This window comes from Coenobita brevimanus, chromosome 86, assembly GCF_032717465.1.
Source record: "Coenobita brevimanus isolate Jiangsu-jjx chromosome 86, ASM3271746v2, whole genome shotgun sequence".
NCBI lineage: Eukaryota > Metazoa > Arthropoda > Malacostraca > Decapoda > Coenobitidae > Coenobita > Coenobita brevimanus.
In genome coordinates, this window is record NC_137039.1 from 4,653,030 (window position 1) to 4,797,208 (window position 144,179).

The 144,179-nt window shown below is 42.3% G+C and overlaps 1 protein-coding gene across 1 annotated transcript; it reads left to right on the forward strand.

The window, feature by feature from the left end:
- The first annotated feature begins 27,034 nt into the window (after positions 1-27,034).
- Positions 27,035-85,442, forward strand: LOC145410768 (uncharacterized). Its single transcript, XM_080280870.1, has 5 exons — positions 27,035-27,059; positions 28,344-29,381; positions 29,507-30,036; positions 82,786-82,989; positions 85,305-85,442. The coding sequence occupies exons 1-5, from the start codon at positions 27,035-27,037 to the stop codon at positions 85,440-85,442; spliced, it is 1,935 nt and encodes a 644-aa protein (XP_080136996.1).
- Positions 85,443-144,179: the final 58,737 nt, after the last annotated feature.

Below are 144,179 nucleotides of genomic sequence, written 5' to 3' on the forward strand. Positions count from 1 at the left end.
GATATACTTACAGTGACCTGGAAATTAAGCAAAGAGGCAGGGATGGAAAATATTATAATAAGAAAAGATTTGAATGAAGAAGAAAGAGTTTTAAAATCATTGAAGGAAGAAGTAAAGGAAAAAAATGATAAGAGGACAGAGGAAGAATGTAATACTTTTTTTTGGAGAGTAATGGATATGAAAGTAAGGAAGTGGTATTTAAGGAAATAGAAGTGAAGGAAACTAAGGGGGATGGTTGTGAAAGATCAGAAGTTGAGGAAGTGGTACTGACGGAGAGTAGGAGAGAAGAGGGTATAAAAAACATCAAAAATAATTTGAAGGTGATATATACTAATGTTGATGGTTTAATATCGGCAAGGCTTGAAATTAATGATTTCTTGAAAGAACATGAACCTGATGTCATGTGCTTTGTAGAGACCAAATTACTAGAAGATATTGATGTTCATTTGGGAGATGGTAAATACAAACTGTGGAGAAAAGACAAAAGAAAAAACGGGAAGAGGAGTGATGATAGCAGTGAAGAACAACATAAATGTAGACACTGTGGAAATGGGAGAAGGCAGGGCTGAAGTGATATATATGAAATTAGAAACTGGAGAGAATGTTAAGAGAGGTATGGCGGTAGTGTATGTTCCCCCTAAGACGAGAGCATGGAATGATGACGAATACCAGGAGATGTTGTCAGATATGGCTAGGTATTTACAAAAAATAATTGAGAAAAGCAATACATGTGTACTATAATTTTGGTGGGTGACTTTAACTGTAAAGAGGTGAACTGGGAGGAATGGTACTCAGGAGGCGGTGAGGATTCGTGGGGCACTATGGTATTAAATATAATAATGAATAATGTGATGACGCAATGGGTCAAAGAAGAGACACGGTTTCGAGGTGAGGATACACCAGCAAGGTTAGATTTACTGTTTACCAAAGAACCCGATGTAATAGAATCATTGAAATATCTCTGTCCTTTAGGAAAAAGTGATCATGTGGTCATTGAGTTCCAGATGATAATAGGGAACGTCAAGCCAAGAGACGAGCTTCATAGACAGGGAAGATACAACTTTGGGAAAGCAAATTTTACAGGATTGAGAAACTTTTTTGAAAATGCGGATTGGAGAAAATTCAGAGAAACAAGAGAGATACAGAGGAAGTGGGATATCTTTCTAGATGTCTATAATTTGGGAGTGGAAAGATTTGTACCAAGAGTAAGAGGGAAAGAAAACTGGAAAAAGGAGTGGTTTAATAGAAGGTGTATGATAGCAAAAAAAGAGAGAGATAAGGCGTAGAACAATTGGAGAAAGAGAGGTAACAACAGAACAAAGGAAGAATATAAAAAAATTAGAAATGAATACACAAGAATACGTAGAGAAGAAGAAAGGAATTTTGAAAAAGGTATAATAGACAAATGCAAGGATGAACCCAAACTGTTTTATAGATTTGTTAATGGCAAACTGAAACAAAAGGAAGGAATCACCAAACTGAAAGTAAAAGGAGAGGTCTATATAAAGATGCAGCAATGCAAGCTGAAATAATGAACAAATGTTTCCAATTGGTTTTCACAAATGAAAAGGAGTTTGTGGAAGGGGAGGGAGTGATTAGAAATGTACCGGTGATAAAAGATATAAAAGTGGAGGTACAGGAAGTGTATAAATTACTGGAAACTCAAGGTGTAAGGAAAGCCCCAGGACCTGATGGAATTTCTAATTGGGTACTGAAGGAATGCAGAGAACAACTGGCGGATAAAATTCACAGTTTAATCGTGTGTTCTCTAGAGGAGGGGGAAAGTGCCACAAGAATGGAAAAGGGCAAATGTGGTACCAATTTATAAGGGAGGAAACAGGGAAGAACCCCTGAATTATAGACCAGTGTCTCTAACCAGCATGGTCGCAAAATTGTGTGAGAGAATCCTGAAAGACAGATGGATAAAATATGTAGAAGAAATTAATATTTTGGCTGAATGTCAGTTTGGATTCAGAAGTGGAAGGTCATGTGTTTCTAACTTGTTGAGCTTTTACTCAAGAGCGATTGACGTGGTACAGGAGAGAGATGGTTGGGTGGATTGTGTTACTTAGACGAAGGCCTTTGACAAGGTACCCCATAAGAGACTAATGTGGAAACTAGAATATATAGGAGGACTAAAGGGGAAACTTCTGGAATGGATGAGAGACTTTTTGAGAGACAGACAAATGAGGACAGTAATAAAGGATAAGATGTCTGGATGGAGGGAAGTAACAAGTGGAGTCCCTCAAGGCTCAGTGTTGGCACCAGTAATGTTCCTGATTTACGTAAATGATATGGTAGATGGAGTGAACAGTTATGCAAGTCTGTTTGCTGATGATGTAAAGATCTTGAGGAAGGTAGAGGTTGAGGAGGATTGTAAAATGTTGCAGGAGGATTTGGATAGGATACATGATTGGAGCTGGACGTGGGAAATGAAATTTAATGTAAAGAAATGTAAAATATTGGAAATGGGTAAAAGTACCAGGAGGCCATCACTGAATTATTTGTTGGGTAATGAATTAATCACAAAAATGAGAGAAGAGAGAAGAGAAAGATTTGGGAGTGCTGGTCCAAGATAGTTTGTCACCAGAAAAGCACATTAACAAGATAGTTGGAGAGACTTATAAACTCTTGACTAACATAAGAGTAGCATTTCATTATATGGATGAGATGATGAAAAAATTGATAGTGGCCATGGTCCGCCCCAGGTTAGGATATGCAGCGGTAGTGTGGTCCCCACACAAAAAGAAAGATATAAACAAGATTGAGAGAATACAAAGAACAGCAACCAAGATGGTCCCCAGTCTGGCAGACCTGTCATACAGAGAGAGGCTGGAAAAGCTGGATTTGCCTTCCTTAGAGGAAAGGAGAAAGAGGTGAGACATGATTGCAGTGTTCAGGACCATGGTGGGATTAGATAAAATTGACAAAGAAGATCTGTTTGTATGGGATAAGAGAGCAACAAGAGGACACGGAATGAAATTGAAAAAGTCAAGCTGCTTGAAGGATATCAAGAAATATAGCTTTCCTTACAGAAGTACAGTATAGACTTATGGAATAGCCTGGACAAAGAGATCGTCCAGTCTAAAAACTTAAAAGAGTTTAAAGCTAAATTTGACTTATTGAGAAACAGCGACGGAAACCCACGAGCATAGCACATTCCCTGTATATCACAATTAGGTATATTAGGTAAATACATAAGTATTTGGAACGACTTAGACGAAGAGGTGGTGCATGAGAAAAACATTTATGTGTATAAAGGTAGACTTGATAAATGTGGATTTGGAGACAGGACAACACAAGCACTGCTCAATTTCTGTATACTACAAATAGTTAAATACAAATAGGTAAACACACACACACACACACACACACACACACACACACACCCTAAGACAAGAGCATGGAGTGATGATGAATACCAGGAAATGTTGTCAGACATGGCTAGCTATTTACAGAAAATGATTGAGAAAAGTAATAATATAATTTTAATGGGTGACTTCAATTGTAAAGAGGTGAACTGGGCGGAATGGGACTCAGGAGGCTGCGAAGATTCGTGGGACACTACATTATTAAATATAACAATGAACAATGTGATGACGCAGTGGGTCAAAGAAGAGACACGGTTCCTAGGTGAGGACACACCAGCAAGACTAGACTTACTGTTTACCAAAGAACCCGATGTAATAGAATCATTGGAGTATCAGTGTCCTATTGGAAAAAGTGATCATGTGGTCGTTGAGTTCCAGATGATAACAGGGAACGTGGAGCCAAGAGACGAGCTTTATAGGCAGGAAAGATACAACTTTACAAGATTGAGAAAATTTTTCGAAAATGTTCACCAAAGAACCCGATGTAATAGAATCATTGGAATATCTCTGTCCTTTGGGAAAAAGTGATCACGTGGTCATTGAGTTCCAGATGTTAATAGGAAACGTCGAGCCAAGAGACGAGCTTCATAGACAGGGAAGATACAACTTTGGCAAAGCAAATTTTACAGGATTGAGAAACTTTTTTGATAATGCGGATTGGAGAAAATTCAGAGAAACAAGAGAGATACAGAGGAAGTGGGATATCTTTCTAGACCTCTATAATTTGGGAGTGGAAAAATTTGTACCAAGAGTAAGAGGGAAAGAAAACAGGAAAAAGGAGTGGTTTAACAGAAGGTGTATGATAGCCAAAAAAGAGAGAGATAAGGCGTGGAACAATTGGAGAAAGAGAGGTAACGACAGAACAAAGGAAGAATATAAAAGAACAAGAAACGAATACACAAGAATACGTAGGGAAGAAGAAAGGAATTTTGAAAAAGGTATAATTGACAAATGCAAGGATGAACCCAAACTGTTTTATAGATTTGTTAATGGCAAACTGAAACAAAAGGAAGGAATCACCAAGCTGAAAGTAGATGGAGAGGTCTTTAAGGATGCGGCAATGCAAGCAGAAATAATGAACAAACGTTTCCAGTCAGTTTTCACTAAAGAAAAGGAGCTTGTGGAAGGGGAGGGAGTGATTAGAAATGTTTCGGTGATGAAAGATATAAAAGTGGAGGAGCAGGAAGTGTATAAATTACTGGAAACTCAAGATGTAAGGAAAGCCCCAGGACCTGATGGAATTTCTAATTGGGTACTGAAGGAATGCAGAGAACAACTGGCGGATAAAATTCACAGCTTAATTGTATGCTCACTGGAAGAGGGGAAAGTGCCAAAAGAATGGAAGAGGGCAAATGTGGTACCAATTTACAAGGGTGGAAACAGGGAAGAACCCCTGAATTATAGACCAGTGTCTCTAACCAGCATGGTCGCAAAATTGTGTGAGAGAATCCAGAAAGACAGATGGATAAAATATCTGGAAGAGATGAATATTTTGGCTGAATGTCAGTTTGGATTCAGAAGTGGAAGGTCATGTGTTTCAAACTTGTTGAGCTTTTACTCAAGAGCGATTGATGTGGTACAGGAGAGAGATGGTTGGGTGGATTGTGTGTACTTAGACTTAGAGAAGGCCTTTGACAAGGTACCTCATAAGAGACTAATGTGGAAACTAGAATATATAGGAGGACTAAAGGGGAAACTTCTGGAATGGATGAGAGACTTTTTGAGAGACAGACAAATGAGGACAGTAATAAAGGAAAAGATGTCTGGATGGAGGGAAGTAACAAGTGGAGTCCCTCAAGGCTCAGTGTTGGCGCCAGTAATGTTCCTGATTTACGTAAATGATATGGTAGATGGAGTGAACAGTTATGCGAGTCTGTTTGCCGATGATGTAAAGATCTTGAGGATGATAGAGGTTGAGGAGGATTGTAAAATACTGCAGGAGGATTTGGATAGGATACACAATTGGAGCCGGACGTGGGAAATGAAATTTAATGGAAAGAAATGTAAAATATTGGAAATGGGTAAAAGTACCAGGAGACCAGCACTGAATTATTTTTTGGGTAATGAATTAATCACAAAAAGGAGAGAAGAGAAAGATTTGGGAGTGCTGGTCCAAGATAGTTTGTCACCAGAAAAGCACATTAACAAGATAGTTGGAGAGACTTATAAGCTCTTGACTAACATAAGAGTAGCATTTCATTATATGGATGAGGAAATGATGAAAAAATTGATAGTGGCCATGATCCGCCCCAGGTTAGAATATGCAGCGGTAGTGTGGTCCCCACACAAAAAGAAAGATATAAACAAGATTGAGAGAATACAAAGAACAGCAACCAAGATGGTCCCCAGTCTGACAGACCTGTCATACAGAGAGAGGCTGGAAAAACTGGATTTGCCTTCGTTAGAGGAAAGGAGAAAGAGGGGAGACATGATTGCGGTGTTCAGGACCATGGTGGGAGTAGATAAAATTGACAAAGAAGATCTGTTTGTATGGGATAAGAGAGCAACAAGAGGACATGGAATGAAATTGAAAAAGTCAAGCTGCTTGAAGGATATCAAGAAATATAGCTTTCCTTACAGAAGTATAGACTTATGGAATAGCCTGGACAAAGAGATCGTCCAGTCTAAAAACTTAAACGAGTTTAAATTTAAATTTGACTTATTGAGAAACAGCGACGGAAACCCACGAGCATAGTACATTCCGTGTATATCACAATTAGGTATATTCTTAAATATTTGGAACGACTTAGACAAAGAGGTGGTGCATGAGAAAAACATTCATGTGTGTAAAGGTAGACTTGATAAATGTGGATATGGAGACAGGACAACACGAGCATTGCTCAATTCCTGTATACTACAAATACAGTACAATCCCAGTTAACCGGGTGGCTTGGGGAATTTACCTTCCCGGTTACAGATTTTTCCCGTATTTCTGAGTTTCAAGTCAAATCTATACAAAGGCTATCACAGCAGTAAATACAGTTCAGGTACTCACCAGTCACATTAGGGGTTACACTAAGAGATTCCGCCTGAAAAACTGCCCTGTAAACACACACCATGGTCATAATGCACGTGTGCAATGTCTAGCAATTTGCAATGCTGCAAATTGCACCAGTCCATTGTTTACCGAATTACTGTATTCATTATATGTACTGTACTCATAAAAAATGAAAAATAAAATAAAGAAATAAAAGCTTGAACATTTATTAGTGAACTGATGATGTGTTAAGACTGCACTGTAGAATTATCACGACACCTGTGCCCCCACGTGAGTTTGTTTACGTTTCTGACCCCGACTGTCCTTCTTCTTCCCCACTGACCTCCATCACTTCACCCCTCACCCGCCACTCAGCTGTTTTGCAGAAAATAAAATAAATGATGTACGTATGAAATGCAGGCATAATATTTATTTATTTTTCTTCCAACAAAGTAAACTTTCATTCCTATTAACATTTTTTTTTTTAAATCTCTGCCAGCGAATATGCGTTCGAAGATGAATTTATATAAAAACGCACTGGCGTACCACAAATGCCTTATTTGGTGTTCAGTACATACTGTTGAAAACAGCAATACAGTAGACTAGCCTTGAATGTGTTTGAAGTCGCAGATGTTGCTATTGGGGTGTAGCAGATGTTGCTACTGGGGAGTAGCAGAACTTGCTACTGAGGGTTCACCATACGTGCTAGATGATGACGCCATTTCAGAAGCTCGTTTGTCTCTCATCTTGGCAAACATCTTACGTATATCTGTTTGCTTTATTGCCTTCCGCCTCTCTGTCAAGATCTTACTGTTCAAGATGTGCAAATGCATTACATCCTGTGCAGAGATGTACGACTGCTGCTCTGCAAATTTGATTGCCTTCTCAAATGCTGCAATACCATCATGCCAAGACACCCTCTCCTCCACTGTCTCTTCGTCACTTTCTTCTTCATGTGGCGCCACGTAGGATTCCCCACGGTTCACTACTGCATCAATGATAGCATCCGTGTCCATCGTGTGTGTTACGGGTGTATCCTCATCAATTTCTAACCACTCTTGCAGTTTTTCTTCTTCCACGTCAATTTTGCCACAAGACTTGGCAAGATCAGTAATTTCTTTGCAAGTATCTGTGGCAGTCTTGGTTGTAGGTTTGAACCCATCAAAATTATTCTCTTCGTCTGAATCTGTTTGAAACATAGCGAGGGGCCAGAGCTTACGCCAACATTTACGCAGAGTTGAGTCTTTCACCTGACTCCATGCAACTGAGATGGTATAGATGGCATCTTTTAGATTGAACTGCTTTTGAAAGTCAGTAACAGAGCAATCACTGTTCACCATCTTGCGCATAAAGTCACGCCTGTAAATCATTTTCACATTCTGAATGACGCCTTGATCCATAGGCTGTACAAGGCTGGTTACATTGGGAGGGAGATAGACTGTGAAAATGTTGCCACTTCTCAGTTGATCAGCCGGTGGATGAGCAGGACAATTGTCTAGAAGAAGTAAGGCAGTGCTGTCCTCTGGCATCCCTAGCTTTTTAAAGTGGTTTTTTACACTAGGGACAAAAACATGATGAAACCACCACCGAAAAAGTTCTGCATCCATCCATGCGCTTCTCTGAGCCTTGTATTCGACGGGCAGATTTGTGATGCCTTTAAAGCAGCGAGGGTTACCATATTTACCCACAATGAATAACTTCACCTTGTGAGTGCCTGCTGCATTAGCGCATAACAGCATGGTTACACGGTCCTTGTTTTTCTTAAACCCTTGCGCATTTTTTTCTTTCGAACACGCTAAAGTTGTTTGGGGTAAACATCTCCACAGCAAGCCTGACTCATCTGCATTATAAATTTGGTTTGCAGTTAATTTATGTTTAGCCACAAGCCTGTTGAATTCTTCACAGAATTCTTCTGCTGATTTACTGTTTGCTGATTTGCTTTCTCCCGAGATGTCAAGTTTACGAATTCCATGCCTGTCTTTGAAACGATTTAACCATCCAATACTGAAATCACACTCGACTTCTATATTCATTTTACTGTGAAACTCTCTCGCTTTTTCTTGTATAAGAGGACCAGAAATAGGTGCTCCCTTAGATCTTTCTAAGCAAAACCACTCGTACACTGCTAGGTCTAGATCCTCCATTTTCGGCCGATGTAGAGTATGCCTTTTTTCAATGGACTTACTTGTCTCGCTTTTCATGAAAAATTCCTTGAGCTTGGATGACTGAGCCTTGATATCATAAATCGTTGAATTTCCTACATTATATTCAGCCATTAGTGTTTTATAATGTTCGCCTTTTTCAAGTCTGTTGCATATGTCCAACTTCTGTTTCAAGGTAAGCACGATACGCTTACGTTTAGTTTGCACTTTAGGCATTTTGGAGTGTACAAATTACCGTCTATCAGAGGAACACAATACCAAGAGAGCTTGTTTACTGTCTGGTGGCAAAAAGCAGACTGGTGATTTTTGGAGGGTGTGGAGGATGACTGAATTCAAGTAGGGGAAAGAGGGGGAGAGGAGGGGTGGTTAAGAGGATTTGCTAGGGATTTACATTAGCCGGAAATGCCTTCACCTCGCTTTGTCTGACTTCCAGCCTCGCGTGATCGTCACGGCGGTTTGGCGGTCCATTCAAATTGGCGCACAGTTATAACTTACTGACATTTTTACCAGCCTTTGAATTTTCCCGTTGTTCTGAGCATTCCGTTTGTCTGGATGCCGGATAGCTGGGATTGTACTGTAGGTAAATACAAATAGGTAAATACACATATGCACACACACACACACACACACACACATGCACACACACAAAGTTAGTCAGAGATTCAGTAGAAATAAATAAATCAATAGTAATCACTGGTATAGAAGAGGAAGAAATTAAAAACAAGATCACTAGAGACAAAAAGGAGATGGCAAATGTAATGAGCTTACTGAAAGAAGTATCAGAGGAAATCTGTAGTAAAGACATAGAGGAACACAAAAGGTTAGGGAAATACGAGAAAAGGAAGACAAGACCTCTAAAGGTGACTTTCCAGAGTGTAAACACTGTGGAAGAGATACTAAAAAATGCAAAGAATCTTATGGAAAAAGAGGAGTTCAAAAATGTATGGATAAAAAGATGCCTAACACAAGAGGAACTGGAATTACTGAAAGAGAAAAGGGAGGAAGCAAAAACAAAAAATGAGGGAAGATCAGAAGAGGAGAAGAAGACATTTTTTTACAAAGTAATAGGATTGCAGGTACGAAAGTGGTACACAAACAGGATGGAAGAAAAAGGAGGAAGTTAGTAGAACCATGTCATGACAAGTATATAAACAAGATGATAAAGTTGATGTACTCAGATGTGGATGGAATGGTATCTAAATTGCTAGAGATGAATGATTATGTCAGAGAAAATGAACCACAGATAATATGCCTAACTGAGACAAAATTAACACCAAGGATATCCAATGACATACTAAACTTAGAGGAATACAATATATGGAGAAGAGACAGAAATTTACAAAAAGGAGGAGGAATTATAATATTAACTAAGAAAAATCTAAAAGTCAAGGAAATAAACCTAAATATACCATCACAAGTAGAACTGATTGCAGTAGAGATCGACACATCTGAAGGTAAAGTAATTGTAGCCAATTTGTACGTGCCACCCAGATCAAACACATGGGAAAGAGACGAATATGAGGACCTGGCAGAGAGTACAATTCAGAGTATAAGATCATTGCTACATAAAATGGAAGAGAAATCGGAAAGAATTATACTAACTGGGGACTTCAATACAAATATAAATTGGAATACTCTAGATATAAATAGCCAAGAAAGCTGTTGGGACCAAAAGCTCCTGGATCTAGTACAAGAGTTTTTCTTAACGCAACATGTGAGGGCAACCACTAGAAAAAGAGGACTCGATGTACCTTCAGTGCGAGATCTAATATTTACTAGGCAAGAAAATGACATTGACAGTTTAATATATCACCCTCCACTCGGCAAAAGCGATCATGCAGTACTAAATTATAACTTCAGGATAGCATATGACATAGTAAACAGCAATGACAGTTACAAAAAGAGCCTAAACTATAAAAAGGGAAATTATCAAGACCTAAAGAAGTATTTCTTAGAAGTTGATTGGGAAAATGAGCTTAGAGGACAAGATTTAAATGCTGTATATAAAAATTTTTGTGAATTTTATGAAATAGGAGTCCAGAAGTACATCCCACAGCACAAAGAAGCAGATAAGAAAATTAAGAAATGGTTCAATACAGAATGTAAAAAATCAAAAGAAAGAAGAGACATGTTGTGGAATAGATACAGAAGACACAATAGTGAAAGGGCGTATAATAATTACAAACAGGCAAGAAACGACTATACAAGAATAAGGAGGGAAGCCCAAAAACAGTTTGAGGAGGATATAATAAATAAATGTAGTGATCAACCAAAGCTGTTTTACAGCTATATCAGAAGCAAAACCAAAGTAAAAGATATAATACAATCCATTACGGACGAGGGAATCACTTATATACAAGAGAAAGATATTTGTGAAGCACTAAATAAGAATTTCCAATTAGTTTTTACAGAAGAAAAAAATTTTGAGAGGGACTATGTGGAACATGCATGTCCACACATACTACCAGATATACAAATAGCAGAAAAAGTAATACAGGAGGAGTTAAGTAGATTAGACAGAGGAAATGCAAGTGGTCCTGGTGAAATTTCATGTTGGGTGTTACGAGAATGTGCAAAGGAGTTAAGTAAACCATTATTTTTAATTTTCAAAAAATCCTTGAGTCAAGGGAAACTACCTGATATTTGGAAAAAAGCAAATATAGTCCCCTTATTCAAGAAAGGAAATAGACAAAATCCTTTCAACTACCGACCAGTATCACTGACCAGTGTTGTAAGCAAGGTATTAGAAAAACTTATAAGAAAAGCTTGGGTAAATCATCTAGAAGAGCACAGTATGATAACAGAAAGACAGTTTGGTTTCAGAAAAGGAAAATCATGTGTTACTAATCTGTTGAGCTACTATGACAGAGTAACAAACACAATACAGAAAAAGGAAGGATGGGTGGACAGTATCTATTTAGATTTCAAGAAAGCTTTTGACACAGTACCACACCAAAGACTTTTATGGAAGCTGTACCATCAAGGAGGAATTCGAGGCAAACTGTTTTGTTGGATGCAAGACTTTCTCATAAAAAGAGAAATGAGGACAGTACTAAGAGGAAACTACTCATCATAGAAAGAAGTGACTAGTGGAGTACCACAGGGTTCGGTGCTGGCACCAATCATGTTTTTAGTGTACATAAATGATATAAACAGTAACACTGGAAATGAGAGCTATCTGAATATGTTTGCAGGTGATGCAAAAATACAAAGGAGAATTACTAGCACAGACTCTTGTAGGGAGCTACAAGAAGAATTAAATAAACTTAATGAATGGAGTAGTACATGGCAAATGGAATTCAATGTGGACAAGTGTCATGTAATCAAGTTTGGTAAAAGTGGAAAAAGACCTGATTGGGATTATAAGTTAGGAAATAAAACCGTATACACATCAGAAAGAGAGAAAGACCTAGGTGTGATTATCAATAACAGACTATCTCCGGCTGACCACATCAGCAAGAAGGTACGGAACATGTATACACTGCTTGCAAATATGAGAATAGCATTCACATACAGAAATGAAGACATGCTAAGAAGGATAATAACATCATTCATTAGACCAACCCTGGAATATGCATCAATAGTCTGGAGTCCTCATCTCAAAAAGCATATAGACAATATTGAAAAAGTTCAAAGGGCCGCTACAAGATGGATACCAAACTTAAGGGACCTAAGCTACGAAGAAAGACTAAATAAACTGAATCTACCAACACTACAGGAGAGAAGGAAAAGAGATGACATGATAATGCTATATAAGTGCATATCAGGAAAGGAGAAAATAGACATAAATGATTACTTAACATATGGAGAAGCATCAGCAAGAGGACACTGCAAAAAACTGCCTAAGAAGAGAGGTGATAAAGACGTAAGGAAATTCAGTTTCCCAAACAGAGCAATTGATCAGTGGAATGAACTACCGAATGAAATAGTGTGTGGTAAAACAATTCACAAATTTAAGGATATGTACGATAAATATGGTTTAAGACATGGGACAGTACGAGCTTGACTCATTCCTGTAAAGATACAATTAGGTAAGAACACTAGGCACCGAGGAGAACAGACGCACGTCGCCACCGCTCCATACCTGGCCAACTTGGCCAGTGGCATTACCTAAATTAGTATCTTCATATGAGTCAAGCTCTGTACCAGGTTAGACTAAATGGTGTTCTAATAAAAAAAAAGATATTTTAAGTTAAACTTGTTCAAACAGAAAAGAAAACAAAGCAAAGCAAGAATGTGCACAATCAGCTGATCGTTTGTTTAGTCTACAACTGCCCCAGGGAATGTAAGTACTGTATGTGCTTGTAGTCCTGCAAAATGACGACATACTTTAGGAAAGCATTTTTGGAAAAGAAAAGGGATAAAGGTAGAAAGCAGGATGATGATTTCTACCAAGAACTGGTTGAAATGGAGACTCACAATAAACTGGTGGAACGAGTACACAGACTAGAGATGGCTTTTCAGAATGAGATTGATGAAATTAAGAAACAGATGCACTTGCAAAAGGAAGAAATAGAAAAATTAGGAAAGGAAGTCAACAAGAAAGACACAACCATAGATGAGCTCACAGTAGAAGTGGGTACACTTAGGAGGAAAATTAGTGAAATGGCAAGTACAGTAGTCAACCATGAGAGTATTATGGAAGAGTTCAAAAATGATACAGAGACAATTAGGCAAGTAAGCAGTCTGATAGACCAGAGCAGTGATATTGAGAAGATAACACAGGTGAATGAAGCTGTGCAAAGCTACAAAAATGATGGAAACCACGTATGCTGAAATGGTGAAAGTAAAGAAAGAGAAACAAGGGTGGAAGAAAAAAGCATTAAAAAGGAAGTGAAAAGAATAATCCAAAACAATCCTAAGTTAGTCAGAGATTCAGCAGATATCAACAAATCTATAGTAATCATTGGTGTAGAAGAGGAAGAAGTAAAAAACAAGATCTCAAGAGAGAAAAAGAAGATGGCAAATGTAATGAGCTTACTGAAAGAAGTATCAGAGGAAATCTGTAGTAAAGACATAGAGGAACACAAAAGGTTAGGGAAATACGAGAGAAGCAAGTCAAGACCCCTAAAGGTAACCTTCCAGAGTGTAAACACCGTGGAGGAGATACTAAAAAATGCAAGGAATCTTATGGAAAAAGAGGAGTTCAAAAATGTATGGATAAAAAGATGCCTAACACAAGAGGAACTGGAATTACTGAAAGAGAAGAGGGAGGAAGCATACACAAAAAATGAGGGAAGATCAGAGGAGGAGGAGAATACATTTTTTACAAAGTAATTGGATTGCAGGTATGAAAGTGGTACGTAAACAGGAGGGAATAAAAAGGAGGAAGGTAGTAGAACCAAATTATGACAAGTATATAAACAAGATGATTAAGTTGATGTACTCAAATGTAGATGGAATGGTATCGAAATTATTAGAGATGAAGAATTATGTCAGAAAAAATGAACCACATATAATATGCTAACTGAAACAAAATTAACACCAAGGATATCAAATGACATCCCAAACTCAGAGGAATATAATATGTGGAGAAGAGATAGGAACTTAAAAAAAGGAGGAGGAATTATAATATTAACTAAGAAAAATCTAAAAGTCAAAGAAATAGAACTAGATATACCGTCACAAGTAGAGCTGATTGAAGTAGAGATCAATACATCTGAAGGGAAAGTAATTGTAGCCAATTTGTACATGCCACCCAGATCAAACACATGGGAAAGAGACGAATATGAGGACCTGGCAGAGAGTACAATTCAGAGTTTAAGAGCATTACTACATAAAATGGAAGAGAAATTGGAAAGAATTATACTAACTGGAGATTTTAATACAAATATAAATTGGAATACTGTAGATATAATAAGCCAAGAAAGCTGTTAGGACCAAAAGCTCCTGGATCTCATGCAAGACTTTTTCCTAATGCAACATGTACGGGAAAGCACCAGAAAAAGAGAACTCGATGTACCCTCAATGCTAGATCTCATATTTACTAGGCAAGAAAACGATATTGACAATTTAATATATCACCCTCCGTTAGGCAAAAGCGACCATGCAGTACTAAATTGCAGCTTCAGGATTGCATATGACATAGGTAACAGCAATGAAAATTACAAAAAGAGCCTAAACTATAAAAAGGGAAAGTATCATGACCTAAAGAAGTACTTCTTAGAAATTGCTTGGGAAAAGAAGCTTAGAGGACAAGATTTAAATGCTATATATGAAAAATTCTGTGAACTTTATGAAATAGGAGTCCAGAAATACATCCCACAGCACAAAGAAGAAGAAAATAAAATAAAGAAATGGTTCAATACAGAATGTAAAAAATCAAAAGAAAAAAGAGATTTGTTGTGGAATAGATACAGAAGACACAATAGTGAAAGGGCATATAATAATTACAAACAGGCAAGAAACGATTATACAAGAATGAGGAGGGAAGCCCAAAAACAGTTTGAGGAGGATATCATAAATAAAAGTAATGATCAACCAAAGCTATTTTACAGCTACATCAGAAGCAAAACCAAAGTAAAAGATAAAATACAATCCATTACAGACGATGGAATCACCTATACACAAGAGAAGGATATTTGTGAAGCACTAAACAAGGATTTCCAATAAGTTTTTACATAGGAAAAAAATTTTGAGAGGCATTATGTGGAACATGCATGCCCGCACATACTACCAGATATACAAACATCAGAAAAAGAAATATAGGAGGAGCTAAGTAAATTAGACAAAGGAAAAGCAACTGGTCCTGATGAAATTTCATGTTGGGTGCTGTGTGAATGTGCAAAGGAGTTAAGTAAACCATTATTTTTAATTTTCAAGAAATCCTTGAGTCAAGGTAAACTATCTGATTGTTGGAAGAAAGCAAACATTGTTCCCTTACTCAAGAAAGGGAATAGACAAAATCCACTTAACTACCGACCAATATCACTAACCAGTGTTGTAAGCAAGGTATTAGAAAAGCTTATGAGAAAAGCTTGGGTAAATCACCTAGAAGAACACAATATGATAACAGAAAGACAGTTTGGTTTCAGAAAAGGAAAATCATGTGTTACTAATCTGTTGAGCTACTATGACAAAGTAAGAGACACATTACAGGAAACAGAAGGATGGGTGGACAGTATCTATTTAGATTTCAAGAAAGCATTTAACACAGTACCACACCAAAGACTTTTATGGAAACTGTACCATCAAGTAGGAATTCGAGGCAAACTGTATTGTTGGATGCAAGATTTTCTCATGAAAAGAGAAATGAGAACAGTACTAAGAGGAAACTACTCATCATTGAAAGAAGTGACTAGTGGAGTGCCACAGGGCTCAGTGCTGGCACCAATCATGTTTTTAGTGTATATAAATGATATAGACAGTAACACTGGAAATGAAAGCTATCTAAATATGTTTGCAGATGATGCAAAAATACAAAGGAGAATTACTAACACAGACTCTTGTAAAGAGCTACAAGAAGAATTAAATAAACTTAATGAATGGAGTAATATATGGCAAATGGAATTCATTGTGGACAAGTGTCATGTAATCAAGTTTGTTAAAAGTGGAAAAAGACCTGATTAGGATTATATGTTAGGAAATAAAACCCTACACACATCAGAAAGAGAGAAGGACCTAGGTGTCATTATAGGTAACAAGACTATCTCCGGCTGACCACATCAGTGAGAAGGTACGGAACATGTATACACTGCTTGCAAATATGAGAATAGCGTTCACATACATAAATGAAGACATGCTAAGAAAGATAATAACATCATTCATCAGACCAACCCTGGAGTATGCATCAGTACTCTGGAGTCCTCATCTCAAAAAACACATATACCAGATTGAAAAAGTTCAAAGGGCCACTACAAGATGGGTACCAAGCTTAAGGGATCTAAGCCACAAAGAAAGACTAAATAAACTGAATCTACCAACACTACAGGAGAGAAGGAAAAGAGATGACATGATTATGCTATATAAATACATATCAGGGAAGGAGAAAATAGTCATAAATGATTACTTAACCTATGGGGAAGCATCAGCAAGAGGACACTGCAAAAAACTGCATAAGAAGAGAGGTGATAAAGACGTAAGGAAATTTTGTTTCCCAAATAGAGCAATTGATCAGTGGAATGCACTACCGACTGAAATAGTGTGTGCCAAAACAATTCACAAATTTAAGGATATGTACGATAAATATGGTTTAAGACACGGGACAGTACGAGCTTGACTCATTCGTGTAAAGATACAATTAGGTAAGAACACACACATACACACACACACACACACACACACACACACACACACACACGCATGCACGCTCGCACACATGCATGCACACACACACACACACACACACACACACACACACACACACACACACAGTACAAAACTTCTCACCTCCAAACCCATCTGGTCCTGCAGGAAGAGCATCGCCACTGGAGAAGTAAGTGTTTTTTTCTGTTTTGATTTATCTGTTTACCTGTCTTTATGTCAGTATATTTACACATTTATATATATTGTTCTTTACATCAACAGAAATGACAGGGAAATAAGTACAGCTTCAGTTTCAGTTGCAAGCAACAGATGTAGTTTTCATGTGTGGTTTCTGAGAGGACTATAAAGAAAACCAGATGTTATTTTATAATAGTATTTAGAATAAAACTGAAAAAAAAAAATATACCTAGCAAGCATAAACTTGTTGTGCACTATGGGAAAATAACGTAAGTGACCACAGCTGACGGCGGTTCAGTGTCCGGGTGGGTACACCTTAGTTTTTTTTTTCTCTCTTGAAAACTATGAGGCTTAGGAGAACAGTTCTGGTCTTAAATGAAAGCCCATAAAATTCTGCATACGATGATTAAAAAAAAAAAACTAACATTGCCAAGAAAAGTTTTTTGCTAGAGGTCCATGAATAAAAAATCTGGTGTCAGTCAGAAGGTTTCACTTTTTCGCTTATTACTCAAAAACCATACCTCGTATCAAAATGCCAATGATCCCATTCGAAAGCTAATAAAATTCTCTTTCTAATGATGGTATAACATGTAGAGATAGATTTGTGAACATTTGAGTTACGATGTTGGGAAGTGAGATGAATGTTCTTGAATGTTTATTCACACCGCTGTAACATTCGTATAGTGTTTGTGTGTGTGTTATTTTTTCCTTATCATGTAGAACAAACATTGACGAATAGCAATATGTGGGTTTTGTGGCAAAATAAATATGTTTGGGTGGTGAAAATAAGCCACGAATACACTTTTTTGGAGCACGTTGCAGGCGTCGGGGGATGGGGAGAAAGGCGATGTGTTGTGGAATGTGAAACTTATTCAAACTTATCGTGAGCAAAAGCATTAATACTTTCCATAATCCTTTTTTATCCACCCTGTCATATCCTTTCTCCAAATCCATGAAGGCAGCATACAACTTCTTTCCCTTTTTGAGAAACTTTTCCACTAAAGATCTAAAAATGAATATCTGATCTACACATCCTCTTCCCTTCTTAAAACCTCCCTGTTCTTCTCCAACTGATTCCTCTGTTATTTCCCTAACTCTGTCAGTAAGTATCCTACCATACACTTTTCCTATTACAATAAGAAGACAAATGCCCCTATGATTACCACATACTTCTTTTTCCCCTTTTCCTTTCTGCAGGGGAATAATTATACCTGACTTCCAGTCTCTGGGACTCTACTTTCCTCCCAGGCCAATGTGCACATCTTCCACATCCATTCTACTACTGTCTCTCCCCCATGCTTCAGCAGTGCACCACACACTCCATCTGTTCCTGGGGCTTTCCCTATTTTGACTTTCTTCATTGGTTCCACAACTTCCATCCTACTGATTTCTTCCTCTCTTCTCACATCCTTCTATCTCCTAGCCATTCCCTAGCCACTTACACTTGCATTACTTTCATTCTCTATGTTCAACAGTTCTTTAAACTGTTCTCTCCATCTGCTCACTTTTTCTCCCTTCTCTACTACAGGAGTAGACTGTAGCACCAGTCAAGCAGGGCAGTATACCCAAGGTGGATGGAAAGCTGATGACAGGGATAGCTGGAGCAGCCATTTCATCAGCCCTCGGGACTAGGTCCCAACCATCCCCCTTTGCAGAACTTTTTCAGTGTCTCAGTAACACAGAGAGTAGGCCAGCATGCTCTCCAATACAAATTTAACTATCAACACCAAACTACATGCACAGTACACACCACACTTCCTTCTCCAAAATGTAAAAAAAAAATAATCATGGCAGCAAAACACGTGGCCCCGGAGTCCCCAGGGGGGTGGACCCAAAATGCCCCCACCTTCCGCCCCTCTCCCGGTGATGACTCAAGATGCCTGGAACCACTGTCTGACTCTCTTCTTCATTTCTGCAACATTCTTGGCCTTTCCTCTAGCTTTCGCTCTCTTGAACACCACATCTCCTCTAGACCTCACCTTCTTTTTCTAACTGAGACTCAGCTGTCTGAGGCAACTGACAGCAGACTCTTTTTTGTATCCTCCTGCTTTCAGTATACTCATTTGAAAGCCAAAGGTGGCTGTTGTGTTTATATATGCAACAACTTATCTTGCTCTTGTGTTCATGAACTCGATTCTTCTGCATTTTCTACACTCTGGTTTTGGTTTTCCTGTCATTCTCTGACTAAATATATCTACGCTGTTTACTTATCTCCTAATTCTACTGACTATCACAAATTCTTTGACTATCTTACTTCTACGATGGAACGCATTCTATCCATTTCTCCTTTCTCTGAAATCTCCATTCTAGGAGATTTCAATGTTCACCACCACCTTTGGCTCTCCTTTGCTTTCACTGATCCACCTGGTGAACAAGCCTACACCTTTTCTATCCTTAATGACCTAGAGCAGCTTGTACAGCACCCTACCCGTATCCGTGACCGCCTTGGAGAGAGCTCCAACATACTTGACCTCTTCCTTACAACTAATCCTTCTGCTTACACTGTTAATCTTTTCTCTCCTTTGGGCTCCTCCGATCACGACCTTATCACCTTAACCTATCCTATCACTCCGGTACAGCCTGCGGACCCTCCAATGAAACGTCGTCTGTGGCACTTTGGAGCTGCATATTGGGAGGCCCTCAGGCAGTATTTCTTTAATTTTCCCTGGAATGATTATTGCTTCCAGGGCCGGGAGACATCTGGGTGTGGTATGCTCATTACGGAGGTTATTCTCTCGGGCATGGAAGCATACATTCCTTTCTCATATCCTTTGACTAATGCAAGAAAGCCTTGGTTTATTCATGCTTGTTCTAATGCTGTCCGCAAGAAGGAGAGGGCCTATAAAAGTCACCAGAGCCAACCCACCCGTGAATCACATCTTCTATACGTTTCTGCCCGGATTCTTGCTAAGTCTGTTCTTCATCCGTACTAAATGCTCTCAACTCTCTAACTCGAATTCTTCCCGCTCCTACTGACACCTTGCCAAAAACCTTTCTAACAACTTTACCTCATCATCCTTCCCTCCTCTTTTCAACTCTGATGGCTCTGTAGCTATTTCTTCTACTGATAAAGCAGATCTCTTCACTCAGACTTTCTCCTCCAATTCCACCTTAGACGATTCTGGTACTGTTCCTCCATCACATCCCCTTTTTGACTTCCTCATGGCTGACATTAAAATTTCTTCAGCTGATGTATTTTCTGCCATCACAGGCCTCAATACTAATAAGGCATATGGGCGTGATGGAGTCCCTCCTGTTGTTCTCAAGAACTGTGCTTCTATGCTTACACTTTGCCTAGGCAAACTCTTTTGCCTTTATCTACCAACTTGTACCTTTCCTTCTTGCTGGAAGTTTGCTCTCATTAACCAGTCCCAAAGAAGGGTTGCCATTCCCAACCCTCTAACTGTCGTCCAATTGCTTTAACATCCTGTATCTCAAAAGTTATTGAGTCAGTTCTTAACAAAAAAATTTTGAAGCATCTTTCCAATCACAACCTTCTTTCTGATCGTCAGTATGGGTTCTGTCAGGGACACTCCACTGGCGATCTTCTCACCTATGTTTCAGACTCCTGGTCATCTTCTTTTCGGGACTTTGGCAAAAGCTTTTCCATTGCACTTGACATCTCAAAGGCTTTCGATTGAGTCTGGCATAAATCTTTAATTTCCAAACTGCCCTCATACGGTTTCTATCCTTCTGTCTGTGCCTTCATCTCTAGCTTTCTTTCTGGTCTTTCTATAGCTGCTGTTGTAGACGGCCATCGTTCTCCAAGATCTATTAACAGTGGTGTTCTTCAGGGCTCTGTCCTATCACCAACTCTCTTCTATTTATTCATCAATGACCTTCTAAGCTGTACATCTAACCCTATCCACTCATACGCTGATGACTCCAACCTTCACCTTTCCATTCGGTTCCCGCAATGTCCATCTCAGCAGTTACTTCAACAAACAAGGGATGAGGCAATGGCCGATGTAATATCTGACTTGGCTCGTATCTCTGGGGTAAAAATAATCTGGTTGTTTTTAATGCATCAAAGACTCAGTTTTTACACCTATCAACTCGACAGAATCTTCCACAGGTATACCCACTAATGTTTAATAATATTCAGGTTAATCCTGCATCATCCTCGAACATGCTCTGGGTTTCATTTACTCGGGATATATCTTGGAAAGATCATATTACATCTCTTGTAAAATCTGCTTCCAAGAGATTAGGTGTGCTAACCCGACTCCTTTCCTTCTTTACCCCTTCACAATTGTTGACTCTGTACATGGGTTTTATCTGCCCCTGTGTGGAGTACAACTCTCATGTGGGGAGTGTCCCCACATACAGCTTTTCTCAATAGAGTGGAGTCAAATGCTTTTCATCTCATTAACTCTCCTCCTCTTACTGACTCCCTTCAACCTCTGTCTCTTCGCAGCAGTGTTGCATCTTTATCTCTTTTCTGTCACTACTTCAATGGTCACTACTCCTCTGAACCATCTGCATGCATTCCTCCACCTCTACGACGGGCGCGTAGCACCCGTCTGGCAACAAACTCTCATCCCTTTTCTGTCCAGCTCCCTAAAGCAAGAGTTAATCGTTACTCCCAGTCCATCATTTATGCAACAGGTCAACTCTGGAACTGTCTCCCTCTGTCTGTATTTCCTGTTTCCTATGATCAGTCTTTCAAATGCAGTGTGTCACTCCAGACATCTCGAAATGAAATGACCCGATGTTGAATTTGCCTATCTCTTGTATTTTGTTTTTTTCTTGGAAGGAACAATTTTGTGGTCTTGCGGCCTTTCGTTCCTTCTCCCTCACATTAAAAAAAAAAAAATCTACTATTTATATCTTTCACTCCCCAGCTAATTTCATTGGCACACTGTCTAACTCTCTTTACCTCTTTCCAGAACATTTTCTTACATTCCCTCCAATTTACACTCAAATTCCTCCCAAATTCCTCATCCACTCTCTTCTTACCCTCTCTTACTAATCTTTTCACCTCTCTTGTCCTCTCTGCATGTAACTTTCTCTTGCGTCTCTCAGCTTCTTCCACGCCAATGTTTCTCATCCACTCACTCTATGCTTTCTTCTTTTGTGCCACAGCCTCCCTCACCTCTTCATTCCACCATGCTATTCCCTGCACCCCCTTTTGTCTTCTCTTCAACCCACACACCACCTCCCATGCAGCACAGATTTCTTCTGTGACTATCTTGCACACACCTTCCACATCCCCCATCTGCTCGAATCCATATTTATGCAATGGCATCTCCACTTCCCTCTTAAATTCTGCTTTTTTTCCCTCCTCTTGTAATTTTTCCACTCTCCTTGTATGCACTACTTCCACCTATCCTTCCCTTCTTCTATTTCTCCATTTCCTTTGGACCTTGATTCTGTGGTCAGAAAGTCCACTTCCCCAGCTTCTGTATACTCTTGCATCCATTACACACCTCATCCTTTCATCCAAACATACTTAACCAGTCATCGCCTTCCGTTCTTTCAGTTCACCACCCACCCTTCTTACCACCTGCCACATGTACCTATGGATCATTTTGTGCCTGAAGAGGGTATTGACTCTCACCAACCCCCTCACAGCACAAATGTCCACTAAAGCACTGCCATTCTCTTCCATCTCTGCAGGCACACCCCACTCACCAACCATTCCATCCACCATAACATTCCCTACTTTTCCATTCGTATCTCCAAGCAAAAACACTTTCTCATTCCTTTCAAACTTTTCCAAGTATGCATCCATGTTTGTCCAGAACTCCTCTCTCTCCTTGCATGATCTTGCATTGGCGCATACATGCACACAATCGTCCACATTTTTAGTCCAACTCTCAATCTTACCCACACAACCCTAAAGCCAACTGATCCATACATTCTTATATTCTCCTTCCATCTGTTACTTACACCAATACACACTCCTTCTTTTGCTCTCTCATTCTCACCTACTCCTGCACATATTCCCCAACCATACTCCCATTCTTTCACACTCTCACCTCGCCATTTAGTTTCAGTTACTCCACATACATCCACTTTTGCTCCCACAAGCACCTAGACAATCTCTCTTTCACCTCATCATTTACACCCATTACATTCCAAGTAGCTATCTGTACCATGTCCTTTGGTCGGTCCTTAGTCATCACCTTTTGGTCAGTCCTGGTCTGAGGCTTCTTGTTCGTATTTTTAGCTGATTGTTTTCCGAGGAGGGGCACTAACCCTCCGCCAATCCACTTATTGTCATGTAGGGAACACGTGTTGATTGGTTATAAGGTTACCACCCAGCGTTGTAAATGCTTTCCTGGTTTACAGGAAATCATTTATCTTGCGTTGGGTCTGGTTAGTACTTGGATGGGTGACCGCCTGGGAACACCAGACGCTGTTGGCATAACGTTCTCCCTACGTGTCAAGTGGGATTGGTGGAGGATTAGTGCCCCTCCCTGTAAAACAATTAACTCTAAGCCGTTGGCCACCCCGTTTGGGATACATGGCATCTGGCAGTGAATGAATGAATGAAATTTAGCTTGCCACTCAGTGTAGAGCTACCCTAAAGACAAAACCACTACATTAAGTGGGTGGAAGTATGAAATACGTCACATGTTTATTGGAAAATATATGTTATTCATATTTTTTCCATGTCCTAATTCTTCCATATCACTTTTGAGAACATGGGCAGACGTGGTCGTAGAAGCTACCACATCAGCTTCCCTGTGCTTTTCAGCCTGTCTCTTGAGTCTTTCGACATCAGCTGCCATTTTTTGGCATCTCCTTGAGTCGGCTCTATCAACAGGGCCCAACTGGAAAGAGCCTTTGGTCCCCACTTTAGCTCTCTGATCATCTGGGTATTGCCTGTCCTGTATAGGAACCAGAAATAAGAAATATGTGCATTATATTGCATGCCCAATGGGATTCAGCTGAATAATGCACACATAGAACCAATTATAAATCAGAGAAAATATTCACCTTCTTTCTAGGAGGACAAGTGCAGACAATATGCTGGACTTGACAGTTTTCTTTGCTGCACTTCACAGATTTGTCATCACAGTTACGGACAGGCAATTCACATATACAGGCGGAAATATCAAAAAGCTTATCTAACTTTGCTTTCAGTTTCTGTTCCTGAACTGTAGGAAGAGATTTCCTGTTGATGGCCTTTGCTTTCTTGAAGCACGCTCTGTTGACCATTTTCACCAGGTAATACTCTCCATGCAGGGTAAGCCATGGGTTGACTGCCCCCCAGATGTCGATGACATCCTTTGCTATCATCTTAGCAGTAGCGTAATCTTTTACATGGGGATGACTGTTCTGCAGATAATAGCAATACTGTATTACTTGGCAGAGTGTAGGTGGTTCGGTTTTATCCAGTGGCGAAAGGTGACTGCAGAACTTTTTGGCTGTACCAGTCCAAGTTGACACTGCAGAATTGTGAGTTCTTCCCATTTTCAAGAAATGTATCACAACGTAACATACCTGCAACATGACTAAAGGCAGGCCCAGTGAATGCACATATACTATGCTTTCATACAAACGAAAGTCAGAGTAAAATTGTGAAAAAATTCAATATGTCACTGATATTTGTATTTGTCTTTAGATCGATTTCCTCAAAAAACTATACAAGTGATGGATCTAAAACTTCTCGTCAGACATCATAATACTGAGTCCTAACTATCTCTACTTGTCCAAGATAGTAGTTTTATAATGAACCTACCCTACTGAGCATAGAGCCACCTGATATGGAAAGAAGAGTCATAAAAAGTAACAGAAAGGGAAGGGAGAGGTAAGATGAGAGGAAGGCAGACGGAAATAAAGTGAGGAAGGGGAAGGGAGAAGTTCAGTACTACCATTCATCAAGTGAGTGGATGATTGTTGCCACCACCTCATAATTTCAGTCATTGTTTAAATTATGTAATTACAATTGCTGTATGTATCTTTGTTTTAGAAATGCTTTACATTTAAGCTTTACTGGTTTCTGTATTTCCTCAGGATGTACACATTAATCTGTTGATTCCAGATCAATGACTTATAAAAGTATTACATAGTTGCATTGATGTACCATGAAGTACTTGCCCACTAGATAGTCTACCGTTGTGTATGTAATGAAGTGATCTGTGATTCAGGTGTGTGGTGAGAGGGCAACTGGACATGCACAAGGCAGCTTGCAGTCAGTTCATCTGAGGAGCTGATGTTGACCCCTGCTAAAAGGTAATGACTGTGCCAAGACTCAAATCTTCATGTTTATGTTTCTGCCTCTGCCTTTATAAAGTGTTGTACTGTAAACCATTGTTTTGCATGGCTATAATGTATTCCTAGGTTGTACCATGCATTGTGTAAGTGAAATCTGCACAGAAAAAAAAAGCTTAAGAATCCCCTTGTTTTGGTATTGGGGAAAATTGAATTATAAATATTCCCAAAGATTCCTCTTTTGGCTCTTTAAAGTTTTTGTTATCTTCAATACAGGAGTGATTCCAGTATAGTGTGGCTTACTGTCAAACTGTGCCACAGTTGATGCTATCCATGTCTCTGATGCACAATAATGAGGTGGTAGGAAGTTCAGAATACATTCCAAAAGTAATATAGCAGTTACTTGATGATTACACATTTTAAGGGTTAAAGATGTATTGGTCATGAATGAAACAGTAAAGTGATATTAAATGTTAAATTATATTTTTTGTTTATAAAAGTTCATGTTGTACACAGATTTGCAAACAAGCCTCTAGTAAGACAAAGACACAGTATTTTTTCTTTAGCTGTTTTAATATACATTTCTATATGTCTTTTATTGCTTTGCAAATTGAATAACCATTAAAATGAACCTGAACATTTTTTTTTCTTTTTTGTCAGTATAAATGAGCTCCATGCAAAATTAGGGTTCACTGGACCATGTAATTAACTTCATGGAAATGCTGGTCTAATGGCGGCTGTTGTTCCAGGTTCACAGCTGGAGTCAGAGCAGTAAAACAGTCATAAACACTGTCGTCACTGCCTGAGTAATGGATGATAAGTACAAAACAGGACTGAGGGCACATCTTATGTTGTGTTAGCACATCCAACAAGAGGTACCTCAGCCAACAAATTATGGGTTATTATCCATGTAGTGTCCTGTGGAAGATTTTTTTTTTTTTTTTTTTTTTTCTTTCACAAAGCTGATTTGGATTATATACCTGGTGTGTTATCCTTTGCAGTATCTTTTACGGCAGAGACAATGGGTAACAGCATTTGAAGTAAGGAAGATGGTGGTAATATGCCTGAAATGACAGCTTGACTCAGCAGTGATGGCCTGTATGTTTAAAGTTACGGTTCAGAAGCATTCACGTGTTAGCAATATTTAATCCTTTGGCCGTGTTAGGTGACTGTGGTCGCCCTACCAATTATTCTTTGTGGCAAGTCAGGCAACCACAGTCCACAGCCGAAAAAACACATTTCCATCTACACGTCTGTTGTTTTTCTCTAAATACAGTAGGTTTTGATTTCTTTTATGTGCCAACAAACAGTATACATGTGTCTAGTGTACATATACAAGTGAAAAACCTTGTTTGAAGTAAATTCTTGTCATTATAGCAAAATTAGAGAATAGCACAAATTAATTATTTTTTCATTTTTTTCTCAGAAAATTACAATGTTCTTGTACAAATATGGTTAGTTTTGATTTCTCTGTATGTGCCAGCAGACAGTGTACTGTACATGTGTCAAGTGTAGATATACAAGTGAAAACCTTGCTTGTCATAAATAATTCCCTCATTACTGCAAAATCACACAATTGCAAAAATTAATTTTTGCATTTTTTTCTTATAGCCTTAAAGTTTTTTCGTAGAGAAATGTGCATTTTTTACCATTATCACACTAAAAAAATTAGAACTTCACAGTCATTTCCCATTGGAAAAATAACAATATAATTAGCACAATTTTTTAGGCAGTTAGGCCACAACCAGGGGAATGACCGAGAAATGATAGGTCGTGGCCAAAGGGTTGAAGGAATAATAGTCTGTGTTGAAATTTTATCCATTTTTTGTGTTGAAATTTTATCCATTTTATATATGTACTATTATTATCCAGTAATAGTGATGAATTTTTGACACTGTTCATTGTAATGGGAGCATCTGATGACTGAGCATGGGTACAATGAGGGTAAGTCATCCTGTTGGTGGTAGACAGTAAGATTAACACCAAGGTAGAGTAACTGAAGTATAGTGGAAGTTGAGAGAGGTGGAAGGAATGATATAATGGAGGTGGTAAAGGAAGAACCAAATGTAAAGTTAGAATATGAGGTGAGTTACAAAATATTGGAGGTGGTAAAGGAAGAACCAGATGTAGAGTCAGAGTGTGAGGTGGGTGACAAAATAATGGAGGTGGTAAAGGAAGAACCAGATGTACAGTCAGAGTGTGAGGTTTATGACAAAATAATGGAGGTGGTAAAGGAAGAACCAGATGTAGAGTCAGAGTGTGAGGTGGGTGACAAAATAATGGAGGTGGTAAAGGAAGAACCAGATGTAGAGTCAGAGTGTGAGGTGGGTGACAAAATAATGGAGGTGGTAAAGGAAGAACCAGATGTAGAGTCAGAGTGTGAGGTGGGTGACAAAATATTGGAGGTGGTAAAGGAAGAACCAGATGTAGAGTCAGAGTGTGAGGTGGGTGACAAAATATTGGAGGTGGTAAAGGAAGAACCAGATGTACAGTCAGAGTGTGAGGTGAGTTACAAAATATTGGAGGTGGTAAAGGAAGAACCAGATGTACAGTCAGAGTGTGAGGTGGGTGACAAAATAATGGAGGTGGTAAAGGAAGAACCAGATGTAGAGTCAGAGTGTGAGGTGGGTGACAAAATATTGGAGGTGGTAAAGGAAGAACCAGATGTACAGTCAGAGTGTGAGGTGGGTGACAAAATATTGGAGGTGGTAAAGGAAGAACCAGATGTACAGTCAGAGTGTGAGGTGGGTGACAAAATAATGGAGGTGGTAAAGGAAGAACCAGATGTACAGTCAGAGTGTGAGGTGGGTGACAAAATATTGGAGGTGGTAAAGGAAGAACAGTCAGAGTGTGAGGTGGGTGACAAAATATTGGAGGTGGTAAAGGAAGAACCAGATGTAGAGTCAGAGTGTGAGGTGGGTGACAAAATAATGGAGGTGGTAAAGGAAGAACCAGATGTAGAGTCAGAGTGTGAGGTGGGTGATAAAATATTGGAGGTGGTAAAGGAAGAACCAGATGTAGAGTCAGAGTGTGAGGTGGGTGACAAAATATTGGAGGTGGTAAAGGAACAGTCAGAGTGTGAGGTGGGTGACAAAATATTCCTTAGTGACAATGAGACTGTCCTGGACACAGTGTCCTTAGCTGAAGTTGAGCAGTTCAGATGTTTAGAGTGTGGTAAAGCATTTCCTTTTAAGAACAGTCTTACCCAACATGCAGTTATTCATTCAGGAGTGAAGAATTTCAAGTGTGATGAATGTGGTAAACTGTTTACACGGAAGGGTCATCTCACTCAGCACCTATTAATTCATTCAGGAGTGAAGAATTTCAAGTGTGATGAATGTGGTAAACAATTTACAGAGAAGTGTAGTCTCACCAAACACCTATTAATGCATTCAGGAGTGAACAATTTCAAGTGTGATGAATGTGGTAAACAATTTACAGAGAAGGGTAGTCTCACCAAACACCTATTAATTCATTCAGGAGTGAAGAATTTCAAGTGTGATGAATGTGGTAAACAATTTGCAATGAAGTGTAATCTCACTCAACACCTTTTAATTCATTCAGGAGTGAAGAATTTCAAGTGTGATGAATGTGGTAAACAATTTGCACAGAAGAGTACTCTCACCAGACACCTATTAATTCATTCAGGAGTGAAGAATTTCAAGTGTGATGAATGTGGTAAACAATTTGCACAGAAGGTTAATCTCACCAAACACCTATTAATTCATCCAGGAGTGAAGAATTTCAAGTGTGATAAATGTGGTAAACAATTTGCACAGAAGCGTACTCTTACCGAACACTTATTAATTCATTCAGAAGTGAAGAATTTCAAGTGTGATGAATGTGGTAAACAATTTACAGAGAAGGGTAATCTCACCAAACACCTATTAATTCATTCAGGAGTGAAGAATTTCAAGTGTGATGAATGTGGTAAACAATTTGCAATGAAGTTTAATCTCACTCAACACCTTTTAATTCATTCAGGAGTGAAGAATTTCAAGTGTGGTGAATGTGGTAAACAATTTGCACAGAAGCGTACTCTCGCCAGACACCTATTAATTCATTCAGGAGTGAAGAATTTCAAGTGTGATGAATGTGGTAAACAATTTGCACAGAAGGGTACTCTCACCAATCACCTATTAATTCATTCAAGAGTGAAGAATTTCAAGCGTGATGAATGTGGTAAACTATTTGCAATGAAGTGTAATCTCAAGCAAAACCTGTTCATTCATTCAGGAGTGAAAAATTTCAAGTGTGATGAATGTGGTAAACAATTTACTCACAAGCATAGTCTCACCAGACACCTATTATCTCATTCAGGAGTGAAGAATTTCAAGTGTGATGAATGTGGTAAACAATTTACTCAAAAGCATAGTCTTACCAGACACCAGAGGAGGAGGCAAGTAGCAGCAGTGATGAGGAGGTCCTGTCCCCAAGGAAGCAGCGCTACGTCACTTATCGTGGCATGAGAGTGGGCCAGCCTGCAACAACACATCATGCAATCACCTCTCTGCAGCCCTTACGTGATGTGGAGGCTGAAACCGAGGACGAGGACGGAGCCGTGGGACGTGCTGCCATGTGGTACGGCCACGAGATCATCACTCATCACGGCCCCGAGCGCACAGCACACCGTTCTATGAGGTATGGGCTTAGTGTTTTATTTGCGGAGGGCAGAAGTGGCGTGGAGGGAGTGGGGAGTGAAATTGAAAGTGTAGGGGCGGTCACTGAAAGTGAGAGTGGCGGGAGTGAGTTATCACTCTCATGTGGTGGTGCGAGCCAGCGGAGCGTATCACGTGGGACAGTGAGGGTGCGTGGTGAATCACGTGGTGTGGTGATGGAGCGGGGAGATGAGATGGAGCCACTCCCCGGCACGTCTTATGCTCCCCAGTATTCCCGGACTTACTCTCCACAGCCCCCTGATGTTCCCCAAGGCTGTAAGGGTAAGGGAAAGGGGAAGGGCAAAGGCTGAGGGAAGAGGAGTGTGAGTGGGGAAGCCCTCTGCACTCCTCCTCCCCAACCTCCCCCACCAGCATCTCCTCCCCACCCTGACGAAGGCGACGATGGGGGCGAGGCTAATGTGAGTTGGAATTGGGAAGATGGCAGTGATTTCTCTCCCATCATTCACCCCTTCACTGAGCAGGGGCGCGCTGCTGCACAGCTCCTGGGATTCACCGTTGCTCCACCAGGCTGGATTTTTTCCACCTGTTCTTTGGTGAGGGTTTTGTGGAGCAGATTGTGGAACAAACCAACCGTTTTGCTAGCAGCTAGCGCCGTGAGAGTGAACGACTGGGCACAAGGAGCCGGCATTTGATCATTTACGATTACCCTGTCTCCCTGGCAGAGATGTTTGTATTTTTTGCCTTGGTACTTTTTATGGGTATTTTATGTAAAAACAGAATTCCAGCATACTGGACAACGGACCCTATCATGCAGACATCTGTATTTGGCAAGATCATGAGCCGTAATCGGTATCAGCAAATTCTAAGCCGCCTCCACTTTTACAATGGTGATGATTTTGCCAATGCAAATGACACTGATAAGATGAGGCAAATTAGGTTGGTTTTTGCTCACCTACGGCAAACATTCCATTCCTCACTTTATCCCTATAGAGACTTTGTCATAGACAAGAGTCTCATGTTGTGGAGAGACAATATTTCTTTTTGCTAGTATATACCCAGCAAAAGGCACCGTTTTGGGTTTAAGATCTTTGTTATGTGTGATTGTAGGACTGGTTATGTGCAAGACATAGTCTTGTACACCAGTGCACAGACAGACATAATAGAATATCAGAGTATTGGACTGTCTGGAGCAGTGGTAAAGACAAAGATTGAAGAGTACCTTCATCATGGTCATGTCCTCTACCTGGATAACTGGTACACTAGCCCTCTTCTCGCTCGTTATCTACACGTGCATGACATGGGACTCTGTGGTACCGTCAAGGTGAATCTGCATCACATGGTCAAGGTGGGGTGGAAACTAGAAAAAAATGAGGTGATCTTCTTTAAGGCTAACAACATCCTAGCTACAGTGTGGAACCACAACAGAGAAGTCTGCCTCTTGTCCACGGTTCACCGCCCATTGATGCACCGTACAAAGTCCGTGGATTACCGTAATGAGAGGAGGCGCCGCATCTGGAAACCCGAGTGTGTGCTGGATTATAACATCAACATGTGGGTGATGGACCAGTCTGACTCCATGTTATCCTCTGTCGAGTGTGCCAGGACCACAATGAAGTAGTACAAGAAGCACTTCTTTCACCCGCCCGATATAACTGCCCTCAATTGCCACCACCTGCACGCCATGACAACAAGAGTGCAGGAAACCTTTGAAGGGTTTGAGGGAGCTTGGCCGTGAGATTATAGCCCAGTATGCGGTCGAGAGGACCCAGCAATGCACACGCACTACCCCTACTGTCCAGACTCCCCTGAGAATTTTTGCCCGCCATTTTCCCACTCCTATACCTCCCCAGCCAAATAGACCAAGGTCCCAACGCAGGTGTTGTGTGTGGTAATTCCCGTGTGAGACCCACCACTCAGAGAAAAGACACCCGCTATGAGTGCGTTGAGTGTAACGTGGGTCTCTGCATTGACCCTTGTTTCAGTGAATATCACACCTTGATGCAGTATTAATATGGTGTGAATGCGATATGACGCTCATACTCAATAAAAAATGCGACATACAGACGCTCAGTGTAATTATAAGGCCCGTAAATATGTAAATAGTAGTATAAAGTAGAAACGGGTGTATTGTAAGTGGAAAATTATTATCTAAGTGCATAAATATATTCTAAGTCGAAACATTCCTAGCGAGTGTATATAGATGCGATATTCTGACGCTCAGTGTAATAAATAAGGCCCGTAAATAGTAGTATAAAGTGGAAATGGGTGTAATGTAAGTGGAAAATTATTATCTAAGTGCATAAATATATTCAAAGTCAAAACATTCCTAGCGAGTGTATACAGATGCGATATTCTGACGCTCAGTGTAATAAATAAGGCCCGTAAATATGTAAATAGTAGTATGATGTGGAAACGGGTGTAATGAAAGTGGGGAAGTATATTGGAAGTGAAGAAATAAAATATAAGTTGAAAGACGAGTGGTAGCGAGTGTGCTTACTACGTGAATATGCGCTAGCATTTCGCTAAATATCCTCGTAAGGAATGTATATAAGTGAAAACATTTACATTGTTTGAAAAATGGTATAATGTCTTGGAAACAATAATATGAAAGTAAAAAAAATGTAATGTACGTTGAGAGAAGTCATAGCGAGTGTGCTGAGTAGGGAAATATGCACAATAATTATGCTAAATATCTAAATATGGAATGTAAACAGCTGAAAACATTTACATAATGCAAAAAATGGTAAAATGTCACTGAAACAGTATTATGCAAGTAGGAAAAATGATATGTTTCATGAAACAAGAAACTTAGCAACTAACGTGTAACCAGTGTGACCAAACTCGCTGTGCTTGCGCAGTGGAACAGTGCATATTTTTCCTGTATATCTCAATGAAAACCATTATATTCTTGTTGTGATTGTTTATTAGTTCCCAATCAATAAATGTAGACGTGTTCTTTGTTGTTTCTCCCCAAATTACCTACCATAGAAAACGTGAGAGCCTGACACGTCAGTGACAGAATACAATACCTGACGTGGGGAGGCTCACCTGTTCTAACCACTTATGGACCCCAGTAAGCCCTTTCTGGTGATTTTCCTTTGTTTCTCAACAAAAACAGGTTTTAGCCAAATATAAATTTTTCCAAAATAGCTCGGGATTGGGGGATATAGGAGGTGGGAAATCAGTCAGGACATGATGGGTTAATCCCTTTTTTTTTTTTTTATGCAAGGAAGAAGGAACCAAAGGCCACGAGCCCGCAATAACAGTTCCCTCCAAGAGAACAAAATACAATAGAGAGCCAAATTCAAGATCTGATCATTACGAGATGCCTGGACACACTGCGTTTGAAAGACTGGAGATCATAGGCAGTAGGAAATACAGACAGAGGGAGACAGTTCCAGAGTTGACCTGTTGCATAAATGAAGGACTGGGAGTAACGGTTAACTCTTGCCTTAGAGAGTTGGATAGAAAAGGGACGAGAGTTTGCTGCTAGACGGGTGCTACGCGCCCGTCGTAGAGGTGGAGGAATGTATGCAGACAGTTCAGAGGAGCAATGACCATTGAAGTAGCGATAGAAAAGAGATAAAGATGCAACAGTGCGGCGAAGAGACAGAGGTTGAAGGGAGTCAGTAAGAGGAGGAGAGTTAATGAGACGAAAAGCCTTTGACTCCACCCTATTGAGAAGAGCTGTATGTGGGGAGACTCCCCACACATGAGAGTTGTACTCCACACAGGGGTGGATAAAACCCCTGTATAGAGTCAACAATTGTGCAGGGGTAAAGAAAGAATGGAGTTGGCTTAGCACACCCAATCTCTTGGAAGCATATTTTACAAGAGTTGTAATATGATCTTTCCTAGATAAGTCCCGAGTAAATGAAACCCAAAGCATGTTCAAGGATGATACATGCTTAAGCTGAATATTATTAAACATTAGTGGGTATATCTGTGGAAGATTTTGTCGGGTTGATAGATGTAACAACTGAGTCTTTGATGCATTAAAAACAACCAGATTATTTTTACCCCAGTCAGAGATACGTGCCAAGTCAGACATTAGGTGTGCCATAGCCTCATCCCTTGTGTGTTGAAGTAACTGCTTGGTTGGGCGTTGCGGGAACCGAATGGAAAGGTGAAGGGTGGAGACAGCAGCGTATGAGTGGATAGGGTTAGATGTACAGCTTAGAAGGTCATTGATGAATAAAAGGAAGAGAGTTGGTGATAGGACAGAGCCCTGAGGAACTCCATTGTTAATAGATCTAGGAGAAGAACGATGGCTGTCTACAACACGGCTATAGAACGACCAGAAAAGAGGCTAGCGATGAAGGCACAGATAGAAGGATAGAAGCCGTAAGAGGGCAGTTTGGAAATTAAAGATTTATGCCAGACTCGATCGAAAGCCTTTGAGATGTCAAGTGCAATGGCAAAGCTTTCGCCAAAGTCCCGAAAGGAGGATGATCAGGAGTCTGAAAGGTAGGTGAGAAGATCGCTAGTGGAGTATCCCTGACGAAATCCATACTGACGATCAGAAAGAAGGTTGTGATAGGAAAGATGCCTTTAAATTTATTCTATTGAGAATTGACTCGAAAACTTTTCAAATGCAGGACATTAAAGCAATTGGACGATAGTTGGAGGGTTGGGAGTGGTCACTCTTCTTTGGGACCTGCTGAATGAGAACAAAATTCCAGGAAGAAGGAAAGGTACAAGTGGACAAAGGCGAAAGAGTTTGCCTAGGCAGGGTGTAAGCACAGAAGCACAGTTCTTGAGAACAACAAGAGGGACCCCGTCAGGCCCATACCTTGTTAGTATGGAGGGCAGTGATAGCAGAAAATACATCAGCTGAAGAAATTTTATTGTCAGCCATGAGGAAGTCAAAGGGAGGAAGTGATGGAGGAACAGCACCGGAATCATCTAAGGTGGAATTGGAGGAGACAGTGTGTGCGAAGAGATCTGCTTTATCAGTTGAAGAAATAGCTACAGAACCATCAGAGTAGAAAAGAGGAGGGAAGGATGATGAGGTAAATTTGTTAGAAAGGTTTTTGGCAAGGTGCCAGAAGGAGCGGGAAGAATTCGAGTTGGAGAGTTGAGAGCATTTAGTACGGCTGAAATTATTTTTAGTAGAGCGAAGAACAGATTTAGTAGGATTCCGGGCAGAAACATAAAGATGATGTGATTCAGGGGTGGGTTGGCTCCGGTACCTTTTGTAGGCCCTCTCCTTGTTGCGGACAGCATTAGAACAAGCATGATTAAACTAAGGCTTTCTTGCGTTAGTCAAAGGTTATGAGAAAGGAATGTATGCTTCCATGCCCGAGAGAATAACCTCCGTAATGCGTAAGGCACACTCAGATGGCTCCCGGCCATGGAAGCAAAAATTATTCCAGGGAAAATCAAAGAAGTACTGCCTGAGGGCCTCCCAATTCGCGGCTCCAAAATGCCACAGACAACGTTTCCCTGGAGGGTCCACAGGCCATACCAGAGTGATAGGACAGGTTAAGGTGATAAGGTTGTGATCAGAGGAGCCTAATGGAGTGAAAAGATAACAGAGTAAGCAGAAGGATTAGTTGTAAGGAAGAGATCAAGTATGTTGGAGCTCTCTCCAAGGCGGTCAGGGATACGGGTAGGGTGCTGTACAAGCTGCTGTAGGTCATTAAGGATAGAAAAGATGTAGACTTGTTCACCAGGTGGATCGGTGAAACGAGAGGAGAGCCGAAGGTGGTGGTGAGCATTGAAATCTCCTAGATTGGAGATTTCAGACAAAGGAGAAATGGATAGAATGTGTTCCATCGTAGAAGTAAAATAGTTGAAGAATTTTTTATAGTCGGTCGAATTAGGGGATAAGTAAACAGCACAGATGTATTTAGTCAGAGAATGACAGGAAAGCCGAAGCCAGAGTGTAGAGAATTCAGAAGAATCGAGTTCAGGAACACAAGAGCAAGATAAGTCGTTGTGTATGTATACACAACAGCCACCTTTGGCTTTGAAATGAGTATAGAGAAAGTAGGAGGATACAGAAAAGGGTTTGCTGTCAGTTGCCTCAGACAGCTGAGTCTCAGTTAGAAAAAGAAGGTGAGATTTAGAGGAGGAGAGGTGGTGCTCAACAGAGCGAAAGTTAGAGGAAAGGCCGCGAATGTTGCAGAAATGAAGAAGAGAGGAAATCGGTCGGGTCGTGATGGGTTAATCACGTGGCACCTGACAATTCATTCAGTTGTGAGAACAACTATATAGTTATGATGAATGAGGCAAACCTTGAAGAAGAAATCAGGCTTTAAGCAGGCATGGTGCCATTCACTAACAATTGAGGGAGAATACATGTTTTATCTCTTATCTTGGATTGCCAGTTTAACCCCTTCGTTACCGCATTCCCCCCCCTCCCCTGCTAAGCTACCCCTCCCTGCCAAACCGACTTCCCCCAGGCGTGGCTCTTTTGTGGGGTAGTATTTATTTTATCATTACATCATTTCTATTTGCTTTATATTATTTATTTTTGTATTGGTAAGTAGATATTGACCATGAGATGTGTTTATGATGTTAAAATAATGTACATGACATAATATATATATATTTAACCAACTGATTTAGTAAACATACAATATACAGATAAATATAGTAGATAGAGATATAAATCAGTGAATAAGGAAGAGATTAATTATTGTATTATTTACCTTGTAAGTATGAAGAAGATCCATGAAGAATGAGGTAGGCAGCAGGGAGGTCAAAAGTAGGTGGGGATGGGGTGATGCGCTTCAAGGCCAAACTGATATCAGAATCAGTATCACTGTCCCCACAACTATCGCTCACTTCATCGTCATTCTCGGGCATGTACTCCTCATCAGAGTCGCTCACAGTTATGTCAGATTGTGTTTGGTTATCGTCAGACACTTCTAAGTCACTATCCAAGTCAGATTCATTGCCGTAGGACACCATGGCACTGAAGTAAATCCAAAAGCACTGACATGTGCGACTGCTTGAAAAACACTACGGCATGCTCCCATGTACTGTCACCTCTGCGATCCAGACTTTTACGTGGTCAAAAGGGGCAGAAATCAAGTCACTATTGATGACCACTGTGTGCTGGAACGGTCGGGAACTCAGGTTGACGGAGACTCTCTCCCACTAGCGGCCTCTTCGGTTGCGTTTATTACATTTCAAGTGGTCAAGGTAAGAGTGGTAGCATGCCAAAAAATGACGGGGCCAGTCTCCAACTCGGCCAACCCAAGCCCAGCCATTGCAATTTCCCCCAAATGCTTCTAAGGTTACACATTAACAAACTACTAGGTAAGCTCTATACCACCAGTTCTCAAGGGTTATACAAACAATAGAGTTCGATCGGGAGGAAATGTGTATTAACAAGACCAAAAAGGAAAAAAAAAAAAAAAAGAATCTTCCCATCTATTAACCTCACAGATTAATCCTGAATTAGTTGGCACGTTAAAAAAAAATATATATGGTCCTAATGTTAAATGCCACAAAACTTAGCTCCTTTGTCCCAGTCTAATGTGTTTCTTCATAATCGTCCCTCTGAGCACATAGTTCACTGGTCCAGTCCTCTGCCACTCCCGACCTTGACTTCCACACTGAGACCTTGACTTCCACACTGAGACCTTGACCTACGCACTGGGACCTTGAATCACTCACTGGGACTGACCTCCACACTTCGTCTTTGACTCACTCACTGGACTTTGACCTCCACAGTTGGACCCGCTAGGAATTAATATGTACAATGAATAACTATTCTCACTAATGCAAGTAATCCCTTCACATGATCAAGAAAGTCTCATACAAAAGAAACATGAGTTATAACACTCGGCATCTCAAGTACAGTAATCCCTCCAATATCCGACGTAATAGGGCCATAGGCAGGTCCGGATACTGGTCCTGTCCGGATATTGGGCCCCAGCTTATGGACTTATACTTATGGACCCTAACTCAGAGAAACACCTATACAACTCCCTCTGGACATGCATAGCACCTATTTAAGACCCAAATCACACCAATAAAGCACATAAATGACTGAAATAAATGCAAAAGAAGCATAAAATGAGGGTTTAGAAGTAGGTTCATACAATATTAAACATTCTGGTTACTGGCTCCTGGACTGGTACTTATGGACCCTAACGTAGCCTAACTCAGAAAAACACCTTCCTACTGCACATGCATAGCTCCTAACACCCTATTCACACCAATAAAGGACATTAAAGAGTGAAATGAGATGTTTGAGGTAAGTATAGTGTGGAAAAAAGTACAGTGTGAATCATTCTGCCTACTTACAGCAAGTCCATGGCCACCTCGATGAATAACCGCCTCCTCTCAGACTCTGACAGTAAGAAGGATTTCCTGAAGCACTTCCAGTACACCGTTCATGAAGTCTTGCACTGAACTTAGTCAATCGCACTCAGAAGTCCGTTCTCTTCACAGTGCGCTCTCTTGTCTAACTAATGCTCCATTGTAACTTACTAAGTGTTGCACTCTGCACTTTAACTTTTCCCATTCTTCTAATAATTTTCTAAAGCAAAAACAAACAAGTCTATTTACATTAAATTTTGTTCCAAATTAGTCTTTTCACTCATAACTGTAAATCCTTAACACAACACACTGTTTTTTTCGCTGCACAACACTGTAAGGATGTTAAGTGAGATGGATGCAGTAAGGAAGAGATGGGCAGAGTATTTTGAAATACTGTTAAATGAGGAAGGGGTGGCTGAGATTGTGACGAATGGAAGGGTGCAAGGAATAAATGTGTTGGGAGAGTTGAATGATTCTTTGATCACGAAGGAAGAAGTGGAGAAGGCAGTAAAGGAGATGAAAACAGGGAAAGCTGCAGGTATGGATGGGTGTGCTGTGGAATGCCTGAAGGGTGGTGGAGTGACTATTGTTGACTGGTTAGTAAGATTGTTGAATGTGTGCTTTGAGAAAGATATGGTGCCAATTGACTGGGCAAGTGCTTGTGTGGTCCCGTTGTATAAAGGCAAGGGTGATAAGTATGAATGTACTAGCTTTAGGGGCATAAGTCTATTGAGTGTTGTAGGTAAGGTGTGTGGTAGAGTGTTAATTATGAGAGTTAGAGAGGGTACAGAGGGAGTGATTGGTGATGAGCAGTGTGGCTTTAGGAGAGGGAGGGGATGCGTTGATCAGGTGTTTGCTGTGAGACAAGTGTGTGAAAAGTATTTAGCGAAAGGCAAGGATGTGTTTTGGGCATTTATGGATTTAGGGAAAGCGTATGATAGAATTGATAGGGAGGCTTTGTGGACTGTTTTAAGATTGTATGGACTTGATGGTAGGTTAATAAAAGGGGTGAAAAGTTTTTATGTAAATAGTAGAGCGTGTGTAAGAGTGGGAAATGCTGTGAGTGATTGGTTTCCCGTGAGAGTGGGGCTGCGACAGGGATGTGTGATGTCGCCTTGGTTATTTAATATTTACATGGATGGTGTTGTAAGGGAGGTGGATGCAAGAGTTTTAGGTGGAGGTCTGAGTCTAGTGAATGTTGATGGTGGAGAGTGGAATCTGAAGCAGCTGCTGTTTGCAGATGATACTGCACTGGTGACTGATTCAGAGGAGAAATTGAGACAGTTGGTAGAGGAGTTTGGAAGGGTGTGTGAAAGGAGGAAATTGAAAGTAAATGAGAATAAGAGTAAAGTGATGAAGTGTACGAGGTTGATAGATGGTAGGGGGATGAATATAGTTTTGAATGGTGAGTTGCTTGAGGAGGTAGATTGTTTTAAATATTTAGGGTCACATGTTGCTGTGGATGGAAGAATAGATGCAGAAGTGAAGTTTAGAATAAATGAAGTAGGAAAGGTGCTGGGAGGAATGAAAAAAGTGTTTAAATGTCGTTCGCTTAGAATGGATGTAAAGAGAAGGCTGTATGAGGGCGTTGTGGTACCGACTGCGTTATATGGGGCTGAAACATGGAATATGGGTGTAGCAGAGAGGAAAAGTTTGAATGTAATGGAGATGAGATGTCTGAGGAGTATGTGTGGAGTGACGCGTATGGATGGGGTATATGTGCAGGAGTAGGTGAGAATGAGAGGGAAAAAGAAGGTGTGTTATTTATTGTTGTGAGTAAAAGAAGATGTGTCGATGAAAAGGTTGCAGAGACTGAAATCTTAATAAACAAAAATGATGGACAGAGTCAAAGAATAGCATATGAATCGATTAGAGAACTGAGTGGTAATGCAGGTAAACGCAAGAAAATACCAGTTAGAGACAGGGAAGGAAATTTATTGACCAAAGATGGAGATATTAAAAATAGATGGAAAGAGCATTTTGAGACAGTTCTTAATAGACCAATACCACCAGAAGAGGATATACCATCTGCTCAGGAAGATTTAAATATAGAAACAGGAGAGTTGAGGCTTGCAGAAGTGGAGAAAGCAGTAAAACAGTTAAAGAATAATAAGGCACCAGGGGAGGATGGTTTATTTCCGGAAATGTTTAAAGTGGAGGGGGATAGATTAATAATGATCTTGACCAAGCTATTCAATAAGATATGGGTGACGGGGTTACTACCATCAGTTTGGAAGAATGGTGTAATTGTTAAAGTTCCGAAGAAGGGAGACGAGTGAATGTGGTAATTGGAGGGGAATCTCTTTGTCACCGATAGCTTTGAAAGTTTTCAGTAGAGTGTTGTTAAATAGGTTGGAGCCGGTGGTTGAGGGTATTCTGAGGGATGAACAGGCTGGTTTTAGAAAGGGACGTGGTTGCAATGATCATATCTTTATAGTTAGGCATTTGATGCAGCAAGTTAATGAAATGAGAGTACCGTTAAGTCTTTGTTTTGTTGATTTTGAAAAGGCTTTTGATAGTGTTTTGAGAGAGACTATGGGGAAGATCATGAGACATTATGGAATACCAGAGGAGTTTGTGAGGGTCATTATGAACATGCATGAGGACACAATTTGTAAAGTGATGGTTGATGGTTGTCTGAGTGATTCGTTTGAAGTCAAGTCCGGAGTAATTCAAGGTGGTGTTCTATCGCCTTTACTATTTATATTGGTCATTGATTACATTATGAAACGCGTTGGAACAGAATCCGGTGCAGGTATACTTTGGGGAGAGAACAGGAAACTTTTGGATTTAAATTATGCAGATGATATAGTTTTGATTTGTGATGGGCCAGAAGAGATGCAGAGAGTGTTGGACTGTTTGGTGAGTGAAGGTCACAAGGTGGGTTTGGTTATTAATTGTGGAAAAACTGAAATAATCAATATGAATATGGAAAATGCGCAGGAATGTGTAATTGGAGGTATGGTTGTAAAGCAAGTTGATAGGTTTAAATATTTAGGTACTTATTTAGCCAAGGATGGTTCTTTGAACTTTGAATTCGGGGAAAGGTTAAAGAAGGCTAATCAAGCAATGGGAATGCTTAAAAATATTTGGAATAATAACAATTTTTCTGTGCATACAAAAATCAAACTTTATAAGGTAATGGTTAGGAGTATCTTAATTTATGGACACGAGTCTTGGTACAGCACAGTGACTATGGAAAATAAATTCTTGGTGTTTGAAAATAAAGCACTTAGAAGAATATTAGGAGTTAAGTGGTGGGAAAGGATACCAAATAGTAGAATTAGAGAAATAACGGGAGTGCAGCCGATCGATGAATATGTTAGATTCTCACGATGGAAGTGGCTAGGACATGTGTATAGGAGACAGGGAATAGTACGAGGTACACCAGGGTGGGTGGCACTTGGTAGGAGAGGTAGAGGAAGGCCAAAAGAGACGTGGGTGAGGACAATGAGACGGGAAGCTGGAGATGAGTGTTGGGGAGATCTTGAGGAGTTAGCACAAGATAGGATGTGGTGGTGTGAGTTCATCGAGGCCCTATGCATCCCCGAGGGTGCCACAGGAAATGATTGATTGATTGATTGAAAAGATGGACAAATGATGAAGTGCGAAGGAGAACTGGAGTTGTTCGGGAGATGGCTGGTAGAGTTGAGCAGAGGGTGTTGCGATGGTTTGGGCATATGGAGAGAATGGATAATGAGCGATTGGTGAAAAAGATAACTAGATCTGATGTGAGAGGTGTAAGGCTGAGAGGAAGACCACGAATAGGATGGATGGACAGTGTGAAGAGAGCGCTGGATGCGAGAGGGATGTCTGTTGAGCAAGGAAGAGTGGCTGTGCGTGACAGAAATAAATGGAGAGAAATTGTGAATGAATAAGTGATGACGCAGCTCCGAGGGGATATTCTCCCACATTTGGTCTGATCAGCTAGTCAGGTCAGGTGCGGGTAAGGAGATGGGTCTGTTATGATGTGGCAGGGGTAAACCAGTTCTGCTGTCGGGCCCTGCTGCGGATGTCACTGATTGCATTGCGCAGTTGACCCTTGTGCGGTGTGGTGCGGTGAGGATCTGTCCATTCTCCCCTTTGGGGCTAAGATGCGAATGAATGTGTTTGAATGGATGAGTAAATGGGGAGTGTGTCGTCCTGTCTCGGCTACCTCCCTTTCCTTGGGGGAAGCAGCCTAGGTATATAGATAGGTAGATAGACAACACTGTAAATTCCCATGTGGTCTAGTGGAGAAGTTCTTGCTGTTTAATCGCTTTCAGAGTCCGAGAGTATCACTGGCAGGTGACCTAGGGGTGCGTCGCTGGTTCGTGGTGATGGCATACCGACTGCAGACGACTCTGAAGACAGACGCAAACTCACTTCGAGCGGTGACTCCACCGTGGCTGATGTGCTGGGCTGTGGCTCGGAGCATGAGGGGCTGTCTTGGGGAGGCAACGGAGTGGAGCCAGGGCTAGGCACAGCGGGGGTCACGGGCCTGAAAAAACTGTCAATCGTTGATTGATGCAAGGACCGACGATTCTGACGATTGATGATGCGCTGCCTGAAAGCACGCACTTCCTCCACAAGTCCCAAGGGCCCCATCTCCCTGTCGCAGTCCAGGTGTTCCAGGTAGTCAAGGACAAACTCTAGGTGTTCCTGAAGTGCGCTGAGCTTGGGGATGGCTGGAGTAGTGTCCTGCTGAGAGGAGTCCACATCATCGTCGCCTTCCTCGTTGGAATCTTCAAGCTGGGTACTGGCACCTGCAACTGAAGACACGATCTCGATATTGGACAATGTCTGCTACCCAGGATCGCCCTCGTTGTCATTCAACCACTCACGCACATCGTCCACATCAACATCGTCGCCATGCGTACATAGCCGTGCATGGAAGTCATCCACGTCAAACCCTAGAAAATCGTACTCCACATCCGTTCCAAGAAGCAGACGAGACCAACCATTTTCTAGAGTCTTGACAGGGACTTCCATGCACTGGCCCAGTTGTAGAGTGCAGACTTGATGTTGTAGCGGCGAAGGTTTTCCAAAGTCCGCTGGCCTCGTGTGTCCCGTCCCTCCCTGCGCTCGTCCTCATCCTCGAAAACAACCACCACCTCGTTCAGGAACTTCCGTCGGTATAGGCGCTTTGTTACCACGACCACTCCTTGGTCCATTGGTTGGATGAGAGCAGTCGTATTAGGTGGCAGAAACATGCACCTAATGCGGCCATTCTCAGCCACCAAGTCCCTGTCGCACGGGTGCATTGTCAAGGAGAAGGAGGGCCTTTACCTGGTCGCGCGAGATTCCCAGTGTCTTCATCTGGTAATTGATGACCTCCTTGACGAAGTGGCAGTGGAACCAGTCTTTGAAGATCTGGGCTGTGAACCATGCCTTCAAAAAATGGTACCAGACGACAGGAAGGACATCCATCACCCCACGAAGACACCGAGGCTGCTTTGCACGGCCAACAATAACGGGCTTAAGCTGGTGCATGCCGTTAGCATTGGCACAATACAAAGCAGATATCCGTTCCTTGGAGAGCTTGCGGCCAAGTACACGCTTCTCCGTCTCCTCGGCTAGAGTGTTCGTTGGCAAAGAGCGATAGAATAAACCAGTTTCGTCAGCGTTGTAGACTTGACCGAGAGTGAGGCCCTCCCTGTTGATCAAGCCCTTCATCTTGTGCCGAAACTTGTCAACTCCATCCTTGTTAGCGTCCAAAGCTTTGCCATGAGCTTTACGGTTGGTAAGGCCATGCCGTAACTTGAACGCAAAGAGCCAACCCTCGGATGCCTTGAAGTCTAGGGTGTCATGAAGCCTGGCGAACTTCTCAGTAGCAACCTTCAGCTTCGTTCCACGTACCATCACACCAGCAGCACGTTGCTGTCGATACAAAATCAACGTGGAGCATTCGATTTCAGCAAACTTGGGAGTAAACATCACCTTCCTCTCCACGTTGCGTTTGCTTCTCGACGAGAAGTCAGCTGTTTACTGCATGAGTTTGTCTCGGGATCTCTTGATATCAAACAAAGTAGATCGGGCCAGGTTGAACTCACGGAGGATGCGGGAAGAAGACCACCCCGCATGTACTTTCTCCAATATCTCCCGTTTCTTCTCCAGAGTCAACACCACTCTCTTCCTCTTCTCAGGCAGCGGGGCCGTCATCACACACACTAATAGGAGGCCCGAGAGCAGCAGGAGTGCCTGCAGCAGGTAAGGCACCACCACAAAAGCGAGCACGTGGGCAGCTATAACGACGAGCGTGCACTCGCGGCGAGAGGCAGGCGGAAAGTGGGGAGGATGCAGCGGCGCTCTATCGGACATTGGAGGAATGACGCGCCACAACAAAGCTGTCCCCCGCCGTGCGCGGCAAGTTCAAATTACGGGCTGGATTTTTTTTTTTTTTTTTTTTTTTCAGACCATTTTGGGAATGTTGGATCCCGGTACGATTATGTCCGGTTAGTGGGGATGTTCGGATATTGGGTGTTCGGATATTAGAGAGATTACTAACAAAATAACACATGGCCCTACAGACACAGGTCTGCACAAAATAATGCTTATTGTAGGGATAACATGGATGAAAAAGTACTATAAGAAATAAGCATGAAGACCTCTAACTCTAACCATGAAAATCATCATTGCATTGATATCGTTGTGCCTCACAAAGTAACTACGTGAACATTAACTCACAACTAACACAGTCCCAATAAGTACTGAATGGCAAAGTCATCTCAACACATAATAATAAATAATTCACAGTTCCAAGGCACCTGATATTTGGCCCACAAAGATCACACATTTATCTGAGGTTCAGACAGAACTCTGCCTTTTAGCTAGTATTCTCGTGATCCAGTTACACACTAAACAATAATGTAAAGTACAGTACATAAATATATGGGAAATACCTCACCTCCACTCACAGACTCGGACAATGGCGTCACCTCACGTGATCAAACACGTCCTGAGGAACGACAACACTTGATACTACCCCGAAAAAATGACAATCCGTAGTTACAATAATTACTTTACAATGACCTCTCTCTATACCCTTACATTGAAAAACAATAAAAATCATCGTGTCTTACATCCCTTTGCGCATGCATATATTATGCTGGATTATGTGATCATAGGCTCATGTTCCTTCTCACTTGAGTTTTTATATTATAAAGAGACTTAATACTAGTAAATTACAGTAGGAAAAAAAATGACTTAGCAACTAGGTAACTTAATCTATGTTCTGATCATGTCCGCATGGAAACAACTACTGTATACCCTGGCCACTCTCTCTCACCTGACCGAACTTTCGGTCATATAAAATGAACTAGATACAACTCATTATCACTTCTGGGCACTACACCCACACACATTCCCGCTGTACCATCACTGTCGCTAAGCTAGCGAGAGTCCCCTTACCAAGAAGCATTATCTGGTTATATTATGTCATGTGTTATAGGGCATTATATATACCAAATACTCCCCCAGTATCCCTGCTTGTCGTGCAAGGCGACTAAAAGGGTTTGTGGAGGGTTAGTGCCCCTCCCTGGAAAACAGCTAACTAAAAAGATGAACATGAAGCCTCGGACAACGACTGACCAAAAGATGACGACCAAGGACTGGACAATGGACATGGTACATATCGCAACATGGAATGTAAGGGGTGAGAATGATGAGGTTAAAGAGAGGGAGATTTTCCAGGTGCTTGAGGGTGCGAAAGTGGATGTATGTGGAGTAACTGAAACTAAATGGCGAGGAGAGAGTGAGAGAGAGAGAGAATGGGAGTATGGATGGGGTATATGTGCAGGAGTAGGTGGGAATGAGAGGGAAAAAGAAGGTGTGTTATTGTTGTGAGTAAAAGATGGACAAAGAACATAAGAGAGTATGGATCACATGGGTCAAGGACTGTGTGGGTAAGATTGAAAGATGGAATACAAATGTGGGCGATTGTGTGTGTATATGCACCAATGCAAGATTGTGCAAGCAGAGTGAGAGGAGTTCTGGACAAATGTGGAAGGGTGCATGGAAAGGTTTGGAGGGAATGAGAGAGTGCTTTTGATTGGTGATATGAATGGTAAAGTAGGGAATGTGAAGGTAGATGGAATAGTTGGTGAGTGGGGTGTGCCTGCTGAGGTAGATGAGAATGGCAGTGCATTAGTGGACACTTGTGCCGGGAGGGGGTTGGTGATAGCCAATACCCTCTTCAGGCACAAAATGATCCACAGGTATACATGGCATGGGTGGTGAGCTGAATGAAATGAAGGCAATGATTGAATATGTGTGTGTGGATGAAAGGATGCGAAGTTGTGTAATGGATGCAAGAGCTTATAGAGGTTGGGGGAGTGGACTTTCTGACCACTACTGGGTGGTGGCCAGTATCAAGATCCATGCAAAATGGAGAAATAGAAGAAGGGAAGGACGAGAAGAAGGAGTAGTTGATAGGAGAGTGGAAAGGTTACAAGAGGATGAGAAAAAGGCAGAATATAAGAGAGAAATAGTGGAATGATTGGGTAAATAATAAATATGAATTGAAGCTGATGGGGGAAGTGGAAGGTGTGTGCAGGATATTCACAGAAAAAATATGTGCAGCATGTGATGTGGTGTGTGGGGTGAAGAGAAGATGGAGGGGGGTGCAAGGAACAGCGTGGTGGAATGAAGAGGTGAGACAGGCTGTGGCACAAAAGAAGAAAGCATACAATGAATGGGTGAGAAAAAGGGTCGTGGAAGAAGTTGAGAGGTGGAAGAGAGAGTTATATGTAGAAAGGAAGAGAGAGGTGAAAAGATTAGTAAGAGAGTGGATGAGGAATTTGGAAGGAATTTGAGTGTAAAGTGGAGGGACTGTAAGAAAATGTTCTGGAAAGCGGTGAGGAGAGTAAGACAGGGTGGCAGTGAAGTTAGCAGGGGAGTGAAAGATAAAAATGGTAGATTACTAGTGGTGAAAGGAGAAAAAGTGAGCAGATGGAGAGAACATTTTAAGGAAGTGTTGAACATAGAGGATGGAAGTAATGCGAGTATAAGTGGCTGGGAGAAGAAGGGGGGTGAGAAGACAGGAAGAAATTAGTAGGATAAAAGTTGTGGAAGCAGTCAAGAAAGTAAAACTGGGGAAAGCCCCAGGAATTGGTGGAGTGTGTAGTGAAATGCTGAAGCATGGAGGAGAGATAGTAGTAGAATTGATGTGGAAGATGTGCAGATTGGCCTGGGAGGAAGGTAGAGTCCCGGAGGATTGGAAGTCAGGTATAATTATTCTCTTGTACAAAGGAAAAGGGGGAAAATGAAGTGTGTGGTAATCATAGGGGCATTTGTCTTCTTAGTGTAATAGGAAAAGTGTATGGTAGGATACTTATTGACAGTTAGAGAAAGAAGAGAGGAATTAGTTGGAGGAGAAGAACAGGGAGGCTTTAGGAAGGGGAGAGGTTGTGTAGATCAGATATTCATTCTTAGATCTTTAGTGGAAAAGTTTCTAGAGAAGGGAAAGGAGTTGTATGCGGCTTTCATGGATTTGGAGAAAGCATATGACAGGGTGGATAGATAAGGATTGTGGAAAGTATTAAGAATATATGGAGTAGATGGGAAGTTTGCTGTGAAGAATATGTATGATGGTGCTAAGGCTGCAGTGCGTGTGGATAGTGAACTGAGTGAATTTTTCTCTTTGAAGCTTGGGTTGAAACAGGGATGTGTCATGTCTCCGTCGTTGTTCAATCTGTACATAGATGGGGGTAATAAACGAGGTACAAGGTAGGGCAGTGGATGTTGGAGTGGCCCTGGTGAGAGAGGGTAGTGTTTGGAAACTCCCTGTACTGTTGTTTGCAGATGATACTGTGTTGTTGAGTGAAGATGAAGGGGAGCTGCAAGACATGGTGGATGCGTTTGGGAGAGTGTGTAAGAAACGGAATCTAAATGTGAATGCAGAGAAGAGTAAGTGATGGTCTTTGAGAGAGGTGAATGTACAGTGAGGTTGGATGGTGAGAAAATGGAAAATGTGAGTACATTCAAGTACTTGGGTAGTGTGATGAGTAAAGATGGAAGTTTGGAGGGTGAAGTGCTTGAAAGGGTACAACAAGGAAGAAAGGTTGTTGGTTCCTTGAAAGCAATGATAAGAAACGGGGAAGTGAGCATTGAAGTGAAAAAGTAACTACATGACAGGATTATGATACCAGCTCTAACATATGGAAGTGAAGCTTGGACATTGTTGGAAGGACACAAGTCAAGAGTAAGAGCAGTCAAAATGAGTTATTTGAGAGGAGCCTGTGGAGTCACATGGAGAGACAGGCTGACAAATGAGGATATAAAGGAGCATTGTGGTGTGGATGGGGATGTGATAGGAAGCTTTAGGAGGAACCCACTGAAGTGGTTTGGCCACGTAGAGAGGATGGAGGGTGAGAAACTGTTGAGAAGAGTGTATGTGAATGAGGTGGAGGGGGGGAGAGGGAGGGGGAGGCTGAGGATGAGATGGAGGGATGGAGTGGAGAGGTATATGAGAGAGGGGGTTTGAGTTGGGAGCAGGACAGTGAAATGGTGGGAGACAGGGCGACGTGGAGGCGATTTGTTTGTGACCACCCTATATGGGTTTAGGAAGTGGAGAGATGGTATGGGGCACAAGGGCTTAAGGGTAAATGCAGATAAAACAAAAGTGATGATATCCGGGGTTGGTGGCGGTACTGTCAAAGGCGAGGGAGAGTGGCCATGTGCTGTTTACCACAAGGGCGTGGGAAGTACTTCCATCTTGTGCGGTGTTTGTGATAAATGGGTGCATAAGAGATGTAGTGATATCAGAGGTAGACTGCGAGATAATGCTGATTTTATGTGTACGGCGTGTCAGGGAGAGCAGGTGGAGATTGTCAGACGTGAAAGAATTGAACTTGCTGGTGAATCTCTTGAGTGTGTGGAAAAGTTTTGTTATTTGGGAGACATGTTTTGTGCTGGAGGTGGGGCTGGAGCTAGCTCTGTAGCTAGGGTGAGAAGTGGTTGGAAGAAGTTCAGGGAGCTGTTGCCTCTCCTGACATTGAGATGACTCTCCCTACGTGCTAAGGGGTCTTTGTATGCAGCATGTGTTAGGAGTGTAATGCTGTATGATAGCGAGACCTGGGGAGTAAAGGAGGAGGATATTCGCTGGCTTAGACATACAGAAATGACAATGATTAGGTGGATGTGTAGTGCGTCCCTGCGTCCAAGGTCTGGGGTGGCTGGGTTCACGATGGAAGAGTTGAGAGGTAGGATGGGACTGGAGTGTATTGGTGTTGTGATGAGGAGAGGTAGATTGAGATGGTTTGGACATGTGGAGAGGATGGGGGATGGTAATTGGGTGAGGAAGGTGAGAAGTGTTAATATTGGGGGTGGGGTTACGAGGGGTAGACTGAGAAAGACACAGGACTAGGTCATTAAGTGTGACCTCAGGGTTAAAGGACTGAACAAGGAGGCTGCAATGGATCGTGCAGCATGGAGAGCCGCCATTAGGTGACCAAGGCCAACGCATGCAAGTATGTTGGAGCCTTTAAAAACAAAACGAAACGATAGGGTACAATGACCTATACAACATATCTGAGTCATTCTCATAAAACTATGCCCCATGGTAGGAGCATATGGTAGGGGAGTGGAGCATCAGTGACAGAATTTCCATGTCATCACACATGGGATCACAGAGCACTCAAACCGAGGAAGAGGAAACCCAATGGGTCCCTGTAATGATCGTGAGTATGATCGTATTCAGTTCCGCTGCCGATATTTCATTTTGAGTACAAGGGTACAGATTTCAGAAATTCGGTACAGAATTGGTTAATGGAAAATGTTTAAAAAGTGGGTCGTAGGGAAAAAAAAAAAATACTTGAGTGCTTAGGTCTGAAGTGCCCCTTTAGCTACTGTTGGTACTTGTGGCAGGCCACACCTAATGCAGCATGTCATACGATCTACTGAGCCAGGACATTATTAACCATGGGTGATAATCAGTGGTAGGTGGGGGCACCCGCCATGCACTTGATGTAGTGCTGCTCTCGGGTGTCTGCCCTTTCCTCTCCTACATCCTTCATTTCTTCCATCCTCTTTTCTCTCTCTCCTTCATTCTTTTGTTTTTGATTGGAGATATGAATGGAAAAGAAGGAAATGTGAAGGTGGAGGGAGTAGTTGGTCAGTGGGGTGTGCTTGGAGAAATGGATGAGAATGGCAGAGCTTTAGTGGACATTTGTGCCAGGAGGGGGTTGGTGATAGCCAATACACTCTTCAGGCACGGAATGATCCATAGGTATACGTGGGGAGTGATGAGAAGGGTTGGTAGTGAACTGAATGAATGGAAGGCAATGATTATGTGTGTGTGGATGAAAGGATGAGAAGGTGTTAAATGGACGCCAGAGTATATACAGGTTGGGGGAGTGGACTTTCTGACCACCACCAAGTGGTGGTCAGAATCAAAGTCCAAGTGAAATGAAGAAATAGAAGAAGGGAAGGACAGGAGGAAGTAGTGCATACAAGGAGGGTGGCAAACTTACTAGAGGAGGGAGAAAAGGAAGAATTTAAGAGAGAAGTGGAGGAGTGATTGGGTAAATATGGATTTGATCAGATGGGGACGTGGAAGGTGTGTGCATGATATTCACAGAAGAAATCTGTGCAGCATGGGAGGTGGTGTGTGGGTTGAAGAGAAGATGAAAGGGGGTGCAGGGAACAGCATGGTGGAATGAAGAGGTGAGAAAGGCTGTGGCACAATATAAGAAAGCATATAGTGAGTGGATGAGAAATGGGTGTGGAAGAAGTTGGGAGACAGATGAGAGAGTTATATGTAAAGAGGAAGAGAGAAGTAAAAAGATTAGTAAGAGAGTGGATAAGGAATTTTGAAGAAATTTGAGTGTAAAGTGGATGTAATGTTCAGTAAGAAAATATTCTAGAAAGAGGTAAAGAGAGTCAGACAGGGTGCCAAAGAAGTTAGTTGGGGAGTGAAAGATAAAAGTGGTAGATTAATAGTGAAGGGAGAAAAAGTGAGCAGATGGAGAGAACATTTTGAGGAGTTGTTAAACATAGAGAATCAAAGTAATGCAAGTATAAGTGGCTGGGGAATGGCTGGGAGAAGGAGTAATGTGGGAAGAGAGGAAGAAATCAATAGGATGGAAGTTGAGGAAGCAATGAAGAAAGTTAAAATGGGGAAAGCCCCAGGAATTGACAGACTGTGTGGTGAAATGCTGAAGCATGGGGAAGAGATAGTATTAGAATGGATGTGGAAGATGTGCAGATTGGCCTGGGAGGAAGGTAGTGTCCCGGAGGATTGGAAGTCTGGTATAATTATTCCCCTGTACAGTCAACGGCAAAAGTTCGCTTGCCTCCTCTGCCGCTCTATCATCTCTGAGATTCAGACTCGTGAATGTGAACCAATGGACACAGGTGCATAGCAAACAGATGGCCTGGTGGGATGTGGGGTTGGGAGAGAGTTGAAGGAGGATGAAGGGTGGGGGACCATACAGATTAAAGGCATACGAACCAAAAGTAGTCAGGTAAGACAATGAAACGTAAAAGATGAAAATCATATGAAGTATATATATATATATATATATATATATATATATATACTGTATATATATATATATATATATATATATATATATATATATATATATATATATATATATATATATATATATATATATACTGTATATATATATATATATATATATATATATATATATATATATATATATATATATATATATATATATATATATATATATATATATATATATATATATATATACACACACACACACAGAGGGAGAGAGAGAGAGAGAGAGAATGGGAGTAGAGTGAGTATGAAAGCGTGAGAGTGCTGGCAATACAGAATGAGGGAGAGTAAGAGAGCTGCATAAGCAAGAAGACAGAAGAAGGACCGATGAGATTCACTAGGAAGATACAGTGCACAATAGTTAACTCGCTCCATATTATCCAGTAACCCACCACCATTCCCCCAGCAGTGTAGTTTCAGTAAAATATATACTTCATATGATTTTCATCTTTTAAATTTCGTTGTCTTATCTGACTACTTTTGGTTCCCATACCTTTAATCCATATGGCCCCTCACCCTTCATACTCCTTCACCTCTCTCCCAACCCCACATCCCACCACGCCATCTGTTTGCGATACTATGCACCTGTGTCCATTGCTTCGCATTCACGAGTCTGAATCTCAGAGATGATAAAGTAGAGTGGCAGGGGAGGCGAGCGAACTTTTGCCGTTGACTGTACAAAGGAAAAGATGAAAAAGAAGTGTGTGGTAATCATTGGGACATTTGTCTTCTTAGTGTAATACGAAAAGTATATGGTAGGATACTTATTGACAGAGTTAGGAAAATAATAGAGGAATTAGTTGGAAAACAGGGAGGTTTTAGGAAGGGATGAGATTGTGTAGATCAGATATTCATTCTTAAATCTTTAGTGCAAAAGTTTCTAGAGAAGGGAAAGAAGTATGTGGCCTTCATGGATTTGGGGAAAGCATATGACAGGGTGGATAGACAAGGATTGTTGAAAGTGTTAAGAATATATGGAGTAGATGGGAAGTTGTTGAATGCCATGAAGATTATGTATGAGGGTTCTAAGGCTGCAGTGCATGTGGATGGTAAACTGACTGAATTTTTCTCTTTGATGGTTGGATTGAAACAAGGATGTGTCACATCTACATGGTTGTTCAATCTGTATATGGTTGGGGTTATAAAAGAGATACAAGGTAGGGCAGTGGATGTTGGAGTGGTCCTAGTGTGAGAGGGCAGTGTTTGGAAACTACCTGTACTGTTGTTTGCAGATGATACTGTGTCGTTAAGTGAAGACGAAGGGGAGCTGCAAGGCTCGATGAGTTTGGGAGAGTGTGTAAGAAACGAAATCTTGTTCTGGTGTCAACATCTTTTTCCATAAGAAGTTGTAGTATCACACATTTTTCATAATAATTTTTAAAGCTGTTTAGTCATAATTAACAGTGTGTAATGAAGTGTGAATGATGAACAACCAAATATCATTTCGCTGTTAGCTGTGTATAGGGAAGAAGGTGGATGGCAGACCACAAGTGCCACCCTGTTTCAGTTATAAAATGAAGGTTAGGAGAAGTGAAAGGATATCTGAATAGTGCATCAGTGTAAAGTCCTGGGGAACCATTTATTATGTTGGTATATGTGAATGTACTTAATACCATTCTATAGAGGTGTATACTGTGCTAGTAGAGTTGTCATTTATCTCTACTTTTTGCATAAGCCCAGAGTATATGTAAATGCTTGGCACCTCACTTTTAGCTGACCTCAGCACCGCGCCCAACTCGGCACGGTGAGTGTACAGCATCAGAAGAAGTCATATAGTTATCAAGGGAGGTGGTATCGCTCTTACATATCTCTCGGGTCGCAGTTGTATTTATTCTGTGCCAATAAAGGGAGATTTAATCTGCTCATTTCTGTCACCTTATGCCACCACTTAATATAACAGACCAGCTTCCACCTTCTAGTGGCAGAGGACCTTTGGTGGAAAGTGTCGGGCAGTGACGGTGAGTGGCTGACGTGTACTACAGACAGTGTCGTCGATCTCCAACATGGTGGTCTAATTATACTATAACAGCAGAACATACAATATGTAGTCAGCTGTGCTATTCCATATAACGGCTACATAGATTAGTGGATCCGGTGGAATTAGCAGCTAAACTGACACATAAATTTGGTGCTAGCGGTGGCACGATACATAAATTTGGTGGCTCAGTGCTGGGATATGATACAAGTGCTAAAGGGATTTATGCTGTGAACCAGTAACCCTTGCAATCGCTCGTTCCTGAGGGTGAAACAGAAAGTCTCACTCTACTGTTGTAAGGGGACTAATTACCAGTGAGTTAAGTGGAGCAGATAAACTGGAGTGGTGAATATTAACTCCTCCCATTATTCTGCCAGTGCGAGATTCCTATCTTAAGCACAAACTGGCAGTTATCTCGCCCTGTGGTGTGCGAGATATCTCCATCTTCAAACGCAAAAAACTGGCAAGAATCTCGCTCTCGTGTGTGAGAGGCGAGATAAGGAGAGATCAAACCAGTGCGGTGAGGAGTGGGTCAACTAGCGACTTCTATCAACTCCAGAGGCGCGGACGGCTGAGGCGAGCAGCGGGGGAATGAGTGTGGGCGTGTGTGGTGCCACGATTGTGTGTGGTGCGTCGTGTGGCGTCACTGCCTGGCGTGCTGCTGATTCCCACAGCGAACGGCTGCCATGTATGGTTGGAGGAGTCTGGTGGAGTGTGGAATGCGGAATGTGGAACATCATCCTGGACTCTCATATCTAGGTAGTGTCCATGCATTAGTAGTCCACATACACATACATTTGAATCAACACACGTTAGTTAATGTGTGGAAATAAAGGTTTCTCAGAATTCCCTTGAAATATACTTTCTGTGTATTTTTTATGTGTCTCGTTCTCTGTCACTTACCGTAACTATCCTTTTTTTATGTCAGTTATCTTCCTGTAACTGGGAGGGGAATATTACTGACAAGGTTGGATGGATACAGTGAAAAAGTTGAGACGTAGAATTAGGGGAAATAGAGATCAGCCAACCCCACTAGACTCAGAATTTTATGAGTGGGTTGAAACATCAAATAAAAGTGCTCAGACATATAAAATGAGTGAAGGACATATTGAGGATCAGGGTGATGAGGATATTTCTGAAAGACTGGATGAGAATTTGAACGCTTTGCATTTGCGTTCTGGTCATACTTATTCAACAGTCCCAGAGCAATCAGTTAGATCCAAAATGGCCAGTAGTCTTGCTAATGTGGGTATTCCTAGTGAGGAGACTGTGGAAGCTGAGACTACAACAGTACCTTTGGTCACTCAGGATATGCAAAATCCAGTCATTACTAATAGAACTACAACCACTCACATACCTGTTTATACTTCAGATGTTTTCAGTACACCACAAGGTTTTGGACAGAATTTATTTTCTGTTCCTTATTCAAATACATGGGGTATAAACACAGATGGTATTGGCATGCGAACCCAGAATCCTAATCAATGGGGCATGAATACTAATATTGGCATGCAAACCCAGGGCCCTTATCCAAATACCTTGGGCATGACTAACAATACGGGCATGCAAAGTCAGACTAACCCTCCTCCTTTGTGGCAGATACCTGTGCCATACATGGGCATTGTCCTCATGAAACGGACTATTGCCCCTTTGTCATTGAAAAGAGGAAGAAACTAGGGAACCAAGCTAGTTCGGGGGAAGCTCAGGACCGCACGCAAAAGTAATTAAAATAGTACAATCCACCGATGCGTGTGTGGCAGCTATTACTAAGGTGGACTTCTTATCTATTCCTTGGATCATAGGGAAAGGCCAAGTGTCCCTGATCGTAGATACAGGGGCATGTACAAACATTATTTCTAGTAAAGCGTTGGAAAGACTTAAAAGTGAAATGCCTCTAACAAACTGGACATTATCAGCTCCTTATGTAATGTTGACAGGTGTGACAGGGAGTCGAATGAAGATTGTAAGCCAGGTGCCGTTGACATTGAGGGCAGATAAACGATCTCCTGTGTTACGTGCTACATTTTATGTGGTTGAGGATTTTCCTCTGCCAGCTGATGGGCCTTTAGGCTTTGAAACCATGGAGGAGTATGACATAGTAATACACCCTCAAAGACATTCCATTTCCTTTAATGGGAAAGAGTTTGTAGGCCTTAATCCCTCAGTGACACGAACTGGAACTGGCATCCAATCAGGAGCCGTTCAACCAGTTGTGACCCCGACAAGTGAAGCGTCAAGGGAGTCCCCGGATGCACACGAAGCGGAGGGTATGGACTGGAAGAAAGTCAGGACTATAGTGAGTGGTAATCACCACTTACCCAGTCGAACTGTCTGTAAAATTCCTGTCCGAGTACCTGAGGTGTCGGTGGGAACTAATGTAGCATGCTTAACTGAGACTGTAAAACATAAGGCATTGTCGCTGGATCGACTCTGAGTAGCGTTGGGCAAGACCAGAAGACGCCCCTCTTCATCGCAAATATGAGTGGTGGCGCAGTTAAGCTCAGAGATGGTTGTTATATAGGCGACTTATGTGCTATGGTGCCCCCATAAAGGAAGTCGATGACGTGCTGGTGATCTCTCCTGTAGTTACACCTCAAGCAATGACTCAGTCGGAACCTGTACGTCTGGCTAAGGAAAAACAGCTGGAGCAATATGTGAAGGTCATGGATAATGTAGACCGTAAAACGCGACTCCTAGCCCTCCTTAGAGAATTTTCTGATGTAGTAGCACTTCCAGGAGAAGCGCTGGGTAGGACGGATAGGGTGAAGCATCATATTGGTTTGTGCCCTGGTATAAATCCAGTTTATGTGCCCGCATACCGTCTACCGCTTAGGCAAAGGGAAGCAGTGGATGAGGAAGTTGAAAGGATGCTTCATGATGAAGTTATCCAGCCTTCCTCCTCGCCTTGGAATGCACCACTCTTTCTGGTGCCTAAGAAGGACGGTGGTGTGAGACCTGTTGTGGATTTTCGACAGGTGAACAAAGTAACTGTACCGGATCGTTACCCGATTCCGCATCTTCGAGACTTACTTCAATCATTAGGTAAGGGAAATACTCTGTTTACTTGTCTGGATCTAGCGTCAGGGTATTGGCAGGTGGAGTTGACCGAAGACTCGCGTCCCATTACTGCTTTTAGCACTCACCGTGGGCACTTTGAATTTCTCCGAATGCCTTTTGGACTGAGTAATGCTCCTTTAACATTTCAGCGGATGATAAACCAATTGTTTGGCGAGATGTTAGGGCAAGACGTCTTAGCGTATCTAGATGACCTAATCATCGTGAGTAACAACGTTAACAGTCATTTTAACAAGTTAAAATGAGTGATGGAAACCTTGAGATCTGCAGGTCTTATAATCAAGCTGTCAAAGTGTGAATTTTTGAAGTCCAGTATTAGATTTTTAGGACACCTTGTTGATGGTAATGGCATCAAGACTGTGCCGGACAAGGGAAGGCCAATGTTCAATTTTCCTACACCACAGAACAAGGATCAGATAAGATCGTTCCTAGGCCTCACTGGCTTTTATAGGAGTTTTGTCCACAGATATGCCATCATAGCATCACCTTTAACGACGCTACTTAAGAAGGATGCTGCGTGGAAATGGGGACCCTCGGAAGAGAAAAGCTTCAACGAGCTCAAACAAGCCATGTCAGAAGCACCCGTATTAGCGTTTCCTGATTATACTCAACCTTTTTATCTGTGCACGGACGCCTCAGGTTTGGGTCTGGGAGCGGTGTTACAGCAGAAGGATGAGCAAGGCAAGACACATACCATAGCGTATGCTAGTAGGGCACTAAGACCCCCAGAGAAGAACTGTTTGACGACACATTTGGAGACATTAGCAGTCGTGTGGGCGTTAGGACATTTCCAGGATATTATCTTTGGTTACCGGATAATTGTTTTAACTGACCATGCACCCATATGCGACTTATTTAAAGGAAAGAACTTGCACGGTAAGGTTGCGCGTTGGTTTAGCAAGGTAAGGGAGTTTGATCCAGAGGTCAGATATTTACCGGGCCGCCAAAATGTCATAGCCGACGTGCTGAGTTGAAACATTGCTGCTACCATAGCCAAGGATGTTGCTCTTGCTGAGTATTCCTCAGACACGGTAAAAGCGAACCAACGTAAGGATGCGATGTGGTCTCAAGTCATCTGTGCCTTGGAGTCTGGCGACGAGACTTGTCTACCTGAACTCCCTGTACCGATGACTCAATTCCATCTTCAACAGGGTCTTTTGTATAAGCAACCCCCAGGGAAGGACACAGCATATCAGTTAGTTGTTCCTGCTACCTTACAGCAAGCCGTGCTACAGTTAGTTCGTGACGTACCTCAAGCGGGTCATCCCGGACACGATAGATGCATACGTGAGGCGAGAAAGAAATACTATTGGCCGACCATGAGGAAGGACATAGAAGCCCACGTCAGCAATGTGTGCAACGACGGGACTTCCGACTCCCATCTTAGAGTATCCTCTACCGGAAAAACCCTGGGATAGAGTCTCCATAGATCTCTTAGCGTTGCCGAGAAGTCGTCAAGGTTCGAGTTATGTACTGGTGGCAGTGGACCATTTCTCACGATTCACTGTTTTAGCACCTTTACAGACGAAAACTGCAGAGGAGGTGGCGCACGCTTTTGTGACTTCAGTGATTTGTCCATACTCTACACCTAAGGTATTGCTCAGCGATAATGGCAGTGAATTTCGTAACCAGGTGTTACAAGAAATCTGTCGTATGTATGGAGTAAAACAAGTTTTTGTAACGCCTTACAGTCCTAAGAGCAATGGCCTGATGGAGAGGACAAACAGGAAGATACTGGAAGTCTTGAGACCAGTCATAACCTCAAATCAAGAGGATAACTGGGAAGACTGGTTATCACATGTAGCGGCGACCATCAACTCCTCAGAAAATTCATCAACTGGAAGTCTCCTCATTATATCCTTTATGGAGAAGAGAAAGTGTTACCCTACGATTTGTTGGCTGGACCTCCTACTCCAGTATACAACGAAGAAGACTACGCAAAGGAACAGTTGTTGAAATTCCAACGTATACACAGTGAAGTATGGAAAAGATTAAAAGCCTCAAGAGCGGAGATGATGCCGAAACAACACAAAGGTAGTCAAGAAAAGACGTTACAGGCAGGCCAGAAGGTCATGATCCACAACCTGGAGAGAATTTCCAAGCTCAGACCTAAGTTCCGCAGACCATATACCGTTGTGGAACGAGTACGTGGAAATACTTATAGAATAAAGGATGAAGCTAATGGAACTCAGGAGGTAGTACATGCTGATAGGATCAAACTAGTAAGTCAAGAACTAGGCCTAACTAACCATTCTTCTGAAGTGTTTTCCCCCCTGTCTTCGTCGCAGTCTATGTTGTCGTCCGTACCTGTCCCTAACCAAGAGTATCGCAGCAAGCTACGATCCCACAACAAGAGTGATTAAGGGAGTATCTTCTCTTGTAGAAAAAAATGTGGCTGTGGCTCATACTCCTCGTGCGTTGCTTGGGGTGGACCTATGGAACGACGTCGGACACGGATATGACTGCGTTAATGCCAGTAGCACTGAAGAGTCCACTTGGAGAAGTCATGGTAGTGGAAGATGCAGTATGCGTCTATTATCCAATGGAAGGCTATCTCCAAACGCCAGATATTGTCAAGGAGGTCTCCAAAGGCTTGTCGAATTTCAGACAGCAACTGTTGGAAGTGGGAAAGATGTTTAATCGAAACCCACGATTGACGAACTCTGACACTGAAGCTTTGGAACGAACCTTGCATGGAATTGTTGAGCTTCAGACTAGGCATATAGACAGGCTCACCGACAGGCTCACTAACTTGCATGTCGCTTTACCTAACGTACACTCTGATCTTTCCAAGCATGTCCATGCACGTACTAAGAGAGGACTTGTGGATTTTCTAGGAATCCTGTCTCAACAACTCTTTGGTACGGCATTAGATAAGGACGTAGTGCAATTGGGTAGACAGATGCATGACTTGACACAGGCCGCTAAAGCCAATAATAGATTAATCATCTATCTATAGCCCGACGCCCTAATCCCGCAAAGGGTGGCCGCAGACAAAACGCCTCCAAGTCACTCTGTCACCCACCATTTGACTCCCCTCCCCCCAACTCACCCCCCCCTCCCTCATATACCTCTCAACTCCATCCCTCCACCTCATCCTCGGTCTACCCCTCCCTCTCCCTCCCTCCACCTCACCTACATACACCCGCTTAGTCAGTCTTTCATTCTCCATTCTCTCCACATGTCCAAACCACCTCAATGTATTTCTCCTAATCTTTTCAACCACATCCACATCTACCCCACAACGTTCCTTCACTTCTTCATTCGTCAACCTGTCCCTCCACGTCACTCCACATGCTTCTCTCAAGTAACTCATTTCCACTGCTCTCACTCTTGATTTGTTCCCCTCTTGCAAGGTCCATGCCTCGCTTCCATACGTCAGGGTAGGGATCACAATACCATCATGCAGTGACTTCTTAACTTCCATACTCACCTCCCTATTTCTCATCACTGCTTTCAGTGTACCAACAACCTTTCTTCCCCGCTGTACACATGTAGATTAATCATGCATGTGTATAAACAGTTAGATGAGTTCACTAACAAAGCTAACGAGATAATTAGGACTACCAACCATCTAGTAGAGCTTGTGAACAACATCCAAATTAACCTACCAACCCTAGCTAACTTGGTGTTATTCGCTGAGTACTTACATGCTCTCGACGAGTCAACCACTGCTTTGGAGAAGCATGCAGCCAATATGGTGGACGGCTTAATCGATGCAAGTTTGAACAGGGTTAATGCTTTATTGCTTCCTACTAATATACTAACAAATGCACTTGATATAGCTATGTGGAAGCATGGACTTATGCCACTCTTTGATCTGAGTCAACTGGAATATTATTACCCATTGTTAGAGGCCCAGTTGACCCATGAAGGCATCCTGATATTGGTACCTATGAGGAATGCTGTAACGTACCAGGCATGGCGGTTCATTCCCTTCCCTTTTGCTACTGCTAATAATACGCTTGTTGTTATTGAAGAGGGTCCAGAGGTGCTGGTTGTCTCAGATGACAAGAAATATGTAGCAGAAACGACTGTGGATGAATTTGAGAAGTGTAAGGCCTCATTTCTTGATCTCCATGTATGTCCTGCTTTCCATTTTGTCTTCGTACCATTAAAGTTAGAGGAGTGTAAGAGGGCCTTGTTGGACACAAATACTTCCTCTGCTCTGCAGCATTGCACCTTCCAACCCATTCAGTTGAAGTCAGTTTTCCATGCTCATATTCATGCGAAACAGTACTTTTACTTTCCTGAGACAGAGGACATAACTGTGACTTGTGCCTCACAGAATCAATTCCTTACAGTAAAGGGGTACTATGTTGCACCTGATTTTTGTGAGTTACACAGTAAAGAGATAGCAGTTCTGCCTAGCAAGCATCATCTAGCTTTGTCAGTGAACTTCTCATCCCAGTTACGACCCTTTTTACCTTCATTCAGTGTTACTTCCTTGAATGTGAATAGGCTGTCTCATGTATTAAAGGAGCTTACCTTCCTCTCCCACCTGAACAGGACTGATTTAGAGCCTTATGTACTGTCCTATCTTCCTTCATACCTTTCTCCTTCCTATTTTGGTCCTGGCGTTGGTCTTCTACTTATTGTGGTCTTGTCTTGTGTTTGTGGTTTAGGCTACTATTTAAGACGCCAATTAAGGAACCCACTGAGACCACGTGTCCGTACTCGCGGATTGCAAGTGGATGTTCCTGAATAGTTAGCTACCTTACACTCTGGTTAGGCTACACGGTAGTTAGGACAACAGTGTCGATGAGGACATCAATGGTGTGGCCGAGCGATGTTCTGGTGTCAACATCTTTTTCCATAAGAAGTTGTAGTATCACACATTTTACATAATAATTTTTAAAGCTGTTTAGTCATAATTAACAGTGTATAATGAAGTGTGAATGATGAACAACCAAATATCATTTCACTGTTAGCTGTGTATAGGGAAGAAGGTGGATGGCAGACCACAAGTGCCACCCTGTTTCAATTATAAAATGAAGGTTAGGAGAAGTGAAAGGATATCTGAATAGTGCGTCAGTGTAAAGTCCTGGGGAACCATTTATTATGTTGGTATATGTGAATGTACTTAATACCATTCTATAGAGGTGTATAATGTGCTAGTAGAGTTGTCATTTATCTCTACTTTTTGCATAAGCCCAGAGTATATGTAAATGCTTGGCACCTCACTTTTAGCTGACCTCAGCACTGCGCCCAACTCGGCACGGTGAGCGTACAGCATCAGAAGAAGTCATATAGTTATCAAGGGAGGTGGTATCACTCTTACATATCTCTCGGGTCGCAGTTGTATTTATTCTGTGCCAATAAAGAGAGATTTAATCTGCTCATTTCTTTCACCTTATGCTACCACTTAATATAACAGACCAGCTTCCACCTTCTAGTGGCAGAGGACCTTTGGTGGAAAGTGTCAGGCAGTGACGGCGAGTGGCTGACGTGTACTACAGACAGTGTCGTCGATCTCCAACACGATGGTCTAGTTATACTATAACAGCAGAACACACAATATGTAGTCAGCTGTGCTATTCCATATAACGGCTACATAGATTAGTGGATCCGGTGGAATTAGCAGCTAAACTGACACATAAATTTGGTGCTAGCGGTGGCACGATATTTGGTGCTAGCAGTGGCACGATACAATCTAAAGGTGAATGTAGAGAAAAATTATGGCCTTCCAGAGAAGTGAAGTCAGTGATTGTACAGTGAGGTTGGATGAGGAGGAAATGGAAAATGTGAGTGCATTTAAGTACTTGGGTAGTGTGATGAGTAAGGCTGGAAGTTTAGAGGATGATGTGCTTGAAAAAGTGCAACAGGGAAGAAAGGTTGCTGGTTCCTTGAAAGCAGTGATAAGAAACAGGGAAGTGAAAAACTTCTACATGAAAGTATTGTGATACCAACTCTAACATACAGAAGTGAAGCCAGGACTTTGTTGGAGGGACAGAAGTCAAGAGTGAGAGCAGTGGAAATGAGTTATTTGAGAGGTGCATGTGGAGTCACATAGAGAGACAAACTGACCTGAGGATGTGAAGGAGTGTTGTGATGTGGATGTGGATGTGATAGGAAGCATTAGGAGAAACACATTTAGGTGGTTTGGCCATGTGGAGAGGATGGAGAGTGAGAGACTGATGAGGAGAGTGTATGTGGGTGAGATGGAGGGGGGGGGGAGAGAAAGGGAGGCCAAGGATGAGATGGAGGGATGGAGTGGAGAGGTATATGAGAGAGGGGGGTGTGAGCTGGGAGCAAGGCAGTGAAATGGCAGGGGACAGAGCGACATGGAGGCAATTTGTTTGTGGCCACCCTTTACGGGACTGAGGTATCTGGCAATAGATAGATAGATAGATTCTTTTGTTGTCCTGTTGCCTACAGTTAACTGTACACTCCTTCTTCTTTCTTTCCTTCATTCTTTCCTCTTCCTTCTGCTTGTGGGTGACTCTACACTGAGTGACAATCCAAATGGTTTCCTGTACACCACAATGCCATTTACTATGCTGGGTGGTAACCATACAACCAAATTATGGCTCCTGGTGGTTTAGTGGATAATTACGGTGCTCCAGTTGATTGAGCCAGTGAAGGTTTATATCCAAGGGGTGGTTGGGGTTTATTGCCCACGTCATGCCACCCAGGGGTGAGTGAGGCTGATCACTCTTATCTTAAATGTCAGGAATGTGGGAAGTTTGAGGGGAAGAGTGAGGGAAGTCATTGAGGCATTCAGTAGGAGGTGGGTGGATGTGGCGTGTTTTGCAGGAAGTCCGGTACAGGGATGGATCAGCCAGAAAGATTGTTGGGAAGGACTGTTGCTATAAGTTGTTTTAGCAGGGGGGGCAGACGGATATGAGGGTGTTGGTGTGTTGGTTGCAGAGAAATGGGTGGAATATGTTATGAATGTTATGAGAGTAAGCAATAGGATATTGGTAGTGAAAATTCTATTCGATAGAAAGATAGCTGGAATTATATCGGCATTTGCTCCACAGGCAGGATTGGATGAAGCAGAGAAAGATAGATTTTGGGATGATTTAATTCGTGCAGTAGGTGGTATGTGGGATGATGAGATAGTGGTTTTGGGAGGGGACTTAAATGGTCATGTACGTGAAGCAGCACTAGGTTATGAAGGAGTGCATGGGGGATGTGCATATGGTATAAGGAATGCAGAAGGGGAAAGGATACTCGAGTTTGGGGAGGCAACGGACATGATTGTGTGCAACACATATTTTAGGAAAAGAGAGAGTAGGTTAACCCGTCACGTCCCGAGGTTTTCCGCACCTCCGACATCCCCCAGTCCCAAGGTATTTTCGAAAAAATTTTTTTTGGCTAAAACCTTCGCTTTTGGTGAGAAACATCGAAAATTTATAGAGAAATCGCTCACCTGAGGTTTAAAATACCCAATCCATGTAGGAGTTCCTCCTTACCTGACTGGGTTTTCTAACATGCTGGCACCAAAGAAAACGAGTTCTATGGGAGGGTAACTATTTTATCCACTCATAAACGGTATTTATTTATTTACTTGGTACGAATGTATATGTAGTATGAGAGTATATTGGTTTTCAAGCAGTAATAAAGGCATTATAAGCATTGTTTCACTCACTAACTAATCACCATACCTAACCTTTTTTTGCCACATTACCTGATCATTATTTCTGGCTGTTTCTTCTTCTAATGCTATGTAAACATTGTCCTCCACATTGTCATCGATTTGGGAATCACTCTGGCCCTGAATACCTTTACTAGCCAGGTCACTGGTAACAGGTCCATTGCCGAGACAATGGCGTGAGGGGGGGAGGGGGGAGGTTATGCGATGTAAGGCATTGTCCCTGCTTGGCATCTTGTAGAGGAATAGAGGAAGGTGTCCCGTGTATACATACGAAAAATCGCGCGAAAATTGAAAATTGTGCAAATTAGGGACCTTGCAATTGCACGACGTACTGGTACGTCGCCGGGACTGGCAAATGCAAATCGTTGCAACGTACCCATACGTCGACGGGACGGGGCGGGTTAATTCCCACCGTCACTAACTCAAGCGTTGCCACTGATCGCCAGGTAGTTCAATATGGAAATCGGGCTACTCATGCAGAGACCACAGAAGTCGAATATCTATAAAAATCTCTCCCTTGATAGTTATTGATATACTGTACATAAGCTCTTCATGATATTATTCTTTAGTTGTTATACTGATTTCCTAGATATGCTTTAATGCGACAAATGAAGGAAAACATTACTATAGAAGCCGTGAAAGCACACCGGGTGTGACAGCATTCATCACATATTTACAAATCTCTAGCTGCACCTTTTGTTTAAACCCATATAATTTAGTTTTCTAGAAGAACAATGCTTCATCTCCAAAATGCTGAAGAAAATCTGCACAGTTTTTCATATGAAAATCGTACAATGTTCAAGGCCGAAAACGTGCAGAGATGAGACTGCCGGCCGAAATCCGATGATGCCGAGGGCTCCAAAATATCGTATAAAAAGGCAACACAACACCCTGGTGGTGCACCCTGAACAAGGTATTCCTCTAGACTTCAGCAAAAACTTCAGTCTAGACACTGTCCATTTTTCTGTGCAATAGTTTTCCAAGATCTTTGTACAGCAGGTCCACCGGGGCAGCAGACACACATGAGTTTGTTATTGTTTGTGATCGTAACGTACGATCTTCAACCGTGTCGACCTAATAATTCTTAACGGAGAATCGTTATATGTTTCTCAGAATATATTTATTTTTGTTTTGATGGACAAGTACATGAAATGGATGTAAAATAAAGCTCATCGATATTTAAGGAAGGAAAGAATAGTAACTGTCCCAAAACCGAGATGGTAACTCAGCCCACCAATTTTTTATTCTATTTGACTATATTACAGCCTTTCTTCCTTGTAGCAGTGAGTAAAATAATGTTGTTATAATTTCTCCCTTCCTTTTAGTGACACAGAGGGCACACAAAATGAACGGGGTTTAGTTGACTGACTTTGATGTCGAAAATTAACTAATCTGGTGAAGAGTGGCAGTTTTTCCTCGGTTAGTGACATCGGGAATTACGTATGAGTGAGTCTGGGGGAAATAGCAGTCAGAGAGATTATTTTCTGGTTAGGAGGGCTGATAGGAGGTTAGTGAGCGATGTTTAAGTTATAGGAAGTGAGGAGTGTGTGCAGCAGCACAAACTCTTGATTTGTGATGTGGTGCTTAAAGAACAAGTGATGAAAAAGAGGACTTATGTACCTAGGAGGAAAATATGGAAGCTGAAAAACCAAGTAGTAAGGGATGCCTTCTATAGTGAGATGAGGAGAGTGGTGGCTGAACAGGGAGCTGTAGACAGAGGCGGTAATGAACAGTACAGAGCCCTCAAGAACAATGTCTTGAGAGTTACTGATGTAACATGTGGTTGGACAAGAGGACCACCAAGACACAAAGTAACTTGGTGGTGGGATGAGGGTGCATAAGCCACAGTTAAGGAGAAAAGAAGTCTTTTCCGGGAATGGAAGAAGGGTGGTAGCAAGGACAAAAATACTTGGCTGCCAAGCATAGGGCTAGAAGAGAGGTATACAGGGTGAAGTCTGAGTCACAGAGACTTTTACTTGATGACCTAAATCATGGGGAAAGGAAAAATATGATATTTAAGGTGGCAAATCAGATGAAGAGCGATAATTGGGATATTATAGGTGAGCAGTGTGTAAAGAATGATGAAGGAAGGGTAGTGGTGTACAGTGAGGATATTAAAGATGCATGGAGAGAGAGTATTATAGCCGGTTGTTGAATGAGGAGTTTGAATGGGACAGGGAAAGTTTGGAGCCGGCAGATCCAGTGTTTGTTCTTTGATGCTGCTACTGTGAGTGAGGCAATAGGCAGGATGAAGGTGGGGAAGGCAGCAGGTGTGTCTGGGTTGACTGCCGAAATGTTGAAGGCCTCAGGACATATAGGGGTGAGGTTAGTCACTGACTTGATAAATATGATTATTTATGAGTGTGTTGTCCCAGATGATTGGCTGAAGAGTGTAACTGTAAATATGTATAAAGGGAAGGGTGATGCCCTGGAAATAGGAAATTATAGAGGTATAAAGCTTTTAGATCAGATAATGAAGGTAATGGTGAGAGTTTTAGAGGGTATGATTAGAGAAAGAGTGAATATTGATGAGATGCAGTTTGGGTTTATGCCAGGTAGGGGGACCACTGATGCCATATTCATTGTTCGACATCTTCAGGAAAAATATATTGGTCGGAGAAGGGATCTGTATTTTGTTTTTGTTGATTTGGAAAAGGCCTTTGGCAGAGTCTCAAGAGAGGTGGTGAAGTGGGCAATGAGAAAGCTTAGCTTGAAGGAGTGGCTGGTTAGGGTGGTTGTGGCTATGTATGTGGGTACTCACACCCAGGTAAGAGTGAATAGAGATTTGAGTGATGAGTTTTCCGTGAATGTTGGTGTGCATCAGGGGTCAGTTTTGAGTCCCATGTTGTTTATCATGGTACTTGAAGCCCTCTCACGTGACTTAAGAAACGGACTCCAATGGGAGATGTTGTATGCTGATGATTTGGTGTTGATTGCAGAGAACGAAAGGGAGGCGGAGGAAGGGTTTAGGAAGTGGAGAGATGGTATGGGGCAAAAGGGCTTAAGGGTAAATGCAGATAAAACAAGAGTGATTATATCTAGAGTTGGTGGCGGTACTGTCAGAGACGAGGGAGAGTGGCCATGTGCAGTTTGCCACAAGGGAGTGGGAAGTAATTCCATCTTGTGCAGTGTTTGTGATAAATGGGTGCACAAGAGATGTAGTGGTATCAGAGGCAGACTGCGAGATAATGCTGATTTTATGTGTACGGCGTGTTGGGAGAGCAGGTGGAGACTGTCAGCATGAAAGGATTGAACTTGCTGGTGAATCTCTTGAGTGTGTGAAAGAGTTTTGTTATTTGGGAGACATGTTTTGTGCTGGAGGTGGGGCTGGAGCTAGCTCTGTGGCTAGGGTGAGGAGTGGTTGGAAGAAGTTCAGGGAGCTGTTGCCTCTCCTGACATTGAGATGACTCTCCCTACATGCTAAGGGGTCTTTGTATGCAGCATGTGTTAGGAGTGTAATGCTGTATGGTAGTGAGACCTGGGCAGTAAAGGAGGAGGATATTTGCCAGCTCAGACAGGCAGAATTGACAATGAATAGGTGGATGTGTAGTGCATTCCTGCGTGCAAGGTCTGGGGGGGCTGGGTTTACGATGGAAGAGTTGAGAGGTAGGATGGGACTGGAGTGTATTGGTGTTGTGATGAGGAGAGGTAGATTGAGATGGTTTGGACATGTGGAGAGGATGGGGGATGATAATTGGGTGAGGCAGATGAGAAGTGTTAATATTGGGGGTGGGGTTATGAGGGGTAGACCAAGAAAGACATGGGACGAGGTCATTAAGTGTGACCTCAGGGTTAAAGGACTGAACAGGGAGGCTGCAATGGATCATGCAGCATGGAGAGCCGCCATTAAGTGAACAAGTCTGATGCATGCAAGCATGTTGGAGCCTTTAAAATCAAAACGAAACGAACTTGCCTAGCCCCGGGCTCCTATGCTTCTCATGGGGCAGCGTAGGATTGGATGATGAACGAATGAAAAAATGAAATGATAAAATCATGTGAAACTCTAGATACAGTAAACCCTTGATATACCGAACCCTCTTTTAATGAATTTCAGTTTAAACAACCACTATTGAGTTGGGCGAACATTATGTTCATTTAACAGATTTTGTTTGGTAATAGGATGGACGCACAGGAAACACCCACCAGCATGTGTCCCTCCCCTACACACACACACACACACACACACACACACACACACACACACACACTGTGTGTGCATTAAACACATGTTTAATGTACATGCAGCTGTTATGTACTGTTTGCATTGGTATTTGCTAATATGTAGTATAGTATTTACTGTAATGTCATAGTTAATCTACAGTGATTTTTTTTTTGCCCACACTTTCCCTGTAAATACTGAGCAGCAAGTGTACAGTAATGTATAGGCAGTGTACAGTATAGTGCAGGATTGTGGTGGTTATCAATAACTAGCTGTGCCAGTGGTGGAATGCATTTTTTTTTTTTTTTTTTTATGTTTATTGTACATGCAGCTGTTCTGTTCTTTGCTATTCTCTAATATGTAGTATTTACTCTAATATAACAGGTAATGTACAGTGTGAGTTACCTTTACCCACATTTTCTTTATAAATATTGAATGACAAATGAACATAGATTTATCCAAGGCCTACTTGCAGTCTTTCATTGCAGTACAATTACTCCCAGAAAGGTTAGAATAAACATATAATTTATCTAAAGCCTATTTGCAGTCTTTATTTGCAGTGCAATTACTCCCAGAAAGGTAAGAATAAACATGTCAGTTAGTAAAGAGAGCATTTACTGAGAAAAAGAACCATTTAGACCTACCTGTATGTTATTGTGTATGAGTATACAGCCAAACAATGCTGTATATTTAACAGTCTTTGTTTGGTAAAAGCCACAACACCTGGGAATTTACTGAACAGCATGGTGTTTGGCTTTAACGTCAAGGGTTTGGTACCAGTTTCAGTAGTTGGTTATATTGAGGGTGCACTGTATTAGGAGAGGGCTGTTCACTGTGATAGTTGTACAGCAGTACAGGGCATTCATTTAGTACACAATAAACTGGGCAGCAAGGTGCACTATATCCTGCACAACATCTGTACACAAAAATATTGTACACGTATGTACTGTTGGTCTTTCTGAGCAGCAACTTACCTTTTTTTAAATACGTTTTATTATGGGATAATTGTGTTTAAGCATATGGCAAGTGCTCCACCTTGTCGTGAGAGTGTGCTTTAAATGTTTTTAATTTTCTGGGGCAAGTCTAATGGAACACAATTTTTACAGTGCTTTTGACTCAAGTTTTTCCTTTATATTTGTCATCGCAGGGGGGGAAGGGGGGGCACTTTAACTGCAAGGTAGAGCACTGGCTGGGTGCTTAGATCACTAATGTCAAGCATGTCATGAAAAATACAAGGCAAAAATCAAGTAAGATATGTCACCCTTAATAGCATTAGTACTTGATATGTTTGCAGTGCACATTTTTCACCAACACAGTGTATTTCTTCACCCAAATTACCATGCACTAGATGTCCAGTTTAATAGGAACAGCTTACATCCAAATAAATCCATATTATGAAGGCATGTAATCAGAGGGTATGATGGAACTGGGCAGAAGGGCAAGATATGATAAAGTTTTAATGGCTGTGAAAGAAAAAGATGTGGGAATGTCATTTCATCGTTTCGTTTCATTTTTAAAGGCTCCACCATGCTTGCATGCGTCGGCCTTGGTCACCTAATGGCGGCTTTCCACGCTGCACGATCCATTGCAGCCTTCCTGTTCAGTCCCTTAACCCTGAGGTCACACTTAATGACCTAATCCCATGTCTTTCTCGGTCTACCCCTCATATACCATCCCCAATATTAACACTTCTCACATGCCTCACCCAATTATCATCCCCTATCCTCTCCACATGTCCAGACCATCTCAATCTACCTCTCCTCATCACAACACCAATACACTCCAGTCCCATCCTACCTCTCAACTCTTCCATCGTAAACCCAGCCCCCCCGGACCTTGCACGCAGGGACGCACTACGCATCCACCTAATCATTGTCATATCTGTACATCTGAGCCAGCGAATATCCTCCTCCTTTACTGCCCAGGTCTCACTACCATACAGCATTACACTCCTAACACATGCTGCATACAAAGACCCCTTAGCACGTAGGGAGAGCCCTCTCAATGTCAGAAGAGGCAACAGCTCCCTGAACTTCTTCCAACCACTCCTCACCCTAACCACAGAGCTAGCTCCAGCCCCACCTCCAGCACACAACGTGTCTCCCAAATAAGAAAACTCTTCCACACACTCAAGAGATTCACCAGCAAGTTCAATCCTTTCATGCCTGACAGACTCCACCTGCTCTCTCCTAGACGCCGTACACATAAAATCAGCATTATCTCGCAGTCTACCTCTGATACCACTACATCTCTTGTGCACCCATTTATCACAAACACCGCACAAGATAGAATTACTTCCCATGCCTTTGTGGCAAACTGCACATGGCCACTCTCCCTCGTCTCTGACAGTACCGTCACCAACCCTGGATATCATCACTTTTGTTTTATCTGCATTTACCCTTAAGCCCTTTTGCCCCATACCATCTCTCCACTCCCTAAACCTTTCCTTCGCCTCCCTTTCATTCTCTGCAATCAACACCAAATCATCAGGATACAACATCTCCCACTGGAGTCCATTTCTAAAGTCACGTGAGAGGGCTTCAAGTACCATGATAAACAACAAGGGACTCAAAACTGACCCCTGATGCACACCAACGTTCATGGAAAACTCATCACTCAAATCTCCATTCACTCTTACCCGGGTGAGAGCACTCACATACATAACCATAACCACCCTAACCAGCCACTTCTCCAAGCCAAGCTTTCTCATTGCCCACTTCACCTCCTCTCTAGGGACTCTGTCAAAGGCCTTTTCCAAATCAACCAAAACAAAATACAGATCCCTTCTCCTACCAACGTATTTTTCCTGAAGCTGTCGAACAATGAATATGGCATCAGTGGTCCCCCTACCTGGCATAAACCCAAACTGCATCTCATCAATATTCACCCTTTCTCTAATCATACCTTCTTAAACTCACTCCATTACCTTCATTATCTGATCTAAAAACTTTATACCTCTATAATTTCCTCTTTCTAGGGCATCACCCTTCTCTTTATACACATTTACAGTTACACTCTTCAGCCAGTCACCTGGGACAACACACTCATAAATAATCATATTTATCAGGTCAGTGACTAACCTCACCCCTATATGTCCTGAGGCCTTCAACATTTCGGCAGTCAACCCAGACACACCTGCTGCCTTCCCCACCTTCATCCTGCCTATTGCCTCACTCACAGTAGCAGCATCAATCAAAGGCCAAGGGAGGTGTGGCTGAATCGGTAGAGAGGCGGCCTGCAGTCCTGATGGACCCTTGTTCGAATCCCGGCTGGGGCAGGGAACAGTTTAAGGATTTGAATTTCATACAAAAAGGCAGACTTTCCTGATCTACCAGATGACCTGCCGACATGTCGTAAAAATACCCCCGCTAATACCAGTACACAAGTCCTGTATAAGACAGCCCTAGCATGTATTCAGTATGGACGGTGGGTGTTAGCGCCGAAGTGGTGACATGTGGAGGTGTAGGAGGACTACTGGGCCTTGGGATAGGCTACTGCCCCTGAGATATAGGCCCTGAAACCTTTGCCCAGAGTCGGAAAAAAAAAAAAAAAAAAAAAAAAAAACTGGATCTGCTGGCTCCAAACCTTCCCTGTCCCAGTCAAACTCCTCATTCAACAACCGGCTATAATACTCTCTCCATGCATCTTTAATATCCTCACTGTTCACCACTTCCCTTCCTTCATCATTCTTCACGCACTGCTCACCTATAATATCCCGATTATCGCTCTTCATCTGATTTGCCACCTTAAATATCATATTTTTCCTTTCCCCATGATTTAGGTCATCAAGTAAAAGTCTCTGTGACTCAGACTTCACTCTGTATACCTCTCTTTTAACCCTACACTTGGCAGCCAAGTATTCCTCCTTGTTACCACCCTTCTTCCATTCCCGGAAAAGCCTTCTTTTCTCCTTAACTGCAGCTTATGCACCCTCATCCCACCACCAATGTGTTGAAAGTATATTAATTCATTCATTCATCATACAGTCCAGTGTTGCCCCATGAGAGGCATAGGAACCCTGGGCTAGGCAAGTTGGTCCTGACATTTAAGATGTGAGTGACCAGCCTCTTTCATCCCTGTGTGTAATTATGTGAACAATAAACTCCAACCATCCTCTGGATATAAACCTGCACTGGCTCAGTCCAATTGGAGCACCTTAATTACCCACTAAACCACCAGGTGTCATAATTTGGTTATAAGGTTACCACCCAGTATAGTAAATGGTTTCCTGGTGTACAGGAAACCATTTGGCTTGTCACTCAGTTTAGGGTCACCCGTGGACAGAAGGAAGAGGAATGGAAAGTAAAACTACAGTGGTTTCTCGAATTTCGACAGTTTAAAATTCGATGAATCAAATTTCAATGCATTTTGAAGTGGTCTGCCTACCGCACGTTTCGATGCAAAGTCGCGCATTTCGATGCTCTCAGGGCCAGACTCCAACCAAAACCAGCAAAGATAATATTTTTGATGCAAACCAAAATGCTAGAAGTGAAGGAAAATTATAAGAAAAAGTATGAGCTTAACCTAATATCGTATGTAACGTGCCCTCAGGGCCAGACTTCAACAAAAACAAGCAAAGATAATATTTTTGATGCGAACCAAAATGCTAGAAGTGAAGGATAATTATAAGAAAAAGTATGAGCCTAACCTAATATTCTATGTGACGTGTCAAGAAGAGAATGAAAATCAACATCATTTATTCATATGTGGAGCACGCGATGATAAGGTTCCGAGACAATTCATCGTCAAGTCAATTCGCCATCATATAATTCCTCGTCAAAACATGGACGATTTCCCGTCAGGACAATTCGCACCCTGGACTATTCCCCGTCATTCTGTAAATATACTTACAGTATTATTAACTAATCAGTACAGTAATCCCTCCAGTATCCGACGTAATAGAGCCATAGGCATGTCCGGATAGTGGTCCTGTCCAGATATTGGGCCCCAGCCTTCTGGACTCGTACTTATGGACCCTAATTCAGAAAAACACCTATACAACTCCCTCTGGACATGCATAGCACCTATTTAAGACCCAAATGACACCAATGAGGGACATAAAAGGCTGAAATAAATGCAAAAGGAGCATAAAATGAGGTTTTTGAGGTAGGTTCATACAATATTCAACATTCTGGGTACTTACAAGTCCCTGGCTCCTGGACTGGTAGTTATGGACCCTAACCTAGCCTAACTCAGAAAAACACCTCCATACTGCACATGCATAGCACCTATGACACAGCATATTCACACCAATAAGGGACATAAAAGAGTGAAATGAGGTGTTTGAGGTAAGTATAGTATGGAAAATACAGCAGAATACAGTATGAAACATTCTGCCTACTTACAGAAAGTCCATGGCCATCTCGATGAATAACCGCCTCCTCTCAGACTCTGACAGTAAGAAGGATTTCCTGAAGCACTTGCAGTACACTGTTCATGAAGTCTTGCACTGAACTTAGTCATTCGCACTCAGAAGTCCATTCTCTTCACAGTGCGCACTCTTGTCTTGCGTTCCATTGTACCTTGATGAAATAAGTGTTGCACCCCCCTGGGGGTAGGGGGGTTTCAAGAATACTCCCCCAGTATCCCTGCTTGTCGTACGAGGCGACTAAAAGGGTTGGTGGTGGGTTAGTGCCCCACCCCGTAAAAAGAACTAACTAAAAAAGCAAATAAAGCGCCTCGGACCCGGACGGACCATACGTTGACGACTAAGGAACGGACAAAGGACATTCTGAGAGTAGGAACGTGGAATGTGAGAGGAGTGAATGATGAAGTGAAAGAGAGAGAGATTGTCCAGGTGCTTGAGGATGCAAAAGTGGATATATGTGGATTGACTGAAACTAAATGGCAAGGTGAAAGGATGAGAGAATGGGAATACGGTGTAGGTATATGTGCGGGAGTCAGTGAGAATGAGAGGGCAAGAGAGGGAGTATGTCTGATGATAAGCAAGAAGTGGAAGGAGAATATAAGAGAGTATGGAACAGTGGGTGCAAGGATTGTATGGGTGAGGATGAAAGTAGGTATACAAGCATGGGCGATTGTATGTGTGTATGCTCCAACAGAGGATCGAGTGGCAAGAGTGAAAGATGAGTTTTGGGCGAGAGTAGAAGCATGTATGGACAAGTTTGAGAGGAGCGAGAGAGTGCTGTTGATTGGAGACATGAATGGCAAAGTTGGGAATGTACGAGTGGATGGAGTGGTTGGTCAGTGGGGTGTGCCAGCGGAAGTAGATGGGAATGGTAGTGCTTTGGTGGACATCTGTACTGGTAAGGGGTTGGCAATAGCCAACACCTACTTTTGTCATAAGATGATACACCGGTATACATGGAGAGTAATGAGGAGGATGGATGGTGAACTTGTTGAACGAAAGGCAATGATAGACTACGTGTGTGTGGATGAGCGAATGAGAAGACAAGTGTTGGATGCAAGGGTGTGGAGAGGGTGGGGGAATGGAGTCTCGGACCATCACTTAGTGATGGCCAAGGTAGAGCTGCAAAGAAAGTGGTTGAGGAGGCGAAGGGGAAGACAGGAGGAAGCAGCTCCTGTGAGAAGAGTGGAGAAATTGCAAGATAGTGAGAAGAGGACAGAGTATAAGAGCATAGTGGAAGAAAGATTGGGAAGGTATGAGCTAGAGCAGATGGAAGGGGTGGAAGACGTATGTAAGATATTCACGGAAGAGATAAGCGCAGCGTGTGAGGCGGTTTGTGGAGTGAGGAGGAGATGCAAGGGTGTGCAAGGGACAGCATGGTGGAATGATGAGGTGAAACGAGCTGTGGAACAAAAGAAGAAGGCATATGGTGAATGGTTGGCGAGTAGAGGTAGGGGAGAAGATGAGAGAGAGAAGAGAGAGGTATATGTGAGCAGGAGAAGGGAGGTTAAGAGACTGGTGAAGGAGAGTAAGAAGAAAGTGGATGAAGAGTTTGGGAGGAATCTGAGTGTGAAATGGAGGGAGAGTAAGAAATTGTTTTGGAAGGAGGTAAAGAAAGTAAGGCAGTGTGAAAGGGGAAATAGTAGGGGAGTGAAAGATAGGAATAATAGATTGTTGGTGGAGAAGAGAGAGAAATTGAGGAGATGGAAGGAGCACTTTGAGAATTTGTTGAATGTAGAGAGTGAGAGCAGTGTGAGTATAAGTGGTTGGGGAATGGCTGGGAGAAGAAGAGATGAGAGGAGGGAGGAAGAGATCAGTAGGTCGGAAGTAGTGGAAGCGATGAAGAAGATTAAGCTGGGAAAGGCCCCAGGAATTGATGGAGTGTGTGGTGAAATGCTTGGGTATGGGGGTGAGATTGTTGTGGGGTGGATATGGAAGTTGTGTAGATTGGCTTGGGAAGAGGGAAGGGTTCCAGAGGACTGGAAATCAGGTATAATTGTTCCTCTGTACAAAGGAAAAGGGGAGAGAGAAGTATGTGGTAACCATAGGGGTATTTGCCTTCTTAGTGTGACTGGTAAAATATATGGTAGAATACTCATTGATAGGGTTAGGCATATGACAGAGGAGCTAGTTGGAGAAGAACAAGGGGGATTTAGGAAGGGAAAAGGGTGTGTACATCAGATATTTGTTCTAAGATGTTTAGTGGAGAAGTATCTAGAGAAGGGAAGGAAAGTGTACGCTGCCTTCATGGACTTGGAGAAAGCTTATGACAGAATAGATAGGAAAGGTATGTGGAAGGTATTAAGAATATATGGAGTGGAGGGGAAATTGTTGAGTGCTGTGAAGAGTATGTACGAGGGAGCTAGGGCTACGGTGCGAGTGGATGGTGAGCTGAGTGAGTTCTTTGATCTCAATGTGGGACTGAAACAGGGGTGTGTAATGTCTCCTTGGCTGTTTAATATATATATGGATGGGGTCGTAAAGGAGGTACAAGGTAGGGCAGTGGATGTGGGGGTGGCCCTAATGAATGAGGGTGAGATTTCGAAGCTTCCGGTGTTGCTGTTTGCTGATGATACAGTATTGTTGAGTGAAGATGAATGGGAGTTGCAAGGTTTGGTGAATGAATTTGGGACAGTGTGTAGGAGGAGGAAGCTGAAAGTTAATGTAAACAAAAGTAAAGTTATGGTGTTTGAGAGGAATGAAGTCACAGAGTGTGCAGTGAGGTTGGATGGTGAGGATATGGAGAATGTGAGTGCATTCAAGTACTTGGGTAGTGTGATGAGTAAGGATGAAACTTTGGGGGATGAAGTACGTGAAAGGGTACAGCAGGGAAGGAAGGTTGTTGGCACACTGAAAGCAGTGATGAGAAATAGGGAGGTGAGTATGGAAGTTAAGAAGTCACTGCATGATGGTATTGTGATCCCTACCCTGACGTATGGAAGCGAGGCGTGGACCTTGCAAGAGGGGAACAAGTCAAGAGTGAGAGCAGTGGAAATGAGTTACTTGAGAGGAGCATGTGGAGTGACATGGAGGGACAGGTTGACGAATGAAGAAGTGAAGGAACGTTGTGGGGTAGATGTGGATGTGGTTGAAAAGATTAGGAGAAAGACACTGAGGTGGTTTGGACATGTGGAGAGGATGGAGAATGAAAGACTGACTAAGAGGGTGTATGTAGGTGAGGTGGAGGGAGGGAGGGGGAGGGGTAGACCGAGGATGAGGTGGAGGGATGGAGTTGAGAGATATATGAGGGAGGGGGGGGTGAGTTGGGGGGAGGGGAGTCAAATGGTGGGTGACAGAGTGACTTGGAGGCGTTTTGTCTGCGGCCACCCTTTGCGGGATTAGGGCGTCGGGCTATAGATAGATAGATAGATAGATAGACTCTGCACTTTAAGTCTTTCCACTCTTATAACCATTTTCTAAACCAAAAACACTCAAGTTAATTTATATTACAGTTACAGTCCATTAAATTTTTGTCTTTTCACTCACAACTCTAAATCCTTAACACAATGCACCGTTTTTTTCACTGCACAACACTGTAAATTCCCGTGTGGTCTAGTGGAGAAGTTCTTGGCGTCTAATCACTATCAGAGTCTGACAGTAGCACAGGGAGGTGACCTAGGGATGCATCGCTGGGTCGTGGTGATGGCGTACCCACTGCAGACGACTCTGAAGACAGACGCAAACTCACGTCGAGTGGTGACTCCACCGTGGCTGATGTGCTGGACTGTGGCTCGGAGCATGAGGGCCTGTCTTGGGGAGGCAACGGAGTGGAGCCAGGGCTGGGCACAGCGGGGGTCACGGGCCTGAAAAAGCTGTCAATCGTTGATTGATGCAAGGAACGACAATTCTGACGATTTATGATGCGCTGCCTGAAAGCACGCACTTCCTCCACAAGTCCCAAGAGCCCCATCTCCCTGTCGCAGTCCAGGTGTTCCAGGTAGTACAGAACAAACTCTAGGTGTTCCCGGAGTGTGCTTAGCTTGGGGATGGCTGGAGTTGTGTCATGCTGAGAGGAGTCCGCATCATCATCGCCGTCCTCGTTGGAATCTTCAAGCTGGGTACTGACATCAGCAACTGAAGATGCGATCTCGATATCAGACAGGGTCTGATACCCAGGATCGCCCTCGTCGTCATCCAACCACTCACGCGCTTCGTCCACATCAATATCGTCACCGTGCGCACATAGACGTGCATGGAAGTCATCCACTTCGAAACCTAGGAAATCGTACTCCGCATCCGTTCTGAGAAGCAGACGAGACCAACCATTTTCTAGAGTCTTGACAGGGATTTCCTTCCATGCTCTGGCCCAGTTGTAGATTGCAGACTTGATGTTGTAGCGGCGAAGGTTTTCCAAAGTCCGCTGGCCTCGTGTGTCCCGTCCCTCCCTGCGCTGGTCCTCATCCTCAAGAACAACCATCATTTCGTCCAGGAACTTCCGGCGGTATAGGCGCTTCGATGCCACGATCACTCCTTGGTCCATTGGTTGGATGAGAGCAGTAGTATTAGGTGGCAGAAACATGCACCTAATGCAGCCATTCTCAACCACCAAGTCCTTGTCGCATGGGTGGGCAGGTGCATTGTCAAGGAGGAGGGCCTTTACCTGGTCGCGTGGGATTCCTAGTTTCTCTGTCTGGTAATGTATGACCTCCTTGATGAAGTGGCGGTGGAACCAGTCTTTGAAGATCTGGGCTGTGAACCATGCCTTCAAAGAATGGTACCAGACGACAGGAAGGACATCCATCACCCTACGAAGACACCGAGGCTGCTTTGCACGGCCAACAATAAGGAGCTTAAGCCGGTGCATGCCGTTAGCATTGACTCAACACAAAGCAGGTATCCGTTGTTTGGAGAGCTTGCGACCAGGTACACGCTTCTCCGTCTCCTCGGCTAGAGTGTTCGTTGGCAAAGAGCGATAGAATAAACCAGTTTCATCAGCGTTGTAGACTTTACCGAGAGTGAGGCCCTCCCTGTCAATCAAGCCCTTCATCTTGTGCCGAAACTCGTCAACTCCATCCTCATTAGCGTCCAAAGCTTCGCCATGAGACTTACAGTTGGTAAGGCCATGCCGTAACTTAAATGTGAAGAGCCAACCCTCGGATGCCTTGAAGTCTAGGGCGTTGTGAAGCCTGGCGAACTTCTCAGCAGCAGCCTTCAGCTCCATACCACGTACCATCACACCAGCAGCACGTTGCTATCAATACCAAATCAACGTGGAGCGGTCGACTTCAGCAAACTTGGGAGTAAACATCACCCTCCTCTCCACGTTGCGTTTGCTTCTCAACGAGAAGTCAGCCGTGTACTGCGTGAGTTTGTCTCGGGATCTCTTAATATCAAACAAAGTAGATTGGGCCAGGTTAAACTCGCGGAGGATGCGTGAAGAAGACCATCCCGCATCTACTTTCTCCAATATCTCCCGCTTCTTCTCCAGAGTCAATACCTATCTCTTCCTCTTCTCAGGCGGTGGGGCCATCATCACACACACGAAGGAAAGGCACGAGAGCAGCAGGAGTGCCTGCAGCAGGTAAGGCACCACCACAAAAGCGAGCACGTGGGCAGCCATGACGACGAGCGTTCACTTGCAACGAGAGAGAGGCGGAAAGTGGGGAGGATGCAGGGGTGCTCTAGCGGACGTCGGACGAATGACGTGCCACAACAAAGCTGTCCTGCGTCCCGTGCACCAAGTTCAAATTACGGGCGGGAAAATATATATATATATTTTTTTTAATTTTTTGCGGTTTTTGGACCATTTTGGGAATATTGGATCCTGGGACGATTATGTCCGGTTAGTGGGGATGTCCGGATAGTGGGCATCCGGATATTAGAGGGATTACTTTTAATAACTCAAAGATAATAACAAGAGAAATTAAAGGAAAAGAATCAATAATAGAAATACTAGAACAAAATGAATTACAGGTGGTAGCAAATACAGTAGGCAGAATTCTGAAATGAAGAGAAGTACAGTAATTATGAATATAAGGAGCAACATAGAAATGAACAATAGAGACTGAGAAAAAAAATAAAAAGTCATGTTGTTTAAGGACAAGAGCTTCCAGATGGGAGCAGGCACCAACAACAACAAGCCATGTGCAAGGTGATGTTATGTTGGCGGCGGCCATCTTGCAACTGTCCTGCTAGCAGCCAGCCCTCTACAGCCAAGTGCCGCACTTTTAGACTGTACCTTCCACGTGTGGGCATGCATTTCACTGCCGTTTAGTTGTATGTATTTTCTTTGTATTTTTATCGCAACTTACATGTTTCAAGATGGCAAGCAAGAGTGGTTCTTCGGGTAGCAGTGGTAATGGACAAGAGCAGCCTGGCATCTCTAAATCTTCGCAGCCAAAGGAGAAATGGCAATACACGAAAGGGCAGAAATACACCAAGTATACACTTGCTGACAGTATGCCAATACAATGCAGAACTACAGTTACTTAACCATAATAGTTCATAAAATTTACAGGGGGTGTGGGCAAAAAATTCGTGCTTTTACGTAGTTAGGTTTGGAGGCCCCGGACCCAAACTAATTTTTCCCATAAGAAGCTCAGTTTAAATTTCAGTGGTTTGAATTTTGCGGTGATTTTTAGGTACCCATGCCCATTGAAATTCGAGAAACCACTGTATGTTGGTTTTGAGGTAGGATGTGATGATCATTTATGATGGCTGGATGACACCAATTGGTGGAAAATGGGGCACTCACCATCCACTCACTCGATGTAGTGCTGGTTTGGATGTCTGCCCTTTCCTTTCTTCCTTCTTCTTCTGTCTTTCCTCCATTATTTCCTCTTCCTTCTGCCTATGGGTGACTCTACACTGAGTGACAAGCCAGATAGTTTCCTGTACACCAGGAAACCATTTACTATGCTGGGTTATAACCATATAACTAAATTATGGTGCCTGGTGGTTTAGTGGGTAATTAAGGCATTCCAGTTGGATTGAGCCTGTGTAGGTTCATATGCAATGGGTGGTTGGGGTTTATAGGTCATGTAATGCCACTCAGGGATGAATGAGGCTGGTCACTCTTATCTTAAACATCAGAACCAACTTGTCTAGCCCCGGGCTTCTACGCTCCTCATGGGGCAACATAGGATTGGATGGTGGATGGATGGATGATTTTTTTTTTTGTATTCTAGGAAGAAGGAACCAAAGGCCAGGAGCCCACAAATTGTTCCATCCAAGAAAAACACAAAATACAAGAGAGAGCCAAATTCAAGATTCAGTTATTTTGAGATGCCTGACACACTGCATTTGAAAGACTGGAGATCATAGCTAGCAGGAAATACAGACAGAGGGAGATAGTTCCAGAGTTGACCTGTTGCATAAATGAAAGACTGGGAGTATCAGTTACTCTTGCATTAGAGAGTTGGATAGAAAAGGGATGAGAGTTTGTTGCTAGATGGGTGTTACGCGCCTGTCATAGAGGTGGAGGAATGCAGACAGTTCAGAAGAGCAGTGACCATTGAAGTAGCAATAGAAAGGAGATAAAGATGCAACAGTGCAGCAAAGAGACAGAGGTTGAAGGGAGCCAGTAAGAGGGGGGGAGAGTTAATGAGACGAAAATCCTTTGACTCCACCCTATTAAGAAGAGCTGTATGTGGGGAGCATCCCCACTCATGACAGTCGTACTCTACTCAGGCAAAAAAATCCCGTGTATAAAGTCAGCAACTGTGCAGGGGTAAAAAAGGAACGGAGTCAGCTTAGCAGAGGATGGCTGATGCCACCAATAGGTTTTCAGAGTGTGATCTACTATGACACAAGATGTGCTGTGCCCATATTATGATGGGACAGTTATTCACAATGGGATGGCATCACAAACATGGATTCAGATTGTGATTTAAAAGACAGTGCCCATGTTAAGACAGGACAGTCATTCACAATGGCTTGGTGTTAAGCAATTGTGCCCAGTCAAGAGGTTACTTGTAGGGGTAGATTAATCACTATAGGCATTCTGTTTTATGTAGGCAAATTTGGGTGGGGCCACCTAAGACCTCACACCACTAGCTCTGTTCCCACATCACCGCCGCCACACACGTGTAATTATGCCTGCTCACCTCTCTATCCCCTCTCTCTTCTATTTTAAGTTAGTAACTACTTATAAATGAATTTTACTCTGTATAGATATAATAAAAGAAAAAAAAACTACAGTATAATATAAATCCCATAAGACTTGTCAGTGTTGCTTTTGCGACGTTGATACGAGAGATACCCTTGTGTGTGCGGCTCATACGCAGTCAGTCTCCCGCCATGGAAGCGTGCCTATAATTCAAAACGAGAAAAACAATTAAGAAAGTAAAATTATAAGTAGTTAATATTAATATAAATATGAGAGAGAGAGAGAGACAGGGGGGGAGAGAAGCACGTGTGTGGCGGCGATGTGACAACAGAGCTAGCGGTGTGAGGTCCTAGATGGCCCCAGCCAAACTGCCTTCATAAAATAAAAAGTCTATAGGCTGATTACCTCACAGCCAAGGCCCTCACCATTGAAAACAAAAAAATAGAATAAAAATTCAAATAAATTGATAAATGATAACATTACAGTGACTGGCATCACACAAGACCTCATGATGGGGGCTGCTTCCCTAGGTAGGATCCTCAATATTTGGTTTAGCCTACAACTGGTGGTCTCACTACAGCCCCCATTAAGTTAATTGGCCCTTATCCAAGGAGAGGATGTTAGTCCTTAGGACAGGGTCGACCCATCCCACCCCAGGATGGGGTGGGATGGGTCGACCATCAGTGTCCTGGGATAGCAACAAGGTAAAAGAAATCCTGGTAAAAGGATGGGCTACTAATCTGAAGACTGGAAATGGTGACCCAAGGTTAGGGCCGACCCAACAAAGGTGGTAAGGGTCACTGCTGTAAAGATCTGGGAGGAATGCCAAAAGCTGTTAGTCCATCACAGGGCAGAAGCAATGTTCCTGCATCCATAACTACCCAAGGACACCCCTGAGGTGTTCACAGGCGAGGAGATAGAGGGAAGTTTAGAAAACCATCTCAGGGTAGCAGTGGCCAAGCATGGCAAAAATGAGACCGTAGTATCTATCGTGTGGTTAAGCCACGAGACAATGTTATCCACCCCATGTTTAAACCATTCAGGTCTCCTGGCCACAATCATGGCTGGATCAGTACGGGTCTCCTGGCCACGATCATGGCTGTATCAGTACGGGTCTCCTGGCCACGATCGTGGCTGTATCAGTATGGGTCTCATGGCCACGATTGTGGCAGTACCAGTACGGGTCTCCTGGCCACGATTGTGGCTGTATCAGTATGGGTCTCCTGGCCATGATCATGGCTGGATCAGTATGGGTCTCATGGCCATGATCGTGGCTGTATCAGTACGGGTCTCCTGGCCACGATCGTGGCTGTATCAGTATGGGTCTCATGACCACGATTGTGGCTGTATCAGTATGGGTCTCATGGCCACGATTGTGGCTTGCCTATTTGGCTGCAACTCAAAACTGTGGCTGGTGAATGTTATCAGGATAACATTCACCAGCCACAGTTTTGAGTAGTTCTCTCAATATTTTTTCATTTCCTGGGTATTACACAATCCAGTTGTGAAGAAATAAACACAGACTTATGATTTTGGGTTAGTAGGAGTGTTTCTCTGTCATTTTGTATACAGAAATGCACTGGCTTGAGACACCACACACCACTTGCTGTGCAGTTTCCCATGGTTATTCCGGCTCTTGTATGGTAAGTAGAGCCCTAATATTTTGTAGAGAGATGAGTATTAGTTCCTTATGCATGAATATTATGTATCTTTCTAAATTACAAACCTTGATTTTTTGGTAAAAAATGCAGTTTCTCAGGCTGGACCTATTTGCGGCCTGAAAGGGTTAAGCCACATGATGGTGCTATCCAGTCTGTGGTTAAGCCACATGATGGTGCTATCCAGCCTGTGGTTAAGCCACATGATGGTGCTATCCAGTCTGTGGTTAAGCCACATGATGGTGCTATCCAGTCTGTGGTTAAGCCACATGATGGTGCTATCCAGTCTGTGGTTAAGCCACATTATGGTGCAATCCAGTCTGTGGTTAAGCCACATGATGGTGCAATCCAGTCTGTGGTTAAGCCACATGATGGTGCTATCCAGTCTGTGGTTAAGCCACATTATGGTGCAATCCAGTCTGTGGTTAAGCCACATGATGGTGCAATCCAGTCTGTGGTTAAGCCACATGATGGTGCTATCCAGTCTGTGGTTAAGCCACATGATGGTGCTATCCAGCCTGTGGTTAAGCCACGTGATGGTGCTATCCAGGGGCGCACCCAGGAATTTTCTAAGTGGGGGGCCCGTAGTGAGGTGAGGTCAGGTAATTCGATAATTACAGGGAGGTCACATGCAGGTATAGAGTCAGGGAGCTGCTGGCTCATGTGTTACTCTTTGTTTGTACTTGCCAATTTTTCATGTATTGCAGTTATTGAAATAAATACAGGGTGCAACATGAATTTCTGCAAATATTTGTAGAGGTGAAAGAATACGTCATTCTGAGTAGAAAATCTTCAATACACGTATGTTTTTTAAGGAATACTATAGACGTGACGTGGATTTTTAACATTACACAACGCAACTGTCACACAGAGACGAGTCGGTTAGGGGGAGTGGCAGGAAGGGAGGAGGGGAGTGATCAGCTGACTGTCAGTCAGTACACACTTTCCCGCCAAGATAAGTAGACGTGCTCAGATTACGAGTCAAACCCTTGATTTATTTTGTACCAATTTGAGAGCCAGAAACTGCAGATAATGCCTTACACTTTCAGTAATGTGGAGTATGCAGATATGATATTTATTTACAGGTTCTGCAATGGAAGTGTAAGTGCTGCTGTACAGGAATACAGAAGAAGATACTCAAACAGAAAATCTCCCAGTGTTCGAAAATTCTACACAGTTTTTCAACACCTTCGTGACAAAGGGTCTTTCCCCAGAATAGGTGCAACAGCTGAATGAATAGAGGAACGTGGAAGGGTATGGCAGATTTTTTATACAGTGCAACGCAGCCCAGACATATTAGCACAAGGAGAATTTCTCTCCAACTTGGAGTTTCTCACATGAAAGCCTGGAGGTTGTTGAGAAGTGAAGGTTTTCATTCATATCATCTGCCTAAGGTTCAACATCTTCAGGATGGAGATTCTGTGAGGAGACTAGATTTGTGTAAATAGTTACAAGATAATTCCCAGCTATGGAAATACATTTTATTCACAGATGAAGCCACATTTACCCATGCTGGACTGCACAATAACCATAATGAACATTGGTGGTCAAAGGAGAATCCACACAAAATGGTAGAATGTAATTTCCAACAAAGATTTTCCATTAATGTCTGGTGTGGCATTATTGGTGATCAAATGATTGGCCCACATATCTTTGAAGATTGCCTTAATGGGGATGCTTATGCTAAATTTTTGATAGATTACCTCCCCTTACTCCTGGAAGATGTTCCTCTGGCCACACGACGCCGACTAGTTTTTAAGTATGACAGGGCTCCACCACACTTCAGTAACCAAGTAAGGCAGCACCTTGACCTGACATTTCCTGAAAAGTGGATAGGTCGAGAAGGACCACACCAATGGCCTGCCAGATCACCGGACCTAACACCACTGGATTTTTATCTCTAGGGACACATGAAATCACTGGTATTCAAAACGAAAATCAACTACAAACAAGAACTTCTGCAGACAATAATGGAAGCTTCGGAGCACATCAAGAACAAGCCAGAAATTTTGAGGAAAAGTACACATTCCATGTTGCAATGAGCGGGACTGTGTATTGAAGCTAATGGTGGCCGCTTCGTACATTTGATGAGATCATCACAATACTTCTGGAGGTTTGTAGTGGTGAGAAGTGACTGACTGTAGACTTGGCGGGAGAGTACTGACATTCAGCTGATCGCAAATATTGTCACCTTAATTTTACAGTATTTTTCTTGCTAATTACAATCATACTGTCCTCATGTAATCCTTATCAGTGAATTACATAATGCCTATTAATAGCATGATTTCCCATTTGAAGGTATTCTTATGTTCCATAACTTGCATAAAAAATCATAATTTCACCAAGTTGGCATCGTGCGCCCAGATAGCCTCCCTCCTCCCCTCCCCTCCTCCCTTCCTGCCACTCCCCTAACCGACTCGTCTTCATGTGACAGTTGCATTGCATAATGTAAAAAATCCACGTCACGCCTATAGTATTTCTTAAAAAGCATGTGTATAGAAGATTTTCTACTCAGAATGACGTATTCTTTCACCTCTGCAAATATTTGCAGAAACTCGTGTTATGCCGTATATATATATACAGTATAAATTTTTAAAGGACCCAGAGAGCTAAGGGGGGGCCCTGGGCCCGGTAGCCCCCCCCCCAGGTGCGCCCCTGGTGCTATCCAGCCTATGGTTAAGCCACATGATGGTGCTATCCAGCCTATGGTTAAGCCACATGATGGTGCTATCCACCCTGTGGTTAAGCCACATGATGGTGCTATCTAGCCTGTGGTTAAGCCACATGATGGTGCTATCCAGCCTGTGGTTAAGCCACATGATGGTGCTATCCAGCCTATGGTTAAGCCACATGATGGTGCTATCCAGCCTGTGGTTAAGCCACATGATGGTACTATCCACCCTATGGTTAAGCCATGTGATGGTGCTATCCACCCTATGATTATGCCACATGATGATGCTGTGGTTAAGCCACATGATGGTGCTATCCAGCCTGTGGTTAAGCCACATGATGGTGCTATCCAGCCTGTGGTAAAGCCACATGATTGTGCTATCCAGCCTGTGGTTAAGCCACATGATGGTGCTATCCAACCTATGGTTAAGCCATGGTCACAGATATATATATATATATATATATATATATATATATATATATATATATATATATATATATATATATATATATATATATTATATTCAGTTAATAACAGAGAAGCAGTAAGAAGTGCAATGAAATTCGAAAAGGCGATCACATGAGTAGTCCTGTGCACACAAGAAAAAAAAAAAAAGGGCAAATATTTCCAGGTGAGTGCAAGACGAATAATGGTCGTTTTCTCTATTGAGTTTTACTAATGCAGGCATGAGTGTGAAAAAAAAAAAAGTAATGAACAACCAGGATGCTGCAAGTCTGGCTATGTTAATGATTAAAGAAGTGGAGTAGTAGTAGTAGTAGTAGTAATAGTTGTTCCCTAGGCAGTCTGGCCGAACAGCCCCGAGCCCCTTAGGAAGGCCATGGCCGAGACTGGGCTTTCCCACAGAGCCCTCAAAGAATGTATGTTGTGTTGTTGGCGTAGGTGATTGTTTGCAATATAGTCTTCCATGATGTGCTTAATAGTATGGGGTGCTGTGTTGCATCCTGGACATGCATCAACGATGGAGTCATCCAGCCTCTTCTGGTAGCTTAAGAGGGCTGGATTGTGCCCACATCTCAGCCTGGCCAGGTTGACCCTGTCTTCACGAGGGAGATGGGATTCAGAAGGGTGGATGTCAGGAGGCCGTGCATGCAGCGTGTGTTGTCTTTATGTGACTAAATGGAGCAGCGAGTGATCTGAGTGTGGATATGCTTCTGGAAGCTGATCTGAGGTGGGCGAGGGGGGAGAGATGACAGTATTTGTGTATGGTATCATGTGCTGGGTGTTGTTTTGATGTTCCTTGGTGTGGGTGGATGTGCTGCCATGTAATATAGTGGATGTTGTGGGTTTGTGGAGGCTGCAGCAAGAAACTGGGTGCCTCTCATGTCTAGGTGATCCTTGACTTTGAGGACTTTGGTTTCTTGATGTAGGTGGTCTGTGGGTGTAGTAGCTGTGCAGCCTGTGATTAATTTTAGGGCCTTGTTCTGTATGGTCTGTAGAGCGTTGTAGTGTGTTTTGGAGAGGTTAGGAGCCCAGGCAGGGCTTGCACAATTCATCACTGAATGTATGTATTGTTTGTGTACTGTGGTGGTTTCTTTGTTGTGTCCAAATGTTGTATGGGCAAGTGACCTCAAGGCATTGAGTCTTGGTATTATTTTATTTTTAATGTTTATGATGTGTTGTTTAAATGACATTGATGTATGTTACATCATGGATTTTATGTGTGTGTGTGGTAGGGGAGTGCTGTTTATGGTGAGGAATGGAATGTGACTGTGTTCGGCTGTCCAGTTTGTGAGAAGGGTCACTGTAGATTTGGTTGGGGCTATTTTAAGCCTGTTTGTGGTGAACCATTCGCGTAGTGTGTTGAGGTAAGGTTGGATGATGTGTGCAGCTGTATTTGCGTTTTGGTGCGTACATATAAATGTTATATCATCTGCATAGGAAGCTGTGTGTATACACACTCCTTCTTCTGCCCTCTCATTCTCACCTACTCCTGCACATATACCCCATCCATACTCCCATTCTCTCACACTCTTACCCCTCCATTTAGTTTCAGTTACTCCACATACATCAACTTTCGCACCCTCAAAAATACATGTCGCGCATGTATGTGTTAAAGAATGTAGGGGACAAAACAGTTTCTGATGTTAGAAGACTGACTGGCGAATGTTATGTGTGCACATCTGCCTGCTAAGTAGTTTGCCAGCCATCTTTTTGTGTTATTGTGCATGTTTTTGTTATTTTGTTTATGAGGTTGTGGCAGGGGATGGCATCAGAAGCTTTGTTAACCCGCGGCGTCCCGTCGACGTACTTCCACGTCCTCACGTTATGTCACTGCCAATCCCGTTGACGTACTTCAACGTCCTGCAATTGCAAGGTTCATAATTTCCACAATTTTCAAAATTCGCGCGAGATTTTCGACTTGCCCACGTACCCAAGCCTCCCCTACCTGCTGCCAGGCGGGCAGCATCCTAGACCCCGTGTAACCCGCGCTCACCCTTGTCTCGGTCACTCACCTGCTAGCAGTGACCCAGGTCAGACATGGCACGGAAAGGTCTCTCAGACGAGGAAATTGCATCCGCCCTGGAATCCTTCACTGGAGATAGTGATTCTCCACTTGACGATGACGTGGTGGATCGCGATTACGTCCAGCCAGAGGAAGAAATAAGTAGCAGTGATGAAGAGCTCCCTTCGCCCCGGAAAACGCGGTATGTGACATACCGTAAGGTAAGGGAAGGCCAGCCCGCTCCCCAACCATGTGCACGGCTATCTCTCCATCCCGAATCTGATAAGGACGAGGATGAGGACGATGAGGATGACAGCGGCTTAGGACGTGATATCGCCTCGTGGTTGGGAAAAGAAAAAATATCACCCCGAGGATCAGAAGGTGGGGTGAGAAGACATATAAGGTATGGTGAAAGTCTTTTCTCTGGGGAAGTGGAAAGTGGTGTGGTGGGATTGCTGGGTGAAAGGGAAAGTGTTGTGGCGGCAGCGTAGGGTGAAAGCGAAAGTGGTGTGGGGGTAGTGCGGGGTGAAGGGGCAAGTGGTGTGAGGGAGGCAGCACGAGCACATGGTACACGTAGGCCTAGGGGAGAGGAGGTGGAGCCACTCCCCAGCACGTCTTTCGCCCCGCAATATTCCCAAACTTCCTCCCCACAGCCCCAGGATGTGGGGAAAGGAAGGAAAGGGAAGGGAAAGGGTAAAGGAAAAGGGAGAGGGAAGAGAAGTGCGAGTGATGAAAGGCGCCGCTCTCCACCTCCCCAACCTCCCCCACCACCCTCACCTCCCCACCCTGACGAAGGGGACAATGGGGACGTGGCTGGAGACGGTGGTGTCACGTGGAACTGGGAAGATGGGAGTAATTTTACTCCCATCATTCACCCTTTCACTGAGGAGTGGCAGTCTGGTTGCACGGCTCCAGGTGTGCATGCGGGTTCGTCTAGGGTGGATTTTTTCCACTTGTTCTTTGGGGAGGCGTTTGTGGGGCGCATAGTTGAACAGACTAATATATTTTCACGAACACAGCGCCGTGAAAGTGAACGTTTGGGAACCACGAGCAGGCATTCCCAACAATATGACTATCCCGTTACAATTTCAGAGATGTTCTTATTTTTTGCCCTGGTTCTCTTGATGGGTGTGGTAAGGAAAAACCAAATTCCTGCCTACTGGACAACTGACCCAATGATCCTCACACCTTTCTTTGGAAAGGTGATGAGTTGTAACAGATTTCAGCATATTCTCGGCCGCCTCCACTTTTTTGATGCAGAAGATCCAGCCAATGCAAATAACACAGATAAAATGAGGAGAATTAGGCTGGTATTTGATCATTTATGGGAAATGTTCCGCTCCTCATTTTATCCCTACAGAGACCTCGTCATAGACGAGAGTCTTGTGTTGTGGAGAGGCAATATTTCCTTTAGGCAGTACATACCCAGCAAGAGACACCGTTTCGGGTTCAAGATCTTTGTTATGTGTGACTGTAAGACTGGTTATGTGCAAGACATAGTCTTGTACACGGGCGCACAGACAGATATAACAGAAGATCGGAGTATAGGACTCTCTGGGGCCGTGGTGAAGACAATGATAGAGGAGTACCTTCATCGTGGTCATGTGTTGTACCTGGACAACTGGTACACTAGCCCTCTTCTCGCTAGGTTCCTCCACCAACACGACACCGAAGTCTGTGGTACAGTCAAGAGAAACCGTCGCCATAGGGTCAAGATAGGGAGGAAACTTGACAAGAATGAGGTGGTTTTCTTCCAGGCCAATAACATCCTTGCCACCCTGTGGAACCACAACAGGGAAGTTTGCCTCCTATCAACTGTTTACAGCCCCCTGATGCACCGCACAGACTCCGTGGATCACCGTAGCGAGAGGAGGCGCAACGTATGGAAACCCGAGTCTGTACTGGACTATAATCTGAACATGAGGCAAGTGGATCAGTCAGACTCGATGATTTCAAGTGTTGATTGTGCTAGGACCACAATGAAGTGGTACAAGAAACTCTTTTTCCACTTGCTCGACATCACGGTCCTGAACGCCCACTACCTGCACGCAATGACCACCGGAGTATCCGAGACTTTTGAGGGGTTTGTGAGGGAGCTGGCACGTGAAATAATCGCCAAGCATGCCCAGGACAGACTCACACACCGCACCCGCACCCCCATGGCTGCCCAGACTCCACTACGCCTCGCAGGACGCCACTATCCTAGCACAATCCCTTCCGACCCAAACCGTCGTAAACCCCAGCGCCGCTGCCATATATGTAAGCACTCGACAGTCAGACCATCCACTCAGAGAAAAGACACAAGGTACGAGTGTGTCGAGTGCAAGGTTGCGTTGTGCCTTCAGCCTTGTTTCAAAGAGTACCATAATTTCCTACACTACTGAAACTGTGTGGGATGGCGATATGATGCTCATTATAATGGTAAGGCCAGTCAGTAGGTGCTAAGTCAAATATAAAGTTAAAACGGGTGTTATGTTTTCAGGAAAGTAATGTACAAGTTGAGAATTAGTGTAAGTTGAAAGAAGTGATATCAAAACTACACCCACTGTGTAAATCTGCGAAAATATGACGCTCAGTATAACACTCTGGTCAGTAAATATGTGATAGCAAGAATATAAAGTGGAAACGGGTGTAATGTTAGCATGAATAAAACATATAAGTTGAACAATAGTGTAAGTTGTAATAATTGATGTCACGAGTACACCCACATTCAGGTCAGTATGTAATAGGAATTATATAAAGTGGAATTTGTTGTAATGTTAGTAGTAAGGTATTTTATGAGTTGAATACTAGTGTAAGATGAAACAAATGATATCGCGATAACACTCCCTGTGTAAGTACGCGCTAATATGACGCTCAGTTGAATCGTAAGGTCTGAAATTATGTGATATCAATTATATCAAGTGTAAACATGTGCAATGTTAGTGGAGAATTATTATATAAGTACAAAAATAGGTTGTAAGTTGAAATAGTAGTCATAGCGACTTCACCGTGTGTGTTATTATGCGCTATTATTACGCTAAATATTTACGTAAGGCCTGAAATTATCTCAAAACAGTTCTATAAAGTTGAAAAGTGTATAATGTTATTAGGAAAGTATTATGTAAGTAGAAAAAACACAATACGAGTTGAAACAACAGTCACAGCGAGTTCACTCACCACGTAAATAAGCGCTAACATTACGCTAAATGTTATCAAAAGGCCTGTGAATACGTAAAAACAGTTCAACAAAATGTAAACTGGTATAATGTTATTGTAGAAGTATTATGTAAGTAAAAAAAATGATATGTATCATGATTTTCGAATGTTAGCGATTCATCGTGACCAGTCTGCCCGATTTTGCTCGTTTCGCACGATTAACAATGCTTATTTCTGCTCTATTTTTGTATAAAATCCAATTTACTCTTGTATCACATGTTTTTATGTTTGTAATAAATACATATCTACTTACTTTCATTGGTTTCCCAGACTTATAATACCATAGAAAACGTTAGAGGCTCAGACCACCTACAGAGAACACGGGGCCAGGTGTGACCAAGGCATACCTGTTTAGGGCAATTATGGACCCCGGGGAACAATTTCTTTGTGACTGACCATTGTTTCTGACCAAAAGCGAAAGTTTTAGCAAAAAAAATTTGGGTCCAAAAATGGTCGGGATTGGGGGGTACCATTGGTGAGAAAGTGGTCGGGACGGGGCGGGTTAATGTCTAGTGTGATTAGGAGTGTTCTGTGTGGTGGCCTAGTTGAATTCATGCCATCGAAAACTCTCTGTGTAAGGTTTGTAAGAACGGTGTTTGTGGAGTGAAGTGGCCTAAAGCCATGTTGTGGTTGGGCTAGGTGAATGTGAGGTGTCACTAGTTGTAGTACCAGTCGTTCAGTGACTTTAGAGAGAGTGCAGAGGAGTGTGATGGGGCGGTGTGAGGAGGGTAACGTGGGGTCTTTGTTGGGTTTAAGGATAGTGATGATAATGCCATGCTTTCAGATGTTGGGTATTATGTTGTGTGAGTAGCTGTAGTTTGATATGTTGGTGAGTGCTTGTATGCCTTGTGGTCCAAGGTGTTTAAGGTGAATGTTGCTTATGTTGTCTGGTCCACAGGTAGATGAGTGCTTAAGGTTGTTAATGATGTGCTTCGTCTGGTTGTAAGTGAAAGGTGCGTAGTCTGGGTCTGTGAGGAACTGTCCCTTATGTCGGATGATACGTCGGTCTTCGGGATGGGGGTTTAGATGGCTGACTTGTGAAAAGTGATTGATGAGAGTGTTTGCTTGTTGTTTGTTTGAGGGTATGGTGTCTGTTGTTGTGATGGCAGTGTGTGATTGTGTGGTGTTGCTGTTGGAAAGTGTGATGCTGTTTAGTGTTCTGTAGAATTTGCTGATGTTTGTTTTGTGGTCGTGTTTGGAGGTAATTTTTCCAGTTTAGTGTTTGCTGTTCTGATATTTTATTGTTTATCTGAGTGTAGTTATTGTATTTGTTATATGGTGTCTTGTGTACGGGGTGTTGGGGAGTGTTGCAGTGTGTCCCGTTGTCTGATAATGCGTTGAATTTCTGGTGTGAAGTTGGGGTTGTGTCTCTTTCTGTTGCCTCTAGGGATGTCTTTTGTCTGCATTTTGCATAATTGTATTGAAAGTGTGCACAGTGGTATTGATGTTTGTGATGGGCGTACTGTTTAGTGTTTCGAAATGTTGTTCTGTTTCAGTTACAAAGGCCTCCCAGTTGGCTTTCTTATAATTAATGTATGTGTGTTTGTGGCCAGCTGGGGTGATTCTGGTTTTGGTAGTGATGATGATTGGGAGGTGATCAGAACGTAGGGTTTTGACCACTCTCCAGGATGTAGTGGGGGCGAGGTTTGGAGAGCAGATAATATCTGGGGATGATGGGAGGAAGAGGGCTTGGTGTGGGATATGGGTATGTTGGTCTAGATTGTTCAGTATGAAAAGATGATCTGTCTGGGATTGTAGTACCAGGCCTCAGTCTGTGTCAGAGTTGTTGACATGCCAGGCCGACGACTTGGCGTTGAAATCACCACCCAGGATGATGTTGGGTATGTTAGTGATGTGGTGTATCTGTGGAGAGTAATTGTGTGGCACTGTGGGGGATGACTGGGGGGAATGTATGTGTTAGCGATTGTTATGCGTGATTTGTTACCAGTGCGTATTTTAATTGATTGTATTTCTGTTGTGGTGTCATGTGGGGGAGAAGTGACATTGTGTGTGCACTGGTATCTGCAAAGTTGATGGATTTGTGTACCAGGGTGATGAGTCCACCGGCACCGCCGTCGGCCCGGTCTTGTCGAATGGTGGTGAAGTTATGATATGTCGATGTTTTCTGTTCTCTCTGTAGTTTTGTTTCTTGTAAGATGGCAATGTGTATGTTCTGTTGTGTGATGAATTGTGTGAGTTCTTGTTTTTTGATGTTAATGCCATCTTTGTTTAACTGAAGGATGTTAATGTTGTGTGTGCGATGTGTGTTGGCTGCTGCAGCACGGGGTGGAGGTGGTGTGGGTGGAGGGGAATGGGTAGGGGGAGGTTGTGATGGAGGTAAGGGTTGAGGTGGATTAGGATGGGTTGGAATGGGAGGAGTTGGGGGACTGGATGATGTGGGAAGGATCGGTGGGTTTGGCTGTCGAGGTGTGAAGGAAGTAGGAGTAGGATTGGTGGGGGAGTTAGTGGGTGGGGGGAAGGAGCAGGTCCAGGTGTTTGTGTAATGTTTTCTGGATGCAAGTGTTGTGCAGGTGTAATGGGTCCAGTTCTTGCAGGAATCGCACTGAACTGAAGCCTTTGTCTGTCGGCTCGACATGATAGGTTTTGAGCGTGTTGGACATGTATTTGTTGGTGGGTCCTGGATTGCTCTCAATGTCCCCAGCTAGAAGAAGTCGTCGAGAAATGACAGCCGGGGAGTCATTTCTCGGTGTAGAAGAAACGGTGTTGTTGTGTGTGTTGTGTTGGGAGATGTGGTACTTGCCCAGGCGACCGAAGCCACTCCCAAGTACTCGGGACCTGTGAGGGGCCGGGGGGGTTTGCAGTGGTTTGGCCCCCATGCTGTCCTCCTCTTCTCTTTGACAGCCTCTGCGTGGTAGACCCACGACGGAGACGCCACCGCTCTAGGTCTAGAAGTGGAGTATGCAAATCTGGCTATTTTAATGATTAAAGAAGTGGAGTATGAGTAGAAAATATTTGTGGGTATGTAAGTAGCTTGCCAGAAAGAAGTGAGAGCATTTGTTATAAACTGGTCAGAGAACTAAATTTGGATGAGCCAGAAACCATGAGGCTGTGAGTATGGCTTAGTAAAACCATACAGCTCCATGTGTTGTCTTGTTTCTCGTATTATTGACAAATAGGATACCAAAGTGGAGAAGTCAGTGTCCGTGAGTGAGCAGCAGGCTTGGATTTAAGCAAAAGCTGGTCAGACCAACATCCAGTGTATAGTCCCTGCATGCTTTTCAAATTATTTGTGTATTTCATCTATAATAGTATTGTTAAATTATGTGATGATTCAGCACAAAAATTAGCATTACAATTTGTGTTATGAACAGGACACCAGCAAACTAGTGCATTTGACTGTAATTAAGGCCTCTTCTGTCTGTACTCATTGATAGATCATGGGGCTGATCCTGATCTGGTTCGGATTTGAATCCAGGTTTTGCTCCTCTAGTTAATGATAAAGAACAACAGCTGGTTGTAAGGCTGATTTTACCTGTGATGTTTTTCCATAGCACTGCATGGCCCTGCATGCCATGGATAGTGATGATAAATTACATTGCACTACTAATATTTCTGCTTTGTACAGTTTTATGGCAGATATGAGGTAAATGCCATATATAGTACCATATGGATGCCTGTGTGGTCATCAAGGAGACACACAGTCATCTTGTTTTGCCCCCTCCCCTTCTCTTTCGGTTACACCAATTTTTTTTTTTTTTTTTTCCGTGAGTGCGTTTTTAAGTTTCATCGGACTCTATCTTGTGTGCGAGACAGACGGACACCATCTGCTAATACCATTTTGGCACAAATTTTCCTTCATCAGTGGTGATTTGCCCAAAGCCAGCCCAGTGATTGTAACATTACCTCGTTAATTCTAGCCAGCCCATACCCTACCTAACCTAAATTTTTGTAACCTAGCCTAATTTATCCAGACCAAACCCATTTTAACCTATCCCTGACCATACCCAACCTAATTTTGCCAATGTTACCTAACTTAACCTATTATAACCTAACCTTAACTGAACCTTACATCTATCCTAACCTAATAAAATTTCCTAAGCTAAGCTAAATAAATCTAACGCTGGTTTTGGCATTTATAAAATTGTGACGCCATCATAATGCAGCACAGCAGGCTGGTCCATTTATCCTGCTAGTGTGTTGGTGGGATTAGCTTAGTGGTTTATATGTGCGGATGTGAGGAACATTCTAGAAATTGTTATGCCATAAGACTGGGTTAATGTTTTATGTCTGGAGATGTGAGGAGTATTCTAGAAACGTGGACGGCTTACATTAAAAATTTGTTCTCGTCATTATTGTTATTGTGTATTGTTGATTTAAGTGCGTTATTCTGTCTATCTACCGTCAGACGCCTGAATCCCGTAAGGAGTGGCCACGAACAAATCACCTCCATGTGGCCCTATCCCCCACCATTTCACTGCCCTGCTCCCAGCTCACATCCCCCCCCCCCTCCACTCCATCCCGCTATCTCATCCTTGGCCTCCATGTCACTCACAATCTCCTCGTCAGTCTCTCACTCTCCAACCTCTCCACATGGCCAAACCACCTCAGTGTGTTTCTCCTAATGCTTCCTATCACATCCATATCCACAACACAACGCTCCTTCACATCCTCATTTGTCAGTGAATCTCTCCATGCGACTCCACAGGCTCCTCTCAAATAACTCATTTCCACTGCTCTTACTCTTGACTTCTGTCCCCCCAACTAGGTCCAAGCTTCACTTCCATATATTAGAGTTGGTATCACAATACTCTCATGTAACTTTTTCACTTCCATGCTCACTTCCCTGTTCTTATCACTGTTTTCAAGGAACAGCAACCTTTCATTCTTGTTGTACTCATTCGAGCACTTCACCCTCTAAACTTCCATCCTTACTCATCACACTACCCAAACTTAAATGAACTCACATTTTCCATTTCCTCCTCACCCAACCTCACTGTACAGTCACTGACTTCACTTCTCTCGAAGACCATAACTTTACTCTTCCCTACATTCACGTTTGGATTGAATTTCTTACACACTCTTCCACATTCATCCACCAAGCCTTGCAGCTCCCCTTCGTCTTCACTTAACAACACAGTATCATCTGCAAACAACAGTACAGGGAGTTTCCAAACACTGCCCTCTCTCATTAGGGCCGCTCCAGCATCTACTGCCCTACCTTGTATCCCTTTTAAAACCCCATCCATATACAGATTGAACAACCATGGAGACCACTTCCCTGTTTCAATCCAACCTTCAAATAGAGAAATTCAATTAGTTCACTATCCACATGCACTGCAGCCTAAGCACCCTCATATTATACTCTTCACGGCATTCAACAACTTCCCATCTACTCCATATATTCTTAATACTTTCCACAATCCTTGTCTACCCACCCTGTCATATGCTTTCTCCAAATCCATGAAGGCTGCATACAGCTTCTTTCCCTTCTCTAGAAACTTTTCCACTAAAGATCTAAGAATGAATATCTGATCTACACAACCTTTTCCCTTCCTAAAACCTTCCTGTTCTTCAACTAATTCCTTTGTTATTTCCCTAACTCTGTCAATAAGTAACCTACCAAATACTTTTCCTATTACACTAAGAAGACAAATGCCCCTATGATTACCACACACTTCTTTTTCCCCCTTTTCCTATGTACAGGTATAATTATTTATACCTGACTTCCAATCCTCTGGGACTCTAACCTTCCTCTAAGGCCAATCTGCACATCTTCCACATCCATTCTACTACTATCTCTCCCCCATGCTTCAGCATTTCACCACACACTCCATCAATTCCTGGGGCTTTCCCCATTTTGACTTCATTGCTTCCACAACTTCCATCCTACCGATTTCTTCCTCTCTTCTCACATCTCTCCTCCTCTCAGCCATTCCCCAGCCACTTATACCTGTATTACTTTCATTCTCTATTTTCAACAATTGCTTAAAGTGTTCTCTTCATGTGCACACTTTTTCTCCCTTCTCCACTAGCAGTCAACCATTTGTATCTCTCACATCCCTACTAACAGCTTTATCACCCTGTCTGACTCTTTACCTCGTTCCATATCTCACTGTACGATATTTTGACTTTATCGAATTTATTTGATTTGATTTATTTTTTTACTGGCGTTGCCATAGTGGTCAGATCGGAACCGAGACGAATTACCTGTCATTAGCCTGCTCTACACCCAAGCTAATTACAGCTCAGTCACTGGGCTAATGGGGCTTGAGGATGCTGTAAAAGGGTGACCTGGTGTGGCAGTGGGTCCATTTACCTGTTATATGTAGTTGCCATTGAAAGACCGTGTCGGGACAAAAAAGATACACAGATAGATAGACTGATAGAGATTGCGTGTTGGGGGAAGAGTATCTGTCTGTGAACCTATCTATCTATCTATCTATCTAGCTATCTAGAGAGAGAGAGAGTGTGTGTGTTGGGGATGTTAGGTAGATGGCTAGATAGGTAAATAGAGGGATTGCGTGTCACAGGAAGATACCTAGACAGACAGATAGAGGGGCTGCGTGTGGAGGCAAGATACTGTACATACAGCCTCCTACATACATACATACACGCATACATACATAGTATACATATATACATACATAGGCAGGTGCAGCAGGTAGGTAGATACATAATAGACAGATAGATAGATAGGTAGGTAGGTAGATAGGTAAATGGACTAATAAATAACTAGGTAGGTAGGTAGGTATGTACAAGGCAGATCGATAAATAGATAGATACATAGGTAGGCAGATAGACAGATAAAGAGATTACTAAACCAACATAAATAGACAGGCAGACAAGTAGGTACATAGATAGACATAGGTAGATAGATATATGGATAGGTATATAGGTAGGTAGGTATGCAGACAAAGATAAGTAGGTAGATGGGTAAACAGATAGACGTAAGTAGATAGATAGGTGAGTAGGTAGGTAAACAAATAGGTGGAGGGAATGATATAGATAGATAAATAGACAGACTGGCAGACAAGTAAGTACATAGATAGACAGATAGATAGACGGATAGATAGGTATATAGGTAGGTAGGTACTGAGATAGATAGATAGAAAGATAAGTAGGAAGACTGGTAGCCAGACATACGTAGATAGATAGGTAAGTAGGCAAGTAGACATAGATAGGTGGAGGGAATGCTAGATAGATAGATAGACTGATAGATAGGTAAGTAGGTAAATTGACTGACTGAATGATTGATAGACAGACAGATAGATATTGGTTAACTCCTCTCCTGTCTTTGTGTTTTGATTTCCATCTAAATACCAAGACAAACAGATAGATAGAGACAGATAGATAGATAGATACTGCACTCTAAGTGGCTGGATTTTTGTATTTGTGTCAATCAAAACAGGCAATTTCTTAGCATAAACAGATTCCCTAATTAATGTAATTTAGGACATCTAATTATGGTAGCTCTAAATAAGATAGATCTAATTAAGGTAGATCTAATTAAAGTAGATCTAATTAAGGGTAGACCTAATTAAAGGTAGATCTAATTAAGGTAGATCTAATTATGGTACCTTTAATTAAGATAGATCTAATTAAGGTAGATCTATTAAGATAGCCCTAATTAAGGTAGATCTAATTAAGGTAGACCTAATTAAGGTAGATCTAATTGAGGTAGATCTCATTAAGGTAGATCTAATTAAGGGTAGATATAATTAAGGGTAGATATAATTAAGGGGAGATATAATTAAGGGTAGATATAATTAAGGGGAGATGTAATTAAGGGTAGATGTAATTAAGGGTAGATGTAATTAAGGTAGATGTAATTAAGGGTAGATGTCATTAAGGGTAGATATAATTAAGGTAGATGTAATTAAGGGGAGATTTAATTAAGGTAGATGTAATCAAGGGTAGATGTAATTAAGGTAGATGTAATTAAGGTAGATGTAATTATGGGGAGATTTAATTAAGGTAGATGTAATCAAGGGTAGATGTAATTAAGGTAGATGTAATTAAGGGTAGATGTAATTAAGGGTAGATGTAATTAAGGTAGATGTAATTAAGGGTAGATGTAATTAAGGTAGATGTAATTAAGGGTAGATGTAATTAAGGTAGATGTAATTAAGGGTAGATGTAATTAAGGTAGATGTAATTAAGGTAGATGTAATTAAGGTAGATGTAATTAAGGGTAGATGTAATTAAGGGTAGATGTAATTAAGGTAGATGTAATTAAGGGTAGATGTAATTAAGGGGAGATGTAATTAAGGGTAGATCTAATTAAAGGTAGATGTAATTCCTGCGGTTTGAAGAGTCTACCCTGAGTTTAATATATTTGTCCATTACCATTAAATATAGAAATCTATTTCTTGCCCTCACCACAGCGAGGCGCGGGGAATATATTATGGAGATTTGGTTCCTGGATAGACACTGCATTTGCATCTCTCCACCCAGTTAACAGAGGCACTATAGGAGGCTCCATATCACCCCCCAGTTTGGTTATATGGTTACTACCCAGCGTTGTAAATGGTTTCCTTTGTTACAAGAAGCCATTAGGCTTGTCAGTCAATGTTGAGCCACCTGAAGTGGAGAGAAAATAATAACAAAAGGACAGGAAGGAAAGAGAGATGTAGGAAGGAGGCAGGCAGACGGAGAGAGAGAATGACCAAGGGATAGGAAGTAGGCAACACCACATCAAGTGAGTGGATGATGATTGTGGTGAAGTGGCTGGCTGGTTCTATCCACCTTCCTCGATATGCAGTCTTTCAATGGACACCATGTAACAGTTAAATGAACCTATTACCACACTCCGCCACCCATTAGCCCACTGACTGAGGTGTAGGGTAGATAGATTGATAGATAGATAGATGGGTCGATATATAGATAGACAGATAGGTAGGTAAGTTGATAGATAGATAAATAGATAGATAGACTGGCTGAGATATACGAAGCTTACCCAACCCCCATTAACTGAGGCGTAATGAGCTTGAGTAGGTAGGTTGGTAGGTGGGTAGGTAGATAAATGGACAGATAGATAGACAGATACGTATACGTAGATAGACAGAGATACGTAGATAGATAGATAGACTGGATTATATAGAGTAATGGCGTGTCGGAGGAAAAGATAGATAGACAGATAGATAGGCTGTAATATATGAAGCTTGTGTTTAGTTCAGGCTTAAAGGTACTTATATCCGGTAATTAGTTGCGGTGATTAGTTGCGGTAATTGCTTCCGGTAATTGGTTCCGGTGGTTGGTTCTGGTTAACGATTTGACCGCCACATAAACACCGGTAAAAGCCACCTCGATTTACCATGTCACCTGGAATTGGCAACATTAACATTTTTCTCTCGGTGTCCCTCGTGTTTTTATACGGCTCATTCAAACTCCCCGCCGCAGTAAATGAATAAATCAATAAATAATAAGGTAATTAGACACAATGAAATAGAAGAAAATAAAGACCACTATGTCGAACGCCTCCCCTTTTCCTTTATTTTTACTAGTAAGAAATCGTTTGACTTAGGGTATGTTTTCTGAGTGGAGCGGATAGGTGTGGTTTTCCTTGTGCCCTACACTCCTAGGTAAGTACAGCTGGTCATACGCAAACGTGGTACAGTGTGTGTGTGTGTGTGTGTGTGTGTGTGTGTGTGTGTGTGTGTGTGTGAAGTGGAGGTCTAGCTACAGTTTCTAACGTTCATGCATCACGGTTACCTGGTCATTTCAACTAATATTTAACACCTGCGTGCCTTCCTGTCAGTGCCACCAACAACCATGTCATTATGTCAAAGTTGTTAAGTGTACCAAATGCCACACCTCTGCCACACACTGATGCTGTACCAAGTGCACATGTTGCCAACTGTACATGATTCATTGTGACAAGTGGAAATGTTGGCTGGGAGAGGGACACAGGACACAGCTGGAAGTCTTGATTTTCGCTAGAGTTTCGGGCTACACGGAACAATCTTCAGAGAGTGTGAAAAAGAGATGACAGAGCCGAGACATTTATCTATCTGTCTATATAGCCAGATGCCATAATCCCATAAGGGGTGTCCGTTTGTTTTTGAGTTAGTTGTTTTACGGGGAGGGGCACTAACCCTCTGCCAGCCCACTTGTTGACACGTAGGGAACACGTATAGGTTGGTTATATGTTACCACCCAGCGTTGTAAATAGTTTCTTGGCTTCAGGAAACCATTAGGCTTGTCACTCAATGTAAAGCCACCTGAAAACGAAAGAAGAGTAATGAAAAGTAAGAGGAAAGATGGGAGAAATAGAAGAGAGGAGGGTAGACACAAAGAAAGAATGATAAAGGTGAAAAAAGAAAAGGTAAGCACTACATCAAGTGAGTGGATGATGGACATTTATATCCCTGGCAATTCCCTCCCCCTTCTCGTTCTACCGCACCCCTGATTGCTCCATTAATACTCTCCTTGCTGTGTTCCTGTATAGTCTGAGAAATCCCTCCCTATGGTTAGCTACATGTTTTACACAAATGTGAGCTGCTTCCAGTATTTTTCTCATTTATTAATTCAGATCTTTCTCAGTGCCTGTAGTTTCATCCCACATAGGCTATAAGCTGCTTCTCTTTCCCATCTAATATTTCCACTCCTAGGTATACCTCTAAAGTATACCTTTAAAGTTAGAGTTGTAGGCAATGGGGAAAAGAAAACGTTGAAATGTGAGTTTATATTTTGACAGATACATGAAGTTAATATTCTGGCTCCAATAAAACCCAGTAATGAAAAAGAAATAAAGTGAGGAATACTTTGATTTTTATTGTGGGTTTGAATTCAAGAACTTCTGATATTATTGTCACTAGCCCAAGGCCATTTTACGGAGTTGACACGAAGTTAAAGCACTGAAAGAATGAGAAAGAAATTTGAAGTGAGTTAGTTCATAGGTGGTGCATTGGAAGGGCGGTCAAGGTCATTATCTGTCCCCCCCAAAAGTAATGACGGTAATTAAGCTAATCACCGAGTATTACTTATTTCTTTTTACTTGCTATCTACTGCCAAGGATTCATGATTTTTTTTTTTTTTTGGTCCTATCCACGGGCTTATGGTTAATGTTTTATATGCTATCATTTATGCCATACTCATACACGCAGCCCTAGATAATGTTATATGATACACAAGGTATTCTAGCAATAATAATAATCCATCCATCCATCATCATCCAATACTACGTTGCCCCATGAGGAGCGTAGGAGCCCGGGGCTAGGCAAGTTGGTCCTGACATTTAAGATGACTGACCAGCCTCACTCATCCCTGAGTGGCATTACGTTAGCAATAAACCCCAACCATCCCTTGGGTACAAACCTGCACTGGCTTAATCCGATTGGAGTGCCTTAATTACCAACTAAACCACCAGGTGCCATAATTTGGTAATATGGTTACCACCCAGCATAGTAAATGGTTTCCTGGTGTACAGGAAACCATTTGGCCTGTCACTCAGTGTAGAGTCACCCATAGGCAGAAGGAAGAGGAAAAAATGAAGGAAAGAGAGAAGAGGGAGTGTAGAGTCACCCGTAGGCAGGAGGAAGAGGAAACAATGAAGGAAAGAAAGAAGAGGGAGTGTAGAGTCACCCGTAGGCAGAAGGAAGAGGAAAGAATGAAGGAAATAAAGATAGGAGAGGACGGAAGGAAAGAAGGAAGGAAGAAAGAATATAATAATAATAATGTACTGTACACTAGCTCCAAAATGTATCGCTCAGGAAGGCTCCGATGATATACGAAATGATCAAGGCAGCTTGTTATGTCTCAGAATGATTAGCATTTTTTTCGTGTTAATACCGATATGATAAGAATATGACCTTATGTTTACCAAAGCAAGGTGGGATGATCAATTATTTTACAGTGGCCATCGTCTCTCTCTCTCTCTCTCTCTCTCTCTCTCTCTCTCTCTCTCTCTCTCTCCTTGTTTACCAAAGTGAGATGGAATTATCAATAATTTTACACAAGCCCTCACCTGTGCGATATATATCTCTCTGTCTCTCTCATGCTTCCGACTCTAGGCATGGGCTTCACAGTCCGTTCCCTAAGGCTCAGCAGTCCTCCTGCATACCATACACCACATGTCACCACTTCGGCGCTAACATCCACCGTCCATACTGAATACATTCCAGGGCTGTCTCGCACAGGACTGATGTATTGGTAATAGTTTTTTTTTTTTTTTTTTTTTTTTAATAATACGTCGGCGGTCTGATGGTGAATCAGTAAAGTCTGTTTTAGCGAAATTCAAAAAATTAAACTGTTCCCTGCCCCAGCCGGGATTCGAACCCAGGACCACTGGGACTGCAGGCTACCTCTCTACCAACTCGGCCACTGAATGAAGTGTGCCAGCATAAATCCACACATTAGACATGCTTTGAAAATCAGATATAGTTTCAAAGTATTATTTCCACAGAGAACGATGGTGGTACTCTGGTTTTGATTTGTAAGAAGGACAGGGAGACTGTCAAACCTCCCTCTGCCTCCTGTTCTAGCGTCATAAATGCATCTGTGTTACGAGGCCACAGTTACTGCAGGATATACATAGATTTTTTCTGCAGGACGATCAGGGAAAACAGTGCCAAATTTGTCCATGTCTAGTTCTTCCTGTAATAATATATCTATATTTCAATAGCTTATGTCTGAGAATCCCACCCAAGGGTCAAACGTCAAGCTTAAGGACTGTCTCTATGGTCCGTATTGTCGTCGGTTAAGGAAGCTCCCTTACACCTTTCCGTGAGCGAGTTATTTTGTTTACTACACTTTACTCTCCTCCTTTGGGTCACATAAATCCATTTAATACAGCCATACTCTTCATAAATAACGTACAAAACAATAATAACCATCCATATTAAAAAATAAGTCACCAAGGAAGAGGTATTAGGCAGCTTCCTTAACTGTCGAGAATATGAACCTATAACTTAAATATATTTAATTTGAATCTATCTCAGTGGAAGGTTTGAGGGTCAGCCTAGATTACATAGATTCGATTTGGAGGACAAATGTTAAAAAATGGCCAACTCAAACATTTTTCTGATTCAGACCTAACTTGGTGTACGGGATGAGGGTCAGGAAAATATGAAGTAGTTGGATTTTAAGCAGGCAGTGTTGGAAATCAAGGACCCTGCTTCTCGTCGGTTGAGAAAGCTCCGTGGCATGTCTTCCTCAGTGATTTATTTTTGGATATGGCTGGTTAATATCCTTTTGTACATTATTTAGAGTATGGTAATATTGTAAGGATTTATGAAGCACCGAAAAGGACAAGAAGGTATAATAAACCAAATAAATCACTTAAGATGTTTGGCAGCCTCCTTAACTGACGCGAATACAGGCCAAGGGCTCGTATTCTCGTCAGGTAAGGAAGCTCCCAAACGCCTCTTCCTTACTGACTCATTTTTGGATGCAATTGGCTATTATCCTTTCGTACGTTATTTATGCAGAGATTGGTGATATAGAATGACTTAAGTAACACAGAGGAGGACGACACGGTGTAATAAGCAACATAAATCGCTTAGGAAGAGGTGTTAGGGAGGCTAAGGTCACAGGGCTAAACTAAATGTGCGGTTCTAATATCAGGTCTTGGGCACAAATGTTGCATGCTTTACTGTAAGTGTTCCCTCTTGTTTTTACCTGTGTGTGTGTGTGTGTGTGTGTGTGTGTGTGTGTGTGTGTGTGTGTGTGTGTGTGTGTGTAATATCGAGGTCACATGAGTAATTGATTAAAAATAATAATAATAATAATATTGGGTGGAGGAAATTTAGCAAATGCTCAGACGAAGTGCGTCCATTGTGCCACCTCTCTGTGCCTTCCCTCGTGCTACACGGGCATCTGGTAGCGCTCATGACTGGACTGTCACATTACCATATTGCAGAACTTCTGCCTATCAGAATTCTTTCATTCCCCAAACTGCAACTCTCTGGAACTCGCTTCCCCAGAGTTGTTTCCCTCAAAACTTCAACCCACAGCTGTTCAAGTCTAACTGTTACAGATATTTTATGAACAGAGGACACCAGTAATCTGGTGAATGGATTTGTATTTTTATTTTGTTTTATTCATTTGTTTTTCCTTCCTCTGTTCTGTTATTAATAAAAAAAAAAAAAAAAAACTACCTAGTCTACTTATACAACAATCAACTTGTCTCTTAGGCTCCCCACCCACGGGCCACTTTTCAGTGGACGGTGGCTGCCACTTTTTCGTGGCGCCACTAAAATGTGGAGAGGGATGCTATGACACCCAACAAACGGACCACTTTTTCGTGGCAACCACAGGCAGTTCCATCATGGATGTCGAGGAGGTGGCTTGTGTCATCGCTGTGCTCTTCAAAAAAAAAAAAAAAAAAAAGTACTGGGTGCACCCGATAATCAGCCATAGGCTTCTCAGGGGTCAATTTATACCCTACATGAAGACTTAAGAGCGTACCCAGAGAAGTTTACAAACTATTTTAGAATGACCTGTGCTTCTTTTGATGATCTGCTGACTGCAATTGGGTCTTCAGTTTCACGTCTGAACACAAACATGAAGTGTTTACCAACAGAAGAAAGACTTGCAGTTAAGGTAAGAACAGAAAAACACATGCACGTTGCACAAGAATTTTGATGAGAAAACTTGTGAGTAAATTAACTACATTTCATAAATGAGACATTGTATTTTTGCAAGTGTAAGGTTGTTACACTGAAATAAACTGTATAACACAAATACGATCCACAGATATTTAAGAAAATGGCATGTTTTGCTTTTCTGAAAATGATGAAACCTACTGTAGTGTCAAATATATAGATATTAACAAAACATGCAATACTGACATATCAAAGAACTGTGCCACTGCTAGGAAAGATCCACCGATTCATAAAATAAATGAGACACTGTATTTTTGCAAGTGTACGGATGTTACACTGAAATAAACCACGGCCTTCTCATAACAGTGCCAGACCGTCTGCCAGTGCCACCGCAAAGTGGTCCGTGTGCGGGCTGCCATTTGAATTAACGGCATCCATCAACAGTCACCAGTGGCAAGCCACCATGGCGTGGTGGGTAAAATGAACCAGGTCACCATTTTTTTTTTTTTTTTTTTTTTTTTGTGGCTGCAGCTAAAAATTGGCTTATGTGCGGGCTTCCATAAAAACACGTGCGTTTTACTTCTCGCCACGAAAAAGTGGCAGCCACCACCCACCGAAAAGTGGCCCGTGTGCGGGGGACCCCAGTTTCACCATAATAATGCATGATTCGCTGCTTGACACATGCACGGAGTTACAGCTTACGATATACACTCAAATTACAACACTGGAAGTGAAAAAAAAAAAAAAAAAAAATCTGACCTGCATCGAAAACTGTGGCGTTTGTAGCTCGGAGTTCCGTGTGGTCGAAGTAAAGAAACTTTCGCATTTTCACGCAAGACCTCACGACCCTAGGTCCCATACGTTTCTCAGGAAATGCACTGTCCTAACCATGCCACTGTCTGAACAATGACCGCTCTCCCCTACCGTAGCTCCTTAGCATGGGGCCCCCTAAGGCACGGGGCCCAACTAGGAGCAATTCGTTCAACTGACTTAAAGCCGACCCTGTTGTCACCGAAAGCCAAGCAGGAAGGGTAAAAACAGAAGCGAAGAAGAGCCAAAAATGTTACCCCAGTTATGATACTATAAAAACGTTGTAGGAGCACCAAAGAAAACGTTTCAGGGCTGACACAAGGAAATGCAGATTAGCCTTGAACTGAATTTCCTCTTCATCAGGTGGGTCAGAGCGAAGCGCAGGACCGTATTCTCATCGGTTAAGGAGGGTCCCTAGCTCCTCTTCCTTAGCAATTTATTTTTGGATATGGCTGGTTAATATCCTTCTGTACGTTATATCTGCAGAGTATGGCGATATTACAGTAGGTGGATTTATATAATAGCCTACAGAAGATGTAAGTAAGGTGTAATGAACAAAATAAATCGCTTAGGAAATATGTTAGGGTGCTTCCTTACCCGACGAGACTATGGGTTCAAGACACACAGAAAGGGCAACATAACTATTTGTTTATTTATTCATTTACTTGTTTAGTTATTTTTAACAGAAGATGAACAGAGGAAGGAAAAGGCAACTTGATAAAAAAAAATCCATTCACAATGTTACGGGTGTCCTCCACTTAAAAAAAAAAAAAAAAAAATCTGTAACAGTTGGACTTGAACTGCTGTAAGTCGAGTTTGGGGGGGGGACTAATCTGGGGAAGCGAGTTGCAAAGAGAAACAGTTCGGGGAAATATCAAGGAATATTATTCACATCAGTCTACACAGTGCCTTAGAAGATTTATAATAACATTTCTCAATACATTATCTATACATCTAATTTTTCATCAAGATTGCCTCTAAGACTATATTCAGAATTTTTGTATGTAATTCGTTACTCGTAAAACACTAGGTTCCCAATGGATTCCATGTAAGTTTCGATGCATTTTGGAAGTCTGTGAGTATTGAAGTAGGTGTGTGTGTGTGTGTGTGTGTGTGTGTGTGTGTGTGTGTGTGTGTGTGTGTGAGAGAGAGAGAGAGAGAGAGAGAGAGAGAGAGAGAGAGATTAGAGTTACATGTGAGTGACACTAATACAGTAATTTTTTAACTTCCATTGTTGTGTGTGTGTGTGTGTGTGTGTGTGTGTGTGTGTGTGTGTGTGTAATCAAGTAAAATATGAGCAAAGGTTAGCCAAACATTGCTAGAGTAGTTTGATTATGTTGCTGCCTCCTTTTGTGTGTGTGTGTGTGTGTGTGTGTGTGTGTGTGTGTGTTGCAAGATTGATGTACTTCTTTTTTGTTACCGTGTGTGTGTGTGTGTGTGTGTGTGTGTGTGTGTGTGTGTGTTGCAAGATTGATGCACTTCTTTTTTTGTTACCGTGTGTGTGTGTGTGTGTGTGTGTGTGTGTGTGTGTGTGTGTGTGGTATAATATTAATGCAGCGCTTTTTCATGGCCCTTCTCACAACTAACTCTGCATATTACACCGTACAATCTTACAATGGATTTTGATAGAGTTGTTACCTTGGTCTGAACACTGAACATAGAGTCAGGCGTTTTAAGACCAAAGCTCCTACAAGGTAAAAGTGATTAGTTCACAGTGACCAAGTACGTTCTGTGTGTGTGTGTGTGTGTGTGTGTGTGTGTGTGTGTGTGTGTGTGTGTGTGTGTGTGTGTGTGTGTGTGTGTGTGTGTGTGTGTGTGTGTGTGTGTGTGTGTGTGTGTGTGTGTGAGAGAGAGAGAGAGAGAGAGAGAGAGAGAGAGAGAGAGAGGTTGAGCATCTCCATTAAAGTGAGTGCAATAACCAGAGACATATACAGAGTGAGAGATGGAAAGATAGTCATAAAGAGAACAGCTAAATAAAATGATATTGCGTTACTAGTACAAACAAAACCACCTGAATAATCATATGGATGTTTTGAGAAATTGTTCTTTACTTGTGACTTCGTAAATTATTGCCATATATATATATATATATATATATATATATATATATATATATTTATGGAGCCTCTGTGGTAAAGTGTGCGTTTTCGCACATCGAAGAACGAGGGTTCGCACCGCGCCAGGGTAATAAACTTTGGGAGTGTTCTTCCGGCCACGTACTGCGTTGGCGGACACAAGGGGTGCTGTGGTTGAACCAGTGTCGCATACTATAAAGTATGCTTGCACCCAGTCGGCTTGCACGGGCCGATTACACTTGGTTCACAGACTACACACACATCCAAAGCCACTCCAACGCTACAATTACACTTACAAGCACTTCTTACCCTATATACAGTCTCTACTAGACAGCCTAAGCCACTTGGTAAAGATACATTGGCTGTATCGTCCCCAGTTCGGTCGGGATAGGCCGGTCCTGCAGTGGACACTCAAACGGCTGATGAGATTTTATATATATATATATATATATATATATATATATATATATATATATATATATATATATATATATCGGAGCCTCTGCGGTACAGTGGTGGTAGAGTGTGCGTTTCGTACACGGGTGAGCCAGAGTTCGCGCCCCGCCAGGGTAATAAACTTTGGGAGTGTTCACCCGGCCACGTACTGCATTGGCGGACACCAGGGGTGCTGTGGTTGAACCAGTGTCGCATACTATAAAGTATGCTTGCACCCAGTTGGCTTGCGCGGCCGATTACACTTGGTTCACAGACTACACACACATCCAAAGCCACTCCAACACTACAATTACACTAACAAGCACTTCTCACCCTACATACAATCTCTACTAGACAACCTAAGCCACTTGGTAGAGATACATTGGCTGTATCGTCCCGACTTCGGTAGAGATAGGCCGGTCCTGCAGTGGATACTCAAACGGCTGATGATGATGATGATGATGATGATGATATATACAAATCATTCTATGTGATTATCATTTTTATTGGCCTTACTACACAGTTGCATCAATTTATTATTATTATTAGTATTAGTATTAGTATTATTATTATTAGTAGTAGTAGTAGTAGTAGTTATTTGAGAGGAGCGTGTGGAGTTAGATGGAGAGACAGACTAACAAATGAGGAAGTGAAGGAGCACTGTGATGTGGATGTGGATGGGAGAGAAAGCGTTAGGAGGAATACACTGAGGTGGTTTGGCCAGCTGGAGAGGATGGAGAGCGAGAGATTAACGAGGAGAATATATGTGAGTGAGGTGGAGGGGGGGAGATGGAGGGGGAGGTCGAGGATGAGATGGAGGGGTGAAGTGGAGAGGTATATGGGAAAGGGGTGTGTGAGCTGGGAGCATGGCAGAGAAGTGTCAGTGGACAGGGCGACGTGGAGGCGCTTTGTTTGTGACCACCCCTTACTGGATTGAGGCGTCTGGCAATAGATAGATAGATAGATAGATTATTATTATTTTAGGGGAAGGCATACCCAAGGAAGCAAGTAATGAATGCCCAGTTAATGCCTGGCCAACACATTTTTCATATATATTTCACCGTCAGGCTTTGATAAATTAAGTAGTTTAGTAGCGTTAAGGGACAGACAGACAGACAGATGGACATATATACAGACGAAAGACAGGTGCCATACTAAATTTTCCTCACGCTATTGGCAGATCAACATGCTAAGTTATGCCTTTTTTATGCTAAGCTGGCTTAAAATTGCCATCTATTCATCATAATCATTGAACTGTAGCAGGAGATTAGCACTTGAATATTGAGTTAATGACGAAAAAGTGCTGTGGAAAGGATGTAGAGCCTTAGCATTATCTTTTTAGGCCACTCAGCGACACCACAAACTGTGAAAGGAAGAAAATCTGGGCCAAGTTAAGGGAAAAGGAGTATAATACCACCGTTCTCACTTTACTAGCATTGTTGATAGAAGCATGACACGAAGAAAAACACATGCGGGATATATAATACATTAATTTGCACTGCCCTTTGTGTCCCACCGGCTAAGGAAGGCAGTTAGACGAGGGAACAAACACTGGTTCATCAGGCTGCACTATACTGATGATCGATATTACCTCACATGTTTACCTGTTAGATGACTGGGTGTTGTTACCTTCCCCAGGAGTCAGTCCATACCTTCACTCCACCTCCTCAAGAAGGGTCGCTTGCTATAGAGCCACCAGTTAACACAAGCCACTGCTAATTCTACACTTAAACTTCACATGAAAGTCAAATCTGTCGTCTAACTTCATTTCTACACCGAGGCCCTTTCTCCTGGATTCATAAGTTTGACTAAAATCGAGAGTTTGAGGCCATATATAAACAAGATTTTAATATGAAGGGGAAAAAACTCCTTGATGCTTCCCTCCTGATGCTAAAGCTGTGTGGTGGGTTTCCATTCCGCGAGTATGTTGAACCGGGAAGTGACGGTGACAGCAGTAGTGCCAGTCAAGAGCCATCAGGTCCTCAGCACGGCCCAACAATCACTTACCAGCCCAGCAGAGGGTGGAGGCTGTGGTCCTGCTTGGTGTTGGTCTCACATCTGTGCTACGTCGCTTTCTTTGTACGAGAGGACCTGCTGTTAAACGCTGTACATTTTTCTGATAAAACAAAAGAGCTGGCAACATGGCTTACTTGTGTTGTGGGTGCAGGAACGGGCAGCTTATTGATGGTATACATAGTGGCATACAGACATTCAGCAGTGGCTGTTGCTCAGCAGCTGCAGTCGCTGGTTCTGGAGAAGGATGGTGCAGCTGAGGAGGTCCGCCTTGACAGCATCTTCAGTTTTAGTGCTGTGGTAATGAGTGCTGGATATCTTGGCGTCGTGGCTACTGTATGTATTGATGTACTTATGACTCACCCAACAGTGTGTATTAAGGAACTGCATCAAATGTCTGTTTACTTCCTCATTGTATTGTTTATCATGAGCTTCTTCTACACAGCCGTACGCATCATCAGTCAATTCTATTAGAAGCTTAGACTTTCACTAATTACGTTCAGCAAAGGAGAACCAGCAATGCAGAGCAAAGTCAATGGGAAAGACCTTAAAATTTATAGTTTAGAACCCAAGGCTGTAGGTGATAATACTGAAGTTATACCTTATGTTCTCGATCTGTCTCCTGATGAACGATTCAGCTCTCAGAAAAAGAGGTTCCTGAAAGCGATGCGAGAGAGGTTACTGATGATGCACGAGGTTCACCGCCTTCTTCTGGATTACCTGGCCGTCCCAGCCACCTTCCTCATGCTCTCCACAGTATATTACAGCATCGTGGCAGCCTCCTACCTGTCCTTCTTACATAACGTAGATGATTTACACAAAATTATGGCGATCAGCTACGGAACCATGACCTGCATCCCGCTCTTCCTCCTCCCTAACATTCCCGTCATTCTACAGGCGCAGGTGAAAAACTATAACGATTTTCAACACAGCTTCTCGATTTTATGAAGGTAAAAAAAAAAAAAAATGTGTAAAGACAGCCCCCTTAATGTGCGTGCCGATTTTAGGAACCCTCACCAAGACAGCCGTGTTGCTTATGAAATATACAAGGGATGGGGTGGAGGCGGGAATGTACGTAGGGTGACAGGCTTAGAGGGTGAGGGTGAAGGGATGTGGTAACGGAATAATTTATAAGGTGAGCCATCCAGGGTGAGTAGGAACAGCTCATTAACTTTCCCACACTAAAATTATCACTTTTGCAATATTACTGGCACTCTCACTTACTTATATCGAGCTATTCACTCGTACAGATACTCTTAATCACTTGCTCTTCGTCATGTTCTTTCACTGTCATTCAGCACTCACTCTCACACTACAACACTCACGCGCGCAGTTGGGTAGTGCATCCATCCACATACAATTGGCCATTCACACATCATTCAGTCCTTTGAAACCTTGGCTGTACATCACAGTAAAAAAAAAAAAAAAATGCTTTACAGTATTATCACTAAATGCACTGTTCTGTAATCAGTATATAGACACTACAATCAATTAACGTTTCTTCAAGAATTAAGCTTCTTCAGTGTGGCAAAGGTGACCTAGTATGTGAGCGCCGAAGCCATTGAGTAGGTGGGAAGAGGAGATATTTCGTCCACCAGAATCTAATCTATTAAACCGCCCTCTAGCAAGACCACGATTTATGCCCTGGGTAGTACAAACACCAATTGACAAATATGCACTGCTGACTCTAATATCGACCCGGTTCCATACGATAAATAAAGCGAGTGAACAGTAACTTTTGAAATCCTGTGATACGCTCTTTGGAACCCTGTGTAACCATACTATGTAACTGTAACCATGCTATGTAACCACACCTTGTAACTTATTATATAACCGTACATTCATAATATCTTAAACTTGCAAACTAAACTAACAGTATATAAGATAACAGTATATGTATCTACCAGTGAGTGTGTTCGTGACCAAAAGTGCCTGTATCAACTGATTTAATAAACTGCCCAGCAAGCATGCCGATTGCCGGCTCCCTCGCTGCCCCTCGCCCTCACTGGGCAGTTGTGGGGCTGGTATAGAATGGGTTGGACCTGTGTTGTCTTCTCCAAATAAACTTCCCTTGTAAATACATCATGACCTTTGGATTACTCCTAACTGGGATACGAGAGAGGGGTGGAACACCTGCAAACTTTTCAGGATAATGTGTAAGAGTTTCATAATTGTTCGTCTTAACAGTGGAGCGATATTCCTGGCTGCAACTGTACAAAAAAGTTTGTAGCAACTTTAAACTCACTTCAAAGTCACTGAGGAGTCCAACTTAAAGACCAGTTTTAATTAATTTCTTATAAATGTTTATTCCCAAATGATTAATTAAATGTTATCATTTATCATATCATCAGTATATGGTATGAAAGCTCTGTAAGGGATTTCTATGCAATTTATTAACCCACTGGTGCCTAGGCTCCTTTGGTACAGACGGAATTAGGCATTTTCAAAAGTTAATAAAGAGGAAAACCTTGGGGTAAGGATCTTTGAGCTTCACGACTATGAGCCAGTAAACGGAGGGCAGTACGTTAAATACCCTTCCAGCAAAACCTCATATACAGGAACCCTGGACACTAATGGGTTAAGGTATCAGTGATGTGGTTTCAACATTCATTAAGACTAAAGAATTCATTACATTAAGGTCTTTCAAATACGAGTAAGTGTCAGAATATGGTGATAATCTGATGATCCCACCCTAATGCCTCATAACATGAAAAAACAAAAATCGAACGGTTTGAGGATCAGTACAGTATCGATTTCTATTATTGTTACTGTATTATTTTTTTAATCATCATAATTTTTATTATTACTTCAATATATATACCTTAATGTATAGCTTGGTGTATGATGTAGTTGTAGGAATGCAGGTGTAGCTGTTAGGAATTCTGTTGTGGCTGGGTCAGAGTATTTGCAAGCTCAGCAAAACGGGACCAGCTATGGCTGCTGCCCCTCTCTCAGGCAGTAGCAGACAGAACCTGATACTCCACGCACACCTGTATCATTCACTTCAGTAAATCATGAAACCACCGGCTACTGAGTTTTGTTTCAGCGCCTACACCTGTTCCAGCTACAGTATATAATCCTGTTACATTATTATTTAATTGTACAAAATATAGACATAATATATTTGTCAATCATCCTCATGTCCTTCGTTCATAATAATCACGTGAAATAAAGAGCTTCATCACTTCATCGACTGAGTATTCAATAATTTCACTATCTTTGCCACATGACAGTGAGGCGCCGTCCAGAAACGATCACTGACTCCCCAACGCGCCCTCTGCCCAGAAAGAGCTATAAGTTAGGGCTCACAAGTGCTTCCCTTTCAGCCAAACGACTGCAAGAGAGGCGCAGACAGATCATTTATAATTCAGACACCTAGACAAATATATTGACTTGGATGGATCTATACGTTATTCGTCAGTGCAAGTGTATTGATTCAGGTGGATCAGTTATTCATTACGTGCAAAACATTTGCTTACCTGATACCTCTGTAGTATTGTGGGTATAAAGCTTACTGATCTCACGGTCAGTGCATAGTATCTCACAGTACTCAGCCCACAAGACAGCCAGTTAACAGTGGACATCGCTACTCTTTCAAATATACCTCAGGTTCCTGTTACATCTATCGCCTGGCTTCATTTAAACACCATGGTCTCTCCTGCTGAATCTGTAAGTTCCAAGAAAACCACCAAAACGTAGCCATGTTTCACCAGCGCGTCCATCTGATGCTAAAACTGTGGTGGATTTCCATTTCGTGAGTCTGTTGGTGCACCGAGAAGTGAAGAAGGCAGCGGTAGTGTATTGCAAGAGAGATCAGGCCCTCACCATGTCCCAGCCATCACTTACCAGCCCAGCAGAGGGTGGAGGCTGTGGACCTGCCTGGTGACAGCCTCACATAATTATTTGCTGCATCACATTTTTCATGCAAGGGGACCTGCTGTCACACACCATACATAATTCTGATAAAACACAAGATCCTAACGGTCTGGCTTAGCAACATTGTGGGCAACGTAATGGAAACCTTACTAATAGTGTACATGGTGACATACAGACATTCGGCAGCCACTTTCGCCCAGCATTTACAATCACTGACCTTGGAAAACTGCAATACGCCTAATGAACTCCTTCAGGATATCATCTATATTTTCAGCGCTGTATTGACTGCTGGATATCTTGGTATTGTGACTACAGTATCCCTGGACCTTGGAGTAAACCACCCAACATACTGTGTTAAGGAAATTTACGAAATATCCATTTACTTTTTAATTGTAGCTTTTATAATGAGTTTCTTCTTTACAGCCTTAACCCTTCGTTAGTCAGGTGGGGTGTTTTGGCACCCCCCTTTTTATTAAAAGCTCATATTTCCTAACCAGTAATTCGAATATTTCTCTCCGTTCCAGTACTCTACTGATTCAGTGAGGGGAGGGAGCATATGGATTGGTTTAGTCCTGCCTCTGCTGTAATGAGAGGGGCACTTCCCTCCCCCACCCCCGGGGTGTTCAGTCACCCCATCAGACTAACTATTTAGATCATATTGTGATAGATTTTTTGTTTTTTATCTTATTTTTGCGTATTGTTCATCATTATACTGATTTTAAAAATCACAAAATGTATTTTCCTGTGCGTGTTTACCTGACAAATGAGATATGAAACTATTTGTTATTTTTTTACTGATATTTTAATTTATTGTATTTTATTATTATAAATTAATAAACACCACCTACAGGGCATTCAACCTTTTCATTAGTGACTGCAGAGATATGGTGAAGCGGCAGTATGAATATATTTAACATGTTAGTAATACTACATGTATTGTTATATTGGGGTGTTGTAACACCCCACCGGACTAACCACGTTTGAATACCCCACAGGACTAACGAAGGGTTAAGCTTCACCAGTCAACGGTATAACAGCCTCAGAGGATCACTGCTTATATTCAGTGAACCAGAACCAGGAAAACAAAACAACGCTGCAAGTGAGGATCTTCAAGTTTATAGTATTAAAACAAGGAATTCAGAGGGGAATTCTGAGGCCCAAACATTCGTCCTTGTTCACTCTTATGGCACGTCACTTGCTTCTTAGAAAACGAAACTCCTGAGACTAATGCAGCAGAAGTTACTGGAGATACAAGAGGATCATCGCCTTCTACTGCGTTACCTGTCCCTCCCAGTCACCCTTATCATGTTCACCACAGTCTATTACAGCATCGTGTCAGCCTACCACCTGCGCTCCTTACCTGACAAAAACTTCCTACTGTACATATTAAGGACTATTAGCTAGGCAGTGGTCACCTGCTTCCCACTCTTTCTCCTCCCAAATATTCCAGTCCTTCTACAGATCCAGATGAGAGATGAACAATGTACAGTAGGCCACACATGAACCTGGTACAGTGTATGTGTGAAGCGGACATCTTGCTACAATTTCGGACGTTCATGCATCACTCTGTCATTTCAGCTCTGATACCTGCGTTCATTCATGTCAGTGCCACCAGTAAAGTGATTATGTCAAGGTTGTCACGTGTACCAAATGACCTCTGCTACACGTTTTGTACCAGGTTTGTATGTGGCCAAGTGTATATCAAAATTCCTCGTTTTTTGATGGCATAGAGAGATAACCACTCCGTTTGTCAAGCATTTTAAATGTATGGGAAAGTTATGTGCCAAATACCAAGCAGTTTTATCCTGGAGCCAGAACGGAGTGAATCTAAAGTTCATGAGAGTAGTGGCAAGGGTGAGCAATGTCTTTTTGGCAGTTTAATGTGTATACAGATCGTGTGGTGTTATAGAGGGAAGCCTTCTCGTGGTGGCACCGATACAACTGGGCTATGAAGCTGCCCGGTTGTACAATCGTATCTCAGCTTCCTCCCTGTCCCGTATAAACAAGATGGTGGGCTGCAGGAGAGGGGCAACTTCAGCCTGCAGTCCACTGGGTTCACATTCAGATGAACCTGGGGTGCTGTAACACATAGCACGCAGTTTTGTGTGTGATGGCACATTCATGAACTTGTCACACATAAAAAAAAAAAAAAAACGCATCCAAACATTCTCCCATGCTACTTCCAAGCGTGCATACCCCCTCATTTTTTTCCTTGTTATGCTGTCTTTGTTTTTTCCTTCAATGCTGCCTTTATTTCTGTCACAAAAAGACGGGTAAAGACCTTCATCCGTATTCTCGTCGGTTGAGGAGGCTCCCTAGCACCTCTTCCTAAGTGATTTATTTTTGGATATGTTTGGCTAATGTCGGTTTGTTTCCTTTGCTGAAAGTGGTGGTATATGAATGATTCAAATAACACAGAAGAGGATAATAAGGAGTATTAAGATAATAAATCGCTTAGGAAAAGGTGTTAGGGAGCTTCCTTAACCAGCAAAAACAAGGGCCATTGTCCGAAGGTTGTGGTTGGCCCAGGAATTGAACCCGAGATCTGTCAGTGCTCAGTTGATTATTCTACCAATTCCACCACTACACCCTCCCTCATTTTTTTTTTTTTTTTTTTTTTTTTTACATTGTTAATACTGCTGTTCTACTGACTTCTCATTACAAGTGTTATGAAGATTTATTTCTCTACAGACCCAAGATATAAGCAAGAGATACAGGCAAGACCTAAATAAACACATCACCTACTATTGTCTGATAGCGCCCGTGTCTTGACTGTCACACTGCCATATTGCAGAACATAGAGCAGAATTCCTTTATTCCCCAAACTGCTTCTCTTTGCATCTCGCTTCCCTAGACTAGTTTCTCCTCAGACTTCAACCTACAGCTGTTCAAGTCCAAGTGTTGCAGATTTTTTTTTTTATTCATTTATTTATTTATTTATTTTTGTGAATGGAGGACACCTGTAATCTGGTGAATGGATTTTTTTTATTTCTTTTTCCTTCCTCTGCTCATCTTGTCAAAAAAATGCCAAGTTATATCCGAAATATCAGTTCTCGACCTGACTGGTTTCTATTCCATGATTAATTTCATGTTACTGATACAGTTATTGTATCGACCTTGCTTCCTTCGACTCGCTGCTCCTCTGTTTTAATGGCTATGCTGACGACGCCAGAAATTCCTTTGTCACTTCACCATCTTTCCTTAGCATCGTCAAGAGGGTAAGCCGTCGCAGGAGCACACAACAGATACAAGGGCTGGTATTCTGGCCGCTTAAAGAATCTCCCTAACACCTTTTCCTTTGCGATTTTTATTTTTTATTATATGTTACTATCGTCATTGTGTTTTTAAAATCATTCCAATATTGCCAAAATCTGCTCAAGTTGGGTATGAAATGATATTAACCAAACATATCCAAAGATAAATCGCTAAGGAAAGGGTGCTAGGGAGTTTACTTAGCTGACGAAAATACAAGCCAATGGTCGGTATGGGGAACTTTCAGCACATCGCCTGCTACCAGATTCAGTCCTACAGCGGCTCTTTCCCAGTTTCCATGCATGTAATATTTGTGGATTATTTTTACTCCCTTGTCGAACTGTGAGATATAGTAATGGCATATATCATTGAAAATAGTAAAATACTACTTAGAAAACTCATAACTAATATGAATGATCTTTTTAATTTGTGCAGTTTCATGAGCTATGATGGTAGACTCGCTTCTTAAACGTTAGTACATCACAAATTCTCTTTGCATAAATGCTATTTTGGTTGTTGGATATTGTAGCTGATCCCATACATATATGAAGACCCGATCATTATTCATTCTTAACACCGATTTTCGACATGACAGTCATTGTCTTACCTGAAATTTATTAGTTTGTAAATTTTACCTCTTGACATTTCTCCAATACACTCGCGCATGCGCACCAGAGGGACAGTCCCGGATTTGAGAAAAGGCCACTGAGAGTGTTTACAGAAACAGACGAAGGCTAAACGTGGTTGGAGAAAAAGAAAAATGTGGTTGGCGAAGGGTCTTAAATAATGTGCTGCTACCAAAGGTGTACAGGAAACCATTTGGCTTGTCACTCAGTGTAAAGTCACCCATAGACAGAAGGAAGAGGAAAGAATGAAGGAAATATTGATAGAAGAGGGAGTGTAAACCCACCCGTAGACATAAAGACGAGGAAGGAATGACAGAAGAGGAGGGAAAGAAAGAAGGAAGGAGGAAAGGAAATGACAGACACCCGAGAGCAGCACTAAATGCTGTAACCTAATAAATGTTGAATGTTGTTTTCTGTGATAAAAGTGTTTTCTTATCCATTTCTTTTTTCATGCTACAGTTCCTACATTTCTTGTTCCTAGCTACCTGTTACCCTGTAAGTGCATACTCCCAAGAAAATACACATTCAGACCGGAATAAACTGCCTTCCCGGTGGCATGTGTAATATAGACAGAAGTACCAAGTCTCCAGTGCCATTTAGAATCATGTATGTTCCTTGAATTTTTGGAAAGGATGGTAAAACAAATAATAAAACATGTACCAAATGATGATCAGGTAAGCCTCTGAGCCTCTGAAAGAGAAAGTGATGCCAGAAGCCTAACTTTATCAGTCCGATTATATATAGTTTTATTCTTGCTGCCAAACGATTTTACCATTTAGAATACTCATACTGAAAAGGGTTAATGAGGCTGTATCATCCAGTTCAGTCTCTCCTGAGCTGAACAAAGTCGTCGGAATAGAATAAAATGATTTACGTCCTCGTTGTGAAAGAAGTAATCACGCTCATGTAGCAGCACTAGGCTAACCTGTGATTGTTTTTTTTGTATCCTCATTGTATAAATCAAGATACATCATACGAATCATGCAAATATTGGACTTCAAAACCTTGGTTAATCGCCATAATGGTCTAGTAAATGAACCGTATACACCTACGCCTTCACCGAGAGCTATATAGCGAAAAGTGAGCTGTGTTTTATCCCGCCACGGGGACGGTCGCCTATGGCGTATGGAAACAGATGTCATGTGGCGGTATTTGGCAAATATTAAATTTCAGAAAACTGAGGCAATGACAAGCTTCAAGAAAGCACTATTCTTACTCAGAAAGACGATACGAATGTAGCTATGAAAGCCAATTGCACTGAACTCATCAGTAACACAACGAAATGGCTGTGTAAGGGATTGCCGGATGGAAGGCCAATGTAGCATACAGTATGCATAATAGCCAGTCAAAAGTATTCATTCATGGGCGTGATATTTTTTATCAACGAGTATTTTAGTGACTTTAATGGTCTATACTGTTGCTAACTCTTGTAAGTTTATCCAGTCATACAGAATAGTCACAGAAGTTATGTTACTTTTCCAGGTCTAGGACCGAAATAGGGCTCACGAGCTAGGTAGCAGACGATACCTGAAAGTCCCTCATTCTCGTCCGGTAAGGAAGCTCGCTAACACCTCTTCCTTAGCGATTTATTTTTGGATATGGCTAGCTAATATCCTTTTGTATGTTATTGACGTAGAGTGTGGCTATGTTGAAAGGATTTCTGTAACACACAGAAGGATAGTGGGGGTTAATAAGCCAAGTAAATCGCTAAGGAAGAGATGCTGGGGAGCTTCCTCAACTGACGGAAACATGCCTTGCCTCATCATCCCCTCCCAAAGTGTGACGAATACATAGCGGAAAAAAACGAAACAACTGAAACACGCATTAGTAGAGATTGGGTTTTCACTGTATTTCGACAGTTGTCAATATTCATAAGAAAGAACTGGGGAAAAAGCTGTTTCTTTGTCTGTACATTGGCATTGCCACAAAAGCACCCCAGCCCAAGGTCATCAAGGAAGTGGTAAAGAAGTGGAACTCATGAACAGCCCTTACACCCCCTACATTTACACCCCCTACACTTACACACAACCTATACAGACCTTTTTGCCAACATTTTTACCCACACATCGGCTAATCAATCAGTCCTCCCCCCACTACAGTCACCCACACCACCCATCCTTTACTGCACGTCACACCAATGAGGCAGGCTGTGGCTGAATCGGTTGAGAGGCGGCCTGCAGTCCTAATGGACCCAGGTTCGAATCCCGGCTGGGTCAGAGAACAGTTTAAGGATCTGAATTTCATAAAAGCAGACTTTGCTGATCTACCAGAAAACCCGCCCATATGTCGTAAAAATACCCCCCTCTAATACCAGTACACCAGTCCTGTATGAGACAGCCATAACATTTATTCAGTATGGACGGTGGGTGTTAGCGCCGAAGTGGCGACATGTGGAGGTATGTAGGAGGGCTACTGGGCCTTGGGATAGGCTCTGATGGCTTTGGCCAGAGTCAGAACATTAAAAGAAAAACCAATAGAGGTGCTTCACACTACCACTTCAGTATGATAAAGACAACATATTGACAAGGAACCAAAAAGAGTAAACATAGTACAACAGGTGATGCCTTCCTTTGACTATACTCCTTTCACATTAACTTAGCCCAGAGTTTCATCCTTTTGCAACTTACTGCACAAAGCTCCGTGGCTGAAACAGACCGTGCTATGCTCTACCTCCTTTCCACGGCACTTCTTTGCCACTAACACCATATTCTATTATTAATCTCTTATCGCAACTCGGTATTCAAGCTGGAGAGAAGGCAATTTGAAGCCAAATTAGAGTAAAAGAGGTAGAGTGAATGCCTGGTAATTCATTGTACATCATATTCTGTTTTATCACTGCCTTTGTATTTTTGTCTGTATAGTAGTGTGTATAGTAGTATGTAAAATAGTACTGTAGTGTGTACAGTAGCGTGTAAAGTAGTAGTGTGTATAGTAGTGTGTAAAGTAGTAGCGTGTATAGTAGTGTGTAAAGTAGTAGTGTGTATAGTAGTGTGTAAAGTAGTAGTGTGTATAGTAGTGTGTAAAGTAGTAGTGTGTATAGTAGTGTGTAAAGTAGTAGCGTGTATAGTAGTGTGTAAAGTAGTAGTGTGTATAGTAGTGTGTAAAGTAGTAGTGTGTATACTAGTGTGTAAAGTAGTAGTGTGTATAGTAGTGTGTAAAGTAGTAGTGTGTATAGTAGTGTGTAAAGTAGTAGTGTGTATAGTAGTGTGTAAAGTAGTAGTGTGTATAGTAGTGTGTAAAGTAGTAGTGTGTATAGTAGTGTGTAAAGTAGTAGTGTGTAAAGTAGTAGTGTGTATAGTAGTGTGTAAAGTAGTAGTGTGTATAGTAGTGTGTAAAGTAGTAGTGTGTATAGTAGTGTGTAAAGTAGTAGTGTGTATAGTAGTGTGTAAAGTAGTAGTGTGTATAGTAGTGTGTTAAGTAGTAGTGTGTATAGTAGTGTGTAAAGTAGTAGTGTGTATAGTAGTGTGTAAAGTAGTAGTGTGTATAGTAGTGTGTAAAGTAGTAGTGTGTATAGTAGTGTGTAAAGTAGTAGTGTGTATAGTAGTGTGTAAAGTAGTAGTGTGTATAGTAGTGTGTAAAGTAGTAGTGTGTATAGTAGTGTGTAAAGTAGTAGTGTGTAAAGTAGTAGTGTGTAAAGTAGTAGTGTGTAAAGTAGTACTGTGTAAAGTAGTACTGTGTAAAGTAGTAGTGTGTATAGTAGTGTGTAAAGTAGTAGTGTGTAAAGTAGTAGTGTGTAAAGTAGTAGTGTGTATAGTAGTGTGTAAAGTAGTAGTGTGTATAGTAGTGTGTAAAGTAGTAGTGTGTATAATAGTGTGTAAAGTAGTAGTGTGTAAAGTAGTAGTGTGTAAAGTAGTAGTGTGTATAATAGTGTGTAAAGTAGTAGTGTGTATAATAGTGTGTAAAGTAGTAGTGTGTAAAGTAGTACTGTGTAAAGTAGTAGTGTGTATAATAGTGTGTAAAGTAGTAGTGTGTATAGCAGTAGTGTGTAAAGTAGTAGTGTGTAAAGTAGTAGTGTGTATAGTAGTGTGTAAAATAGTAGTGTGTATAATAGTGTGTAAAGTAGTAGTGTGTATAGTAGTGTGTAAAGTAGTAGTGTGTATAGCAGTAGTGTGTAAAGTAGTAGTGTGTATAATAGTGTGTAAAGTAGTAGTGTGTATAGTAGTGTGTAAAGTAGTAGTGTGTATAGCAGTAGTGTGTAAAGTAGTAGTGTGTATAATAGTGTGTAAAGTAGTAGTGTGTATAGCAGTAGTGTGTAAAGTAGTAGTGTGTATAATAGTGTGTAAAGTAGTAGTGTGTATAGTAGTGTGTAAAGTAGTAGTGTGTATAGTAGTGTGTAAAGTAGTAGTGTGTATAGTAGTGTGTAAAGTAGTAGTGTGTATAATAGTGTGTAAAGTAGTAGTGTGTATAGCAGTAGTGTGTAAAGTAGTAGTGTGTATAATAGTGTGTAAAGTAGTAGTGTGTATAGCAGTAGTGTGTAAAGTAGTAGTGTGTATAGTAGTGTGTAAAGTAGTAGTGTGTATAGTAGTGTGTAAAGTAGTAGTGTGTATAGTAGTGTGTAAAGTAGTAGTGTGTATAGTAGTGTGTATAGCAGTAGTGTGTAAAGTAGTAGTGTGTATAGTAGTGTGTAAAGTAGTAGTGTGTATAGTAGTGTGTAAAGTAGTAGTGTGTATAATAGTGTGTAAAGTAGTAGTGTGTATAGTAGTGTGTAAAGTAGTAGTGTGTATAATAGTGTGTAAAGTAGTAGTGTGTATAATAGTGTGTAAAGTAGTAGTGTGTATAGTAGTGTGTAAAGTAGTAGTGTGTATAATAGTGTGTAAAGTAGTAGTGTGTATAGCAGTAGTGTGTAAAGTAGTAGTGTGTATAGTAGTGTGTGGGTAAAGATGGAAGATAAAGAAGACAGTAGTGTGTAATAAATCTAAGGGTGCATCTCTAGCCTCAGTGCAGAGGTACCACTCAGTTTCAACAAGAGGTTAGGTAGGATGCCCTGATACAGCTGTACATTTTAACGCATATAAAATTCAACCATATAAAGCCCACACTTCTAGCATTCTCTATGACACACGGACATGCTGAAGCTCTTAATCCTACACTCATGGTAGGTGATGGCGACCATCATCCACTCACTTGATGTAATGCTTCCTACTTCTTCCTTCACCTTTATCATTCTTTTTCTGTTTATGTTCTCCTCTCTTCCTATTTCTCCCATCTTTCCTGTCACTTTTTATTACTCTTCTTTCCTTTTCAGGTGGCTTTACATTGTTTGACAAGCCTAATGGTTCCCTGTATGCAAGGAAACCATTTACAACGCTGGGTGGTAACCACATAACCAACCCATACGTGTTCCCTACGTGTCAACAAGTGAGTTGGCGGAGGGTTAGTGCCCCTTCCCGTAAAACAACTAACTAAAGGATGAACGGCCACCCCTTACGGGATTATGGCGTCTGGCTATAGATAGATTAAATACACCAGGTTCTAACACACAACTGTTTTTTTCAGGTGGATAAACTCAAGCTGAAATTACAAACAGTACTTCACCACGAGGAGGACAGAGATATGAAGATAGAGGTGAGTTTTTTATGCATTACAGTACTTGCCAGTGTGTTCCTATATCAGTGGTTTTTGTGTATATGGATAAATAATACCTACTGAGATTATTCCGTGGTCTTGCAACTATATCTTGTTCAGTAAAATAGGTCAGAGGAAGTTTTGTTGCATCATTAGTTCATTGCAGAGAGTATTGTATTTTTCTATATTTGCACACACACACACACACACACACACACACACACACACACACACACACACACACACACACACACACACACACACACACACACACACACACACACTCTCTCTCTCTCTCTCTCTCTCTCTCTCTCTCCCTCATGTTCTTTTACTCTTCCGCTTACGTTCATTCTCTAACTAGTAAAAATAATGGTATATACAATTATCACAATAAATCAATTAATTATTTCTACTATCCTGGAAATATTAATCACCCCTCACAGATGCCAAAGAGTGGCCACAAACAGATCCCCATGGTTTCTTGTCCTCTGCCATTTTGCTGCCCTCCCTCCAACCCACACTCCCTTCTCACATATCTCTCCACTTCCATCCCTCTATCTCATCCTTGGTCTCCCTCCCCCCCTCCACCTCACTCACATAGACTCTTCTAGTCAGTCTCTCATTCTCCATCTTCTCCACATGGCTAAACCATCCCAGAGTCTTTCTCTTAACATTTTCAGTCACATCCACATCAACACCACAACACTCTTTTACTTCCTCATTTGTCTGTCTGTCTCTCCATGCAACTCCACATGTTCAATTAGTGAAAAGAAAACAAGTTCATTTCGATTTAAAAAAAAAAAAAAAAAAAAAAAAAAAGCACCATACCCATAAAAGATGATATTTTACCCAGTTGCTAAATGCTGCCTAGTGGTCAAGCGATCTAAGGGCGTCAGTAATAGACGGCTGGAAGGTGTTTTGCTCATGGAATGCCACCAGGGCGGTAGGCCAGTCGTCTGTCCTTAACCCCTTCACTTCACTGATGAATTTTCAGTTTTATTCTGCAGTTCCTAATTACATTTGTTTTAACTCAGACTGAACCTCTCCTGGTGAAGGACTGAAGGGAGGTCATTATATCCCTAGATTCTGAGTGGTTCTTCGTATCGAATCGTTTATAAAGACTCCAACAGACTTGGTTGCGTCAGCCTTGGTCACCTAATGACGGCCCTCCACTCTCCTTGATTTCTGGCAGCCTTTTTATTCAGTCCCTTATCCCTATGGTCACACTTTATGACGACATCCCTGGTCTTTTTTGGTCTGCCTATCGTAACCCTATCTCCAATTCTCCGATTCTCCACTGTAAACACTAGCTTGCAAAGTTCAAACTCAGCGTTCCCTAATCCATTGCCATGTAACTGACTCCAGGACACTGACCTGTTCCTTCAGTGAGGGTGAGGTCACTGTCACATTCGACCACCGCAGCCGTTGCAGAATAAGACGTCTCTGTGAAAGCGAACGTTTAAAACTGAGACTAGTGTGTTTCGTTATTTTATCAGTCTATATATTCACAATGAAACATGTCTATATGTACGGATAATATACGAGTAATGAAGATAATCAACCGGAAAGGGTTCATCAAAATTAATACTGAATATTGAATCATATGACATATAAGGACACTGGCTTCCTTAACCTGAGGATGTCTTCCCATATCAGAAAAAAATTAACAGACATTAATCAAAATACTAAAATCATTGGGGTATATGCTATCTGCAATAATTAATGACTCACCCTGTTCCTTAGAGCCTCAGGGGCATTGAGCAGCAGGAATGTCCTTAATACTGATGTGGCCAGGGTGTGCAGGGTTAACACCGTGAGCCTCATGTTAAGCTGGTTCACAGACACCAGGAAGGCCACAGTCATCACCATTTCACACAACAGCTGAACACAGATTACAGGGCCCAGGTGGCTGGTGAGGTCCTCCACCAGCTGATTGATGGTGCACAGACGGCGATGGGCGGAATGGAGGGCGGACACAATGGGGGAAGCTGAGGACTGGGTCGAAAACGATAGAGGTAACATCCCTGACTTATGCCCCTCATCGCTGTCTGTTTTGTGATGCTCAAATGGTAAGGGTGATGATGTTTCTTGATCAGGGGAGCATGTGCTGTGGTCGTCGATAGGAAGTGTGTTATTTTCACGGATCTCCACTTCATCGGTCCTCACATCTACCATGTCAAACAGAGTATCGAAACTTGAGGTTAGAGGTTGGCCTATGAGGGCATGTGATGCATGGAAGATGAAAGGTATGCTAAACGTGACTGGGGCGTGGTACAAGACGTAGATTAAACCATAAATACTGGGTGACTGTGCCAACACAATGAAGTGCCAAGATGATACCAGTAGTACTGAAAGACAAATCAGTGAACTGCAGTCAATTCTACCTCTGTTTGTCATTTTACTGCCTACATTCAACACAGAGGTAAGGATCTGAGCAAATTTCTTTCCAAAAGTAAGGGAATGCGCTATTGTACAAAACACAACAGACCGACACCACCTTCATGGTATGTAACATTGCATCGATATAAAACTTCGATGTCAACCAAAACGTGTGGTAAGAAATGGTTATGATGAGGTTATATACCAATCCCATCACCGAAATGAGTACACTGTACACCAGCAAGGGCTTATGGCTAACAACATTACTGCTTCCCACCCCGATACGATGTGGTAATAGTCCCAAAACTTGCATAGCTTTAGCAAGAAAAAAAAGGACATGTAAACAATACATTCTGAGTTCTTCTAAAAATACTATTTATAATTTATGAGGCAACAGTTGCAATTACCATGCAAGTTTTATTTTTCTGTGGGCATTAGGTAATTCATCTAATCATAAATACTATGAGTAATTTTGGGCTGAATGCGAGGAGAGCTGCATTAATACGGAAATGATAAGATACTTGATTCAGCAGCACTCTTATGTCTGGTTATGAGCACAGATTACAGGCACACTAAATAACTTTCATATTCACTGGGGACAGCAGTGTCTCCGGCGGGTGGTGAAAAGCACTCGTTGAGAAGGTGAGGTTACCCGTCCACACGCGGGCAGTGCCCGACGGGCAAACAGTGATACCAAATCACATTCCAATTCACACATTTAGAAGGTGGCTGGCGGGCACGAGCGTGAATGACGTCATAAGCAGGGAAACCACTGACAAACTATCTACAACACCCTTGCCCATTGTTGAGGCAATGCTTGCCGTGTGGACAACAAAACAAGTGTGCCTGGTAGTGACCAATGGCCGCCAGAAACTGTCGATCTGGTAACACCGCTAAAGAAGCGAGGGATATACGCACAGCGGGCAGTGCCCGTCAGGCATTGCCCGCTCGTGTGGACGGGCACTAAGGCAACTGCCACAACAAGCCTAGCTGACTGCAGTCACTCAGATATCGATTTCACGTCAAGATAAGCAAGGCATGCCACTAAGACAACCCATCTAAATAGTAGGTTTTTAAAGTTTTGGAGTGTGAGTACTTGGATGGGTGACCGCCTGGGAACACCAGATGCTGTTGGCATCCCTACGTGTCAAGTGGGGTTGGTGGAGGATTAGTGCCCCTCCCTGTAAAACAATTAACTCTAAGCCTTTGGCCACCCCATTTGGGATACATGGCGTCTGGCAATGGATGGATGGATGGAGTGTGAGGTGGTAGGTGGTGGCTACCATCGTGGACTTTCTTGATGTAATGCTGTCTACTTCTTCCTTCACCTTTATCATTTTTGCTGAGCTTGCCCTCCTTTCTGCCTATATCACCCAGCTTTCCTGTAACTTTTTATTACTCTTCTTTCCTTTTCAGATGGCTTTGCATTGAGTGACAAGCCAATCGGTCAGGAAACAATTTACAGCGCTGGGTGGTGACCATATAACCAACTCATACGTGTTCGCTACGCGTCACCATGAGGGTCAGTGGAGGGATAAAACCCCTACTCGAAAAACAACTAATACATAGACAAAAGACCATCCCTTACGAGATTACGGTGTCTGGCTATAGATAGATAGATAGATAGATAAACAGATAAATAGATAGATGGACAAATAGATAGATAGTGTGAGTCTGCTATAAGTACTACATGAAGCTCTGCAGCACATATAACGAAATGCAACGTATATATGGTTAAATTATGTTTACTTTCTCAGCGTTACATTTCTTCTATCTATCTATCTATTGCCAGACTCCTTAATCCCGTAAGGGGTGGCCACAAACAAATGGCCTCCATGTCGCCCTGTCTCCCGCCATTTCATTGCCCTGCTCCCAGCTCACACCCCCCTCTCTCATATACCTCTCCACTCAGTCCCTCCATCTCATCCTTGGCCTCCCCATCCCTCTCCCCCCTCCACCTCACTCAGCTACACTCTCTTCGTCAGTCTCGCACTCTCCTTCCTCTCCACATGTTGCTCTTCAATGTTAGTAAATAAACCATCTTCAAATGCCAGCAAGCTGCCTACAATGTCCAGCTACACTGATCACGTTATCCCCTGCCCATTAGCCTCCACAATTCATCCCAGTCTCACGCACCCCATCCTGTCGACACCCACCACCATGAACCCCAGTCACGCCCGCCCCATCCTTTATCTGTCCTCCAGCACCAACCTTCTATGAGGAGTCTGTTCCCTCAGCCATCGCTATTACTCGCACAATGACCGTCATCACTGGGTGCACCTGTCCTTCCCTATTCCATCTTACAACACAACCTTATCCCATCCCATCCACCTCACGCATTCCATTGGGCCCACCACACACATGTTTTTTCTCTCTCTCTCTCTCTCCTTTCTTTAGACACGCCATTACCGCACCCTATCCTATCAACCAAGTGTGATTCCCTTACAGCTCCCCCCCCCTTACGATTCTTACTTTCTCTTCACTAGCCCCATCACACCCTTTTTTTCTACATGCTGGGAATTTGTTTAAGTATTTATTTTCACCTTCGATGTCGCTCGTCATGATATGTCCGTCTTCATTTCATGAACTCCTCCAGACCTCATCCAAGGCCCTAGACCATCTTAGCCCTTCCCAACTACTCTCATAACTCCTTTCCTCTCACCCTCCACTCATCTTCTCCCTCACTTACCTATGAGTAGCACATTACCACCCTATATATAATCCTCATCTCCACAGTATCCCCATCGCTAAGTATTCCAGGCCATTCATCAGATTCCTCTCCAACCACCCAATTCCTTTCCTCGCTAATGGGGTGAATATCGTAATTACTGGCTTGACTACCAGCCGGCGTACAACACACACTTTATAATATAATGTGATTGCTCCCGCCACCCTCTATTACCCCAGACTGTATATACCAACCTCAGCTGTTAATAATGATTTCCAAAATTCTCTGAATCTAGAACCAGAACAAAAATTAGTCTGATTTTGGTAAGTCTACACTCATGTAAAGGCATGACCAGAATCAAAATTAGCGGATTTTATGGATGTGATGCAACTTGAAAAGACATAAACTGGCTTACAGTATGTACTCGAGTCTGAACAAGAGTTAAACAATATCTACTTGAGCGTGAACAAGAGTTAAATAAACTGAAGTGATTGGAGCCTGAACAAGAGTTAAGTGAACTAGACTGAATGAATTAATCATAGCTAAACTAAATGAATGCAACTGAGCCGAACTGAACTTAGGGTGTGGACAGACAAAATTAGACCTATAACTGGGAATGAAAGGTCTGAAACTGGCCTAGCTGAGCCTTTTTTTTATTTTTTTAAGTGTCCGCCTCTGGGCAAAGGATTAACAGTCAGTTCCCTGAGGCCCAGCAGTCCTCCTACTGCTTCACCTCCACATGTCACCATTTCGGCACTAACACCCACCGTCCATATTGAATACATGCAAAGGCTGTCTCATACTGGACTATTGTATTTGTATTAGTGGGGGGGGGGGTTACGACATGTTGGAGGGGTTTATGGTAGATCAGTAAAGTCTGCTTCAACAAAATTACATCCTTAATGTGTTACCTGCCCAAACCGATACATGAGCCAAGGTTCACTGGGACTGCAGGCCACATCTCTACCGCTACAGGCACCGAGGAAATCATATAAGTAATTATAAATGAAGATAAGTCTCCGTGGCTTTGTCAGAATGTATCTCAGTGTCAGAACTGCTTTAACTATCTGAATGGGCATCTGTGGACCTGAATATGATCTTGTTGGAATTTAAGTGAACTGAATGATCTGGACTTGGCCTTGACGAACCTGAACCCGAAATGATATCAGTCACCTGAGTGAACCTAAAAGGTTTATATGGATCAAACCGTTCCTGGATGGTACATACCTGAACTAACAAGAATATGAAATTAATGATGAAATTAATGGTTGCCAGGCACCTGAATTGGTAAGGCTGCACTTTAATGTACAGCCGAGGAAAGTTGCGCCTTATACACCTGCCTGCCAGTTGGGACCTTTATGCGTGAGACAACCACTAGTGAAACAGTAGCCAGACACTCAAATGTCTGGTACAGTTGCGGAAAGGAGTTTCTACACCCCCTCTACTACCTCCCTACCCTACCTCCTGACCAAATGTGGCAGAGTGGCAGTAGTAGCGTAAGTTTCTATGAATGAATGGGCCTCGTCCTGTTACGTGGGACGGGAGTGCTGATTGAGCTTTGCTATTGTTGATGCCGTTAATAGTTTGCATTATTGCCTTAAAAACAATTATGTGACTCCATGAATCATTGCCATAATCATTAAATGTAAAGTGGATGCTTATACAAAAGGCTTAAAGTAATATAACTTCACAAATCTATTCTGTATGCTGCGCAGACAGTAGCCATCATACATCAGCCAACCTTATCACACCAACGTAGAGTCTGGTGAATTCGATCTGCTTCTTTGTGCAAGTGATTCGAAACGTCCATGCACGACACGTATGAAGACTGATTATCAGATTAATGCATAATCTATGGCCAAATAACAAGTTGCAGTCCATCTTCATCAATACAGATCAGACAATGTTTATGCGGGTGATCGATAGGTGAGCCCCGTGGTAGTGTAAGGAAATTTTGACAATATGATCAAATTATGATATGCAGTTTCAACCGATATGACACGCCTAGCAAATGCAAAGGAGACACATACACATCATGACAAGGAGTAAAATAAGCCCACTTGCAACGTTTTTTCCATTACAATGGACATCATTTTCTTAGGGTTAGACACATATACTTACGTACCCGCCATCGAACGTTGACATACCAGATACCTTGGGTCTACTCGTCCTATATATAGCCTGTATTCATCATCATCATCATCATCATTAACCGCTTAGAGTCCACTACTGAACAAAGGCCTCCCCTTTCCTTTGCATGAACTCATTATTATGGCCAGTCTGTGCCAGGTTTTGCCTACAATCTTGTCTGTTAACTCCATCTCTTATATGGTCGTTTTCTACTACGCTGCATTTCTCGTGGAATCCAGTCAGTCATTCTTTTTCTCCATCGGGTTTCCTTTAATATTGCTACGCGATCTGTGCATACTTAGAGAGAGAGAGAGAGAGAGAGAGAGAGAGAGAATTCAATTATACTTGTCATTATATATCCAAGTGCATCCCCCGAATCAAACAAAAACATAGGTGTGCAATGAATAATATTTTTACCTACTCTTGACTTGCGAAACTTACTTAGGATTCACGACTGAAATTATGATTATTTATAGGCTACTAATGCAGTATTGTCTTAATAAGTATATGCAGTGCAGTCCCAGGCAACATTTTATCGATAAAATTAACAGGGATTGCCATTGGTCAATCATTCCTCTCCCCCCAAACCTAGGAAACAACTCCGCTACTACCTCATTCTTCACTCGAAACAGTTGTTTAACCCACCACAGCTTTAAACTCGTAAACAGATAATATATACAGTATATATGGAAAGCATTAGTCTGATGTTCATAACGTCAGAATTAGCACACCCGTATGTATAAATATCATGTATCTCTCCATATCATGTTTCATGCATATATGACTGATTATATGTAGCACAATAGTAAGTATGGCTGTGGCTGAGAAGAGACGTGCATATGAAGTGTGGCTGCAGAGGAAGGATGAGATGTCATATGAAAGGTATAAGGAAAAGAGGAATAGAGCGAGAAGGGCTGTGCGTGATGCTAAAGTGGCAGCAGATGAGAGGTGGGGTAGGCGGCTGACAGAGAAGTTTCAACAGAATAAGAAAATGTTTTGGAAGGAGGTGAAAAGGGTGCGAAAGGGAGAGTCTGGGAAGGAAGAACGAGTAAAAGCAGAGGATGGAAGGATGTTAATTGAGATGGATGCAGTAAGGAAGAGATGGGCAGAGTATTTTGAAAGATTGTTAAATGTAGAGGAGGAAAGGGTGGCTGAGATTGTGGTGGATAGAAGGGTGCAAGGAATAAATGTGTTGGGAGAGTTGAATGATTCTTTGATCACGAAGGAGGAAGTGGAGAAGGCAGTAAAGGAGATGAAAACAGGGAAAGCTGCAGGTATGGATGGGTGTGCTGTGGAATGCCTGAAGGGTGGTGGAGTGACTATTGTTGACTGGTTAATAAGATTGTTGAATGTGTGCTTTGAGAAAGGTATGGTGCCAATTGACTGGGCAAGTGCTTGTGTGGTCCCGTTGTATAAAGGCAAGGGTGATAAGTATGAATGTACTAGCTTTAGGGGTATAAGTCTGTTGAGTGTTGTAGGTAAAGTGTATGGTAGAGTGTTAATTATGAGAGTTAGAGAGGGTACAGAGGGAGTGATTAGTGATGAGCAGTGTGGCTTTAGGAGAGGGAGGGGATGCATTGATCAGGTGTTTGCTGTGAGACAAGTGTGTGAAAAGTATTTAGCGAAAGGCAAGGATGTGTTTTGGGCATTTATGGATTTAGAGAAAGCGTATGATAGAATTGATAGGGAGGCTTTGTGGACTGTTTTAAGATTGTATGGACTTGATGGTAGGTTACTAAAAGGGGTGAAAAGTTTTTATGTAAATAGTAGAGCGTGTGTAAGAGTGGGAAATGCTGTGAGTGATTGGTTTCCCGTGAGAGTGGGGCTGCGACAGGGATGTGTGATGTCGCCTTGGTTGTTTAACATTTACATGGATGGTGTTGTAAGGGAGGTGAATGCAAGAGTTTTAGGTGGTCTGAGTCTGGTAAATGTTGATGGAGGAGAGTGGAATCTGAAGCAGCTGCTGTTTGCAGATGATACTGCACTTGTGACTGATTCAGAGGAGAGATTGAGACAGTTGGTAGAGGAGTTTGGAAGGGTGTGTGAAAGGAGGAAATTGAAAGTAAATGAGAATAAGAGTAAAGTGATGAAGTGTACGAGGTTGATAGATGGTAGAGGGATGAATATAGTTTTGAATGGTGAGTTGCTTGAGGAGGTAGATTGTTTTAAATATCTAGGGTCACATGTTGCTGTGGATGGAAGAATAGATGCAGAAGTGAAGTTTAGAATAAATGAAGTAGGAAAGGTGCTGGGAGGAATGAAAAAAGTGTTTAAATGTCGTTCGCTTAGAATGGATGTAAAGAGAAGACTGTATGAGGGTGTTGTGGTACCGACTGCATTATATGGGGCTGAAACATGGAATATGGGTGTAGCAGAGAGGAAAAGTTTGAATGTAATGGAGATGAGATGTCTGAGGAGTATGTGTGGAGTGACGCGTATGGATCGAGTGCGAAATGATGAAGTGCGAAGGAGAACTGGAGTTGTTCGGGAGATGGCTGGTAGAGTTGAGCAGAGGGTGTTGCAATGGTTTGGGCATATGGAGAGAATGGATAATGAGCGATTGGTGAAAAAGATAACTAGATCTGATGTGAGAGGTGTAAGGCTGAGAGGAAGACCACGAATAGGATGGATGGACAGTGTGAAGAGAGCGCTGGATGCAAGAGGGATGTCTGTTGAGCAAGGAAGAGTGGCTGTGCGTGACATTTATTTACATTCTTCTAGGCCACGCCCAGTCACTCATGCAGCCAATAGCAGGCTCAGACAGGATGGGACCAACATTAGCCCGTTCTCGTGATCATTTATGAGTCCAGACCAGTCTAGACCGGTCCAAAGTGGCCCGCGAAAATGCGGCTTATGTGAGTGCAATTAACATCAACCCTTCCTTGGATTTAAGCAATTCACTAGATCACCAGGCGTCTAACTGTTGGTTATATGGCCACCATCCAGCGTATTTTCTGGATTACAGATAACCATTTTGCCTGTGATTCACTATAGAACACCTGAAGGTAGCACTACATCGAATGAGTGGATGATGGGTGCCATCACCGACCACATATATTAATATGGAGAACACTGTAATACTAAAATACCTATATGCGATGTGTCGGCCAACGTAAAACCACACCAGAGGAAGACAGACAAATACTGGAAGCTAACAGGCAGTTTCCCTTACAAAATGCAGTTGTTATTAAGGGAAAGACTGCAGTTGCAGGTCTGTGCAAAATCTGTACGAAACAGACTACATAAATTGGGAATTCATCATAGAACATCAGCAGTTAACGGGAAGCTCGAGGATCGCCATAAGCAAGCACGGCTGGCGTTTGCTCAAGAATGTGTTAAGAACGGTCTTGATTACTGGGGCCGCGTGATCTTCAGTGATGAGGAAAGCTTCGCATCAAATACCCACTGACGTCTCCACTGTTGGCGACCTAACAATATGAGATATGAGACCCAAAAGGTTCATGAGGAAACTAGAAGTGGACACATCACCATTAATGTTTGGGGTTGGGTGCACCTTTATGGCATAGGCGAGCTGACAGAGATACATGGACGCCTGACGGTGTTCAGTATCAAAATATATATACTATGATCCTGGAGGAGGTGATGGTGCATTCTGTTCGCGCATATGCACTTCCGTATCTTGAACGTATTATATTCATGCAGATATGTTACTTATGGTATGCATATAGGTATTTTAGTATTACAAAGTTCTCCATGTTAATATATGTGGTCGGTGATGGCACCCATCATCCACTCATTCGACGTAGTGCTACCTTCAGGTGTTCTATAGTGAATCACAGGCAAAATGGTTATCTGTAATCCAGAAAATACGCTGGATGGTGGCCATATAACCAACAGTTAGACGCCTGGTGATCTAGTGAATTGCTTAAATCCAAGGAATGGTTGATGTTAATTGCACACACATAGTGCCATTCAGGGGAAGGCAAGTGGTCATTCGCACCTTAAATGTCTGGACTGAATAGCGTAGCCACGGGCCCCTACGCTCCTGATGGGGCTATGAAGGTGTTATGCATCAGAGGACCTTAATCTTGTAGCTCTGGCAGTTATTAAATATTTAAGTTCTATACTGTAGCTTTATATCAGTGTAAATCATTGCATAAATTATTTCAACATCACGATACTTTGTAATACCTGTCGTTGACACTAAGTTCATTTATTAATAAAACTTAAGCTCAATCACGAGAGCACATGTACAATTAAAAGGATTACCTTTGGTTATTATATAACTGAAATGGATTAGCCCAGGTTATTATGCCATCAAGCGACTGTGCCGGCAGCGACTGTTGCTATTTCCGGGAATGCTCGTTGGCGAAGAGATGATGGTGCAGCCTTATTCTTTACCAACATCCGCGGACTTACCACAAATTTAAACTCAGTTCATTTTTTCCTTCAGTCCATATCCCCTTTGGCCCTTTTCCTCACAGAACCACAAATCTCGCCCTCTACCGATATATCTCCATTTTGTTTTCCCGATTACCATCTCCTTACAAACTTTCGTAACAAGGGCGGCACCTGTTGTTATATCAAATCCCAATATGCAGTTGACACTATTTTAAACTTCACTTCATCCAGTTTTGTTTATTCATTATATAAATTAAATTGCCAAAGCATTACCAAATATATCTGTGTAGTTTATCGTTCCCCCAATGCTTCTTCGGAACCCAGTGTATTTGATTCCATATCCACTCAGTTGAGTAACCTTGCCCTTGCCCTTGGCAATGAAATTACCATTTTGGGTGATTTTAACATACACAATGTTGAATGGTTATTGCATTCTGCCCGGACTGACGACGCTGGTCTGGAATGCGAGCTGTTTGCGGAATCGTTTAACCTCACCCAGTTGGTAAAGCAACCAACCAGAATACCTGATAATCCTGACCATAATGCCCATCTCTTGGATTTATTCTTGACAAATAATCCAGATCAATACAGGATAGAGGTACTGTCACCAATTGGATCCTCTGACCACAATCTCATCAAAGCCTCATTAGTTAACCCTCCTACACCTCCCCATTCTGAACCTGTCAGGGTGACCCGATGGCACTTTGACAGGGCAGACTGGGATGGATTTAGAAATTATCTTGCTGATATTCCATGGCAGTCTTTCTTCTCTAGTGATCCCAATTCTACCCAGTCCCACATCTGCGACTTAATACTAGCTGGTATCGATTTATTCATACCAAGTCAACAATTCACTAAAAGATCAAACTCTCCAAAATGGTTTGATGGCAATTGTGCCAGAGCAACAGCCCAAAAGTCATTAGCATATAACTCTTACTTAAAATAAAAAACATCTGAATCACTCTCCCAATTTAAAATTGCTAGAAATCATGCAAAAGCTGTAATAAATCTATCTAAATCAAACTTTCTTCAAAAGCAAGCATCAAAACTACTTAACAACCCTAATGACAATAGAATATTCTGGTCAACTCTTAATTCTTTCAATAATAACTTTAACAAGTCATCTTCCATTCCCTCACTAAAATCTTCAGATGGCAATATTACAAATGACCCACGTGGGAAAGCAGATATCTTTGCTAGTACCTTTGCCAGAAACTCCACCATAGATGATACCAGCCAGAATGTCTCAGTACTGGAACTTGATTCTCCTGAAATTGCCCCACTTAAAATACAGACAAGATATGTAAAATCCATCCTAGACAATTTACCTACCAACAAAGCTCCAGGCCCAGATGGAATTCCGCCAATTGTTTTGAAAAAGTGTTCCCCTGAACTTGCCTCTGTCCTAGCTAAATTATTCAGACTATGCATACGTACTTCTTTATTCCCAAATTCATGGAAAGAAGCCAATATCCACCCAGTTCCGAAGAAAGGAAGTTCGTCTGACCCCTCTAATTACAGACCAATAGCTGTCACATCTTCTCTTGGTAAGGTATTTGAAACTTTAATTAATAAGCATATTGTTAAACATCTTGAATCCAACAACTTAATTAGTGATAGACAATACGGTTTTCGCCACGAAAGATCCACCATTGACATACTCAATCTCTTAACTCATACCATCCATCAATCAATTGATCTTTTTGGAGAAACTCATGCAGTAGCTCTTGATATCTCTAAAGCTTTCGACAGAGTATGGCACCGTTCCCTGCTGTCCAAACTCCCTTGCTATGGACTAACGTCTTTTGTTCCCTTGATTTCTTCTTATCTTAGTGACAGGAAAATAAGAGTAAAAGTAGATGATGTATATTCGAATTTCCACTCAATTAACGCCGGCGTGCTGCAGGGATCAGTTCTGGCGCCAACCCTATTTCTGGTTCATATTAATGATCTCTTATCTGTGACTCACAATTCCATTCACTCATATGCAGATGACTCAACACTACATAGTTCATTCACACTCAGACATCCATTTACAAAGTCTAATATCTCTACCTCTCAACTCAGTACAGCCATCTCCATAAATCAAGATCTATCTACAATCAGTGAATGGGGACAAAACAATCTTGTCTCTTTTAATGCTAGTAAAACTAAATATATACAGTTTACTAATAGACAGATATTGCCAGATTCGTACATTACTTTCAGTGCTACTAATATTCCCATCTCCAAAAGTTTTGAAATTCTTGGTGTCTCACTTAACAGTGCCCTCAGCTGGACCTCTCATGTCAGATCACTTGCTAAAACCGCCTCAAAGAAACTTGGATTATTGTACAGAGTCCGTAACTTCTTCGCCGATGAGCAGTTAGCTATAATTTATAAGAGTCATGTGCGCTCTCAGCTTGAATATTGCTCACCCTTGTGGAATGGTTGTGGAGAGGTTGCATTAAGACAACTAGACAAAATTCAGAATAAAGATGTTAGAATCATTAACAACCCTGCCATTACATATAAACTACCTCCTCTGCAAGTAAGAAGGAATGTTGCCTCCATTGCATTATTTTACAGATATTTTTTTGGCAAATGCTCAGACGAAGTTGCGTCCATGGTGCCACCTCTCTATGCCTTCTCTCGTGCTACACGGGCATCTGGTAGCGCTCATGACTGGAATGTCACTCAACCATATTGCAGAACTTCTGCCTATCAGAATTCTTTCATTCCCCGAACCGCATCTCTCTGGAACTCGCTTCCCCAGAGTTGTTTTCCTCCAAATTTCAACCCAAAACTGTTCAAGTCTAACTGTTACAGATATTTTATGAACAGAGGACACCAGTAATCTGGTGTATGGATTATTTTTTTTTTACCCATTTGTTTTTCCTTCCTCCGTTCCGTTATTTATATATATATATATATATATAACTATCAAATATTTCACGTTAGGACGCAACTTCCCACCCTAACAATATTAGTCTGTTTACCTGCTATCACAGTTTACCTAATATCATGCAAAATTTCCACAGGATAATTATTCCATACACACTGCGCGCATTGTTCAGCGATGGTTTGCTGGGCAACGCGATACTGAATTGCTGCAGTGGCCGAGCAAAAGGATGCGACCTCAACCCCATTGAGAATGTTTGGGGGAATATTGTAAACTCGTGGGAGGAGGTCAGGGAACGAACTCGCAAACGTCTCCTCCAGCACACCATGGAGGAGTGGGAACTGTTCCGTCGTAATGGACATCTTATTTACAACCACGTCTCGTCCCTGCCCAGCAGGTTACAGGTTGTATTCGTAATAGAAAATGATGGTGGCTGGACAAAGAGTTGATTTCCTAGGCGTAGGCCTATAAGTTCATTGCCAATAAATGTAATCTGTTTACATACACAAATACCTATATACAAGACGTATATACTATGTGTTAAGTATCAAATTAGTGGTGGTGGTATGTGTGTGGGGGGGGGGATGGGGTGTGAGGTGCTGGTAGTGTGTTTGGGTGGTGGGATGGGATATGAAGTGGTGATGGTGTGGGTGTGAGGTGCTGGTAGTGTGTGTGTGTGGGGGGGGATGGAATATGAAGTGACGGTGATGTGGATGTGAGGTGGTTGTGGTGTGTGTGTGTGTGTGTGTGTGTGTGTGTGTGTGTGTGTGTGTGTGTGAGGTGCTGGTAGTGTGTGCGTGAGGGATGTGGTATGACGTGGTGGTGGTGTGGGGGATGGGATGTAAGGTGGTTGGGTGTGGAGGATGGGGTGATCAGGTGGTGTGGGTGTGACGTGCTGGTTGTGTGTGGGGGAGGGGAATGGGGTATGAATGAGGGTGATGTGGATGTGAAGTGGTTGTGGTGTGTATTTGTGTGTGATATGATGTGGGTGTGAGGTGCTGGTAGTGTGTGCGTGGGGGATGGGGTATGAAGTGGTGATGGTGTGTGGGATGGGATGTGAGGTGGTACTGTTGCGGATCGGGTGATCACGTGGTGTGGGTGTGGCGGATGGGGTGATCAGGTGGTGTGGGTGTGGTGGATGGGGTGTCGGATGTGGAGGAATGAGTGTGAGGTGGTGCCGTGGGCATCAGCAATGTAAATATTATTACTTCTGATAACAGGGTTATATTGTGGTAACACTGACCAGTTAGGGCAGTTGTTTATTAACTATTGTATAGTTTATTTAGAAAGGTGTGCAGGAAAAAAAAAAAAGCATGCCAGGTGGCAATAAATCCTTGCGACTTCCGAGGGAAAACATTATATAACTATCTAATAAAATTACAATGCGTTAATGTGTTAAATTGTTTTGACCTCCTAACCATATTGTGCTACATATAATCAGTCATATATGCATGAAACATGATATGGAGAGATAAATGATATTTATACATACGGGTGTGCTAATTCTGACGTTATGAACATCAGACTAATGCTTTCCATATATACTGTATATATTATCTGTTTACGAGTTTAAAGCTGTGGTGGGTTAAACAACTGTTTCGAGTGAAGAATGAGGTAGTAGCGGAGTTGTTTCCTAGGTTTGGGGGGAGAGGAATGATTGACCAATGGCAATCCCTGTTAATTTTATCGATAAAATGTTGCCTGGGACTGCACTGCATATACTTATTAAGACAATACTGCATTAGTAGCCTATAAATAATCATAATTTCAGTCGTGAATCCTAAGTAAGTTTCGCAAGTCAAGAGTAGGTAAAAATATTATTCATTGCACACCTATGTTTTTGTTTGATTCGAGGGATGCACTTGGATATATAATGACAAGTATAATTGAATTCTCTCTCTCTCTCTCTCTCTCTCTCTCTCTCTCTCTCTCTCTAAGTATGCACAGATCGCGTAGCAATATTAAAGGAAACCCGATGGAGAAAAAGAATGACTGACTGGATTCCACGAGAAATGCAGCGTAGTAGAAAACGACCATATAAGAGATGGAGTTAACAGACAAGATTGTAGGCAAAACCTGGCACAGACTGGCCATAATAATGAGTTCATGCAAAGGAAAGGGGAGGCCTTTGTTCAGTAGTGGACTCTAAGCGGTTAATGATGATGATGATGATGATGAATACAGGCTATATATAGGACGAGTAGACCCAAGGTATCTGGTATGTCAACGGTCGATGGCGGGTACGTAAGTATATGTGTCTAACCCTAAGAAAATGATGTCCATTATAATGGAAAAAACGTTGCAAGTGGGCTTATTTTACTCCTTGTCATGATGTGTATGTGTCTCCTTTGCATTTGCTAGGCGTGTCATATCGGTTGAAACTGCATATCATAATTTGATCATATTGTCAAAATTTCCTTACACTACCACGGGGCTCACCTATCGATCACCCGCATAAACATTGTCTGATCTGTATTGATGAAGATGGACTGCAACTTGTTATTTGGCCATAGATTATGCATTAATCTGATAATCAGTCTTCATACGTGTCGTGCATGGACGTTTCGAATCACTTGCACAAAGAAGCAGATCGAATTCACCAGACTCTACGTTGGTGTGATAAGGTTGGCTGATGTATGATGGCTACTGTCTGCGCAGCATACAGAATAGATTTGTGAAGTTATATTACTTTAAGCCTTTTGTATAAGCATTCACTTTACATTTAATGATTATGGCAATGATTCATGGAGTCACATAATTGTTTTTAAGGCAATAATGCAAACTATTAACGGCATCAGCAATAGCAAAGCTCAATCAGCACTCCCGTCCCACGTAACAGGACGAGGCCCATTCATTCATAGAAACTTACGCTACTACTGCCACTCTGCCACATTTGGTCAGGAGGTAGGGTAGGGAGGTAGTAGAGGGGGTGTAGAAACTCCTTTCCGCAACTGTACCAGACATTTGAGTGTCTGGCTACTGCTTCACTAGTAGTTGTCTCACGCATAAAGGTCCCAACTGGCAGGCAGGTGTATAAGGCGCAACTTTCCTCGGCTGTACATTAAAGTGCAGCCTTACCAATTCAGGTGCCTGGCAACCATTAATTTCATCATTAATTTCATATTCTTGTTAGTTCAGGTATGTACCATCCAGGAACGGTTTGATCCATATAAACCTTTTAGGTTCACTCAGGTGACTGATATCATTTCGGGTTCAGGTTCGTCAAGGCCAAGTCCAGATCATTCAGTTCACTTAAATTCCAACAAGATCATATTCAGGTCCACAGATGCCCATTCAGATAGTTAAAGCAGTTCTGACACTGAGATACATTCTGACAAAGCCACGGAGACTTATCTTCATTTATAATTACTTATATGATTTCCTCGGTGCCTGTAGCGGTAGAGATGTGGCCTGCAGTCCCAGTGAACCTTGGCTCATGTATCGGTTTGGGCAGGTAACACATTAAGGATGTAATTTTGTTGAAGCAGACTTTACTGATCTACCATAAACCCCTCCAACATGTCGTAACCCCCCCCCCCACTAATACAAATACAATAGTCCAGTATGAGACAGCCTTTGCATGTATTCAATATGGACGGTGGGTGTTAGTGCCAAAATGTTGACATGTGGAGGTGAAGCAGTAGGAGGACTGCTGGGCCTCAGGGAACTGTTAATCTTTTGCCCAGAGGCGGACACATAAAAAAAAAAAAAAAAAAAGGCTGAGCTAGGCCAGTTTCAGACCTTTCACTCCCAGTTATAGGTCTAATTTTGTCTGTCCACACCCTAAGTTCAGTTCGGCTCAGTTGCATTCATTTAGTTTAGCTATGATTAATTCATTCAGTTTAGTTCACTTAACTCTTGTTTAGGCTCCAATCACTTCAGTTTATTTAACTCTTGTTCACGCTCAAGTAGATATTGTTTAACTCTTGTTCAGACTCGAGTACATACTGTAAGCCAGTTTATGTCTTTTCAAGTTGCATCACATCCATAAAATCCGCTAATTTTGATTCTGGTCATGCCTTTACATGAGTGTAGACTTACCAAAATCAGACTAATTTTTGTTCTGGTTCTAGATTCAGAGAATTTTGGAAATCATTATTAACAGCTGAGGTTGGTATATACAGTCTGGGGTAATAGAGGGTGGCGGGAGCAATCACATTATATTATAAAGTGTGTGTTGTACGCCGGCTGGTAGTCAAGCCAGTAATTACGATATTCACCCCATTAGCGAGGAAAGGAATTGGGTGGTTGGAGAGGAATCTGATGAATGGCCTGGAATACTTAGCGATGGGGATACTGTGGAGATGAGGATTATATTTAGGGTGGTAATGTGCTACTCATAGGTAAGTGAGGGAGAAGATGAGTGGAGGGTGAGAGGAAAGGAGTTATGAGAGTAGTTGGGAAGGGCTAAGATGGTCTAGGGCCTTGGATGAGGTCTGGAGGAGTTCATGAAATGAAGACGGACATATCATGACGAGCGACATCGAAGGTGAAAATAAATACTTAAACAAATTCCCAGCATGTAGAAAAAAAGGTGTGATGGGGCTAGTGAAGAGAAAGTAAGAATCGTAAGGGGGGGGGGAGCTGTAAGGGAATCACACTTGGTTGATAGGATAGGGTGCGGTAATGGCGTGTCTAAAGAAAGGAGAGAGAGAGAGAGAGAGAGAGAGAAAACATGTGTGTGGTGGGCCCAATGGAATGCGTGAGGTGGATGGGATGGGATAAGGTTGTGTTGTAAGATGGAATAGGGAAGGACAGGTGCACCCAGTGATGACGGTCATTGTGCGAGTAATAGCGATGGCTGAGGGAACAGACTCCTCATAGAAGGTTGGTGCTGGAGGACAGATAAAGGATGGGGCGGGCGTGACTG

Excerpts from the sequence above, each read along its gene's own strand:
- LOC145410768 (XM_080280870.1), top strand. The coding sequence starts at position 27,035 with ATGACTGAGCATGGGTACAATGAGG. Across the intron at positions 27,060-28,343 it reads TGAGCATGGGTACAATGAGG|GAGTGAAGAATTTCAAGTGT; the intron begins GTAAGTCATCCT and ends TTATTCATTCAG. Across the intron at positions 30,037-82,785 it reads ACTCTCCACAGCCCCCTGAT|GTCTCCTGGCCACAATCATG; the intron begins GTTCCCCAAGGC and ends TAAACCATTCAG.